The sequence below is a fragment of the Myiozetetes cayanensis genome, unplaced genomic scaffold (genome assembly GCF_022539395.1).
Source record: "Myiozetetes cayanensis isolate MyiCay16 unplaced genomic scaffold, myiCay2020 scf1, whole genome shotgun sequence".
In the NCBI taxonomy this organism is placed as follows: Eukaryota; Metazoa; Chordata; class Aves; order Passeriformes; family Tyrannidae; genus Myiozetetes; species Myiozetetes cayanensis.
This window is the reverse complement of record NW_026086604.1, coordinates 58,954,105-59,096,279: the sequence shown is the minus strand read 5'-3', so window position 1 is coordinate 59,096,279 and position 142,175 is coordinate 58,954,105. Positions and strand designations below refer to the sequence as shown.

Below are 142,175 nucleotides of genomic sequence, written 5' to 3'. Positions count from 1 at the left end.
AATGGTGGTAAAAGGGAAGGAGTGCCTGTAAATGCCTTCTCCAAGAACTGACTTCTTTCTACACCTATGTATTATTCTAACAATGGGATGATTTCCTTTTTCCCCACCTTTTTACTCCTTTTTTTTTTTTTCTTTAAAGAGGGTGTTGCCAAGGGGTGTGCTATGACAGCAGGATCCTGCAGCATGTTATTTGCTCCTTCCTAATCAAAATATTATGGAGTTGTTATTGCATATCCCTGCTGTAATTTTGGAAATGTAATCCCCAGCATCTGGGGGATCACACTCCTCCCTGCCATGTAAACTCCCTAAGCAAATTCTCTGCCAAGTTTTCAAGTGTTCCAATTTCAAGTTATTTTGATCTTATCTCTGTTGTGTTTCTTTAATGTATTTTACTGTTAAAGATTCTTTATCACAGTCAAAAATTACATACAATTACACTCAGGATCAGTGAACACAGGCTGTGCAGTCCAGAGCTCTCTCATTTAGGGAAGACTGAGCAAAAAGTTACCTGGGCTGCTCCAGGAACTCACTTTGAGGAGAGGCACAGGCTTTGTAGCTTCAGTTCGAACTGCTGGAATTTGGCTCACCTAAATGTAATGTTCCACGTGTTACACATAAAGGTGACCCCTGTAACTTCAGCTGATTTGGAGTTTAAGTCTTACTAAAGATTGCTAGAATTTTCTAGACTAAAAGCTACAAAGTTCTTTCAATAGACCCAAGCTGACAGTGGCATAAAAAATAAAGACGTTTTGAGATGTGACTAGTGCCTCTAAATGATACAATAACTCAAATAGGTAATAAATATCCCTTCCCAATTCCTAAAATCTTTCTGCAGAGGTAGGGCGTCCTGAGGGAGTTCCCCCAGCAGCTGCCTTTCAGCGGTTGTTGAAATGCCTGCCATGTGTAGCAGGGGCATGGATGGTTTGAGATCCCTTCACACAGACCTGCCTGTGAGTCGTCAGCTGTGCTGCTAAAGATGGCCCCCCTTGGTGCCTGCCAGCCACACGGCTTGGAAACACCAGCAGCAGCTCTGGCACAGCTGTGCTGCCTTTGCTCCTGGCACACAGATTAGTTCAAAGATGGAGAACATCATGTAACAGCTCAAATCTTTATGCTGATCCTGGGGCTCTTCTTCCTTACTGGGGAAGAACTTTGAGTACTTTAGGATGATTACGTATTTGATGATTTTTTTTTTTTTTTAAAAAAACATCTTAACTGCTTGCTGTTCTGCCCTCTTTCTTGGACCTCCAGGCTCTTGCAGCCTGGTGTTCCTGCAGCAGCACAGAGTACTGGGGAGCAGCAAAAGACACATTCATCCTGGTGAGACTCAAGCAGTGTAACCCAGGCATTCATTTGCACTCACACACTCAGAGACCTATTTGCCACAGCCTGAGTTAAATTCAGGGAGTGGCATACAAGATAGGAATCATACCTTCTAGTATGGCTGTTTGGAAACCTCCATAGCATATCTTGGGTTAATGAAACACTTCACACACTAAAATGATGCACTGTGCACAAAGTGTGCTTGCTTAGATATGTTAAGGTAGATGAGGGCAGAGATTATAATTGATAAAGCAATGAAAAACTGCCTTTAGGAGAAGAGCTTTGGCAACTCCGACCATCCCATGGAGCAGGAGGAATGTGAGGTGCTAAGGTCACAGACAAAAGCACACAGTAAAACCAGAGGGCTTAACTTTTGTACCTTGGGAGCAGCTGAGCTTGCTGCTCCAGAGTGCTGATGGCACTTTGCCCCCTGGCAAGGTGAGCCCTACATTATCCGCAGGTCACTGAATGAGAGGCTAAAGAAGATACTTGTACACAGTAGGACATCAGTAGCTCCACCATACCACATGCTAGTGAGGAATGACTACTCACATCTCCCACTAAAACTGAACTTCACACTCTGGTGAAGCAAGCCAGCAGCCATGAGGTCTGCATAGTGATTCTGAGTCCTGCCTCATATTGCCATGCAGGAATGGCTTTTAAAAAGCTTTAACAAACATTCTACATCAGCCACAGTCTTGATAATCCACAGAAAGACTTTGTTTGTGTCAAAAGCACCCTATGATACTGTTGAGACAAGTAAAACATTTATTTATGAGAGTTTTTCTCCTCTGGGGGCTGCTGGGGTTGCTGGACCATACTTTGCAATCTTGAGTGAGCATTCCCTAGTTTATTCCTTGTCCTTCTTGGGATTTCAAACCTCATGCAAATCAGCATTCTCCTGCTGGGACAGTCATGCAAATAAACAACTCACTGTTATTTTATTACTGTCCTTGATTTTCTCGGTGAGATATTTCTAAGCAGCAAATAATGAAAGCAATACCACATAGCATCATCTCTCTGCACTTAGTTGGGGTGCTATAGCACTTGCAGCTGGGCACTGCACGTCCCTGAATGTTGGGCTGGCTTAGATATGAACCACCCTTCCTTCCATTTTCTTTATTTCTAGTTTTAATAAACCTTTAGTTATGTAAAGTATTTCCTTTGCTTATGAAAACTACCAGCAACAGCTGATGCATGATGCTATTCAGCTGATTCAACCCATTCATTCCCCACCACAAATAGCATATGTTTTGCCCCTCTATGTCATATATAAAAAGAGTTTTCCCACCAACTCAAAGCTGCTTCATCTGCACACAGTTGCTCTGTGCCTTGCCCTGTACCTCTGTACCTCCCAGCAGCGTGTATGCTTGTTGCATCTCATGTACAGTGTGATATCAGATGCTTGCTGGCTGGAGTGGCCAGGAACAAGCAGAGCTGAAACAGTGCCAAGCATGAGGGCTGAGGCAACACTTAAGCATCCGAAACTTCCCCTGCTGGCAGCAACAAGTATCAGGTGTGGTTTGGGTTTTTTTTTTTGTGCAGACCCAGCTGTGAGGTCAGGGCAGGACAATGGGGGATGATTCTCTGTCAGGGTATTGGGGGCAGGGAGAGAGATGCTTGTGGGGTGCCAAGCAGCACTGGGCAGGGGGACTGGGAGCAGCTATGCCTTGGTTTCATCAAGGGGGCTGCTCACCCATGGCAGTCATCCTGCTGCCCACCTGGTTGAGGTCCCAGAGCCTGCAGTGAATCTGTCCAACCAACCAACAGCATCAACCCCTTGGCACAAACCCAGCAGATTCCGCTCTGAATTCCATTACTATTATAAAGTTGAGAGTATGATATGAAACCACAGCATTCATTTCACTTTAGAAAGGGGATGTTAGACTCAAAATCATAACTCTTTTGGACAAGTACATATTTTTGTTTCTTGAATCAATCAATCTTTGCTCTTGAGTTATCCCTTTGACAAGTGACTCACTAAAATTCAGGGGAAAGGCTTGACCTTATTGCAAATAAAGGCTTCCTAAATATCTTGCTCAAGAAAAACGAAGGAAAAAAAATCCCTAATCAATATATTTCCTTTAAAATGTATATAAATTCAAAGTATTTGCTAAAAGTAAATGTCGTGTTGATGTTTAGTATTAAACTGCAGCAGGGCAGAACTGGGTTAGACTTTAGGCAACATTTTTTAAGGGTTCAGACCACAGAGCAGTGGGACAAGCTGTGGGGAAAGGCCAAGATCCCTATCACCCAAGCTCTTAGGGACCAACTTAGCCAGTATCTGTCTAGAGTGGTCTTGCCTTGAGGCGGAAGAATTAATTTCTGCAGTTCTCTTCCAGCCCTATTTTAATTTCCTATGCTTCTAAATTTTTCCTCTGTATCTCTGCCCTTTACTGATGTCCCCAGTTAGCGCTGGGTGGCAGCCACCAACAGCTCACATCATGGTGCCAAGGCAGGGAGCGGATGCCCTGTGGGGTACAGGAGGAGCGAGGAGGGCAGCTTCCAGGTGCTCACCTCCTCCCTGAGCTGAAGGAATGGTGATGGAGGCAGAAACACCATCTCCTGCTCAGGAAATATGGCTGCTCCCCTCCACACATCACAGGCTGGGACCCCATCCCAGTCAGCACTGAACGACGTCTGCACTGCCTGGCTGTACTGCTTTTATAATCAGGCATTTTCTGTGCTTAAAAAAAACAGACAAAAATACCAAAGTGTTCTCCTTTTAAGTTATTCTGTGAATGAGATGCTCATCTTTTAGTACACTTTATTTTCCTGGATTGCCAAAAATCTGCTGACGAGGAAAATTACTGAGGGTTTATTTTGTGACGAGAGGGCACACGATGAACACACCCTGGGATTTGCACAAGTTGACTGAGCAGCAGCTGCAGTAATTTGCAATCACTTTATTGTGTCATCTTTAACCATTTTGCCTGCTCTTTAAAGACTGACTTTCTGTCAGGAGAAGTGAAGTGTTTTCCATGCAGCAGAGAACTTGCTGTCAGGCAGTGACCTCCTGGCAATTGCACCACCATGCTCAGTTTCTGCCCTGAAAGGACATTTTGCCACATAGCTTCAGCAAGAAATCACTCTCTTCCATTCGCATCCATGGATTTGTTTCATGACTGTGGGTAAACCTTCTCCTGGTCTGTGCCTGAGTTTTCTCAATTCTCAAATGTTCATGAGAGAGTTATGTGGCTGCTAAGTGTTTGCTGCTGAAATGGGCTTTACCAACACCACACAATTTTCAAATCAAGTGGAAATTACAACTGATTATCATTTCTGCTTTTACCAGAATGTTGCTTAACTTCACTGAGATGGTTTTGTAAGGTTACAAAATGTTTTGTCAGAAAGTTACTGGGGATCTTCTCTGAGAAAGGGATTTTCAATTTCAGGTTAACTTTCTGTAAGGAAGTGTTTCTTTGAGGTCTCCTACACAGCTGCTGAGGCTTATCTGGGCCAGGGACTTTATTTAGCTGATGCTACATGACTTGTTCTCCAAACTCCTTCCTTCCTTGCTCCTTGTTTCCTCCTCCTCTCCTTCAGTGGAAAAATTTGACACAGATGTACCCAGGTTTAGCTGGGGTACTCATGGGTTTGTCCCACTCTGCTTCTCTCCTTCTGTAGTCCCATCACTTGTCTACAAATTAAAAATTGTCTGCTCGAGAGCCATGTTTCCAGCCCATAACCAGATTAAGTGGTTGCATAGTCAGTATGAAGTGGTGTTTGGCTAACAGTGATTTCATGGGATTTGTGTTTGCTCTGCTACTTGACCTTTTTTAAAGAAAAAATATGTCTTCTATACCTAGATAAGAATATTAACTGCATACCAAAAAGTTGTACAGCTTTGTATTTGCACCATGGGCATTTTGGGCATTCTTTTTTCCGTTTTTCCTAGTTGACTTTTTTGTTGTCATCCTTTCAAAGTATAGCAATTGAAAATTTGTCTTTGGAACTCCATTCCTGCCACCAAAGTAAAAAAAAAAATCCACAGTTTGATAGCAGGGGAGAGAATTTGCACCAGCAAAGATGTTCTCAGAAAGCAATAGCAGTATATTTTTTTTTCTCCCATAGCTTGTAACTTCACTCCTTTTAATAGGGCTGATCCCTAGGCATCAATTCCCAATTACTCTGGAGTGATTAAAGATACATGTATCCCAACTGTTTCTGCTCTCCCTCATCCCTTCCCACCATATCAAAAACCATAAGAGGAAAAGCTGTTTCTCCACCCACATTCAGTCTGTTGTTGACCACGAAGCTGCTTTGTACCTAGTGGTTGTGGATGCTGCTGTCAAGGTTGTGATGCTGTAGCTTTCCACAAATTCCCCTGAAAGCAGCTGAGGTGGATGGAGCCATCATGCCGGACTGCCCTGAGGAATGTCACTGAGACCTTGTTGAAAACCTCTGGCTGAGGGATTTGTTTGCTGGTTACATTCTGCACAGTTTCTGCAAGTTCCAGGATGGGATTGGGGAAAATTTGGAGGGTGGGAGACCGGAACTGCTTCCTCACCCTGAAAAAAAGCCAGGAGGGTAGCCCCAAAACAAAATGCTGACAAAAAGTATGTGCATGGTGCATTACTCCTGGTGGGATTAGTGTTTGCTCAGGTCTCATTTTGTTCTACAGCGTCTGATGATTTTTTGGCCTGTGCATGGTTTGGCAGCAGAGGAGAGCCCCTAATTCCAGCATCCAGCATTGACTTTTGGTGCATCAGGCCATAAAAAGCAGGTCTTTTTGTGCAGCTTGGGATGCCAAGCTTTGATGCTTCCTAGCCTCCAGGGACAACTGAAAAAAGGATATGTTCTACTCCTAGATCTTCCTGTACCAGCCCTTTCCTCAGCACTAAGGCACTCCACAAAATAGCCGTGCAAGTAATATTTTGAGAAACAAAGTGCCACAATTAATTAAAGGGAACATTATGAACACGATCAGAAGTGAAACCATGCAAGCAAAGCAGAGAAAAGCTCCAGGCAAAAACGACTAATACTGAGTTCCTGGGCCTGGGAGTGTGTTTCTGCCTGGGGCAGGTGACGGCAGAGCTATGGGGCCCAGGCAGAGAGATGTGCGGAGCAGAGGGAGAGCCCAGGGCTGAGCATAGAAGGGCTGAGCAAGCAGTGAAGGCATTCAGGGCATTTTCTAGCCACGCTTTCAGCAATACATTCATATAGCCTTGTGCCCTGGGACACAGGTGTGTAACTCCTCCAGTGCCTCCAAGTGCCACTCAGACTGTCCACTGAATCACCATGAGTGCATTGGCCATCTCAAAGAGGACTTGTCTTCTGCCTAAAAGTGTTGTCATCTCTTGGCTATTTGGGCCGTGCCCATCTGCCTTTTCCTCCCATCTCTGTGGTTTTGAACTACGGTGCAGATCCTGGTGGTGCTCTGAGCAGCACCATCATTTTTGTCCTCTTTCCATGTCCAGTCAAAAGTTTTGGTACTGCCTGCAGGTACCCATAATCCTCCTTGCTGAAGAATACTAATGCTATTATTGCATGTCTGTCCCCCTACAGTTTCTGAGTGCCATCCCCATGCTCACCTTTAGTTAGGGCTGACTTTTTTTTTCAGATATCTGGGGTTTGTGGGGTTTTAGTTTGGGGTCTCTTGTAGGAAGGGTAAGGTGAAAATGTAGGACCACAAAGAAACCAAAAAGACATGCCTTCATTTATCCCCTTTTAAACCTGTGTGGAACCTCTGACCATTTCACCTGGTTGTTAAGGCCTGTGCTTCTGTCACAGACAGAAACAAAACCCTGAGTGACAACATTCCCAAACCAGGAAACTTTGAACTCTGTATTGCCTGTACCCAAACATAATGTCTTTTAACACTTCATTTGAATTTGGGCAGCAGATAGTAGACAGGAAAACAAACGCAGCTCTTTAAGGTAGGGCTCAGATTAAATCTTTCATTTTACACTCTGTGCAGATTTAATCTCCTAAATATTTGATGTTATCCCTTAAATACCTACTTCCTGGCTCTTGGTTTTGCAAGTGATGAGAACAGATCTAGTCTAGCAACTCTGTATCTTCTGAACAAATCACACTGTATACTTATGCTGGCAGTCATTGCTTCCTTGATGGAGGAAATGAAAGGAATCAAGTTTTTCACCATCTTGGTGATAAGAGAAATTCAATACCTTCGTTGTCTACACAAGCAGAGAGTCTCTTTTTAATCACATAGTACTACAAGCAAATGAGTTTACCTCCAGATCTCCTACCATGGATTCCTAACACATCCTACATTCATCACATAGAATAATGAATAAATAATGTATGAAAAATGCCTCCTAGCTATGAATGGCATCGTTCTTACAGGAACACATAGCATTTCAGACTCAAGAAATCTGAGGAAACTCACTGAAATGAGTTCTAAAATAGATGCTATAAAAATTCACAGAAGGCTGGTATGAAATAGAGATGGTCTCTTCTCACCGGAAACATCGACAGGCTATTAGCAACTGGAAAAAATCTATTATAACTGTTGCAGAAGCAGCAGGAGTAAGAGCCAGAAGGTGCTGCAAAAGCACCTCACGCTTGGTGCTGCCAGTGGATTTGCTGGCTGATGGGTACGAGTTCATCCAGTTCCCACAGACACTTCAGTCCTTGCTGTGAGGCAGCAACCCAGCTGCTGGATAACAGTCACACAGTAGTTATGCTTTTATTGCTACATTTTAATTACAGCATTCTCAGAAAAGGAGAATCTCCCCATCTCTAATGTCCACACCTGCTGGATAAATCAGTGCCAACCTCATGTGAAACGTCCCTGGCTTTAACCTCAACAGCGGCACCAGGAGCGGGGCTGCCTGGCTTTTATTGCTGTTTTACTGTTGTGATCTGGGGGCTACACAGCCATTTCAGCTTTCTTGTGCCTATCTTAGCCCCTTAGATGAGAAGTGAGTCCATCCCTTGAACTTACTGCTGGCAGCTGGTCTGATGCGGCGGAGCCAAGGAAGGGTGGTGTAAGGAGCTGCTGCCTGTGCAAGGAAGGACTGCTGTGTGGGCTGCCCCTGTCAGCCTGCTGCTTGCCAGGGGTGACAGACAAAGTAACATAGTGGAAGTACTAAAAATCCTAGTCACAAAAGAAATTATATTAATGCACTGCGTAGAGTTAGTCATTTGTCTGCTGTTGGGTTTTGAGCAGTAAAAAGAATAAAGGCAATAAATAAGCAGTGAAATTTAGTGTAAGTGGTTTGTAAGTCATTCAGTCAGAATCCTATATAGCTTTGTATGCAGGAAAGTACTCATAGTAACCAGCTTTGTAGCAGTTCCCTTGCTCGTGAAGGTTTTGTGTGTCTTCAGCATATCTCATGTCTTTTGTTCATTCTCTTAAACTAGCTGTGGCATGCAGGCATTTTTCTGACACAAGCAGAGCTGCCTCACTGCCTTCTGCTCCTCTAAGTGCTGGTGAAAAGAGTTATTTGTCCCCAGCTAAGTTATTTGAGTCAGTTTTCCCAAGACACTGAATCCTTCACGAGCTTCTATTTGTATTTGGGTAATTAATCAAAGGAATTATTTAGCTGTTCCCAACACATGCAAAGTATAAACGATATCATATGTCAACCATTCCTGCTTTAATACACTTTAAATACTCAATTTCCCAACTATCAGTAGACTGTATATGAAATGGAAGCAACACCACATATGAGCACACAGCTCACTTCTAGTGGAAACGAGTGGGATGATCCTCTGGGATGCTGCAATTCTGGCACTTTGAAAGACCTGGAAGACAATTCCTAGTTGCAAAATTAGAGGAAAGGACTGAAAAGGGATCTGATCCTTGGTGTATTCTGTACTTGTATTACTGACAAATAGCTCAGAAAATTGCATTTACTGCCAAATGGATTCAGGGTGTCAATGCATTGGGATTGGGTCATGTTGTCTGAGCCTTTTTCACAACAGTCTTTGGGTTGAACCCCCTCAGCTTTTCCCTTACAGACTGCAAAATTCCAAAAGGCTTTTTATGTCATTCTAGTTGAAATGAATCTTCTCCTTGCTGAAAATTAATTATTGAGCGTTTTGCCACTTTATAATATATTTATGTGCTCTTGGGAACCTCTCTCTGGTAGAGCACAGAAAGCATTGTCTTAAACGCAGCTCAAGCAAGAGAAATGCCCAGCTATGCTTTGTGATGCCTTTCCTGCAAGCAGAGCAGGAGGTACTGCAGTCCACAGACAGTGGCTAGTACCCACAGTGGGTATGTCCATTACTGGATCTTCTGAGCACTGGCTATGAAATGGAAGATAAACAGAACCCTGAGGTTCAAGGATGGGCTGCTGCTCTTATGCAAAGTGCTTTGCTCAATGAGCTTTCCTCAAATTCAGGTTAAATGAGCACTGTGCAAGCCTGCAAGGAGCTGTATTCCATTTTCTGCTGAGTTTCACAGCTGGGCTCATGCCGTGGCAGGTGCACCTTCCAGGGGCATGCCAGGCATCATGACTGGCACCTGCCATAGCCCACTTATTCACCTGATTCCAAAGGGACAAATGTGTGCTGTGGAGTGTTTTGGTGACCTGTTTGCCTCTGTCTTGTGAGAGTTTTTTAAACAACTATAATTTTACTGTCACATCTGTATTAGGTAAGGCCAGCTAACACACAGAGCAGCCTGGGCTGGGGACTGGATCATGGAAGCTCATCAGCTCTTGCAGTAGTCGTCTTCACCAGCATGAGCCAGCCACTGAGGGACACGCATCCCTGTCTCAGGTGGCTTTGCTCCTCTCAATGGGCTGTGGAGCAAGCAACTGAGGAGTGAGAACACATCCACAGTCAGGTCTGACAAATGGAGGCTGTTCTCTGCAGCACAGCTTTGCTCCACCTTCCCTGTTCTCAGAAAAGAGGGTTTGAGGAAACAAGTGTTCCCTCACCCCTGCTTGCCTGAGCTCACTAGTGCCAGGCAGAGTCACTTGGCTATGGCTGAAGGTGAGAGATGAAGAAACAGGAGAGCATGGACTGAAAGCTCAGCGAATTGCTTCCCTCGTAGCTCTCTCTCTTTCTCTCTCAGAAAGCCCCATTAAGAAGGTAAAACCCATGAATTCACAGGGCTGGGTCTGGCCTTCTGTTGCTGTTACGCCGTTAACATATTTTGTGATCCTCCTATGCTGAGTTTCTATCTTCTTATACCTGACCTTGACCACCAGAGGGAAAAAAAATCTGGCAACTTCAAATTCAGAGATTCACTCCATAAGTTATTGCATCTTCTAAAATGCCATCTACTCTAAAGTCTTAACTGCAGGCTTATTACCTGCCTCAAAAGTTTACTTTTGACCTCGAAAATGGAAACAGCTGTATTCAGGCACACTTACAGAGCTGGGCCTGCAAACACGGTGGTGATGGATTGCTTACCTAACTGCTAAAGTAAGTGGGGACCAGAGGGGATTTCATTAAAACATTGAAGATAAGACCATTTGCCTTGATTTAATCAATCACAAGTCCCCAGCCATGGTACGGGGACAAGAGGGCACACTGGGAAGTGGTGTTTGGATGAGCTGGTGTTCAGCAGTGTCCCAGTCTTTTGGAGCAAGGAGACAAGAAAAAGAGCCAGGCTATTAGTCAAACAAGGCACTCAAAGAAAATCTAAAAAAATGTGAAAAAAATTAAGATTAAAACTTTACGTAAATCTCAGTTTCTTAAGGTCCTCTGTGAGGAGGCTTACAGGGGTTTCCTTCCCACCTCCAGCTTCCCTGCTGCCTGCAGTCACAGCCTCCCTGTATTGTGAGGCCTCACTTTGTCTTCTCTGTTCATTGACTGCAGGTTGGAATAGCAAAATTTTTGGGTGGAAATAACATTGCTTGGATGCTAAGAGGAAAAAAAAATCATAGTTTACTTTTAGAAAGAAAAACAATAAAACCAAAGGGCTTGGATCCACTCGATTCTTTATTCAAGACGCAAGCCCTGAATATCAGCTCATGAATGTAACCATATTTGCTTCATGGCCAGCTGCATAGGCCTGGCTATGTTTCAGCATGGGGGGGCTTTGCCAGCTCACCCTGCATACAGGAGGTATGCAGTGCTGGAGGAGATCCCCCCCACAATTCCCACAACAGCCTCCGTTTTCACAAACAACTTCCCAGGGACTGCTGGCAACACCTGGAAAGCCTAACATAAACTTGTCTGCCTAGCATCTTTCTTTAGTCTCTTATAAGTCTTAAATTCACCAGAAAACTTGCCAGCAAGATTCAGAGACCAGATTGAGATTAATTTAAAACCTGGCCGATGAAAGAAGGCTCAGACGGAGCCAACGCTGCACTGAATATGTCACCAGCTGCCTTTCTTCTCCGCTCTGCTCCAAAAGACAGCCTATCTACTTCAAACAGGCAGCCTTCCTTTTCCACCTTCCTCAGATGTTTTTAAGCAACCTAGTTTCACTGGAGAGCAGTCCGTGGGGGTTGGGGTTCCTTACTTTGAAAATGTGAGACCTTCTGGGCGTCAGCTACCAGGAGAGTGCCAGTCACCAAAAGCAGGCGGTTTTGGACAATTACCAAAGCTGCTGCAGAGGCAGTTCTCCACGGGGAGGGGAAAGGTTCAGAAATTGTTCTCAGGCAGCTTGGTCCACACCATGAAACTCTTGTGAAAGGGAAATGGTCTTCCTATGTGTCAGTCTTGACATTGCTGTCCTGTTTCTTGCTTGTGTTTCGGCATGCTAATTGCTTGGAAAGGTGGGGGGTAAAAGATCTTATACTTAGATCTTTGTGTAGGTGCTGTTGCTAAGACGTTATGATGGAAAAAAAGAAAAATCCTTTTTTCTTTTGACTTTGTATTTTATACCCATCCTGGCCAGAATATGCAGAGGAGCAGGGAGGAGGAGTACCATCTCCATCACCCACTAACCTGCGGTCTGGCAGAAGGAAAGGGTCCTGTGGCAGGGGCCAGACACCTGGTGAGAGGTGGGGAAAGGCTCTTCCCAGGGCTCTGCCTCAAACCACAGTGATGGCAAAGATGAGCTGCTATGTCCTGGGCAAGCCCCACTGCTGCCCACCAAGCCAGTCCTCGCCCGGGCTCCTCCATCCCTGCCACCCTCCCTGGGCAGTATCATATCTCTCTGCACATCTCCAGGACTGGATGGACAATGTGAAGCCAAATTGAGATAAAATATGCTTTACCCCTCCCTGTCCCCCCCCTCCCTGAATTTTTTTAAGGTTTTTTTTTGGCACTCTGTATGTGGAGCATAAAGTAGGGCGTGCTGGTGTGTCTTTCATAATAGCTGCTTTGTCAACTCATGGTAGATCACTACTTTTCTATCACAAATTTCTTGTGTCTTCTGCAGTTTTGAAGCTTGTGTCAAGGCTATTAGACCAACCATTACACTGTTCTGTCCTACAGAAAAAGAGCCAGCCCTATCCTGCTAGGGATATGCTAGTTTGTTTCTGGTTTTCTTTGTTATTTTCTACCAGCCATGAATATTTTTTTTGAATTGCCTGTTGTGTAAAATACTAAAACTCATTAACACCACACTGAGCCATTTTTTCTTTACTTATAGAAACTAACTCCATGACCCACTGCTGTTTAGGAGAGCCTCACACTAGCTTCAATATGCATGTGTGTGTGTGTGTGTGTGTTTGGTCTCTACACAAGAGTTAAACTTGCTAGAAAAAGAAAATTCAGGAGATGCAAACAGGAAGAAAAGTAATTGCATGAAGTGCCACATCTTGCAGAAACTCTTGTTGCTATTTTTACTTTTCTGTGTTGTACCGCTCTCTCTGAAGTTGCTCTCTCAGCAAACAAGGCTGGGATGAAAGACAGGCTGATTAACAAAATCAAGGCTGCTGAAGAGTCACTGATGCAGTGGGTGGTGATCTTTCCCTGGGACAGCTAAGTCTGAATGCAGCAATGCAGCAGGAGAGACCCAAAATCCTCTCTGTGTACAGTCAGTGGAAGGATTTAGGTACATTCTACGAGTAAAATTTGTTCAGGATACCATGGTCAACAGTCATCATTTAAAGGTGGAAAAGCTGCTCTTTCCATCTCAAACTACTTTATCTTTTGGGGGTAGAGAATTGCAGATGCATCTAAATGTTTGCAGGGATTTCCTCATTCTAAGATACTCTACAAATACTGTTATTGTTTGCCCACCCAGTTGCCAGAATTTCTTCCTGAAAGATGGATGTGACTTTTCACTGCTTACTTTTGAGGGGCCCCAAATCCACATCCCTTCTATTGGTCAACTGTGCTTTCCAGGGGAGGCAGAAATGTTACTCTTCAGTTAAAAGCAAACAAAAATAACCAATGACAAATAGGTCTGCTGTGGTCATTATGCTGTTTCTGAGCTGCTAATCACATCGATAAATTGCAAAAAGTGAGACACTGTGCTAAAAAAAAAAATAAAATTAAAAAATACTCTTTTCTGCCCTGGTTCATAGGAGTAAAAATGAAGTAATCCCTCCAGGAGAGCTATTACCAGCCCTGTGCCCATCCAGCCTCCTTGCATGCCCTGTACCACTTGCTCAAGGAGGAAGGCAAACAGGGTGGGGATGCCTTGCGGTGTGATTTCCTTTACCACAGGTTCCGTTCTCAGCTATGCTTTTATTCTAGGGCTTCAAAAAAAAGGAGAAGTAAATCCTGCTGTTGCAATTATTCAGAGAACTCAATCCCAGAGTGGTATGAATGTACCAAGAGCTTGCAAATACATTTTTCAGGGCATTTTTCAGAACAAGTTCTCAAAAAGCCACCTGAAATACAAAACCAAATAGGCTGATTTCAATTTAACCTTTTATGTCCTTAACAAGAGTGTTCTCCTCTGCTACCATATACACAAGTAATATGAGAGCTTTTCCATCGTTTGGAACCTACTGTTTGTTTTTCTAAACCCAAGATGCTCCAGTTTTAACACAACCCCATCACTGACTGTGCCACGGTCACCTGCAGTGCATAGGTTGGAACAAGTAACTGGGGAAGGATAAAAGCTTGAGTGCTGGAATTGCCACTAAGTTTAGGCTTAAATTATCAGATTCCCTGGGACCAGGTGCAGGGACACATGGCCTGGGAGAGACCACCTAAGTCAGGACCAGTATCAGCAAAGGTTTCACAGAAAACAGACTGGTCTGAAACCAAACTACCTCACTGGTCTCTCTGGCCTGGCATGAAGCTGATGCCACACTGTCTTTGCTGTTACTTGTGTGAGCTAGACTGAAGTGATGCCTTTCTATAAAACAGAGGAAGTTCAAGGATTGGGGCTGTTCCAGCTCTTGAAGATATAGAGTCTATGTTATAAAACTTTCCCATCTGACCATTCAGATGCCACTCTGACAGTCGCACTCCCATCACCTGAGACTTTAACTGCTGAGGCTGAAGCCCCTTCACAGGGGGAAGTTCCAGTGAACCAAGAGATCCCTCATTTGACTCCTTACACACACCACACTCACACAGACAAGTCTCCCTTACCCCTCAATCCTAGTTTTCCCATAGCAGAGTCCCAGATGTCTTTCTCCTTTAAGTAATTTCATCGCGGTGCCGTGACACAGTAACAGCTCAAGCCGGGTAAGAGGGATCCCAAACAAAGGAATCCCTGGGCTTTTATACCCTTACAGTCTGTGCACCGGCTCTTCAAGCACCTTTTGGCCCAATGGTGATTTGTGGTCTGGAGTCTTCTTGCTGGGTTCTGCAGAGTCTTTGTGGGACTGGCCGCCCCCAGCCGGCCAGTACCGCAGGTCTGGTTTGCCCTTTCTTAGGATTAAAGGTCACTGCCTCTGACATTTCCCACCGCCCAGGGCAGAGTGTGCAGCTTGCACACCAAGCTACCTGCACTAAATGTAATTCTAAGTAATATCTCAACATCTGGCAGAGAAAATCCTGCCAGGAAGGACCTGTGATTACCTTTCCGTAACACCATTCGGAAACAAAGGCACTGCCTGAATTTCATACTCCTGCCTGCAACATTATTTGCAGCAGCAATTCCTTATGTCCACCAGTCCCTGCTAAGTGGTGCTCTGCGAGAAAGCCACAGAATCTTGTTAAACAGTAATTTGTAGCATTTTAAGGACTGATGAAAAGAATACATTGTAGATGAGGGGGAAATGCTGAGACTTGGCAGTGTCCTGGGATGGAAGCAGCTAAGTCAAACTGCCTTAGAGAAATGCATGCCTGCTCCTTTGGGAGCTGCTCCAGACAGGGTCCAAGCCATCTCACAACTAAAGCTACCCATCTCACCCACAGTTTGCAGGAATATGAGAGAATGTCTTCAAAAAATGCCTTCGGCAGAGGAAAAAACCCACATTATCTTTCAAAATATTTGGGATCAGTACTATCAAGAATCAGATCAGCAGAAAAAACACTACTGATTGCAGCTGGAAGGAACAGAGAAGACTAGGGGAGAAGGCCAACTCCTGAACTCCTTCCAGTAGCTGGAGAAACTGGAAGCACAGTGTACACAGTGAAGATCAGTAAAGTCCCCCAAACTGAATAGTCTACAAGCAGAATTATTAATGTGAAGGATAGGTATTTATCTACAGACATCATTTGTTTGACACTGTGACCTGAGAGTCTAAAATAAATAACCCAGGGCTTTTACTCCATTTCTAATAGTCTGCCTAAAGGGGAAAAAAGGAAATTCATATATTTATGGAAATATTGCTAAATATTGCTGTGAATCAGGTTGTGATATCCTTTGCCTGGGATGGAACACATACAGCTAAACAATGAGATGAGTTTCTTCCCTGTATTTCCTCCAACACTCAAGAAAATTACTACGGGGGAAAAAAATGCTTGATTAACAGGTGCTACGGTAGAGAAAATTGGAAAGGTCTTGTGAGTTTGGCATAGGCATTAGAATATTGCATAGATCTATTTGGTCAAACTTGCTATTTGTTTACATTGATAAAAATATTATATAATTGATGTGGCACCCATAGTAAGACATAAGGTTTTGATGCTTCGCAGGATTCAGCATATCTGTTGGTTATGCTGAGGATAACATGAGCTAGCTTCCTTATTATTATGGTATGCAGATTGCTTCTCTTTAACAATTTATGGTAACAATCTGAAATACTTCTGAGAGAAACCCATGGGATTTAATCATCAAAGGGTGAAAAACCCATCATCTATTCTGTGCTGGTGACAGTGACCTCACTGGATCACAGAGGAATAGGTGTGAAAATAGCTAGGAAGAATGGAGGCACAAACAACCAGACATGAAGATTTCTTATAGAAGGAGAAAGATGGTAGGGATATTGAAATCGGTTGAAACTGCAAAAATATTCCTATCCCAGTCAAGAGCCACTGGAATGTGCTGGACCCTTCAAGCAGTGAGAAAATTTAGCACTCAGCTATGTGTCACTGAGAAATAAATCTAAAAAGTAGAAATCCAGCATTACTCAATAGCTGTTCCAGCAAAACAGCATTGGAGTCTAACCTCAAGAGACCCCTACTCCCACTGTCCTCCCCTAAGGCAGAATCAACTTTTCTTATATTATTCCCAATAGCTACTTGTCTACTCTGTTCTTCAAAAGATTTACATATGCTTTGTAAGTTAAAGCTGCACTCTGATTCACTCAGCGCTGACTCACCCGAGCACTCTCTTTTGCTGCTTCATTGTCTTGACTGTTGCAAAGTGGGTTTTTCCTAACTTGCTTCTTCCTAGTTTCTGCTAGTTTGCTACCTAATCTGCTGCCTAGTTTGCTTCCTCCATTCTGCAGTCTTAAGTTTGTGACACCTTGTGCACCACAAAGGTGGAGAAGAGAACTTGAGTACTGCTCTTACATATTCGTCCTCTCTCCCTCAAATGAAGTAGTTTCAGTTTCTCCAGTCTTTCCCTTATTTTCCTGTTTCCTAGCCCTCAGAGCAGTTTGGTCGCTCAGGACTGTAACCAAACAGTCTTTATCCTCCTTGAACTGAGATGGCTGAAGGCCATGTCCTGCCTTGGCAGAGGCCTTATTAACCTCAAACACAGTGCCCGAATTGCTTTCTGTCTCTCCCTTTGATCACACCTGATGGCAAGCTGCCATTTAGCTGCCTCCAGCCTCCTTTCTGAAAGTGTGATACTTCAGCAGCCATTTCTCAGCCTGTCTTTGTGAAGATTATTCTTGCTAGAGCATAGAACTTCACATCTCAATCTCTTGCATTTAATTGTTTCTAGACTGCTTCTCCAGTTTGTCACTATTAGCTTGAATTTTGATTCCATCTTCCAGTGTATGTACACTCCTGGGAAGCCTGGCATCTGCAATTGTAATAAGCGTGATCATATCCATTGTAGGATATTAAATACCATCTAGGATATTAAAGTATGTGTTGAATAATACCAGATCCAAGGCCAAGCCGTGCAAAATCATGTTTGACCATTTTCTTATCCTTTGATGACAAACCACTTGGGAACTATGCAACTGAGCTCAATTTTCAAGATTATATTCGTTCTGTAGGGGTTTCATCCAGGATGGTTTGCTTCCTCCCTTTGAATTGAAATAATATTTTGCTATGAGAAGGTAACAGTTTATTTTCATAGGCCAAGTATTACTGGAATGAAAAAAAGGCTGTCTTAGGAAAGGCCAAAGTCGTCTTTGATGGGCTAGTGGGATGTGCTAAGTATTGTAGATTGTAGTGACATACCTGAATTGACACAAATACAGCTCACCTCCAGGGCACACAATGGATTCACTGCTCACAACTGTGGCAGGGAACAAGAAGGGAGACCAGTAGGGCATCAACAACACGTGCTGTGGTCCTGCTCACTCACAATGTGTGTGTGTGCTGGGGAGTTGAGTACAGAGCTCTCCCCAAGCTCCCAAACCAAGGTGTCCAAGATGGATGTGGACAAGAGCTGAGCTGGGCAAGCACCCTGTGGTTCTTTAGCCATCATGCCTTTTGTATAGCTCAAGTGCATCAAGGTGCATCCCAAACTGGCACTGCAACCTGCCTGGCACAAGAGCACAGTTTTCCAACAAGCCAGCTCCTACACTACCTTGTCTCCACTGTCTAATGTAATACAGGGGAAACACTGTCCTCTCTGCTGGATGAACAGTTCCTGGAGCCTGCCTTCTTTTTAACTCCCCAAAATACATGGTGAGTATTTTATAGCCTTGTGAAGATTTGTGCACAGGGCTCCTAATGTCTGTGAAGCTGTGTGGAGTGAGTCATGTCTTCTACTGGCTTGGCCTGCTGATTGTCCTTCTGGACAGTAAAAGAGCAAATTTCTCCCAGGTTTTCTCTGGAACTGAATATCCCTATTAAAAAAAAAAAAAAGTGTTTAGATTTTTGGCAAAAAAAAAAGGCAAAAAGTTTCAAGAGTTGGAAAGAAAAAATTGTACTAAGCTCTGTCAGATACTGACACAGACTGTCTAAACATAATCTAAGTCCCTGGAGTTCCTGTAACTTGCAAATGAGTTAACAAATAGAAAAGTTATTTTAATTCCATTCTTCAGGTTTCTGAGGAGCATGTTTTGCAGGAGGACTGAAACTGCAGCAATATCCAGAGCTAAACTTTTACAACTATTTCAAATCCATATGAACACTCACTTTCCCAAACTGACCAGTGTCAACCACCTTTTCCTAGGTTCTCTTTCACACTGTCTCCACCTCAGGGTCATCTGCCCTTCCTTTACCTCTTTTTTTTCCCTTCTTGTTTCCCAAGTACATTATCCCTCCAAGTGCAATCTCCACCCTCAAAGTAGCCCCAGAACAAAACAAGGGACTGACTACCCCTCTGACGCACAACTTTCCATATCTTGAGAATCCTTCTTGCGCTGGAACACAAGGAGACATGAATAGGGCAAAATGGTTTCAGACACCTCCCTGATGCACCAGCACAGCAGAGCAGAAAATGGTCAGCTTGTCTCTCCCATTGATTGTGGAGATGTTGGTAATTTAGGGTAGAGATGAATTAAAACAACTCCATCCAGCACTTCGAAATGGCACAATTTTTTGCACTTCTTTTTCATTAGGAATGTCCTGTATCTGATGATAAAACATCAGAACACTTGACTTTTGTACTGGATCAGACATTCTAATAAAGTAAGTTGCAGGGGAAGAAGAGTAAGGTTGGAGTAATTTAAAGAAGCTGCTCAAAAAGTTATCTCCTCTTGCTTGATCCACCCTTGTTTTTGACATTTCTCCAGGCTCCACCACTTTTTGTTGACAGGTTCTGAGAGGATGGGTGGTGGCTTTTTCTGAGAGCAGTGTCAGATGTGGTTACATGAAAAATATGCACGTGAGAGCTCTGCAGTGGATGTAAAACTGATGAGGGGCTTTTTTGCTGTTGAGTGGGGCTTCATTTGACACCAGGCAAAAAGAAAAATTACTGCATTTTAGAACAAGAAGCTCAATGTGAAAAAAATATTTTTTATGCAAAAATATGGCTTTGTTTGTTTCACAGAATATTCTGGAAGGAATAATTGGAAAAGTTTCTTGGAAAAGAATAATTGGAAGGAACACCCAAAGATCATTGAGTCCAACTCCTAAGTGAATGGCCGATACAGGGGATCAAACTCATGACCTTGATGGTATTAGCACCATGCTCTGACCAACTGAGCTAATGTCTGGGGCTTCTTCTGGAAACAGAGGTCAAAAAAAACCCTGGAGATGTTACAAAACAAAGCAAGGAGGAAGGTACTTTGTTAGTCTGGATGGTTGAGATTAGTAAGCAGTAAAGGCACGGGCACACAGACTTCCAGGGCAAAATTATGCTGCCCCAAAGGCAAACATGGAGCAAGGAGAAGGGGGGCCTGGACATACGTGTGAGGTGGAGCATTTTTGTCCATGTTAAATTATCCTGTCTTGAGGGAAAGAGCACCGTGCTCCCTGGGGGACAGGTTTCTGGAGGAACATCACATGCTGCAAGCAATGTAGGTGAGGCTGCCGTCAAGGGACGATGTGGCAAACGGGAACGAATCAAAGCGACTCCTCTTTGTGCATCTGCAATGGAGGCTGAGTCATTACCATTCATCACCAGCCTGACTGGTGTGTTCATTCTGGTGACAGTTGTTTTCGGGAGAGAGGACAGCTTTTGATGCCTTTTAATTCCTGAAAATAAAAGAAAAAAGGGCTGTCAAGGTAACAGGCATCCGGAGAGGCTGACTGAAAACAGTGGGTAAGGAAATAACTTTAAGTCCCAGGGAAATGCAGCACAAAAGGGAGCTGCCACAATAACCAGGACAGTGTGGCTTGCTCCTTCACGTTTCTAAAGGAAGCAGTAAATGGCTAAAACTTCCCATGCTCGGTTTGCAAATAAGCTTCAATCACAGGACAACACCATGAAGTTAGTATTGCTGTTGTGGGGTATTTTCTCTGTGATTCTTCCTAATAGGCTGTCTGTCTGGTTTGAGTGCTCACATCTCTATTTGTAGCATCATTCATCTTGCAACTTATCCAAATCAAGCCCAAAAATCTTCCTCAGCCGACCAGGAGCCTTTTCTGGCTCACCCCAGTCCTCAAAAACTGATGTGCTCCATAGCACCCCGGGGCAGTTTAGCCATTGACTTTACAGGGCCTCAAAATTTCTGCCAACCACCTCCTGCTGTTTCAGGGAAACCATACAGCAGCACCTGCCCATTGCCAGGAGTGACTTTTGCCGGGAATCTTTAAGGCAAGATACACCCTGTGGCTGTCTTTCCTTTAGCACTTTTCCTTTCCCTCACCCCCAGCACCCATTTCACGTGCTGGCCCCACGAGGCTTCGCCAGCTCCGCAGTTCCCAGCTCTGAGCCTGGGAGGCAGCGTCTGGAGAGGTGCCGACCTCCTGTGCTGGCATCCCCTCCCTCCGGATTAATTCTTTTCCTCTGCAGCTTTCATGTCTCCATCTCTTCTCACGCCTCTCTCCTTTTTCTCTGCTTCCCCTCATCATCCCATAATGCTGTTTCTGTCTTTTTATGACTGTCTCCACCTACTCAGCACCATGGCAGGACAGCCTTACTGAGGCAGAGGGATGCTCCCGCGAGCACAATAGGGAGCAGCTCTAATCAGAGATGGTCCTTTCCTGAAGAAATCACTTCAAATAAGCAGAGCAGGAAAACGAGTGAGGGGGGAAGTCTAGAAAGAAGAAGTGACTTCCCCAGGCCTGTCCAATGGGGCCAGAAGCAAGTCCTCTCTCTTACCCTTTGGGCCAAACTGTTATCTTTACTCTCTGGGGCCTCAGTCAAGGGTAATTTTAAAGCAAAGTAAAAATCAAGAGGACCTTCCTAGAAACAGAGTTCCTCAAGGAGTCTTGCTGTTGTGGCAAAGAAACAACTGGGCAGTCAAGCCATACTGCCCTGCTTAGAAGAAGCCCTAGGATGACCTTGGCTTCTACCACATCTACCTAGGAAAATGCAGCTTTCCAAGCCTGGCACGGCAGCAACTTCCAGGTTGTGCAGCCAAGGCACCTAATGTGACAGTGAGGGGGAGGCACAAGCTCCATGGGATGCAGCGCCACTTTCCAGGGACCCTGCATGCAGAGGAAGGCTGTGCTTGAACTGGGAATTTCACTTTCCTGTGATGATCAAAATGCTGCCACAGGATTTGCTAATGAACATGGCCTGGGCCAGGGTTAGGTTAGGTGCTCCAAATGCACCTGTCCCATCTTTTGTCTTGTCTTCCTCGGCAGGAAACCCACTGCTAGAGCTATTAAAAAGCCCAGTATAATAACTAGAGATGAGCTCATTATATCTGTTTGTGATTCATCGTCCGGAAGCTGCAGTGAACACAACTGCTGTGCTGGGAGTCTCACTTCCAAGGGTGTGGCGACACATGCAATTGCTAGACTGACTAATCACAGCTTGGTTCAGGTTTACTGTCATTGCATTCTAACTTCTGGTAGCAGCGATATGAGGGACTGCCTGTGCTAGGCAGCTGTATGTGGACAGACATACACATGAAATATCCTTGAGTGGACTGATAAGGACAGCAGGGCTATGCAAGGCTCAGACGCTACACCTGAAGGCCAAATGTATTTTTGTGTGAGTTTTGATTAAGTTTGTTTGTAGAAAAGGTCCTCTCATAAACTGAGAGACGACACGAAGGAGTCAACTTGATGTATAAAGTTCAGGAAACACAGTGACTGAATGGACCGATGTGATGACAAATTAGTAGTGACAGAGAAACTCAAATTATATGCCTATTACTGGCAGACAGTGAGTTTTACTGTGATGTTGTTCTGTTGTACACCTGATCAGGATGGTCCCTAGGTTTGGTAATTTACCCCAGAGTAGGATAAGTCTAACTGCGATAATCATGTCCCTGCTAAGGCATCTGCCCAAGGGACAAATGCCATCACCTTGGCTTTCCAGCTTGACCAGATGCCCATTGCCATGGGTCACCCCAGCGTGGGTAAGAACGTGCTGTCAATGCTGCTGTGCTAAATAAAAAATTAGTCCCATGAACACATGGCAGTGAGAGAGCCCCGGGGGTTTCCTGTTCTCACACTGTCCCTGGGGTGAAATCGAGTTGCTCTGCAGACCCAACACGGTGAGTTGTTCCCTGGCTCTATCTCTACCACCAGGAAACATTCACATTCATATGCAAAACCTTTACACTCCGGGCTGACAGGGCTGTGCTGCTACAGCATTCAGCAACAGGGCAGGGAGCATTTTAAGCCTGTCCTGCCTGCCACTGCTCTCAAAATCAACTTCCCTCTCAACAGTAAAGACACTCGACCTCAAAACTCATCTCTAAGGCTGGCTGTAAAAACAGGAGGCGTTGTTTGTATGAATGAGATTGTTTTCGTAAGTGTAGATGCGGAAGCTGTTACCACCAAGATGTTTAGGCAGCTGGTAAAAGGAAATAGTCGAGCTGTAGCGTAGGAACCAGTTCAAGCACTCGACGCTGGCTGCTCCCTGAGCTGCGTCCTTTCAACGATGCAGCACGATCAAGAAGATTTGACTGCGCTCGGAGAAGAAGATGATGCCTTTGAAGAAGGTAAAGTCATCTTTTATCAAATTAATCCTTCTCCTACTCAGTCTAGAGGCCGGTTTCTAGCCTGGGTGGTATTTCTTGAGTAAATCTGAAGTTGGTGTATGGGCTCCAAGGTCACAGGGTGACCAGACTTTCTTTTTCTCCTGAGAGAATGGAGAACAAAAGGACCACAGATACAATAAAAATACCTTTCTTCGGCAAGGAAGTTACTGCAGAAGAAAGCTGGGGGGACACCCAGTGTGTTTTCTACAGTGGCTGCACTGTGCAAAGTAGCATGTTGGGCATTCGACACCACAGGTGCAGCTGTCATTAAAGTAGTGGGAGCTCTTTGCAGGGGCTAAAGGTGATTTGCTACTGAAATTATCTGAGCAAAACTAGCGTCCTTCTCTCCGACTGCCACAACCCGGAGTACAAAGCCAGTGTCATAGTTTCTTATCCCTAAAACTGCTTCTGCTGGTGCTTGATTCCTCACTGCTTGCATTCTGTGTCACCGTTTACATGTGTACTCGGTGCTACTAGGTCAAAATAGCAGAGACACAGATAAGAGGACTCAAAGAAGGAGAAAGAATCTGGCCCATGGTGTCTAATTTCTGCCCCTGCTCACTGCTCCCCTTTGCACTTGAGCAGGGGCCAGGGGGAGAACTTGCTCATGCAAATCTTCTCCCGGCCCCCAGCCCTCCACAGTTTCCAAGGGAGTAGAAGGCACAAAGAGCTGCCTGGATCCACTCCAAAGACTGTGAACCTTTAAACTCACTTTCAGCACAGCTTCAGCAAGCTTCATTTAAACAAAGCTCAGCTGCGGTTGGTATGGAAAACTTAGCAGTGAATAGTGCCAAATCAAGTTATCTGAGCCCCAGTGAAAGGCACCAACTCTGAAAAGAAAGCAGTTTCAATGATGTACTGTCTGTACTCTAATACATTTCTCACGTCTATATGCCCCCACTCCTCACCCTGTGTCCCAGTCTGGGCTCAGAAGGGCAATGAATTTGCAGAAAGGAGAGGGCAGAGCATTTGTGTTATGGAAAAAGTGCTGATAGTCCAGGAACACCTGATGCCATTGGGCAAATCAACTAGGTTTGAAAATACCCTGTTGCATTCCCTGCATTCTGCTCTCAGCACAGGTAGATACTGCTTGCCAGGATAATCATCCACATGCTCTTACTTGATATGGACATTTTCAAGTGCTCTGAAGAGCCAGTGGGATTTAGGCTTCATTGCTGTTTCTGAAACATTTAGCCTATGTTCTTGATCAGAAATATAGGAAGGAAGGAGAGAAATGTGTGCAAGTTATTTGACATATATATTGTGTTATCTGAACATTATCACCATTTGAAAAATCCTTTCCAGCCTCTCAGCTAAGTTGTTTCTGGCAGAGCTGATCCTACAATAGCTAGAGGAGGCTCTGCTTTTCAAAGGCAGGAACATTTTAAAAACCTCTCTGTGACCCTGCTTGGAACAGAAGGTTGGAACAGATGACCTCCTGACGTCCCTTCCCACCTGAGTTATCCTACTAGTCTATGAGTTGGTGATCTCCTCAACTCACCTGCCTGTAACTGGGAAAAAATGTACCCCAGCTTCTCTCTCAGACAGAGGGTCTGTAGGCTCCCAAACCTGCTAGCCAGAGAGCCCAAACAACACAGGCACGGTGATGGCCCTCCCCTTCACCGCCCTGTCCTCTTTTTTGAACGGGTTAGCAGAGAAACATTAACATTTTGGCTGCTGTTTTGGGAGGGCTGTTGACCTTGGAGAACCCAGCTCTCTCCCCCGGGCTGGGTGGGATCCGAACAGGGAGGAGCAGTGCCTGTTTCTTTCACAGGGCAGCCCCCGACTGCTCATGCTGCAGAAGTCCAGGCGCCAGCCAAAACGTAGTCACAGGTTTTCAGGCCAGATGGAGGTGTTTGTCAGGTGTTGAACTCACAGCTCAGTGCAGACCACAGCTCTTAGAACATGGGTTGGTTTTTATTATAGTCCACACCCAAATTGATTTGGAAAGTAGGGATGGCAGATCTCTGTCCACCTTTTGAACTTGTCCCAATGCTTAGTTACTGTCACAGTTAAAGACAGCTGCATCTTATTTCTTCTAGCACTGATCAGTCTAGTCTTTTGAAGTTAGTTTTCCCTCTTGTCCAGGGAGAGCTAAGATCTCACTATTGTTTGTGAATATAAATATCTCATATACTATGTACAGAATGTATTCAGACCACTCCTATCCTTTGCCAAGCAGACTGTTATCATGACAGTTTCCTTGTAAAGTTTCAATCTTTTAAGCATTTTCATGTTCTTGAGACCAGTCCCTTGGTGGACACCACCACAGAGCCTAGTGCTCCCAAACTGCTAGAATAGGGACAAATCCAGAATTTACGTGATCTGTTCACTCATACTTTATAAATATATATATATATCAGGATCAGTTCAAGGGTCTGCTTAAGTCTTTTCAGATCCCAGCATCATCTGAGGGTCTGCTCTTCACCAGATTTTTCTCTATAATCTCCAAGTCTTTCAGAGTCAAATTTCTCAGGACATAGACAATGCTATAACTATGGCTTATCTCCTTTGCTCCCAGCCATGCCCATACTAGAGCCAGATGAATCATCCCACTTAAGTAGCCTGTTCTTGAAGTGATTTACCACTTCTCCAGAAGTCGTGCCATCTACATATTCAGTCAATCACTGTTTAAAATTCCCTTTCAGGTCACTGAAGTGAAAAGAGTTCAATCCCGTAGGGAAGAACCAATCTTTTTATGTCCTCACTAGAAACTGGCATCCCTGATGATTTCTCAGCTGTGTTACATCTGTCAAGATCTCATGCAGTATCAAGTCTTATTTCTTACAGAAGTCCAAGCACACTATCAATACAATTATTTTCTAGAAAATTCTAACAAGTGCCAGTGATTGTATTCCATCTCCTTTAATTTTGCGTATATGACTCTTATGTCAGGTATTCCATAAGAAGGCCAGGACCACTGCCAGGTTATCACATCATTAATGACACAACATTAACTCATAGTTCTCTGGAATTCCTCTGAGAAACACCAGAGGAATTTTTTAAAAATCAACAAGAAGTTCCTTGAATAACTCTTCTCAAAACTGCAGTTTAAAATTCTCCTTTGGGAAAGGTAAAGGGGGAAATACTTTCCCATTGATAAGACTGTAAGCTGGCACTGATATTTTCTCACATGCAAACGAAAACATTTGTTGAAAACTTCTGTATTTTTTTCAGCATAATTGATAATTCCAACATTTTCATGCACTTATGCTACAATAAGCATCATTTTTCCCTATTATACACTGACATGGCAAGTCACAGGGCTGGGTGTGACAAAGTATGCTAGAACTATTTTCAGAAAAAAACAGATTGACTCTTGCAAGAGGTATGCAAGGCTTCAAAATGTTCGTCCTCAAAGAAACTTTGTTAGCTAACTCTCTTGTTTTCTAATAACAGCCTTGCACTGACATTGTGCTCTCTCCTTCAAAGGGTCTGCAGAGGCTTTGCAAGTGACTGTGCTTAGGTTCAGTGAAGCACAACTCCCTCTCCTCTGCAGCCTGGCCAGTGTTTAGCAGGGCACAGCTGTAGTATGCAAAAGTTTCGAGAAGAAACTCTTTTAGCCTCTTGAAAGCACAGTCAGTGATAGGTGGTGTTTCTTTTATGGCCTTACTCACTATGTTAATTCAAGGCAAGTGTCTTCAATTAGTCTTACATTTTTCTTAGGTCAAAACACCTATTCTGGGGAAAATGTTGTTTAATTTTTAGTGATTCTAAGTACCTTTAGATTCTGAAGTTATATGTCATTAAAAAGAAATCCCTTCCTCTAGCAGGAGGCTTCCCCTCATCACTGCAGCCAAGCAGGCATGGATTTTCCCTGGCTCTGTCTAAGATGAGGAGCCAGGAACTCTCCTGTGGCTCCCAGGCCCAGAGAGGGAGGGAGATTTGGGCACAAGTCAGCTCTCTTGGCAGATTCTGGTTTCCCTGGGAAAAGAACTGAGGGCTCACACAGAGGCATGATGTCATCCCCCAGCACAGCCTCTGACTGGGACTAGAGGCTTGGCACAGCAGGAGCTCCTAGGTCAAGGAGAGGCATCTATGCACAGAATTTGGAAGCACCCAGCAAACATGGCAAGCGTATGGGTCCAAGTATCTCTTTAGCAGTGATCAACATGTTCAAACTGAGAATGCACAGGAAAAAATAGAAATTAGGCTGTGATTTATTGCAGATCTTTTCATGCACTTGCTCTGCACTGATCTCTCTTCCCGTGTCCACTTCTCACCTCCTTTATGTGCCCTCTGGTTGCACTTGGGATAACCACAACCTGCCTCTCAGACCACAGCTGGCACAAAATCCCGTTCATGTTTCCAAAGCGTGGTGGAAAAAAATCAAAACTGTCCTTTTCCTTGTGTTCAGTAAAAAAGCCCGTGCTCTGGGTTCAGTAGACCTGAGCCCCACTTTAGATGGTGTCCTGCACAGTCTCAGAGTCACAGGGCCCTTTCCTTGCCCAGGACTGATGTGCTGTTATGGCACACAGATACATTCCAGCACTGCTGTCCATCAAGGCTCCCAACAGAACAGTAACTGCATCAGACTTTTAAGGCGTGCTTTAAAAATGTACCAGATGCCTTTACATCCCTGTAAAGCCTGCCTGCTCTCTGTAGGAGAGAAAGGAGTTCTAGCTCTGGGGTTTGGGATCGGCATTGAGGTTTAGCTGAAATGAAAGGTAGCTGCTGTACATGGTTGTATGCACTGCCTGCACATAATGAGGTTAGAGATGTTAGAGAAAAATGAGGATAAAGCCTTGAATGTTGACTTAAATTTGAGACATACTCTTTATTTAGCAACAATTCAGGTTAAGCCACTTTTCTCTTCCCCTAAAGCAATACAAGGCACTATGCTTCTCTTGGGCATGTAACTGCAGTGACTTGTCAAAATGTCACGCAGGGACATCCATGTCACAGCTTGTCTGTGACCCATGGGACCAGGTTTTCTTTCCATGCCTTATCTAGCTCTGCTTTTGTGAGCCCCATCAGGCGTGACCCCTCCCCACAGAGCACATCAAACTGGCACAACTATAAGGGAATTATGTCTTCCAAGAATATTCATGTGTGCATATCATTACGGGTATTCCAGCAGATGCCTACATCAGAGATATACAGAGATACTGTTTTTCCCATGTTTTCATCCCAGTTTGATGGCTACTTTTTATCCAGCATGCAAGTGACTAATATCTCAGAAGGCTCCCGTAAGGATGAGCAACCTTGTGATGTATCAAGCATGGGAGCTTCTCCTTCCTGACTGCTGGGAGAAAGCAAATCAGTGTCCTGAAAACGTTTACAGGTCCCACCAGCCCTACTTGTCCTTTTGGCTTATCTCACGTTCCTGAACATGGAGAATGCATGTGCTGTACTTGCTGCAGCTCAGGGGATGAGAAGTCCCATCACCAAGGCAACAGTGTCTGCTTCATCCAGATAGATTGTAGAGGGATTATTTGGCCTATAAACTCAGACTGAAGCTCCTTTCTCCAAGAGCATGATCAGATCTATTTAACACACAGTACAAGGCCATCAAGGAAAAGAGGGTGCTCTCTTATGGAGCATTTTTTCTTATTCCTGTTTACACTGAATGCTCCGCTCACCTGCTTCTCGCAGCTGCTTCTTTTTGGTTGTGATACATGGGCGGACACAGAGTTATGCAGACTGGGGAGAGAGCTTTTTGTGGTTGGAGGAGTCAGTGCAAGACACCCATCCCCACCCTAGGCACCCCCACACTCACCCACCCACAGAGCTCCAACCCGTTGGCACTTCCAGCTGTCCTGAGCAGCTGGAGGGCTATTTTTAACAGGGCATCCTGCTCCATATATGAAAGGAAGGAAAGTTTGAGTCCATGAGGCCCGAAATGAAAAAAAAAAAAAAAAGATTGAAATGAGAGGCACGTTCTGCTTTGTTCTCTCCCTATTTTTTAATTTAAGATCGTTGAACTTCTGGGTGTTTTCTTCTCTGTCTCTTGAAGACAACATTTTTGGTTCATATCTGTTGACAATATTTCTAGATCGCTAATAATAACAACAGTGAGGGGAAAAAACAGGTCAAATAAACAAGTGGCATTAACCAGCCCTCAGAGAAAAGAGGAAGGTATGTACAAGCCAGAGAGAAACCACTGATCAGGTGTGCTTGCAGCGTCTTCTGAGCTTGCAAAACAAGTGTCTTACTAAAGGCTGAAGCAAAATTGCCTTCCTTTTCACACATTTTTCCCCTCCTGTTTTTACATAGTGTCTTTACAAAGCTCTGTGAAACACAAGCTTTTTGTCTCTCAGTCCCATCATTAGATTCACAAAATAAATGTGGCTTGGCTAACGTGAGCGGGTGGTGTAAACAACTTCACCCCTTTAATAATTCGAGGCACAGCTCAGCTGCCTGTGAAATGAGCTTCCGCCTGCCGAGATGCTAAAACCAAAGCCTTGTGGTTGCTGTACCAAGGGTGTGACAGGCACAAAACAACCGGGTCAGGAAGTGCAGAGTTAAAAGACGAGGAGTGAAAACAGTCTCAGGGCATATATTAAAGAGAATGAGAGAGAGAGAAGAGCAGTCAAGCACTTGACAGTGCCGCAGAGGCACTAAAAAGTTGGTGGTGGGAAGAGTTCACAATAGTAGGATTTCTCCTGTATCTCAGCACTGCTCGTGAGGGTGCGGGGTGTTGTCAGGCCCCACAGAATTTTAAGCAGTATGTTCTTGATCTGGCATCCAAGAGTGGAGAAACAGTTTGAAGTAGGGGTTTATGTTTGAAGAGTCACTGGTATTCCTGTGTCTTTGGCAACTGGAAAACAGATGAAGCAAAACTGCTATGGAAGTCCTGAACATAATGGGCTTAACTCTGCATAACTTCCAAGGGCTGACATTGGCTTACTCTGGTTTAATTGTAGATAGTAGGGGAATTGGAAAGTTAAGAGACTCAGAGCTTGGAAATGATACCTAGAGTTCAAATGGTTGGTAAAAAGATGGAAAGACAAAAAGTGAGGTAGAAAGAAAGGAAGCCACAAAGAGTGAGAAAATAAAGTAGTATTTTGGGGAAACCCCAGCCTTTGCTGCCTGTGTCACGGCATTGCATGAGCCTGCCTGAAATTAGTCACAACCCATCCCTCAGAGAGGAAAATATTCTCAAAGTAGCCCAACCCAATAAATACCTAATCCCATAATCCCAGGTGAAATGACCACCCTGGGAAGCAAAACCCAAAACTGCCCCAAAAACTCAGAGCTCTCTGAAGATAGCACTGCACACAAGGGCTTGCAACAGCTCTCCTTTCATCACACCAGGCTGCTCCCTGGGCCAGCCCTGCCTTCCTGCCCACCCCATGTCCGACCGTAGGGGAAGTCACCTGCAATGATGAGCTTTTGTGCAATACCAGAGTGAAAAGCCCTCTGGTGTCCCCTGAGGAGTGTGCCTATGGTTGAGGTATGGCAGCAGCCGAGCGGTGATCCAGGAGCTTTCCTGGAAGGGTGTCACAACCACCTGTGGCAGAAGAGAGAGGGATAGCCTTTCTTGGGGGGCTTGGTGGGGTGGCTAAAATCTCTGTGATTTTATTGTCATTGACATAGACATTAAGTTTTCAGGGACTCCTGCAGGACCTCAGTAAGATGAGCTTATAAAATCTCATGTTAACCCTACAGCTCTCCAAAGTTTGTGATTAAGATGCCAGTGGCTAACAAGGCTGGCCAGTGTTCAGGCTCTATGGCATAAATGGAGCTTTGCTCACATCCTCCCCATTACGTGGTAGCTCAGAGCAGTGGAGGGCTCTGTTGTGAACATGAATGTGACTTACTTGACACTGGGTTCATTTTAGCAGGGTGGTTGTGACTGTGTAGAAGTGCAGTTTGCCAACTGAGAGCTCCTGAAAGTTTTGAAGTCCCACTCACAGCATTTTCTCATGCAAGCAGAAGAAGAAAAAGTAAGGACAGGGCCCAGGTAATGGCACAGAACTAACAGAGGTAGCACTGAGCAAATAAGATCTTTTTTTGCCTCAAATGTCACCAGCAGACCAGAGGTCACTGTGGTTTCTTAATGCTGGTAATGTAAAGAGTGGAGCAAGCATAGCCTGCTTCTTCTGGGGAACCCCTGAGTTCTGGAGTGTCATGTGGAGAAGCTGTCCAATTTATAAATTGAACGATTGGGGAACTTAGGTTTACATCAGGAATGAAGGATCAGACCTTCACACTGAACTAACAGATTTGCTTTTCTTGAATTTCTTGAAGAAAAGAGAGATTTTTATAGATGTAGATAGATTTGAAACTAGATAGCATTTCTGAGATCCTCCTACAAACACATGCAAGGAGTGCCACACTAGCAGTCCCAGCATACATTTAACAAGTGAGGCACTTTTTTCTTTTTTTTTTTTTTTTTGAGAGGGGTGGGAATGTTGAAAAGAATCCATACAAAAATATTCTCAAAGAAAAATGAAGCCACAAGAGGAGCAGAGCACTCCAACACTGCTGAGCTCAGCTCTAGAGTTGGATGTCTATAGCTTTTTTTTTTTTTAATTTCCCTGTTGAAAAGCAAGCAGCTCGGGAGGTCCTGATGTGCTCTGCCTCTTCTGGCACTCTGGGGAGCTTCCTGCCCACTCTATTCCTGATGCCTGTTGTGAGCCAAGGAAGAGTTAGCTTAATCAGCAACACCAGCCCCTGATTAGTGCCAAGTTGTTGTCATTAATCACTTCAAAAATTACTGCACTGAAAATAGTTCCCAGGGTCAGACATTCAAAAACTGGCGAGGTTTCTCTGGTGTCATTTAACTTCAGCCGCAAAGCTAGACCACACCCCAAAAGAAACACTATTTATTTGTTTTACATTACATATTGTTTGTGAATTCTTTTAATTCAAATCCACTCACAGCCCCAGTGACATGGTATGAAAAGCTGCTCTTCACCTTTCCTAGGGGAAAGGATTTCTCCAAGTGGTTCAACACCTCCAGGTAAAGGCAGGCTGGACCAACAAGCAACCTCAAGACACGCATGGGGGTACTGGTCTCAGGGTTTAGTCGTGAGCTTCTCTGTGTTGTGGACCACCCCCTCTCCTTTGGAATCTCAGCCCAAATACTTGGCAGATGCACGTGGGGGTTCATTACATTACAGAGGCAGCATGTTCATTGCGCTCCCCCGAAAGGCATTTTGTGTGTGCTGCACTTGTTTTATATTTGCTATATTTAAGCCACAGAAATATGCGCTGATGAGGAAAAGAGGGAAGTGGCGGTATCTTGGAGGCAGAAAGGGAATTCAAATAATTTCTCGATGCTGCAATCCTCTGTGCAGAACCGTGGACCAGGAGAAGGAAAGAGGAGCATGATCTCTGACTGCACCAAGGACCTGGCTGGGTCACACATACTGCTGTGTATCTGGGAATGATTTCAGGGCAAGTCTGGTGTTACATTAGTGTAACTGAGGGTGGAAATTACCTGGAGCCTTTGCCCCAGAGCCTCCTCCTGGGTTTCCACTGTGAAACTGCCATGTTAGGGACATGCAGGAACACAGGTGCACAGCACTACAGGATTCAGGCAAGGGACTTGGTTTTTTAACTTGTCTGGCATTATTTGTTCCTTTTCCTCCACTCTCAGACTTTGCAGCCTTCTCCTACCTGACCACCATTTCCCCCAGACTACACCCATCATCCCTGCAACTTCTCCCTTCTTAACCCTGACACGTGGGACAACCACTGAGCAGGAGGAAGGTAGTCCCTGTTTCTACTCTTCTGCTGGAGGTCACAGCAAGGCAGGCCAAAGTCCTGGGTGCTCCCAACCTTTCAGTCACGGACTTAGGATACCTTTGGTGGTTGCTGACATGCCCCATATTGTCTTGTCCCATATAATACTATCCTTCCAGGCCTGCTGTCTGCTTCATAGCATGGGGCGGATGAGCATGGGGCTGGATCAGCCATGTCTGAGGCTACTAAGCAGAATGTGCTTGGACATGTACTAAGAAAGATTTTCTCCTCCTCTGTGCTTCAGAGCTTGCCCAAAATTTGCCTCAGAAGTGCACGTGAGGGTGCAAGGGAGTCTGGAGATGAACATGAGCTGGGGTCACATTTTAACTGCAGTCCTGATATAACCAGCAGATTTCAGCAGCAGGCATTACTGTCTGGTAACACAGATAGAGATGGCCTCAGTCCCTAAGAACCCTAAACACAGTGGGGATCTCAGCCTATTGTCACACAGGAAGATGAAGGTTGTGGCAAGAAGTCAGGTCTGGGCACTTGAGAGCCAAGAAACAAGAAAGAGGAAAGAGATTACCTAGTGAATCAAGAAAATCCAATGAGGAAGCTAGGAACATATTGACTTTCTGTCTACAAAGCCAAATCCATTCCTGGAGATGACCTTCTTGATCATGTTGGTTGTATTGGGACAGGCTGCCCTGAGCAGGTATCTCACATGCTGCAGACCCATGGAAAGCACTGGGTTCTACTCTCTGCTCTCCTCTGGGGGAGGTGGTTTCATGGCTTTCCAGCAACAGGACTTTAAGCCAGCACATCACCAACATGGATGGCATTGTCTGACAGTCAGGCTCCCAAAAAGTAGGCTGACAGCGCCATACTTGTCTTTTCAGATCTCTGATCCCTCCTGTAGCTTTGATCATTGCATAGCGTAGCTGACTTCCAGCTGTCCAGGAAAGCAAAAATTAGTTTCCAGCAGTTTTTCATGTGCCTTAACTAGAAAACAAGGAATGCTCTTGAAAAACAAGAGCAGGAGAAAAAATATGGCTAGAGCTGCTGTACTAGACAAGCCATCCACACACTTGGTGTGCACTTAAGAGCAGCTCAGCCAGCTCTGGTTGCTAAGCAGTCTGAGAAACTGGAATGTAATTCTCCCTCCAACCCTGCACGAACATTGCCACCCAAAACCTGCCCAGAAGAGGCATTGGGGATGATTTTCAAACGTGTTCTGGGGAAAAAAAAAAAAGAAAACAAAACGCAATTGGTGGCTCATTTGTCCTACTCCCTCAAGTTACATATGTGAGGGCAGGGAGGGTGTATGCTTGTGCATACTCCTCTGGAACTTCAAATGATGCCAGAGGCACAGATCATTGGTGGAAGTGTTTTTGATCTGAAGGCAGCTATCTCAGACCACCACAATTTCAGTAAGGTGGGACAAAGAAGAGATAAAGGAAGGATTACCTGTGGAAAGGGTTATCTCTTGCAGTATATCAAAAGATAAAGGTGACTCCCCTTTCTGTCCCTAGCCCTCTTCATCTGCATCCATAGCTGTTCCTCAATATACCAAGTGTGTCCTGACCACCATGCTACAGGACACAACCACTGCATTATTCACTGGTCATTACCAAAGAGCATCTGGCCAGAAGTCCCAGAAGATTGAATTTGTTCCTGAATCACTGCAGAGGATCAGTGCTTGTAACTTTTTCCCACCAAGTGCTCTGGAGCAGCAGGTGGAAAGCTTTGCAAAAGCAACATCATGAGAAATTAGGAACTTGAGGGTGGAGCAGCAACACTGTGATGGGAAGTAAAAGGGGGGAAATGGTTGCAGAGTGGTTAGAGGATGTCAGCAGTGAAAAACAACTGGGTATCAAACTCTTTTAGAAGGAGAGCAAGTGTTACAGGATGACAATGAATGCAAGCTAAATGTATTGAGCAAGCTCAGCTGACAAAGAAGGTATAAAAACCGGAATAGAGTCAATAAAAGAGCAGCATGGGCAGGGTGTAGCAGGAGAATTGGGGCAACACTTCAGTATGTTTAGTTGGAAAAAGTAACGGTGAACTTGGTTATGATCAGCGAGTTAAAGCTTGCATCTTGCCCATATTGCTCATGGCAGGCCTCAGACTCTTGTCTCTTACCTCTCCCCTAAAAGCTTTTCTAAGTGATGGCTCCAGTACTTGCCATGTTCCCCACTCTCAAATATGATCATTCATCTCTGGGTCTGGACCAAGATCCCCAGGTAAGAGCAGTCAGGTTTGCACCCTGTGTTCCCACAGGTGGCTTGCCTGGGGGTGATACCTGCTGGAGATGTCCTGTGGGATGTCCATCAGCAATATGAAGATGCCTTGTGCATCCCTTATGAGCATGGGACATACACAGAAACACAGCATAAAGGAGTTACAACAGAAAAATATATAAATTGTCTTCCATGAAGGCTCGATCAGGCCTGATCTATCTCAGGCACACAAAACTCAAAGTTGTGGTCTGCCCACCCATCTCCCCACTTCCTTTGGCCTCTTGCTGGTCCAAACATGCTAATGAGAGACCTCCATGTGAATTCTTGTCTGCATGGTCTGCTGAGCATTGCCACCCACCACCAGTCCTTGCTTTCAGGTGAATGAAGTCACCCAGGACTGAGCTAAGTCTTTGTATCTGCATAACAGACATACATCCCCACAGCAAGCAGGAAAATTGCATCCATGTCACACATTTTCGAGGGGGTCCACGTAGAGTCCTCCCACAGAGTATTTTATGGGGGAAAGAGGGTTTCCCCTACACCTCTGTCCAGAATACCAGGTCATGCTCCCCTTTCCAAGTCTCTCTAGATACATCTGCAACAGATCTGAAAGCCTCCTGTTCTGTTGATTCAGGGGATTCAGTGGGCTGGAGCCTGTGTGGCAATGGGAAAAGTGAAGTACTTCTTGTTATATCCACCCCCCAGAGCAAGTGTAACTGATGCATATCAGCCAGAAAATCCTGCTCAGCCCTTTGAAGAAGCCTTCTGGGTGCCTGGGAGGGGCAGAACATTTAGATATCCTCTGACTGTAATCTCTTCTCTGATAATCCTGATTTTTCTCTTTGGCCTGGAAGCAGAGGCTAATAGAAACCAAAGTGCTATGGCAAAGCTCAGCAGGTAATTCAGTAGCTCTGGTTTAGTTGTCTCAAGTATAATGTGGGGTTACCATTGCTGCGAACCAGTGTTTGTGAAGGTGCACTGGAGCTGTCAGGGAGATGGAAGTGCAGCCTAATTGGCAATTACTGCTTTGGAAAGGTCACTGTTTTCTGGAGACAAAGCTAGAATCAGCTGTTGTCACTTAGAAATTTCACTGGGGAAACTCATGATGACCTATTTTTAACATAACAGAAGATTACACTGCAATACTGTGAATAATTTATAGGAGTAGTAGCATGATCACAGCCACAATACAATGGCAGCTTCAGTTCCTGCTTGATGATGGAGGGAGACAGAGCTCTCTGGCAATTTCCACTGAATTAGCAAAACAAGACACACGTGGAATGACTGACCCGAGCCTTTCAAAAGCATGTGTGTCAGGATGAATATATGTCCAGTAGGCCTAAGTGGGGCAAAGTTTTTATCTAGAGCATCCTTAAACCTACTCGGTCTCACAGCTGTTTCAACAAGCTACAGCACTGGGAGCAAGGAAGTGGGAATGTGTGTAGGGTTTGGGGTGATGGAGAGGAAGAGATTAGCTTTCTGTGTTTGCTATGCAAAACTGTATTGAGAAAACAAGAGAAACAGCTCATGCGTATTTGCATAGGATAGAGGATATTTCCTTGAAAGAAGAGGCTGCAAAATGAATGAGGTATTTGCATCTGCAACCTTAAGTTCAAAGAATCTTCTGCAAGATAACACCAAAACTGCCAGAAGGAATTAGTAACAACTGCCCTGAACTGTAGAAGCCTCAGGGTTAAAGTAAGATGCTGCAATTTGTCTATGGCACAGAAAATCTTTAACAAATTAACCAGGCTTCCACAGTGAGAGCTGCCACCCCCTAAAAGGCTGAAATGGACTCAAACACATATTAAGTATGCATGATGAGACATTTATAGCTTTCAGCATTGCCACAAATATTTCCTCTCCTCTTCCCCTGGCATTCCATAGCCCAAAGCGCACAGCTGCTTTTTTCAGAAAGCAACTTCTCTGCCTTGGCCTCAGAGTTCACATCCGTAGTGACATATATGAAATGGGTGAATAGTTGATTCAGCCAGACATAGAAAGGTCACCCTTAAAATTTTGCCTTGGAGCTACAGCAATGGCACTATGTTGGCAGAAGCCCTCACACTTTTTTTAGTGGAGAAGTGGGTGCCTCTGGAAATGCCACGGCCGTGATTGCTGTAGAACCCATCTGAACTCAGAAACCTTGGAAACAGCCTGTAGATCCCAGAGGTCTGCACACCAGTGTGAAGAGCATTCTTTTCTGCTTTTACTGAATCTGGAGTAAATTTCTTTAATTTCTGCTTTTTAAGGCTACAGGGTGCTGTTTATTTTCAGCATACAATATAAATAACTCCTGTTCATAATTACTGCTGAAAATCATTCAAGATGATAGATCAGCTTGGATTTTTTATTCAGGGACAGTCTTGGTTTGTTTGGGGTTTTTTTCCCCCATGCACAATGCTCCACAGAAACCTAACTCTTTCTTGTAATTTCCTGATTTCTCCATACAGTATAATCCTCTGTGTGACAGGTCTGTGTATTCCATGAAAAATCTTTGCATTTGAAAGGGTGAGTCTACCTATCCTGACCCAAATGGGGAAAGATACAGACATATAGGAAGGGTATCAGTATTGCCTCCTCAAGCCACCTTCTAAATTGTGTCTATTTACTAACCCATAGATTTGCCAGGGATACCCTCTGTCCCCCACCTTTCCCTGCCCCCCCCCCCCCAAAATGGCACTTTCAGCTGTCCAAGAGGCACAAGGGAGAGCTTGTTGAAGGACCCTGCAACAGCTTTAAATGTTGGCAGAGGAACAGCAAATAGTATAGAAAATACAGCATGGGTGTTTGGTAGTTGTGTTGGTTGATGTAAATTCTACTGTGGGAAAAAAAATCACAGAAGAGAAATTAAGAACTCCTAAGGGCAGCAATAAATACAGAATACTTACAACTATAGAGAAATGTATTTATAGTAAATAGGACTATACATTTTGGAAGGACGATTGAATTAGAAGAAAATACCCCACAATCTCTGGGAAAATGTGGTATTCCTGCCTATTTTTTCTCGGGGTAACAGAGGAAAGATGGTCAAAGGAAGAAATGTAAGATCCTTTCACTGCAATGTTCTTTCATTTATGTTCGCCTTTAACTGCTGTCTTCAGCCCGCCCAGTATCCAAATTTAGAGCTCTCACACACACACACTGCTGAAGGCAACGGAGGGTACAGAGAATAGCCCACGGGGAAGGCAAGCGGCGGCAGCCCATTCCCTGCACTATTCCACGGGGGAAGGATGAGAGGTATTTTCCGGACGTCCCAGCTTTGGGACAAATCGCCCGAGAGGCCAGGCGCATCGAATGGAAAAACGGAAGAGCCCCACCATCACCGCCTCCGCTCCCTAAAAGGTGCGGAGCCACCAGCAGCGCCAGCTCCGGCACATCCCAGCGGGCCGAGCCCCCAGCCGGCTCCGCACCCTCTGCCCCGCCCGCGGGGGCGGGCCGTGGCCGCGCAGCACCGCGCAGCAGCGCCTCCTCCACCTCCTCCACCTCCGCCTCCTCCCTCCCGCAGCTCCGCAAGGAAAAGCCGGCAGCGGCTGCACTCGCTGCCAGAGCGGCGGTGCGCGGCGACCGCGGGCGGGCTGTCCCCGCTCCTCCTCGGTTGTATTATTTTAAAACTTTAATTTTATTATTTTTTTAAGACGTTATTGTTCGCTGTTATTAATTTTTTTCGGCTGCGGACGCTTGCCCCCCGGGATGGGGCACCGCGGTGCCCGAGGAGCGCTGGGCGGCGGGCGAGCGGCGTCCAGAAGCGGGCTGTGAGCACCGCCGGCAGCAACAGGTACCCGGCAGGGCTCCGACACGGGTGGAGGTCCAGGAACCCGCGTGGGGAGGAAGGGGCGCTGCCTGTGCCGAGCGTGGACGTGGCCGAGCGGAGCCCGAGGGCTGCGGGGCTGAAGAGCCGCTGTCACAGGAGCGGCTCCTGACCCAGCTCATCCTCCGGTGGCGGGGAGTTAGGCGGCGGCAGGGTTTTGAGGAGAGCAGAGGGGTTTCTGTGGGGCTTCCCGTGCATGGTTTTAGGCTGTGAATGGGAAGAAAACATTGGTTGTGGGTGCTCGCTGAGGGACACGAAACTGGTTTCATGTTTTCTCACAGCGCGTGGAAGTGCTTAGCCTTGTTTCCATTTTAAAAAATCACAGCGTTTCCTTAGGTCTTGTCTTTCTATTTGCAGTGAGATTTTATGGTATTACTGGTTGGAGGAGAGCTTAGACCCTCTTAAGTTCCCCTTTCTGTCTCTGGCTCATTCCCAAGGACTGATGCAAACGCATTAGACACTGGCATTGCTCTTCAGTTTACCTCTGAATGCCCTGGTTACAAAAGGTCATCCTAATCCTGTGATTGGTCTTTTTATTGCTGTGTTAACCGGGCATTTTGCTCTCTCTCATTCAAAGTTCCAAAAAGCTTTCTGGAAACTGTGTGCTTGTGGCCATTCTGCCTTTGCACCCTTTCATCCATCTCTCCGGGAAGAGCTGAATGTATTGCTACTGTAGTTTCAGCATTCATTAATCTGGCCGTGCATTCAGCCACGCTCATCTTAATTACCGTGTTTGAGCTGCTGTCACGCAGCTGGAGCCCGGGGCAGGGAACATACTCCCAAACAGAAACATTATCTTCATCTTCTCCAGTAGCTAATTAGGTTTCACAAACATCCCTCTTCTGCATAAACAGAAGTAGGAACATACCCAAACAGGGAGATTGAGGAAGGAGACGTGGAAGGTATCTTTCCTGGAAGATTTCTGTGCTGGCTGCCCAGCTGTCTTCGAGGTCTTCACACACTGCCAAGATACAGTCGGATCCGGTTTATAGTGGCCAGACTCAGGAAGGTATCCACTGGGATAGGTTGGGAGCCCTGCTTTATAAACATAATGGGCAAATGTGACAGATTGTTCCGCGTCTAAGTAAGTGTGGGTGGATATATCTGTTACATAGTGGGAGTCTAAAGGCAACAAAGTTTATCTTTTTTACCATTAATTCAACATTTCTCAGCTAGTAACTGAAAGCAGTAGGACACTCACTTAAGATGGTGTCTGTGCTGCTTGCAAGTGCAGATAAGCCCTTGTGCAGTGTGGACTTTTACAATCACAGCATCCATAACATGATGCTGGTTTAACTTTTGGCATCCAGGCAGCACTTCCTTTGCAAGGTGTGAGCTTTGGGGAGTTTGTTTATTTGTTTTTGGTTTTAAGAAGCAGCATATTGGATTTCTTTCCGAGATCCTGCCTAAGAATCAGAGCACTTAGCTTTTTCATGTCTCTATTCTTCTCTAGAATGACGGAACAGTTGTATCTTAGAGGGTTTTCTCTATTCTATTCCATTACTTCAGCAGAATTAATATTTCTTAAATGCTTGGGAATGTGTAAGGGGAGAAGTGTGTGGTTTGTGAAGAAGAATCCATAAGTGAGAAAGGTGCTTTACTTCCCTTGACCTCTCAAGGCACATGACAATTTATTCACCTGTATCACAGAACAAACACTCAGGGTAAGAGTGGTGGGAAGAATGGCCTAAAAACTCACAGCAGCATGTTTAAAGGCCACACAGGTTTACCTTTTGCTCTTTGATATTTTTCAGCCTGAACAGGCAGAAAGGTAACTTCCAGACAAACCACACTGCTGGAAAAGGTCTGATTCTGGGGGAAGCTGCCTCGCTTCCCCACTGGGAAGAAGTGGGAGTGAGAACTAAAGGCAGTGTTGGCTTTTTCCAAAAAAGGGATGACTGGTCTGACTTTTTTTTTTCTTTTTTCTTTTTTCTTTTCTCATGCTATACATGTGCCACTGACAAGCTGCTCCTAGACAACCACTTTACTGGGGTAGTTTTCATCAGGCAAGTTAAGCTGCAAGCAGCAGGGAGATAGACAGCCTGTGTCTGTGGCCGTTCAGCCAGCACAGAGCATCAGCTGAAAGCAGACGGGCAAGGAAGTGAGGAGAGTGATGCCTGAATGCACTCTCCTGGCACGGGCTTGTTAGAGAGGGCCAGGACATGAATTAGTATCAGATAGGGGCCTGTCACATCACTTTGAAGCTGTGTGGTTCCTGGACTACTCTATTAACGAAATGGGGGAAAAAAGTTGTTACTGTCTCACCTATCAGGAGCTTAGAGGGCATTGTTCTGTTCACTCAGCTTTCAATGCTCATTGCTCTTCTGGCAGGGAGGTTGTTAAAGAAATTTCTAGGTAAGATATTCTCAAAATTAAGCAGCAAGAACACACACTGACAATTTTTTCCCCCACCAGTTTTGCACAGATTGTGCCACTGATCCCAAGATGTGCTTGCCTTTTTAAAAGGCAGAGATAAAGAACCGGGGCCACTGAATTTAAAGTCAAATGTAAAGTCCTTTGACAAAAGAAGAGATTTCGCTCTGGAGGACTTTACAAACCATGGTGGCTGCATTTTGGAAGTGTAACAGCGTCAATGAGAATTTGAGTTGCCAACGTCTTTGTTTCCTGTGCTGTCCTTCAGACAGTTTAGTTACACCAGAGCAAAGACAAGAGGGCAGTCTGTGAGCAGAGGAGCCAGGCAGCTGGAGGAGGAATGGCAACATGGGCTTTGCCAACACCCTGTGAGAGAACTGGAAGGAGAGTGGCACCAGAAGCCAACCCTGGATGCAATAAAATGGATCATATTATATCTCTCTGCCTAATGTCAGGAATGGCTTAGCTAAGGCTGGGCAGCCAGCTCACTTTGAGCCCCACGACTGTCTTTCCTTACACACCCCAAATCAAAGCAGAAGCTCTGCATTTTCCTGGCCACAGCTGTTCCGCTGCTTTATTTCTGCTCCGCAGTGCAAATGCTGCTCATGCTCTCGCTTGTGGGCTCTGTGGCTAGCCAGGGGCTGGCTTAATCCTGTCCTGTCCCATGTTGCAAATCTGGTGCTCTGGCTCTTGCTCCAGGCAGGTATTTCAAGGGCAAAGAAAGCAGTGGGTACCAGGTAATCCTCTTTGGGAGATGGCTTTATCCCTGTTTGGAACTTAGGGACAGCTTCTGTGTCAAAACCTGGTCTGCTTCCTGGGACACCTTGAGCTCTTCTTTTACAGCAAGTGGGCAGCAATTTTATCTCAACATCCATAGAATCATAGAATGGTTCAGGTTGGAAGTGACCTTTGAAGGCCATCTAGTCCAACACTCCTGCAAGAAGCAGGAACATCTTCAACAAGATCAGGTTGCTCAGAGATCTGTCCAGCCTGACCTTAAATGTTTCTGGGGATGGGGCATCTACCACCTCTCTGGGCAACCCGTGCTACGGTTTCATCACCCTCACTGTAAAAAAAGTTCTTATGTCTACCCTGAATCTTCCTTTTTATAGTTTAAACCCATTACTACTTTCCCTATCACTACAGGTTACATCCAGGGGATTTGGATTCAATCCCCTGGGTTTTTGCTTTCAGCTCTAGCTTTGATGTGCCTTTGCTGCTGGGTCTGGTGCTGTTGGGAAGAAAGAGGATCCCCTCCCCACACCCCAATCATATTCAGGTTAATTAGGGAGCTGCAGCGAGGCTCCAGGAACTGGGTGTATCCCAGCCATGATCAAAAAGCTGGTCCCAGTACACACTGCCCCACAGAATTCTAGAAGGTGTGAAGAAGGGCAGGTTCCTCAGCGATCTTGAATTGCTTTTTGGCAGCCCCAAGTACAGACCTTGCCTTGGTCTTTGCATCCAGACTCTGCACCCAGCGGCCTCAAGAAGAAGCGAGTCCCCTAAGCATGGCCCAAGAAATAACTGGCTTTTTTTTCCTGAAGTTATCTTTTTCTTATGTCTTTTTATGTTGTAAGGGTATCCTGTAATTTTTACTTCCCAACCAGCACAAAAGAAATGACGGATTAGCACAGAAATATGTGAGCATCTTTCTTCTTTTCAATGGGAGGAACAAATTGAAGCTGACAGTTCCCTGGAACCAGTGCAACACATGAAATAGTCACAATAATACATTTTATCTTCCAGCCCTTTTAAAGCATCAGAAGCTCTCTGGTCCCTGATGCCTCCAGTAAGCTGACCTTGGCTAGCAGAGCCAGCCACCTCATTACTGCTGTCCCACTGCTTGCAGCCTGCCCTCTCTCTTGGCCCTCAAACAGCCCGATTAGCTGCAGCAGCTATTGCTTCTGGGGTTGTATGGCCTACTGGTAACCCTTCAGTGACACCAAACCTGTTTCAAATAATCCCTTCTGCATGAAACTGCTTGGGTTTTTTGAACTCAGAAAAAACAACAACAACAAACAAACAAAAAACAAAAACAAAAAACAAACAATCAAACAAACAAATTTAACTGCAACACCCAGAGATTTGTCAGAGATTATTTTGTCCTGAAAAGCTCACCAACAGGAAAACTTCAATCCATCCATCAACTCCAAAAAGCAGTTTCAGCAGAGAAAATCTATCTAGTTTTCACTGAGGTTCTGTTTTTAGTTTGTGCCTTCACCCCTACAAAACACCAGGCTAGGCTGACCGTATCTTTTACTATTTAGACCTTTCTACTTGAGCTGACAGAAGGGAGGAACTCATTTACAGTGAAATCTGTCTGAGACAGGCAAATAAGCACCTGTAAATAGCTACAGAAGGCTCATGTTTCCACAGACAGGCAAGGTTGAACACCGCAGCTTCCTTTCTCTTTCCCCAAATTTAATATCTTACCGTCTGAGCAGACAAAACAGATTGATTTGTTCCTCGATGAGGTGTCTTTCTTCTTTGTCAAATTCATCTTGCATCTGCTTCAAAACTGAAGCTAAACAGAGGAAAAAAAATTGTGAATGCACCCCTTGAAGATGCCTCAGAAGTCTTGGGGAGCAAGGCTTTGCTTGGGGTTGAGGTGGCAGCACTGGTCTGTGGTACTGGTGCAGGCAGGCAGGTAGGGCCAGACAGTGTAGTGTATTTTCAAAGTCTGATGGGCATTTTCTGGTTGTATAACATTAGAAAAAAGGCTTCTTCCATAATTAAGCAACTTGACCTCCTCTGTTGGTGTTTAACTTTAAAATGTTTGGTTTTAAAACTTTAATTGTGGTACAGAAGTAGGGTTGTATGTTACAGCTTTGTGTAATAATATCCCTGCAAGTAGCCTTTGGCAGGGAGTCTCCCTGGGTACGGACACACCTTTTTGTCCACTTATCCCTGCAGGCATCCCTGGATCATGGTAGCAACAGCTATCTCTGTGCACTTTCCCAACCACACAGGCATATCAGTGGGTGATGATGCTGTTGAAAAGATGCTAATGCTCAATTAAGTGTATAATGTGTCGTCCTGCATGACTGACTGCCCTTTCCTTGTCTTGTTCAGTACATCCGCAAAATGCTGTTAGTTCAAAGAAGGACTTGGGTTTTCACACAGATTTTATTGTGGGATAGGAAGCAATTGGCTCTGAGGCTCTCTTTGATCCATGAGGCTTTTTCCCTGAATTCAGTGTGACATTTGCAGGCCACATCTACTTAGATATACACAAAATCCTATGAATAAGAATAGATGTCTGCTAAAGTAAACAGAAATGAATGTTTAGTTTATTAGATGTTCAGATTAATAAAGCCAAGAGCTGGAAATGCTCACTAAGTCATCTGTGCTTCACAAAACCGAACCAAAGCTATATTAAAAATGCTAAGACTCATCAGAGGGCAGAGAATAATCAGCTTAAAATTCTGCCTGCATATACTAAGATTTGCTTTCTTTGAAATCAAAGGAAGACATTGGCATCATCTTCCCAGATGGCAGCTGGACCACAAAGCCTTGTTTCCATCATGCAGGTGGCTGGACTGGAAGTGCTTGAAATATATTTGATTTCCATGCCCTACACAGAAAACATAAGCTCCATGAAGGGATGGCTCTTCATCTGCAGTCATCCAACAAAGAGGTTGCTTTCCCTCCCATTCTTTCCTAGCTCTGCCCTTAAAAAGAAAATCTTTCTTCCTGGTGGAGAAGGTGGCAGAAGTGGATCCAGTGTAACAGCTCCTATGTTAAACTGAATGCTGTATGCAGGATTTCTCCAGCCACTGTATTTCTTGCAGGCATGTCATGCTGCCACCAGGTGAGGAAGATAATTGGCAAAACAATAAAATAGCCTTCCATCCTCATGAAAAACCGTGATATCCTCCTTTTCCTATACCCTGAATGATGGTCCGTTAGTCAATTGGAAAATGCAAAAATCTCAACAGAGCAGGAAAGGAGAAAGGAAGGGCAGTGGAGGCCAAGGGTCTTTCCTATAAGCTTGTCCTTAGCCTGTGATGGCCCTGGTAGGTCTTTCTTTTAAATGGCAGACTGTGGAATAATAGGGATGTGCCAAGATGCGGTACCTTAATTTGTGCAATGAAAAATTACCCAAGATAACTACCTTGTAGTTCAGCGACAATAAACACTGTCAGATCTGTTCAGTTCATGTTCTGTTTGTCTGTAATGTCTCTGTATCTAGAAGACTCAAATGGTAACTAATCCTGTAGCAAGGCTGGAGCATATGATATTTTAAACTCAAGATTTCTTTTTTTTAATGTCTACTACAGATTACATTTACCAGTTTAACCTGACTAGATCTACATGCCATAGATTTAAAAGTTTCATCCAGGTTTTCATTGACTTTGTCTGTGACAGTAAACAACAGGCATTTGGGAATGTTCTTGAGAAGTAATGGCAACAGGCAAAGACCAGCCTGTGTCTGTGGTATTAAAATTCCTTGTCCTTCAAAAGAGGAAAGCACAGCAAGACTGTTTTTGGAATGGTCCTTGGTCCATACTGCTTCCCAAAATACGCACAGGAGTTGTATAAGACTGTGAACTGGCCTAAGACAAATCTGTGCCAGTGACTGCTCAGTGTAACCTCCTTTGTCCCAAGGAGCAGAAAGCTATTGTGGAATTAAAAGAGAATAGTTTTTCTGTACTGAGAAATTTAGAGTCATAGAATGGTTTGGGTCAGAAGGAATCTTTAAAGATCATCTTGTCCCAACTCCGCCCCTGTCATGGTCGGGGACACCTTCCAATAGACCAGGTTGCTCAAAGCCCAATCCAAGTCAAGCTTGAATGTTTCCAGTAATGGGGCATCTACAACCCCTCTGTTGTAGATGTTTCAGTGTTTCAACGCTATCAGCAGCAAACTTTCTTCCTTGTATCTAGCCTAAATGTACCCTTTTTAAAAAACATTGCCTCTTGTCCAATCTCTTCAGGCCCTGCTAAGAAGTTTGACCCCATCTTTCTTACAAGCCCCCTTCATGTACAGAAAGGCTACAATCAAGTCTCCCTGTAGCCTTCTTTTCTCCAGCTGAACAATCCCAACTCTCTGAGCCTGTCTTTGTAGGAGAAGTGCTCCATCCCTCTGATCATCTTTGTACTCCTCCTTTGTGCACTTGCAGTCCAGGATACAGTTGGCTTTCTGGGTTGCAAGTGCACATTGTAAAGTCATCTTTAAATGAAATGTGGTTTCAGAAAGTGATGGCAAGGAGAGCAATTCTCCCTAATATTCTAGATATTTTTTTCAAGTGGTTGCTGTAAACAGCTGTGTGTCTATGAAGCTGTCCTGCTTCTTTTGTGCTGGTAGGCTGCAACTGCTTGGTGTAAGAAAGCAGTGGGGATGGGGCTGAAATAGCTGTGCCTTCTAAACATCTGCACGTTACAATCACTTTTTTGGTTTTGCTCATCTGCCCCACTGGTCATCAAAATCTATTCTCCAGTACCAATGTCATTAACACAAGCTTTTTCAAGAGGGACTGTCTCCCTAGCATAGACTCCCCTTATCCCTTTATTCTCTTTCAGATGCTTCTTACAAATCCTTTAATGATTCTGGCCTGAGAAGATGGTGGTGTTTTGGGGGAAGTTTAGGTTGTTTGGTGGTATTAGATACATACTATTTCCTTCTTCAAGAGTTTTTAAAGCTTAAAATGTTGTAGCCAAAAGAATAATAACGTCTGCCATAACTTTAAATAAATTTTCTAAAAGTCGTATATGTAAGAAGAGTCAGGTTTTGAATTTAAATGAACTGAAGCCAAGAAAGAAGAGAGTTGCATCAGAGCACACAGCCTCTCTGGGTTATGCATAGACAGTGTTCAACCAGCTACTTGATGTACTAGAAAAGAGCTTTAGGCGTATGGTATAGCCAAATAGAAATTAAGTAACTCAGGACTATTATGGCAACGCTCTTGAAATGGTCACACTGGTAAGGTGTCAAAAAGATTAAATGAATATGTTTCTGCAATGCTTGTCCAGCTTTTAAGATCTTCTGTCCTAAGACAAGTAACGGTGTATCTTCAACAATATTTTGTGAGCAGTGTGCCATTATGACACACCTTGAAATAGAAAGATCACATAAACATCCAGGGAGTTTAAGTCACCCTAATCCCACATACTTAAATAGGAGCAGCAAAGCATTTTTATCTCATTAGTGACTGAAGGGATTTGACAACAATGGTGTTTTACTTTCCTTTCAGGGATGAAAAGTCTGCCTTACTTGTTTAATTTAGCTCGCTCATGCTTATATTAGAGCGCACCTGGAGTGGATACCAAGTACAGCTACAGTTTCTCTGTCTTGGCTGAAGCAAAACAAATAATCTCTAGAGCAGCCCACTGGTTACCCAAATCATCCTGCATGTGTTTACTTTGATGCATTTTCTTTGCTGCAGATCCAAAGAGAATGGTATCCTTAGCTTGCTGTCCTTGCCCATGCTGCTACAATTTGCTTTAAATGAGGGTTGTAAGCAGCAAAAATATTGGTACAAATTAATTAAAGAAAGAAGTGCTCTTAAGGATGATTTTCTGTTAAATGCTGTTGGGTCATTACTTTTCTCTCCTGCCACTGGGAAGATTTTTATGTTCATTCCTTACACAGTCTGAGAAAGTGAAGCCACTCTGCTGCTTGTACTTGACAAGCAAATTTAGGTCACTGCTCAGAGTCATCATGGATTTTGCCAAAGAGTTGCATCTGTTGGCATCAGGGCTGATTTACCCACTTGTGCTCAGATGCTGCTCATGGGCTTGCCCAGACATTGTTGTTGGTCAGTAAAGTACAAGGGAGACCACCAGCAGCATTCATGGGTTCCTAGTCATCCCCTAATGCTAATGCTTGCAAAAGTGGGTAATAGGTTGGCCAGTTTTTGTGACATGAGAAATTGAAATTCCACCCAATGTATATGGTCAACCAGACAGTGTTTAGCAGCATATGCCAGAAGAGGTAGAGAAGTAGCCAGGCTATTTCTAGATGGAGGCATTCCCACAGCCTGTTTTACATCCTGCTAATCTGAATGCTCACAAGATTGCTCCTTGTAGGTTATCTCCTAATATAGGGGTAGATAACAGAGCAGCACAAAGCCTTCCACCTTTACTACTGTGTAGCACTGCTGAAATGAGAGCATGATTAATTGTGTGCGCAGGTCACTCGTGCTGAACCGCTTATTAGAGATTTTGTGCAAGCTGGATTTAAAGCATGAGGAGATCGTTGTCAGTTGGGTTTCAGAAGTGCTTTTTCTTTAGATTATTTGCCAGCACTTGAATGACAGTGAGACTTTGTTTTTAATTAAATCTTACGTTGACAGAAAGAGTTACTGATGCTGAGTAGAATTAGAGATGACTTCTAATCAAAGATAATTCTGCATACTGGGGTGGGTTTGAAATGAATGAATGTCAAATCTAATTAGATGGTCAGATTCTGATCCCTCAGCCACGCTCATATGTACTGTTATAGACCACATTTTGCTTATTTACACTAATTCCAGCTGAATATGATTGCTCTGTGCCTCCAGTGTGGGAGCAATATTAGTGAGGGTTCCACGTGGGCTCCTGCGCACGCTCGCCCCAGCTATCCACATGAAACAAATCTTGGAACTGAAAAAAAAAAAGGAGGTCAGCTGCCATGAACCCATCTGTCGTGTGCAGGAGCCATTTAGAATCAAATTTATTTTCCTTTGGTTTATTACAGTAAAATAACTCATTTGCATTTCCTTAGGTTTCTGACACATGCTCTGCCAAGGGGAAGGAGCAGTGTAGGTCTTTCTCTGGGGAGAGCTTAAGCAGAGGAAAAGGCAGTTTGTGGCTCCCCTGGCAACAAAAATGGGGAAATGGGGCATGTACTGAGAGCTCTGGTAAAGGACTAGCTCCAAAAAGGGGAGGAAGAAAGCTAACCATGGTATGAGATGAAAAGGGTGCTGCTTTCTCCTTAGCCACTGCCAATCCTTATTTCTGCGTTCTAGTGAGGCGATGAGAATTGGAGCCAAAGGCATGTTTTGCAGTAAAAATGAGAGAGGAAGTTAAAAGTCCCAACACTGACTTTGTCACCTAGACTAGTGTGAAAGATGACTTACTGAATTTATCGAGCTATATTGCCATGGGAGCATAAGGTATCAGGCCCTATACATTTACAGATGCATATACTTTATCATTTTGCTCTTGACCTGGATTGTTAGATTTTTTTTCTTACTGTTATTATTGCTTTTTGGTTTATGTACATCATCTAGTTTGGGTAGGAGGAGCAGAACAAACAAGACGAGCTATTCCAGATGGTAGACAATTTGTGTTTCTGCTCAGGATGTCTACTGATGAGCTAGCAAATACTGTAGCATTTGAGCTGAAAATGTCCTTACCTACAACATTTGAAGTGTTCTTACAGAAATGAGACCATAAAGTACAAGCCTTGCTATTAATATTGAGTTTTGGGGAAAATATTATTTGAAACAAAAGCTAAAATTTGAAATACTAACATTTTCAAGTGAACGTTTTCATTTATGAGAAATAGGTAATAACACCCTGTGCTCACTGGCAGAGATTTCTGCATGAGAAACTAAAGCTCACAGCTTTGTGCTTAAGAAGAGCTTTAAAAGATGCATGAGTTGCATAAACATTTCTTTGTGAATTGTAAAAACTGAATCCACCCAAACTGAAGGTATTAAAATATGGCTAATAAAACAATCACTGCAGGTGTCACTGATGGAGATAAAATCATCAGTGAAAAGTGCATGCAAGCCTTCAGAGAGATCCTGCTGGATAGTCAGTGCTGAGACTTGGATATCCATGATGGGGGAAGAGACCTCAGCAAAGACAGGATGAGCTGCAGTGGGCTAGAACTAAGATTCCTGTTGCTACAAGAGATGGGGCAGAAGTTTTCCTCCTTGTGCTGGGGCAGGAATACATGGCTGCCAACGGCTTTGATGCCTACCCAAGCATGTCCCAGGTGTTCCCACATCTCCCTTTTGAAGGAGAGGGATTGGCTATAGCTCCTTCTCTGTGCAGTACTGCTCTCCACAGCCATGCTAGTAAGCCCACGTGGCTCTTTCTGTACACTAAATTTAACATCTGAAGCTCACAGATCTGCTGGCCTTTCACCGGCTGATACAGACTTGGGAAGTGTTCTTGTCAGTATAGCCATATGCTACTATTTAGGAATATCTCTTAGCCTTGGACTTTGATGGAACAAATGCACATGATTTTATTCTGGCAACCAAGAATAGTTCTTCAGATGGAGCTCACGTGTCTGTACAACTCTGGCAAATACTACCCTGCACCAAGGAAGAAGCAACCCAATCACTGGGAGCATAAAAAATGCCATGAAAGTCGTAATTTGTGTAATTGAATGACCAACAGAAAACACTTTTCTACAGGTGCTTCCAGGAGATCCTATCCCGCAGAAATGTTCCTGACACACAGAGAAATTATGAGCCTGGTCACTAATGCCTAAAAGCTTTTGTCCTGAAAGTGCAAGAATTCTTGTGCAAGAATTAAATTTCTTGAGAAAGTATTTATAATGCTCCTGAGTGCCTTTACCCACACATTGTCAACTTTTTGTGTTAAAAAACTTCCAAGAGTGTCTGCATTCTCTTCCAAGATGCATGCCTCTGTACCTTCTAGGGGCCTAGGGAACATGGAAACCATAAATTCCAGGTGGTCATTTGGGCTACTGGCCATGCTGACCTCATAGTGCCAAGGTGATTTGACTGAATCAGAAGGAAGGAGTTGGAAAATAAATAATAAAAATGACTAGACTTTAGACTACAAAAGCAAGCGACACCAGCTGAAGGTGCACTGAATGAGCCTAGCATTCAACTGAGCCTGCAGAATTTTAGACTTGAATTGTGCTCTTTGGGTTTACAAGTGCAAAGCAGAAAGGATTGGCTTTCTTGGAGGAGGACATGACTTCTGGGGTATAATTGGTTTCTTCCCTTATTTAGGTTAGTCTTTAGGAAATACATGCTCCTAAATGTCATGTTATTGCATCTGAGAGTTGTTACCTTTGTAGACTGAACCTGTCAGCCCGATAAGCAGAACCTAGACCTTGACTGAAGATGATAACATCTTTTGTTAGTCAAGAAGATATCAGCTCATTTGTCGGACATACCCTGGGTTTGCAGAGAAGAAATGTTCCTAGCATGCAAAACACCATCAGTTGACTTCTGACTCATGTTAATTAGTGGACCCCCTCAGTTTACCTTAACCTAAATAATTATCACCAATTTTTAACAGGCAGACTGCAGACCACAGATCAGCAGAAGAATCAGCATACCATCTCACTGTGGGGATTACAGCTCCTTGCATCCAGAATGGACGTTGAATTATGAAAACAGAAAAATATTATTATCAAGGATCCTTTCAGTCATTGAGACCTACCCCACATTCTCATTTAATCAGGGATTATGTATAATCCCCAAGTGTCCTCGAAGCCTTTGTTCCTTGAACCCTCAGCTGCAGACAGCTCCCTAACACCCTACAGCAAGCCCTAGACCCATAACTGTAGCTGGGGGGTGGGAGAGAGCAGGAGGAATCAAGAGCACCATCACCACTGATACACTGCAGCTTTACGAGATTGCTAGTGCCTGCCTAGCAAAACCAACTCCCTCTAATTCATGTGGTGAACAAAAAATATCTTTGCCAGAGTGGTCTTGGGGAAGAAGCAAACATAAAGGGACTGGACAAAAAGTCAGTCTAGATTTAGCAAGTGTGTTTCTGATGGAATTTTCCTTGTCTCGGCTTAGTTCAAAGTCCACACTGTTTATCACATATTTCAGCATTGTGGGAGGTAGAGTTCTGTGCTGAGGGTGATGGAGAGAGGGCAGCTCTGTGGAAGTGATGGGCTTGATGGTCCCATCCCCTCTAATTAGCTCAGGCTCAGCTGTTTCCCTGTTTCCAGACTGAAAGGAGAGCTGAGAGAGGGGACTTTTATTTCCTCAGGGACAGAGACATCATCAATTATCTGCCATTCCCTGCTGCAAGCTGTCAGTGAATAGGGTAGAGGAGAACTGATAGGATTTCACCTTATCCCTTGACTCACTGATGGGCTCATCATTCAACTGCCATGCACTTAGCACGAGCAGTGCTAATTACATTAATTATACTTTTACACAGGGCATGCTTATATTAGCAGTAAGGAGACCGGTGTCTTTTAAAATGAAGCATCAGTGGTTCATTAGCTATGTAGGTTTAAAAGTGTAAGAATACTCATTGCATCCACTGCTGAAGCAGATCTCAAATCTCAAAAGAATTTTAGGTGTGCAACATGCTTTATATTGAGAGCAAAAGTTATACTGTATCTAGAAAACAGTAGCATTATATCACATAACTGCTAAATGTAGACTTACTTAGAAACTTGATCACTGCGCTGGCATACTACCAAAATCCCTTAGTAGTGTTCAGCTGTGGGGATACCAGGCAGGTCAATAAGAGATCGGGGTAAGTCCTTGTGGGCTGAGCCTTACTGAAATTATACTGGCAGCTATATCCATGCACGTAATCAGGATAAAACTATTATTAAATTCAGAGGTAGGTTTATTTAGTCGATAGCACAGAGGCCTGTGAATGATTTAAGAGGCAGGAAAATAAATCCCCCTCAGCAAAGTATATCACAACAACGTGACCGATACTCATCACTCAAAGTGTATTTGCTAGATGTAGGTATCGTAAATAATCCATCAGTGCTGTGCCCACGTGCAGCCATTGTCTGTGTGAATCTGGGCTGAGGGGCTGCTGCTGCTGCGTGGCAGAGTCAGTGAGATTTTGTGAGGTTGGTTGGAAATATCTGAGATGTCAGCAATGTAAGTTTAAGTCTTAAGAACAGATTGGTTTTGTACAATAGAGTAAATATCTAACTTGACCAGTGGAAAATAATTGAACAGAACTGGGTGATTTCATCAGTTTTGACTCCGTTACCTCTTTTTATCTCAGTTTTGTTCTGTACAGAAATTAAAAATACATTATTCATCAAGATTATGTATAATATATAGGGAGAGGCCACAAGCCTATCTGGGCTCTTAGTTCTGACCATTTTATGCAAAAGCAAAGCAAAAGTAGCTCCAGGCAGGTCTTTCATTTGCATTTCAATTGCATTTCTTGAACATTTCTTTCTGGTATCTTGAGGAAAGTCTTAGCTACTAAAGCCTTGCAAAACCATTTGAGTGCTTGAGCAAAGTAAAGAAAATAAATAAGTACATTCCTTTTCCAAAATTATTTATTTTTTAAGTTTTCCCAAAGGAAAAGAAAACCAAAACAGTTCAGTCGTGAATGCACACAGTCACACATGGACACCAAGATTTTGTTCAGAGTGAAATGCATTCATCTTCTGTTCACTTTAATACAGAAGAGAGTCATCCTGCACAAAATGTTAGAATTTTGATGACAGTTTTGAATCTAAAGTAATTATGTTTTATAGCAATGTGTTCACGATTAGCACCCAACTTCAAGTTTTGTTTTATTCCTCTTATTTGTTAAGGAATGGATGGTGTTCATGCAGCTAAATCTCCTCTAACTGTCAGTGTTGTTTAGCTTCTACCCTCATAGGTCTCCAGATGATGTCAGGGTGTGTGTGCGTTAATCATCCTGTCAAGCCATGCAAGTGCTGAACACTTGCAGGGGATTTTCTGCTCCTTGGTTCTCTGGACCTGACTTTTAATGCAAATCCTTGTGTGTAAATGGGAACATACGGATTGCAGCCTGACTATCTTAAGGTTGTTTGCAAAATCAAAGGGAAATTCGCTGCACAGAGCCCCAGAGTACTGTGATCGCGTTATTTGTGCTGTGTCTCTCAGGAGCTGGTTCTCAGAGGAGTTTGAGCTGTTAGGCATGAGCTGACACACGGGGAGACCCTGCACCATGTATAGGGGCATGAGCTTTGACCCTGGAAGCTGCAAAATGCCTTCTGGCAAGCGCTGTGCTAGATATCAGCAAGCCTGAGCAGAGCTCAGCCCTGCAGAGGTGTGCCGAGAACCTTACAAAGCTAGGGCTGAGTGTAGGGCCAGATGTGGGCTCTCCTTGACCAGACTCAAGTATCTCCAGCTGTGGCTGCAGCATGTTTATCCCTGTGTGAGTTAGCCAGAGCACATCCTCACTGCGGTTTCTTCCGAACTCCTGAGGAGCAGCTGCTCCTGAGCCTCTCTGGCTCCCACCCTCTCCCCGGTCTCTTCTGCCCGTGGATTTCTGCCCAGTACATGTGCTTGTGGTCCTGGTCTGACTGAGAGGGACTTCTCTGTTCCAAGAGTTTATCCCTGCTGTGGTTAAACTGAGCCCTGAGCTGGATGGGCTGTATCCAGGCTGCGCTGGTGACACAAATGGCAGAGTGGAGGAGAAAACTGCCCCTGACTGCACCCCAGGTGATATCTCTGAGGCTGTCTGGGGTGGCAACCCTCACTTCCGAAACAGAAAGATGTATGCTGGTTTGGTTGTGCAATAGAGAAAACACCTCAATAGCAGTAGCACTGGCAATGCTGAGACTGGAAGAAGTGTTTCTGGCAGAGCTCTTGCAGAAGTATTCCTGACAAAGGCAATGCACTCCCCTCCACAGAGCAGCAGTAGCTCACCATGCCTCCTACTGCCACTTCAAAGAGTATTTGCCCAGCTTAGTGCTGCATATTAAACATAACTGGTCAGTGCACAATCTTCCCATGTATTTGCTTTCTGCAGTGAGTGTTTGCCGTGCAAGCACCACGTAGCTGTGGTGCTTATCTTTAATAAATATGTTCTGTTGTGAAGGCTTACATTGCAAATCTGTGGCCTTCACAAGTGGCTTCTTTTTTGAGCACTTGTCTGTGGGGATGAGAGTGTGGCTTAGACTCGCTGTCACCTCATCAGCCCTGTAGGTCACAGTTTCACAGAACATCAGCTCTGTCTAAACCCTGCCACACTCTACTGCTTTGGCACCAGCTGTTGGACTGAAGTGAACTGGGGCCATGGGGCAGGCTGGGTCTAGCTTTTAAAATAGATGGAAAAAAACTATATAAAGCCCCCTTTTTCATTTCCTGTCAGATTATTTTTAAGCTGGCCTAGTTTCTCAGTCCATTTCACCGCATAATGGCGTCAGCAGCCGTGCTGACATACCCAGGAAGGATGGAGGCAGTCAGAAGATTGGTCATGTGGGATGGGGGAGCCAGTGTCTGGCAGCACCTGCTGACCAGTGTACTCTTCTCCACCATCCCTCTTCCCCTCCTGTTCCCTGCCCTGCTGCCTAGGCTCTGCTGGCCATGGTACTCCTCACACTGATCAGTGAGACCATTCCTCTTGCCAGAGCAGCACAAAAACAAGTCAGCAGACAAATCAACTTAATTGTCTGCTGAGGGCAGAGGCAAGGAAAATGGTTGATTAAGGAGGAAATGAAGAGGGAGGCATCCCCCTTTCCCCTTCTGGTAGCTGATGGAGCTGCTGTGAACCATAGCACTTTTCTATTTGTGGGTGTGGATTGAAATCACCTTGCTTTGGTGCAGATGCCAAGCTGGGCATTGGAAATGAGCACACACACAGGGCTTCCTCTCTGCTGAGGCTCCACTGGACACATGAAATGCAGAGCATACAGTGCCTGGAGCTTATTTACTCATCTCTCTTCCTGGTGGAGAGCATCCATCTCTCATCACAGCACATCACGGCTGTGTGTACAGCCACTGCATCTTCTTTCTTAGCAGCCAAGTGGGAAGAGCCACAGGGAAGATGAGCAAGGGTCTAAAGGTAGCTGCAGGATTTGATTCGTGCTGAATGAACCCTCATTTTTTTAATTATTATACATAATCACAGTTTGCAGTGATAGCAAGTGCCCCCTAAGAGCACTGCATGCTCCCAGAATAACTTCCAGGACACCCTGATGTGGAGACACTGGGGCTGGGGGTGAAGCATGCCAGGCATGGCAGAAAGCAGGGATGGCATTGGGGTTATCACACTGGAGTTGTTTCTAGTGCCACATCCAGACCCTCTGTATGTCTCTGTCACATTTTCAGTAGACGCTGTGCTGTAAGTCAGAATTAAAATAGGACCACTTTGTTTTTGAGCGGAGATGATTTGGTAGTTCAAAAAGATTCATGCCTTGGGTCACGGAACCTCGTGGGGTTCAGTTACCCCTTACCATCACTGGTGGACACCAGGCTATCCCAGGCTCACTACCTGTCTATTACTCTCTCTCCATTGTTGCTGACATGCTTTCTGTTGTTTTTCAGGAATATCTTCCAGGCTCCCTGAAATCATGTCAATAGGATCACATTCATTCTCCCCTGGAGGTCCTAATGGGATTATTAGAAGCCAGTCCTTTGCTGGCTTCAGTGGGCTTCAGGAAAGAAGGTCCAGGCAAGTGCCCTTGTTCTCTAAGGGGAATTTTGAAATCAGGTCCTAAGGGATCCCTGGGGTTTAGGTGCTGAAGGTGGAAAAGAGGTGAGAGAGGACTTCTTTCTCTCTGACTTGCCAAATAAAGTGTCCTAGGCTTAAATGTCTCTATATATTGTTTGTATAACTAAGCTGTTACCCTCTGCCTGAGCTACCAAGTGCCTGTTTGCCTCTCCCCCATTAATTCAGGGCTTCCTCACATGCCTCAGAGCTGTGAGAGAATTTCAGAGAATCATTTTAATTTACTAACTTACGCAGTGATCTTTTCAACATGTGAAATCTGCAGGAACATGAAACACTTCCCACTGCCCCCAGTTTAAGACCACTGCTACCTAAAAGACAGTTTTCTCATCGCTGCACTGCTGTGAATGCAAAACAATGCCATTTCCCTGAGCTTGGCTGTGGAGCCTTTATATGTACCACCCTTCAGCTAGACAGGACTTACAGCTTTGAGTCAGGCACCTGCCAAGTCGTTCAGTCCCTGATGCCCTCAGAGGCTGCTTTACAATTAATTTTGACTTGTGTAGTTTCCCAGTGCCAGACCACCACTTAGCAACTGAGGAGGAATGGAGGGCAAAGGGCCACCTCCCACTGAGAGCCCAAGTCAGTCATGGTTGTTAAATGCTGACCTACCCCCTAGTAAAGTCACCAAAGAGGCACCTACATGCAGGACAAGCGTCCATACTCAACACCAGTGGTCTGATACTATCCTCCAGAAGCACTCTTAACCAAGTGCCAGACTTTTTTAGGAGTCCCCAGGCTTTACACCTGAGATTATCTGGGCTCCCCTTTCTTTTTAGCAGCTAGGTGTAGCTCAGCCTTCTCCTGGCTTTGGCTAAGTGATGTGAGTTAGGACAGGCATGGTGTAAGACAGAGAAATGTCTGATGAGATTCAGACTCAGCTTGGCATTTCCAGATGAGCATTTGTGTCTAGGGAAGGCAGTGGGCACATTAAAAGCTGACAGCGCATGTCCCAGGCTACTCAGACTATTAAACAGTAAACAAATGCAGTCCTTTAACTGGCAGGCAGAGAAGCAGATTCCTTTCTGCTGGTAGATATAATATCAGAAGATTTCTTCAAGCTATGCTCCTTTGAGATTTCTATGATTTATAGGGATTTCTTCCTCTTTGATGTTCATTTTGCAGGTGTAATTCCTTTATTGAAAATTCCTCTGCGCTCAAGAAGCCCCAAGCAAAGGTGAAGAAAATGCATAATTTGGGCCATAAGAACAGCACCACACCCAAAGAACCCCAGCCTAAAAGGATGGAAGAGGTCTACCAAGCCTTGAAGAGTGGCCTGGAGTAAGAAACTTTACCCTGCTTGTTGATTGAAGCTTTCTGTGACATTTTAGAGTCTAGAGAAGCATATCACAAGAACAGGAATCCTTTCTCATGAGAGAGGAACATACACCTCTTGAAGCCTGGATTGTAAGACTTAGGATCTGAAATATTTGTGTGGGAAACAGGAATACAGGAGGCAGAATCCCATTTCCATTCACATTTCATGTAAAGCTCCCAAAGCCTGTGATTTCAACGTTAGAGTTCTTTTTGCCCTCCGAATTTCCTAGAGTCCTATCAAAGGCTTGTATCATCTTTAAGATAACATCACAGATGATAACAGGGCTTTTATTAGCCAGATACAAGGCAAGGGCAGCGACTGGAAGGCACCAGCCCATAAACTAAGCAGCAGATTAGCTTACGTGAAACTGGTTGTTCAGTGTAAAGAGAAAACTGAGCTCTTATACACAGTTAAATAAGTGGCTCCTATTTATTCCCAAAAAGGCAGCAGGGAGCTGCTTTTAAGACAGATCAATGTAAATGAGTTTTTGTCTGTAAACACATCCAGTGAGGAAAACCATTTGTTGGGAAGATTTTCTCTTAGGATGGTCATCAGCCAGCTTGGTATGTGCTGCAGAGCTCATGCATCCTTCTCTGGTTTGTGTTTGCAGTGAGTATCTGGAAGTTCACCAGACAGAGCTGGATAAGTTGACTACTCAGTTAAAAGACATGAAAAGAAACTCACGCCTGGTACGTGTCATGCTTTGTCATCGTGTAGATGCACAGTGACCTTCTTGTGGTGCTGGAGCAGCCAGGGAATGGGATTGGGATATAGGGAATTTGCACTGGTGCTCTTCTTCTCTTCTAGCCATGGTCTTGTTTGTGATTTCTGTTGACTGACAAACATTACTTTTTCGTGGTGTTGCAAAATTAATAACAGTTTCATGTTTTCTGTTGCAGGGAGTCCTGTATGATTTAGATAAGGTATGTTACTCCCTTTGACACTCATTTTGCAAGGAAGCATTAGTAACCATACTGTGTACATAGCTGGCATGGGAAACCTCTCTCAGGCAGATCTACAAGCCATGCCAACCAACACTGTTGAGGAAGAAGTTACCTGGTTATTTGCACTTTCAAAGGAAGAAGTCCTGGTCCCCTTCTCTTCCCAGGGGCTCTGATATTGCCCAGTACTTCTGCCAGCCAGCTGTGCTCACTAACTAACCTGGCATCAAATGTACCCCATCCACCACCTTTCTGAGGACTGCTGGGTCAGACTGGCTCTGAGATGGGCACAGGGAAAGAGGCAGACTCTAACCAGGGAAGGAAGGAAGTGGAGGAGTCCTGTTTCTGCCATCTGACAGGTGTTGAATCCATTGCCTTGTGCAACCTTGCCCAGCCAGCTCCAGGCAGATGGGGGCTGGCGAGGGAACACTGGGGGGCCTGGGGGCTGGGTCAGGCCCCAGTTCATTCCTGGGAATGGAAGGAAAGGAAGGAAAAATTGAAAATATTGTTTCCCTGCAGGAAAATTTAGGTGAAAAAAAGGGAAAACTTTCAAAAATATTTCCTGAACAAGTCTGACTTCTTTGGTTTTTTTTGCAGTCAAAGTGTCAAGCATGGGTTTACGATCAAAACCAGTTTGCAAAGGATGAGAATGGATTTTGAAATGCAGAACCTGATCAATTTTAATACAGGATTTCAGAGTATTGAAAATATTATTTTTAGGCTAAAAAAAAAAAAAAGCTCTGTTTCTTCAATTTTTTTTTTAATAATTAGAAAAACCTAGAGAAATCTGACCAAATAAAAACTCTTTTTTTGTTTAAAAATATATGTTAGGTACAGAAGTCAGGGAGCTCCATTGTCTGCAGCAGCTTAACCTTAATAGCAAGGTGGGACAGCTGATTCCAGATTCATGGTCTGGTGTGTTTTAAGGAGGAGTATCTCAGATCCATGGGGACTGACAGTGTCTTGCTGATTTATTTAAATGTGCCTCACTCTCAGCCTTTTCCTTTCTTTCAGCAAATCAAAGCAGTTGAAAGATACATGAGAAGGCTGGAGTTCCACATTAGCAAGGTAATGAGCTCTCCTATCATCTTTCTTCTGCATCTGTTCCTATGTTATTAGGAAAACAAACCCTTGGCCTCCTGCTACCCCTCTGCACTGGGGAGGCCATCGTGACAAAACCTCTCCCAGACTTGGTATTTTTTTCCATGATAGGCTGGTGGTTGGAGCCAAAGAGAGGGTTTCCACATGGTTTGTAAACCCCGAGGTCCAGCCATGCCCTGAGACACTCCTACACGCTTTTAGCTCCGGAGAGAACACAGGCTTGGAGACTTGCTGGGAAAAAAATCTATCTCACTGCATGCATATAGGTAGAAAGAGAGTTGCATCTGAAAGTAATTTAATTCAGCAGTTATCTCTAGCACACACAGCAGCTAGTTTGGATTTATTCCTGGATTCACTGCTAATGCTTATGCTGCATGGTTTGGAGCCCACATCCACTTGAATACATCGGTGAGAATATTCAGTAGAGGTACTTGTGATTTACACTAATATGTTTTAAAGCTGCACAAAATCCATGGCATGTATTCTCTTATTATAAACATATCTGCTAGCAATTAGTTACTTTTCTGAGCCTGACAAAGGAATGAATTATTTTTGACAGATGAAATATCTTTGGAGAGTCATTTGAAAAGCGTTTGCGCAGCTTGAAGTGCTCCAATTATGACAACCTATCCAACCCTTTTAATTTCAGTCTTCTCTTACTCTTGGAGCTGAAAATAAAAATATAAATCATAAGGTGATAGACTAAAATTTTGTTCCCCAAGCCACCTACTCTCTTGCTGGCAACATGAATGGCAAAAATTAGTACTTGAAGAACATTTCCATTCAAGTCCTTCCCACTCCAGCCTGCTCAGAGCTAATGGTTTCTCGGCTTATAATAAGACTGAAAAGCTCCAAACACAAGAGGTAATGCTGGTCAGTATTACTCAAGCTTGCCGAGTACATGAGTTCACTTTCTGTAACCCACAGCAACAGAGACAAAAGGAGCCGAGCTGTGTGGTATTAAAGCGTACGGGTTTGGGCAGATGAAGAAACATCTTTCTCTCTAACGATAGAGAAGATCTTTTTCAGCAGTACGTTTTCAGGGCCAGAGGGATGCCTTCTGTCCTCTACCTGCAAAGTGAGGAGAATGGGATGCACAGCAACAGATCCCACATATTTGGGAAACAGATGACCATGTCCTAGCCATGCTGTGTATGGGTGAGAGCAGGATATCAATCCTGGGCTAATGCTCCACTCTGATGGCAGAAGTAAATACCAAGTGACAGCTATTTATAGTAGCTGTTCTTAGCTTGCTGACTTGCAAGAGAAATAAGAGTGGGTATGACTGCAGAAGGCTTTTTTTATAACTTCAAAATGGCAAAATACTACATGTGCCTCCACTACCTTCTGCTGAACTCTTTCACTTTGCAAAGCCTTCCCTGTTTTAGTTAGGATGCCCTCAAGTCAGAGGCTTCAGCCACTGGATATCCAAGATTGCCTTGTAAAAATCAACCTAAGGCTTTGAAGCCATCAGGAAAATAAGTCCTGTTCCAAACAAATTAGCAACAGCATTTTTTGTTAGTGATTAAGCAGGCTTGGAAAATGGGATTTGGAACATGTCTGGATTGTCACATCAGGCTCATCTGTAATGCAGCAACATGAAGTCATAGACTGATGAAGCCAAGGTGCTGGATTTCATAGGAGAAATTCTGATATGAAAATCCACTACTCAGCAGAAAGCATCACAGAGCACAGGGGGATCTCTTGATGTCAGAGACAACAAGGGAAAAAGGTTATTTTAGGTAAAAAAATATCCTGTTTTAGCAGGGACTTTAGTAGCAGACAAAAGAGACAGCTTCCATTCCTGTCCTTCTCCTCACCCTGATAAAGTCAGGTTAGAAAACCCACATCTTCTGTATCTGACAGATTATGTCTATAAAAATACATGTTACTATATATAGCTGCTGTATATGTTTACACACACACATATATATATACACCATCTATACCACTGTAGACTCCTAGCAAACACTCGGATGGAGTAACTGCAGGGATTAGAGGGAGAAGGGAAACCAAAGCATGAGACATGTAAATCCGTTGCCTTCTGAAAATAGATGCAGGTGAGGCTTTAAATATTGTGTGACTATGTTTTGCAAAACTTCCAGAGTGCTTACGAAAAGTTGGGTGCCTAAGTCACGTCTGAGGAGTGTAAGAGGATGACTTAGGAATTACGTAAATGCCTGGGGGGTTGAAGTTCAAAATACTGTCTTAATTTGACATCAGCTGTTTGTAAGCCCTTTAGTGGGCTGATTCTGAGTATGGCTTCTGGTTTCTGGAGGATGGACAGTGAGAATTCAAAAAATCATTCCCAGCTTCTGATACTATCTATTAGTCAAATGTTGTAATGGCCTCGATCCTGACATTAGGGAAACTCAAGACACTGCTGACCCTGTTAAATGTGTCATTTACCACTTCCAGTCCCATTTGGCAGTGTGGACATTGCAGTTGCCTTTGAAAGAAGTCTTCCACACCAATATATTTGAGAAGCTTGCTGGATGCCTGCCTCACCGATACAGTTGTACACGGAGCACAATTGTACTCTAACGGAGGGGGAAATGGGGAATAGCAATGCTTAAAGGCATGCAGAGCAAGCAGGTGAATTGCTGGCAGCATCTACTGTTGCTGCATTGAGATTTTTGCAGTGGAAGTTATTTTTATCCTGTGTTTCTTTCACATAGACTGAAACAGTATTACACCTTCATTTCCTCAGCCCTCCATTGGATCTAACGGTTTGGCTGAGTTTCCTTTTAATGCAAATTGCTTCATTGCATTGACTTTATTTTGCTGGGTTTTATGTTTCTTTTTTTTTTTTTAATACACTTTCCTTGTTCCCACTAGGTGGATGAGCTTTATGAAGCCTATTGTATCCAAAAACGTCTCTGTGATGGTGCCAGCAAAATGAAGCAAGCCTTTGCGATGTCTCCTGCCAGCAAAGCAGCTCGAGAGAGTTTAACAGAAATCAACAAGAGCTACAAGGAGTACACAGAGGTAAATCCTCATCAGTTTATTCTTTTTACTCTCACAGTGTTTGAAAACCACGGGAACTTTGTCACTGATTTCAGGGAGAGTTTCATCCAGGTAGAAGAATTAGAAGCAAACTCAGTGAAGAAGAGTAATTACTATTCGTTTGTCATCAGGTGAATACCTGATGACTTACAAAGACAGGTTACGTGGGCCCAAAGAGTTGCTTGAGATAACAGTTTATGCGCTGTGAGTGCTGGGTTATACCCAGGAACTGCAGCACAAGAACAAAAACGTAAATCTGCGCCAAACCCACTTACACTCCAACTACCTCCTTCCCATCCACAGATTTAGGGATGCACTGGAACTCATGTATATACAGACATGTGCTGCAACCTGTTTTACTTGCTGTGATCAAGATTTATTTTATTAAACAGGAAGAAGATTAACAACTGGACAACAGTCTAATAGTGTCGCAAACATCCCAGCACACACTCTGTGACAACCTTCCAAAATCTGAAGGAAGAACTGTAAAGGGTTTGATACCCGTCTCCCATAGTCTTTTTTCTTAATGTAGTCCATGTTTCTTGAGAGATTAAATCATGCTGGGAGCCACTTTGGCATGGAGCTGCTGCTGGCACATGTCCTAGCTGGAGAGGACCAGGACAGTGACCAGGTTATGCACCAAGGGCCACAGCTTCCCTCTGCCAACAGGAGGATTAGTGTGCAGCAGCAGAAGAGCACAGGATTGTATTCAGTGTCAGTGCAAGCAGGCATAGCTCAGCTGCCATTTTTAGGGTCAGACCTAGCTAAACAGCAAAGGTAGCTCTGAGAGTGATTTTATTGCAGAATCTCTTTCCTTTGAGTAACAGAATCTATCCTTCCAAATGGACATTTTAAAAAGGAAAAAAAAAAAAAAAAAAGGGAAAAAAAAGGGTTTATCTGACCTCACTGTTCTCCTGTCCAACACAGAACATGTGTACCATTGAAGCAGAGCTGGAAAACCTACTGGGCGAGTTTTGCATCAAGATGAAAGGTAATTGCCTTTTCACCTTCCCCTTCTTTCCCCATAAGCAGCAGCAATTGCTGCACATTTGTGAGAGTATCAACACATGCTGTGTGACATGTATTTATGACAGGTGTGGTTTCCCCTGCACACACATCCATTGCTTAGACTTTAAACCCCCATCTAATGCTCTTGTCCACTGGAAAGGATCACAGAAACAGGAACATCAAAGCCTACAAAGAGACCTTCTGATACGCTCCTGCTTGTTTTCTAGGCTTATTGCCTCCCACTCCTCCCAACAGCCAAAGCAATTCATTTTTGAAGGCTGATGTACTTTTTGCCTCTGTTTCAGTAATCCTTTAAGAATATGACCAGGAAATTCCATGAAATTCCATGGAGCTGAAGTTCAAAATACTTTCTTAATTTGACATCAGCAGTTTCTAAGTCCTTTACTTTTGCTAATTGTGACTAATATTATTTTTGACCAAATGTAAAAAAAAAAATCAAAAAGCTGGGGGTAGTTTACCTAGGTAACTCAATGGTGGCATTCACCTTTCCATTATATTCCTTGTCTTTATGACAGGAGATTTTATGGGTTTGAATACAATGGAATCAGTTTTACCTGAAGACTCAGTGGATCATTGGGTATTGCTAATGCTGTTATCCCTTTAAGACTCAATGTCTAAAAGAAGAGATTGTGGGGAGATACCTTTTTGGATTTTCAATCACTGGTATGAAAATAGTTCTATAAAACAAAACCAGCATCTAAATATTCATGAACTCTTAATTCTTCACTTGAAATCTTGCCATTTAAAACATCTACACTACTCCTGGTGGAGCTTTCAGAGCTCACAAATCTCATACAGGGTTGTGATTCTGCCTGCCTTGTCACAGCTGTGTCCCATGGCTGCACTGCATAAGATTAAGATTAATCTTAGATTAAGTTAAAATAGCTACTCTGTGCTCTTATATTAGAGAAGACAAATGCAGCAGCTGTTGGAGTTTCTCCTAGCTCCGTCCCTCAGGTTTTAAAGCCCCCACTCTTCAGTGCTGGAAAGGCAGTCAAAGATGCATAGATTTAAAGTTACAAGATGGACACACAGAGACTGAGCCAGATATTTCTGTTCAGAATCCCCCAGCAGAACCACAGCATAGGCATGCTGAAGGAAACACAATGTCAGGGAATGTATAAAGGGAATTGCATCAGGTCAGGTCCCTTGGAGCATTTCTTTATTTTCTATAAATGCAATGCACAGTTCCTGATAAGCAGGACATGTTGCAGAAGGTGCCACAGTGTCACAAATGGCTGGACTGAAGAGGTCTTGCTCCTTCTCTTTTGCATGCCCAAGTCCTCCAGCAAAACTCAAGGGCTCTCTAGAAGGCAGGTACTGCACTCACGTGGGGGAGCAGAGCACAAACCATGAACAGCAGCTGCTTCTGAACACAGTTTGCACAGTATAAAGAAGCCCAAATTAGAAAACAGCAAAGAGAAATGGCATATCATTAAGTATTCTCTAATTAGGGCATCTAAGATTTCTATCTAGATAGTTTTCCCTAGGAATAGGAATCCAGTAGAACAATTGACCCATTCCTATTGTTAAGGCTCACCACAGCTCTTGCACAAAACCCTGCAGATCACGCAGCAAGTTTCCCCCTTAAGTTATACTGCAGCATATCCAGCTAACTTTAGGATCTAATTTAAAATCAAAGCATTCCTCTCCCCAAAGCTTATCTGTTCCTAGCCATTCCAGTGAAAGTTATTTTTATTTTGTGCCCTCTGTCACTTACACTGAAAGCAAGCCAACCTACACAGTGCTGTCAGGAAGCAGGGGAGCTGCACTGTGTTTTTATGACTGATATTTAAACAAAAAAAAAAAGCCTAATCATTTTTTGAAATTAAGATAATAAACTTGCCAGCAGGCTTAGGTTACTGCTCAGGATTAATCGGCTATTGAAATTAAACAGGGAAAACCAATGTGGAAATTTCTGTATGGAATCAGGTGTCCTGTTGAGATGTACGGGGAAGCACCCCTGTACATGTGGAAGTGCTCCTATACCTGTTTGATGTACCAGGACAGCAAAAGGAGGAATGTCCATCCTGTTTCACACAGGAAGAGCAATATGCTGGCCTGATGCATGGGGGGCTCTGTAACAGGGAGCCCAGCACCAGCAACCACAGTCCATGACTCCAGCATCCTGCACACCAGCAGAGCTGTACATACTGCATGAACTGCAGGTGGCCCTGCCACCTTAACCACAGCCACCTACTGACCCTGTCCCCTAATTACATATTATGACACACCAGGAGCAATCTCCTGTCCTGTCTGCATTTACAAGCCCAGTGCTTTTACAAAGGTAATTTGAAATTATATGATATTTGAAATTGTGTGATAGAACCATTGGTTCCTATTATTTGTTTAGTCTCCATAAGCCATTCAGTCACCAAAAAGTTGTTACCTGTGAAAGTGCTTATCCCCTGTTGTCAAGTCAGAACTAAGTCCCCTCTTCATCAGGCTGAAAATATTTGGCCAGCCTGGTTGGTCCAGTCACTGTTTAAGATCTCGGCTCCAGAGAACATCCATAAGGAGTTTTAAAACTGTGTTTCCTCACCCTCCCACCCCATCCACTGGGCAAAGAGAGGACCTTTTATTTTCCTCAGATACTTTTGGAGATGGGTCCCAGCAGAGATCAAATTCACTTATAAAAGCATGCCTAGGGAGAGAGAAGCAGTAGTGGAGTGCTAGTAATCTTAAATTATTTATAAACAGTAAATAAATTAGAAAGGAACTGGTAATATGAGCTCCACGCGGGGGCCTCTTTGTTCTGCTAAACAGTAAGACAAGCGAAGAAAACTGTTTTCTGGTCAAAGAAATGGAAAAGGCAGATAAGCAGATCACAGGGACAGTCCATGACTGAATGCAGGGATCTAGTTGTTCCTACAGTCCAGCTAGCAGGACTAATTCATCCCCAAAAGTAAAGACAACACTAGGATTCCTCATACTTGCCTTGATTTTAACACACCCATGCATGTTCACTCATGGCATTTGAGGATAAATGCAGCCCAAAAGCCCCAGCAGGTTTGTTTTCATTCCTTTCTCTACCACAGGCTTTGTATGTGTCCTCAAGGTGGTTTCTTTAGCACTGCAGCACTAGAGGCATAGTTTAGATTCCCCCAGGCAAAGCTGGGTAAATTTTTATACCAAAACAAGTGCAATAGCTACCTACTGAGGAGATTTGTGAGAATGGAAAGGTTCCCTCTCTGAGAAAAACAGCTAGTTGAATCCCACAGAAGAGCAGGTCAGCAGGCCAGGAGAGGGATGATAACTTCCCTAGGATTTCACTGTGGTCCCTCAGGAAACCTTCATTTCACATGCATGGTGCCAATATAGAAATAGAATCATCATGTCCTACCTTAAAAAAACACCCCAAAAACCCACAAGCAAACGTATCACAGCTGCTTTGCCGTGCTCTTTGTCCCCCTATGCGGAAAAATGGGATAAATCTCGTATTACAGATGTCATTCATGATTTGTGATGCACTTACTCTCGAAAGCTATTATGGGAATGATAATGTTATGGAAGCGCCAAGCAGGAGGAGCCCCTCTCACTTGCTGTGACTCTATGAAGATGCACTAAAAAGGAATCTGTGTTAAAGTGTATAACTCGGTCGGATTAGTGTTAAGCAGCAAGCACATGGTGATCCACAGCTCGCCTACACTCACGCTAGTAAGAGCTTTGAGCTGAGTTTCTGAAGGTATGTGACATCAGGAAGCTGTTCTTTTTCTATAATTACTATATAAAAGGAAACTGAGCTCTTGTAGGGAAAAAAGCTGGAAAGTATAAATCTTCCATACACAAGAAACCACACTTTATACCAAATAAAAAAGAAAATAGGAAATTAAGATGGAGAGGCTGTCTTGGTTTGGAGAATGCGAAGGCAGCAGTAAGAGGGGGGATATAAACAGCAGCTGGGGCACTGCAGGGTTGCTCTCTTCTGTCCAAGTATGGCAGTGGTGGCCCTGGGCACTCCACTGCACCCCATTCCTGGGTACAACTGTGCTTGGTAGCTGGTAGCCCAGGCCCTCCCACAGCCCCTCCATGTCTTTCCTTTTCAGGTCTGGCTGGCTTCGCTCGGCTCTGCCCAGGAGATCAATACGAGGTACGTCTGGTTTGGTTTATCGTTTACTTGATAGCAAAAGAATCAAAAGGAAGGCAGATTTATGCTGCTTTTTACATTGCAATCAATAAAACCTTTTCACATCAGCACACCAACTAACAACTGTTATTTTTCATGTATGTGCTCTGAAAAAACCTTGCAGTTCTCTGTATGTCTGTTTTTGTCAGGGCATCTGTCTGAAGACCAGGAAATTATATTCAGAGCACTGGGTGATGAGTATTCAAAGAACTACAAGCCTTTTTTTTTTTTTTTAACTTTTAAAAATCATATTTCTGACAAACATTTTTAATTCCCCTGGAAGAAGGCCTATACCCCATCTCATGCACATAGAACAAACTGAAAACATTCTTGCAAGCATCCTTTAGTGGATGCTTAGGTTCTACTTCATCATAAAGCAGAGCAGCAGAAAGACACTGAATAACCATTTCTTGAGACCCAGATGTTACCTGCTGTAAGGCTGTGTCACGATCTTTGGTCACTGTAGCGTTTCAGTAGAGAACATCAGGAGCAGGTTAATTAGAGATGGATTAAAATAAAAGCCTCCCACTCTGTCCAGAGCAGAACCAGCTCTGAAGACATTTACAGTGGCTTGATAATGTATCCCCCAAACCAGTACTTCCCAGCTGTCTTGATCATAGAGTCATTCGTTGCCGCTCTCGTTCCCTGTGACGAATGCCTCCTGCTGCTCTTATGCCTGCAACTCCCTGTGGGGCCAGTTATTTTGAGCAGATCTCTCCCAGTCAGCCCTTCAGCCCAAAGTGGCTGTGAGTGTCATTCATTTCCATCACCAGCCAGCCAAAACCTTGCAGCTGGGGAGGCCTCTGATGGGAAATGACCAAAAGCTCACCTACCTTCTCTCCTGCCTGGGAAGACAGGAGATCCAGCCAGTTGTAGACATTAGGAGAAGACCATGGGAGTTTTCATCCCGCCCTCCCAAATCTCCCTTCCCCTGCCACTTTCCCTGTAAATAGAATTAAATGTCTTGCAGCTTTGTTATGAGTCATCCAGTTACGTGAAGGGGAAAGCTTGAGTGGGGGGCACACTACCAAAGAGAGCAACTGGGAGAACTGAGAGACAGAGATCCTCCAGAACAGACTTTTCCCTCTGATTTAACAGGAAGCAGAACAGCAGTTCCTATGCCACTAACTCTTCCAGCCTTTTTCAGCCCCTCTGTCCTCAGCTCTGTTTGTGATGTTTGTGCATCATGAGAGCAGATTTCCCAAGAAAATAAGAGGATTTTTCTCTTTTAGATTTTCATGCGTTATGGTCGCCAGCGATGGAAACTGAAAGGGAAAATAGAAGTGAATGGCAAGCAAAGCTGGGATGGAGAAGAAATGGTTTTCCTCCCTCTCATTGTTGGACTGATCTCCATTAAGGTATGTATGGTGAGTTCTTTGCCTGTAGGCAAAGCAGCAGTCAAGAACCTGTCTTTTCATGCACCTTCAACAAAAACAAAGAAGCAGATTGTTTAACTCTTTTGAAATGAGCCATCATTAGTATTTCTGACACACTTAGTAAAGTGAAGTGCTGTGGTATTGTTCAGTTTTGATACAAGTCTAATCAGTTTGTCAGTGCCATGCGAGAGGTTCTCCTCCCAAACTGGAGTCTGGGAGCAGTTCTGCCACTGCTCCATCCCTTCATTGCCTCTGGCCTCCCAACACACTTTTCTCCTGGCTGAAAGTCCATATCCTTTCCTAGCCAACTAGCCTCTAACCTAGAGATACCCATTCTGTGACCCCTGTCTAGAAATTGCTGCTTAAAACTATTCCAGGTGACCCTAGTTAGGCAGCTTAAACAGAGGAGTGTCTTGAAAGTCTTAGGGAAAATGGCCTACTTAGACACTGCAAAGAGTTTATGAAAAAAAAAAAATGCACCTGATTACAAAACCCCCAACAAAATAATTCCAAATATGTGAGACTGTAGGTTTTCATAGAAAGGCAAGCTGTGACAAAAGGTGAGTCACTCTCCCCAGTTTAACAACACAGGTGGAAAGTTAGGTGAGAACCTGTTCTGATAGTGCACAAGAGTCCCAGTATGATTAAGGTTAAAGTGTATATTCTCTCCCCTTTTTGGACTCTCTCCAAACACTTTCACATAAAAGGCTCAAGAACTGACTTTAAAACAAACAGCCAAAAGCTGGTTTGTGTAGGAGCTGCAAATGTAACTGTTGCTCTGAATTTTTAGGCAAGTGTATCTTTAATTATGAATAGTGCTGTACTCCTACTATAACAACATGTATGGATGTAGCTCCTCACCACTGAATCTGTGGAAGTCTTCACCAAAGGCCAGCATTGGTGTAAACAATTACATGGCTTTGGAGTTACAAGAGATGAATACCAGGAAGAGAGCTCCCTTGGTAAATATTAAGTAGGCAGGTTACATCAGGAGATTCCCAGTCAGGAAAATTGTCAGCTTCTGAGAGGCTATATGCTCTCATTGTTCTCATTCTTCCCTCAGGCTCTGGTTATGGTTACTGCAAAAGGTCAAATAAAAGATTGGATAGCCCCTTAGTCTGAGCCAGTATGGTTGTTCTCTTCTGACACCCATAAAGAAACATAAAGAAAACTGTAGAATCATCATCATATTCAACTATGAATTAATTAAAAGAAAAAAAAAAAAAAAAGCAAAACCCAACAAAACCACAACCAAACCCCAGATTTTTCCCTTAAGTAAATCAACAGACATAATCATATTTTAGAAGCCTTTTAGCAAGGAGCCCAGGCCAGAAAAATCAAAACTATTGCCTTGTGATTAAGGATTCCAATGCCATGTGTGATCTTAGATGTCCTGGTTTTGTCTCTTACAGGTCACAGAAGTTAAAGGACTTGCTACTCATATCCTTGTGGGAAGTGTAACCTGTGAGACGAAAGACCTGTTTGCAGCTCGGCCTCAGGTGGTTGCAGTAGACATTAATGACCTTGGCACAGTAAAGCTGAACCTTGAAATCACCTGGTAGTAAGTAGAACTGGTTGCTCAATCAATCAATCAATCAATCAGCCAATCAGCTGTAAAGCCTCAACCAAAGAGAAAACGTCCATCCGTGTGGGATATTCTCTCCATTTTGCTCCCTCCTGAGGAGGACTGGGAAGGAATTGTGGCCCAAGTTTGGTATATGAGAAATAGTTCATGATCAGCCACAGGTTGCCTGTGTTACCTGTGGCAAAGGGGGTTGTGCCTAATTTCAGCTGTTAAATTAACTGATGTTATGAGGCACGGGAAATGAATAGTGACAAGAGGTCTCAGAATTGCCTAAAGCTTTTACATCTTCCCCAAGATTAAAAAGGGGACATAACTGAGTGTTCATATATTCATTAATCTTATTTAATATTAATCTAAAAATCAGTGGTGGATTTATGTTATCATAATGAAATGCAGAACTTTGCCCATCTTTAAAAGCTGGCTTTTAAGGGCTTTATACACTACAAAGGTGGTGGGAAACCTCCTGGCGATTTCTATCCACATTGGTGAGTTGATGGCATTAGGATCCAAACCCGGTTCTCATTGCATTTTAATGAAATAGGTAAACGTCATTTCTGAAGAAGTGTTGATGCATTTAACTTTTACAATCATGTGTGCTGTTTTTTGTAATGCAATAAACATGAACTCAGCAATAACAGCTCTGGGTTTCCTTTATAATGCAACAGTTCTATTAATAGCAGAGCACCTTTCTCATTAGTATGTGTGACACTTGGCAACTCAAATCCAAGAATACTTTTCATGTGAGAAGAATAACATCAGACTACACACATAAATGATTTCTGAGCGAACACTTTTATCAGAACTGAGAACCACACTTCTGAGACTGCTGTCTAATTAACAACATTTTCTTTTAAACACTCCTGTTAAAAAAACTTGCTATACCTCTGGGTTTTGATGTGCTAATAAGCCACCTTTTCAAAAAGCCTTTCTATGGACCTGAAAGACCTTCTCACTCAGCCTAACAACCTTTTTTTTTTTTTCTTCTGCTTGTGTGTCCGTAGCCCCTTTGATGTTGAAGACTTGACCCCATCCACAGGAAATGTGAGCAAGGCATCTGCTCTCCAGAGGAGAATGTCCATGTACAGCCAAGGCACTCCTGAAACACCAACCTTCAAGGACCACTCATTCTTTGTAAGCTCTGTTCAGCTTCATGTTTATGTAATGAGAAGCCCTAGAGCAGTTCAAACACTGCAAACACTTCATTGCTTTACACGTCTAAGCTTTTCTTCCCTGGTTCCAGCAGGTTACCCTTACAAATGCTTATAAATCAAGTGCATTCCTAGCTGCTAATCCTAAAAGAAGGTGACTATGATCCTGGCATCTTTGAAACTATGTGGCCAATTATTGCATACCTCTTCTTCTTGCCTGACTGCTATAATACTTGAATAATCTTTATAAAATGTGTTTTCATTTTGTAACAGTAGTCAAACAACCATTATAGCAGAAGTATTTTTAAGTATCCTGTGATAAAATTTGCCCCTCTACCAAAGATATTCACAGGGTGCTCCTACATTTTGCATGAATTGAATTCTGAATGCTTAATCAGGCCATCTGTACAGAGATTAATTTTACAAGTGCTGCATCCCATGCCTGTAATTTAGTACACTGCTACAAAGCATTCATTTAACTTGCCCTTCCTCACACCCTCTTTGCTTTAACTGTTGAAGAAATGGCTGCATCCTCTGCAAGACAGGCCAAAGTTGACAATCTTAGATGCTCTGCAAGACACTTTCTTTGACAAGCTTCGTCGCAGTCGCTCTTTTAGTGACCTGCCATCGCTCAGGCTAAGCCCAAAAGCAGGGCTAGAGCTATATGTGAGTCCTGGTTTTCGTTTGGTGAAGGATTTTTTCAGTCTCTGTGTGGCATCTCCATTCCCACGCATGCTTCATGTGTTGCTCTCCATTGCAACTCACTTATTTTGCTGACTGATTAGAGGGGAGGACATAACTCTCAGCCCATGTGGCTCACATTAAATCAAATTCCTCTTGGTTTCTGCAGAGATAATGATCAGAAGTCAACTATCTGTGGGCAGAGAGCAGGGCAGGAATACAAACCAACAGTGTTCTTAAAAATCACCTGCTATACATTTGCTTTGTAACATGACTTTCAGATGCTAAAAACATACCCATGTCAAGGGAAGGAAGAAATAAACCTTTGAGTGTAACTATGTTTAGGGGAAAAAAGCTGGTAATGGTACTGGAAAAAAAAGATGCAAGTTTTGGGCATTTTAACCTTATGCAGCTTAACAACATGTGAATGCCTGCAGTTCTTTCCAGCAAATTGTCAGCAAAATAGTAGTTGCTTTCCATCTATGCTGTGCATTTCCATGAGTTGGCCACATAACAAAGGAAGATCTGTAGGTCAGATAGGCAGATGATTTTTACCTGTAGGTCAGTCAGAGATGAACATATATACATATATATGCTCTAATCATTTTGGAATCTGTATAGGCTGATTTTGCTTCTTAAATGATCAATGGTCTGCTCAATACACCACCACAAAATTTTGCTGTTTCATTTCAGCAGAAACTCACATTAGATGTGACTCCTGTATAACTCTTGTTCAACAATTCTTACAGAGATCCATGCCACATGCAGAGCATACTTTCAACAGCAGAGAAATTGCAAAGTAGTATCACCATTAAAACACCATGACACTAGAGAAACTTCTGGAGCAAACTGTTACAGTTTAGGGATTGCCACTTTAGAAGTCAGAAAATAGAACAGAAATCTATAATGGATAGGAAAATGCAGACAAGATGGTTTAAGTACAACCCCATTAAAAACAGCCATGCTGCAGGAACCAGAGCAGTGCACTAAAAGTGCTGTCTGAGGAAATCTAGTAGGATGAGTGGAATTCATGTCTCTCTTCTGGGGCTCACTTCCTAGAGCTCTCTGCTTAACAGAGAGATGCTAAGCCCAGATTTTCCAGCAGTTTTCCTCCTGAAATGAAGAACCATGCCAGATGAAAGCAGAAGTTGGATTTGAAACATTTTTCCTATCTCTCAAGTCTTGAATGCTTATTTAATCTTTTTCCTTGCCTTTTTCTTTCAAGGGCACATACTTCATTTTTTTCTTCTTTCCAATGCTGCATGAAGAAACATTTTCTCTCTGTTATCTTTTCAGTCGAATTTGCCAGATGATGTCTTTGAAAACGGAACAGTGACCACCGAGAAGCGGCCTCTTTCCTTCACTTTTGGTGACCTGCCTTATGAAGACTCCGTGCCCCCTGCCAACTCAGCAGAGTCCTCTTCTGCACACGTCAGCTCCAGCCCTGACATCACTGCGGTGCCCACCCAGCACCGAGCTCTGGAGTCCTCCAAGAGCTCAAGCCTAGACTGTAGCAGCAGTGACTCCCGCAGAGACTCTGTCGCTGAGCAGAAGGACCTGCCGTCCCGGGGAGAGGTAGCAGTGGCTGAGAACAAGACCACCCCGAGGGCAGCTCCTGAAGTTTGCCAAAAAACCTCTGATGCCGGAAGCGATCACGTCTTTATAGAAACAAGTGTCCCAGTGTCTCTGCTGCAGGACACGGATGAGGTTTCAGAGCTCAAGCCTGTGGAGCTGGATACCTATGAGGGCAACATCACGAAGCAGCTGGTTAAAAGGCTTACATCAGCAGAGACACCCCTGACCCCAGAGAGGCTGCCATGTGAGGGATCGATTAGTGGGGAATCGGAAGGATATAAGTCTTATCTTGACGGAAGCATTGAAGAAGCCTTGCAAGGGCTTCTCTTAGCTCTTGAGCCACATAAAGAGCAGTATAAAGAGTTTCAGGACCTGGACCAAGAGGTGATGCATCTAGATGACATCCTAAAAGTGAGTACGTTTTCAGAAAATACTACCCTAAAGAAAATCTGAGCAGGTAGAATCTCCTCCCCTGACTTGCAAACATCAAAGTAGGCTTTTTGGGGAATAATAAGATTCCCCCAGTAGCAGTAGACTTGCTCCTACTTTGAACATCCTTTCACAGTGTTGCATTTTTAAACTTTTGTTGTCAGTTATGTGCTTATAGTAGCCTTGTATCCTCAAGCAATGGATCTTTTTATCAAAACCTGGGGGAAAGAGAAAAAAGTGCTGTGGCAGAGGTATAATTAAATTATACCCTTTGCTTGTGCCATACTGGAGATCAAATATAGCCAGACACTTGGCTTTGAAATCTATGAGTCACAGCCTCAGTGGGTGTACTTTAGCATATTACTCCTGAACTCCATGGAGCTGTGCAAAACTATACCAGCTGAGGATCAGACCTTGTAGCCATAGAAGCTCAATTTTCTAAATTGCCAAAGGGATTGAAAAGCTCAAGTCTCAGGGAAGCTTGCCATTCCCACGTCACCTAGACTTCTTCCAAGCCTTTTCCTTTTTCCCCCATCCATTTTTATAACGAGAGGTATCCTGTCATTACACCAGGATGGAGAGAAAATGCTGAAAATCAGAAGAAAAGGGATTTGCATGTGTATTGTTAATATGTTTACAGCAGATCACTGTGACTTGTATCTCCCCCATGAATAATAACTCATGACGCATTACTGTGCAAAGAGTATTATATGGGAAATAATCATTTCAGATGCTTCATATTCATATGCAACTTGCCCTGAGAGTCATTTAAGCCTCATCATTCAGAAAAATACTGCTGAGGAGGAAGGAGGGAAAAATTTTAGTTCTTCTGCATTACTTTTTTACAAAGAAACTCTGTAACCTCCTTATTTCCATTGAGGTTTGCAGCCACATGGTACTTTCCTAAGTTGAGTGCTTTCTTTGACAGCCTGCAACCCCTGTTTCTTGCATTATTTATTTTCCAAGGAGGTTCAAGCAGACAAAGGTACCATTACAATCACTTTCTAACTTCATGGCTGCTCTGCAGCCTGTACAAAGAGGTCAACTATCCAAACAGCAGAGGGACAATGGAGACTGTTTCTTTAGACTACTTTGATCAGAAATTACAAACGGACGGATATGGGATGGGGGGCAGAGAGAATGGACGTGTGCAGACAGGATTCCTGCACACTTGGGTTGGATGCCTCTTCCAGATCTGTTAAAGTGTGTTTGCTGCCCACTGTTCAGCTTGCAGACTGACACTCAGCATCACCAGCAGCCGTGCTGGGCTCCCCATGGAAAAAGGTTGAGCTGTGGCAGAATAAAACTCTCCTGGCCATATTAGACGAGCAGAGAAAAGGAGAAGCCCACACGTTGCTGTTTGCTTTTGCTTGAAGAAGCTGAACTACCAGCCCTAAAGGAAATGGTAGCTTAACCCTTCAGTGCTGCGCAGGACGTGGGATACAGCACTCACCCATGTCACAGATGTGTTGGGAAGTGTGTTTGATCAGCCAATGTGCAGCCAAGCATCGTAAGTGCAAATGTATGACCATCATTGCATTCGTATTGTGTGTAAGCAAATTGGAAATAGAACTCTAATCCTCTTCAGCTCCACCTGATGCTGAATCTGAACTCAGAGGCCATTGCATTTCTTTCTACAAGCTGAAACAAAATCATGGCTCCTGCCTGGGACGGGAGGATGCAGTTTATATAATGGCACTGTTGGCTCATGGCTGCTTCTGATCAAATGTACTGTGAAAGATACTGAAGTCATTGAACCAACCAATGGAGATGATCCCTCAAGCTACGTCTGGTCCTGCAGGGTGACCCTGAAAGCAACTCTGTGGGCATATCTGGATGAACCACCACATGGGGCCAGGGCATTTGATATTTCCAACAACAACTGCAAAGTTTCTTTTACATTTCTTCCCAGCAGCAAGGTGGGATTGTTTCCCCCCTCTATAGCACTGTTACATTCTGAATTACAATATTGCCTTTCTCTGTCACCTTGGAATCTGATGCCTGATTGGCTTTTCCTTGATTAGCCATTTGGCTTCAAAGGCCACAAAAGTCCTCTCATTCCATTAGTAAATCTGCAGATATGGGACCAAATTAATTCCTGGCTAAGGTCTGTTGGAGTTACATCTAGAATAAATCAGATAGTGCCATTGGATATGTATAAACTGGCTTCTGTAGCTAGAACAGCAATTATGGAATGTACCTTCCCCTTTCAACTTCCATTGCATTAATTGCCACCTTTCCTTTTGGAGAACACCGAAAGCTGCGAAACTTGGATTCAAGACATACTTCACACTTCTATGAAACACAATGAATTTTTCCTTTGAGGATTTTCCTTCGGGGGAGAGAGTGGGTAGGATGGGGAGGGGAGGAGGAATGGAAGGATTTTCCCAGTTCTCAGGCTTTAATTGTATATGCTATGAATATGAAGGCTTGAAATGAAACACCCAATAAAATGAAGTTTTTAAAATAAAATTAAGAATTTGAAAGTTTTAAGCTTTATAATTTTTTTTTCTTATCTTTCAGTAGTAGCTAATATCTGGGGTTTTCATTGGTTCGTTCTGCCTTTGCAGTGCAAGCCAGCAGTAAGCCGAAGCAGGTCCTCCAGTTTAAGTCTAACAGTTGAAAGTGCTTTAGAAAGCTTTGATTTCCTGAACACCTCTGACTTTGATGATGAGGATGGTGGTGGTGTGGAGGTTTGTAATGGTGGAGGAGGTGCAGACTCAGTATTTTCAGATACTGAGATTGAGAAGAATAGGTAAGTTTGTAGTAACTGCCAGCTGTGCTTACGCCAAACTGATACCCTAGCTCTTTGTCACTAACAGGGGATCCTGGTGCACAATTTATTCAAGGAAGACTGACTAATCCTTGATGAGTTTATAGGGTCAGAGGGTTCCCCGTGGCTGCTGCATTCAAAATCTTTAGCTTCCAGGACCATTTTTTTCTCTGTTCAAATATATGCAATTTGTCCTTCAAAGGAAAAGGGTAAATTAAATTAAGCTGACATAAATACTGGCAGAGCCTCTTCCTTGACATAGGTTTGGACCTGGCCTTCCTTGGATGTAATTACTAATTCCTCTGTGGTTTTTCCCCCCTCCCTTTGTCTTTTCTCTCTAGCCGAATGAGTCTTTGCAGTGGATTAAGCTTGTCAGTAACAATAACACAGGGCCAGATTTAAGCAGCATGATGTAGGTTTCCTTTGGAATGTAAGAGTGATGACTGGTACTCTGTTCATGGCCCTGCGTGTTACCTGCCCTTCTTTCATCACTTTTGGTCTTTCTGAGAAAAAAAAAAAAAAATAACGAAGCAAACAAACAAAAAAGCTGTGGTGTTTGTGCCGTGGCCTGCCATTGCTGTGTGACTTTAAGATGCTGTGCTTCAGTCATTAGATCCTAAAAGCATGTTTGCATACTTTGAGCTGACACGATGCCCAGCAGGCATGTAAGCGGCACTAGAGCTGGAAAAAAGAAAACATTGTTCCCTCACACCCTGCACTTTCCAACCAGGGAGCAATACTACCCTCAGCTTGCTTAAAGCAATTTTGAATGCAACAAGCACCTACCATGCAGTTCCCACCATCTCATGTTCTCTTTCCAGAATAAGACTTGGGAAGAAAAATTTGGGAAATTGTGTTGCTTGCTGAACTGGCACTCTGATCTAGCTTTAACCAGTTAAAGTAGAAATTAAAATTCCTTTTTTTTCTCTCTGGCTCATCCCCAGACATTATAGATTCCCACTTCCATTTTTAGATGTGTAAGTGTGTGACTCAGTGTAAAGATTGCAAGTGCTGAAACTTCTGAACTTGGAGCCAAACACACTTGCCATCTTGGGACTGACCTCAGGCTTTGCATTTAAACATGGGGAGGACCGTTTGTACAGCAAGACAATCTTGGAAATAATGATTTAAAACACAGTGAGACTAACTCTACACTCTTGCAGAAACAATTGGCAAAGTAAGCTGTACACATCGTGCCTAAAACAGCATAAGAAGACACCATGTCTCTTACTTCTGCAGCGGTTTTCCTTTCCTTCTGCAATGAGCCTTAAATTTGGCAGCAGGAGAACACGGAATGCATAGAGCTGTTCTTAGCAGCTCAGTGCTTGGGGTGGCACAAATTGTCATGGTGCTTAATCCAGAGCAACTGGGCAGGTGATTCATTAACAGATGGGAGAAAGCTGTCACCACCAAGGGGCAGTAACCACAGGTTAACAAGGCTTGCCTGGGCGTCACATCACTCAAGGCAAACCAATCAGGGGACAAGTCTGTCCCCTTGGTGGGTTTATCCCTCCTTGCCCCAGCGAGGGCAGCACTGCTCCTTTGTGATATGATGGTGTTCATCACCAGGTTTCTGGCTGCTTTCAGCTCTTCTGCCGTGCTCTTTGCTCATCACCCCGTGTGAGCGTGCGTGTGTGTGTGTCTGCCGTGGCAGCAGTCGGCCCTGCACTGACCTCCTCCTTCCTCCCTCCCTCCTCAGTTACAGGACAGAGCACCCAGAAGCCAGAGGCCACCTGAGCGAAGCTCTCACCGAGGACACGGGTGTGGGCACCAGCGTGGCCGGCAGCCCCCTGCCCCTGACCACAGGGAACGACAGCCTCGATATAACCATAGTTAAGCACTTGCAGTATTGCACCCAGCTCATTCAGGTACCAGGCCTGCCTCATTTGGGGCATATGTTTTAAAATTATCCCTGCCTGCAACATGGGTACAAGGAGGCTGGCAAGGTCAGCACTGCACTGTGAGGGAGCAGGAGCTCAGGGCTGGGACAGATGCCATGCTAAGATAGGATGGTGACCACCCCCAGGCAAAAGAACCTCCATCTTTTCCATCCTGGGCCATTTTTGAGCGCATCTGATATGTGAACTGTGGGACACTTTGCAGGAGCTGCCCTTAAGGACTGAGGGGCAGTGCAGCAGATGACAGGGGCATTCCCTGCTCTGGGTTACAAACACCTGCTGGCTTCGCTGGGAGATCCTCAGTGAGGCTGGTCTCCAGTTAAGGCAGCCCATGTCTTCAGAGGTAAAACAGAAGCCCCTGTCCCCTTTGTTTAACTGAGTCTCAACTGAGGCTGCAGTGTTCAAGAACAGAAATTAATTTCTACGTGTGAGGCAGAGAGATTGTCTGCAACAGACATGGTGAGGGAAGCACGTGACAGCCCCTCTGGGACATCAAACTTGTCAGTTCACGCTCACAGCTTACTGGAATGGAGTTTTTGTAGGGTTTTTTTTCAGAGCCCATGCATAGCAAATGGGACTTTAAACCTCCAATAATAGAGGGCATCAGGGTTTTCCTGATGAATCAAAACATGCTGCAACATCTGCTTTACAGTTATTCACTCTTCCATCTTAGATGTAATTATTTTCCCAAAGGCCCATTGAAACAATACAGAGTAAGCCTGATTTCAGCACTCTGAGTGTTGTTCTGGACACTCTGCTGACCCAAAAGTATGAGAAAAAGGGAGGGGTTTGGTTTAAATGCAAGAGTACACTGTAAGTATGCATCTGGGGGAGTCAAGCTTGAACTATGTTCACACACAGAGCAGATTTGATATGAACAATATTTACAAGAACTGCTGAAGAAAATGCAGATGTCAGCACCAGGGGGTATTAGCAAGGAGAAAGCAGCACATTAACAAAGGCACCGGAGTAGATGATCAGAGCTGAAATGTAGTAAAAAAAAAGCAACCTGTGGTCTTCTATGGCCTGTGTTATGCAAAATTCAGACTAATATTCTTTTGTGGCTTTAAGGCTTTTGATGATGGGTTTCTTTAGCATTGCAGAGTGGGAAAATCAGAAATTACTTATGCAAATGGGTTCTTGGATACTCAAGTGTCTGGACCTGGATGTAGATGTTAAAGTTATAAGCAACAATATGTATCAACCAGGACCATAAAATATTCCAGACAAAAAAATGTTATAAGTTAAGGAGATCTCGTGGTTCCAGGCAATGAATCTGCTATTTCACATCAGGTATTTTAGAGGTTTTTTTCTTCTGAGGCTGAGGTTTTTTTTTCATTCAATGACACATTTTCCTCTCTTCCCATTTGTCTTCACCAGCAAATTGTGTTCTCCAGTAAAACACCGTTTGTGACAAGAGACCTCCTGGATAAGCTGTCCAGGCAGATCCTCGTGATGGAGAATATTGCGGAGATCAGCACTGAGAACTTGGGAAACATCACCTCTCTTACTGATGGTAAGAGACAGTTTAGGGGGTTTCCTTTGGAAAAGAGTTTGGGCATGCCCGCCTGCTGAAATAGTCGCTGTGCAGAGCTCACCATCGCTGCAGAGCTGCCGCTGTAGGAAGGGCAGACTCAGGGTTACCAGTAGGTGTAGCAGTCACCACAGCCATGCAGGTGCCATCTACATCTGTTTTCAACACTGGTGTCCAGAAATAAGCAGGTGAGAAGAGAAAGGACTTCTTATCCTGCTTGATGTGCAGAGGATGGATAGAGTCATTGGTGGGGTGGGGATGTTGCCAAACTCCTCCACCTTTCTTTCCTGAGGAAAGGCAGGATCTGCCTTACACTATCAGAGGCAACTCCTTGAAAATTTTCATTTTTAGTCATCTCTGTGTTGAATTATTTAGTTATTTTTCTTGTTGTTGCATCTGTTTTAATACTTGGAATAGTCTGACAAACACATAGTTATTTACCCTCCTGAGCACTTCGGCAGGATAGCTAAATACAACATGGTGTATTTATCAGAAAATGGAGGCAAAATTGAGTGGCCACAGAGCAGTGCTAGGACAGGGATCAATCTTGTGCAGACCATTTGCAGTATACCCCTAGTATTTTGTGGTATTTAAAAGGATGGGACATCAGTGCTAAGAACTGGATCAGGAACAAATTTTCTCATATGTACCATGGGAAAGAGAAAAAACGTGTTACAAACGTGAGCACACAGTCTGTTCTGTGAAGGTAATGGCATGGGCCAACCCAGCAAACAATAATTGTCCATCAGTGGGCTAGGGTGAGATTTCCTCCACTCTTACCGTCTTTTCTCTTCTGGAAGTCGATGCTTTCAGCATGGCTTTGTTTTATCGTTCATTTTGTCTTCTCCTCCAGCAATTCCGGAGTTTCACAAGAAACTGTCACTGCTGGCTTTCTGGATGAAGTGTACTGGCCCTTCAGGAGTGTATCACACATCTGCAGACAAGATGATGAAGCAGTTGGATATCAATTTTGCCACCACTGTGAATGAGGAGTGTCCAGGACTTGCAGAAACAGGTACTAACTGCTGCAAAAAATTGTGTCACTCAACAAAAAGGAGAACAGTTGTGTACTGGACTTTATTCAATCTCCATTGTTTTGTTTTCCAACCCCTTGGAGGTCTGTTTGGGCACAGCTCCAAGACCTCATTTGAAAACTAGTGCTACAACTCCTGAAACAGTTTTGGCCCAAAATAATCAGATTATAATAGGAGAAAAAGGCAGAAACAGAAAAGTAAATACTATTTTAAGGTTTATGACCTAGTCAGAAAGTAAGTCTATTCACAAACACAGGTTTGTAAGTGATTCAATGAAGTAGGAATCCTCACACTTAACTTTTTGTATCTACATAATGTTCATGCCCCATTACAGTGCACTAGAATGAAATTAATCCACATTCAAGTGAGTTTGTCTGAGCACAAACAGGGGGGAAGGTCCATTTAGCTTCTCACCTAACCCCAGCTGTGGTTAGAAACGTTGGGAAGCATCTGGATTTGTGGATACAGTTCTTTCTTTCTGGTTTTGAAGTGTACTGTGGCATTTTGCCAGCACCTTTTGCTCCTACTAACCTGACCCTTTGTCCATGGCTGCTTGCAGTCTTCAGGATCCTGGTCTCTCAGATCCTGGACCGGACGGAACCTGTCCTCTACTCCAGCATGTCCTCTGAGATCATTACCGTCTTTCAGTATTACAACTATTTTGCCTGCCACAGTGTTAATGACCTTGGAAGTTATTTGCTACAGCTCGCAAAAGAAGGTAGGGTATATAAATTCTTCTGGCTAATTCTGTCCTTCTGAGCTCTGCACACAACAGTTCAACTCTGAGGCTGATTTTACAAAAGAAGGAGGGAAAGGCATAAAGGCACCAAGAAGTGCCCTGAATGGTTGTACGTGTCAAGGGAAAGGAGCTGATGCAGATAGACCCTCAGTCATTTCTATTTCCATATTCAAATGGGAAAAAAACTATGTTGAAAGCACCTTTTTAGGAAATTGCTGATGGTGGTGGTCTGGGAAGTTTTCTGAGCCCAGAGCTCGGATAATGTTTTGGTCTTTCACCATCTGTTATGGAGACACTTTGTGAAGTGCTGAGCAATTCTCAGGAGCCAGGGGATCATAGCACCTCAGTGTTTTGCAGGCTCTGCCACCAAGAGCAGGTGCTTCACAAAGTGTGCTAGACTGCAGCCCCTGGCAAGCGACGTTTTCTTCTCTAAGAGGGAGTTTGAGGAACCTTGCCTAGTTTTCCTTTTTATTTGGGCATACTGTGTAGCTTTTGCTCAAAAACATGGAAGGAACAAGGTATTTCAGCACACCTCTGAAACACATCAGCTCTGGCTCTTGGTGGCAGACATCAATATGCCTAGGAAAAGCTCTCACAAACATGCTCTGAAAGTCAATACACTGACAAGGATATTAGGTTTCACTTATTACAGGGAGAATTTACATCTTCCTGCAGAAAACAGTGAAGATTTGACAGGTAGACTCTTAGCTCTGGGTAGATGTAAGTGCTGCACTGTCCCACAGAGCTCATCTACTCATCTTCTCCTCCTCTGATCATCTGAGAAACCAGCCCAACTTAAAGCCCAGACAAAACCCTGTGCAGACACACTGTAATGTTACAGTTACTCAGATGGGGATCTTTTTCATGTCTTTTGTGTGTATAGTGTAAATTGAGGATTGCTAGTGAGAAAATGAGCAATTAAAAATACTGAGCGGATAAAGTAACAAGGACCTTTCTCCTGCATTTCCAGCGTCTGTGGTTCAGGTGCTTCAGTCAGTGAAAGATGGAAAACTGCAGCACAATGTGTCCAAAATAAACTCCAATAACCTTCCACCACAGCAGGAAGTTTTGAGAGCTTTGGCTTTGCTTCTCAATGAAAATAAAAATGAAGTCAGTGAGACTGTGGCATCACTTCTGACAGCAACTGCAGAAAACAGGCAGTTCAGGGAGAAGGTAAGTGTCAGGAAATCTCCTGTTGCATGAGAGACCTGTATCATCATGACTTTTTTTCTACCTGTGTGTCTCAAATATCTGTGCATATAAAATAACTTAACCAAGCTTGATTTAAACTGATCCAGAGGGATATCTTGTCTAATTTTTCTGCAAATATGCAGGTCTGTTATGCCAGTCTGCTTCTGCCTGTCATTACACTAAACAGGTACTAACCAAAACCGCAAACGTTTACTGAGTGCTGTGCTCTCCAGCTATCTTCCTCACTTCAGCATTTCTACTGCCCTGTCTCAGACTTGGCTTCAGTTCAAGGCTTCAAGGTAACAGTTTCCAGCATCACCAACATGTAAAGACGTAGGTCTCAGATTTTATTTTTTCTCCCTAAGGAGACTGCCATCTGTGGAACTTCCCACTATTTCTGGAGGGAATGGAGTGCCTTGGGCAAAGACAGCTCGGCTTTGAGATCTAAGATTTGAGTCTATCACAGATACCCAAAATAACAAGCAGGGCCAGGTTAAGCACAGAAATTGGATAGAAGGGAGAAGCAAGAAGAAATTAGGGGTTGGCTTCTGCCCCTTCATGGCAGATCTTTCCCTACTATCCTTCTTGTTCTCTGTTAGGAAAGAGCAAAAGAAAAGGCAGTTGGAAGACAAAGAGTGGTAGAAGGAAGGCAGAAGGAGGACAAAAAGGAGTTAACTCTTTGCTTCTGCTTTACTCTGTCAATCTAGTTCCCTCTTTACCTGCCCTCCCGCTTCATCTTCCATTTTTGCAGCCTCTTAGTATCTCACACCAGCCTTCTCCATCCCCAGCTTCATGAAGGCAGCATCTCAGGGAAAACATAACCACCTCCTGGAAAAGGCATGGGTAGCTGATACCTGGTTCACTGCCTGCAGGAAGAACCACAGTGTGCCTTCTCTGAGGGTATTGTGCAGCTTTATGCTGCAGATGAGTTCACTGCACAGCTGACTGCCACTGAGATTTGCTGCTCAGCAGTAGCTACTAATTTCTAGGGCCAAACAGTACACAGCTACTAATTTCTAGGGCCAAACAGCAGCTCATGCTAAACTTGTAATCATTAAGTCTTCTGGGGTACATCCTGACCTGTTCATTACCATCCCCATGTTAGAGGGACCATCTCAACAGTCAGCTCTTCGGATTTTCAGACTCCTAGGCCCATGGTGATGTATGGTGAAAAGCCTTCAAGGGTGACATATTGTGCATCTCACTTTAACATGAACTTTTCCTCACCAAAAGCTGGCCTGAGACTACTAAGTTATGACTACTGGCCTGGCCTGCATCTATTGGAGGGAATTATCCCACCCTGTTAACTGTAGCTGGGACTGTCCCCCTCCATCCAACATACTCACTGTCAGGGAGGAAGGCTGCAGTTGCTCACCTTTTAGTAGGGTAAGAATACCTCCATGCTCTATTCTTCTGCTCCACAAAGGCAAAAACATTCTCATTGGTATTCTCCTTTATCTGTTTTCAGGCCTTGATTTATTACTGTGAAGCACTAACCCAGCCCAACCTCCAGCTGCAGAAAGCAGCTTGCTTGGCTCTAAGATACCTCAAGGTAAGAGACAAGGAATTCACCGTGGCACTTGACTTTTCTTTAAAGGAAGGACATTTGATAGGTACAAACATCAAAACCAGAAATTGCAGTAACAGCAGGAATAGTGTTTCTGGTTTGCATTGCTGCACTCCCATCTTTCCCAGATACCATGCTGTTTGTGAATGGTTTAGAAGCTTCATTGCATAAACACCTGGGCTCTGTGACAATGGCTGAGTTTATCTTTCACATACCATCTTTTCCTCCCTCTCGTATTGACTTCAGGAGACTTAGTTCCACATCACAGAGAAAAAAATATTCATCCATAGAGTACTGACTGAGAAGGACAAAAAACATCCTTTTACAGGATAAAATTATAATGCATGTGGATTGCAATAGCCAAAGAGAGATACAAAGGTCACAGCTTGTTCTATGACAAATAACTGGTACATCTGGGCACTACAGCTTCATCTAGCATCTGGTACTATCTTGGCACTCCAGCTTATGACAGGACAGTAAAATGCACTTTTGTTTTGGCTGTATAGAGCCATGAGAAACAGCAGCCACCCACTGGTACGGGACGCTGGGGCAAAAAATGGATTCCATGAGACAGACCCACTGTAGACTGACTATTTCTCCCTCTAATCTGTCCCCTGGAGAAGACAGCTCCAAAACGTAACTTCATCCCAGTCACAGCTGATGCCATCCAATACATAATCCGGTATTGTTTAAATATGAAAAAAATTCTCCCTTAAACGAGATGCTGGAGGCGTCCCTGAGAGGCAGTGGTGAGGGACATTACGCCTTCGCTGCATGCAGGTTGCTGTGGAGTTTTTGATCACTCAGGAAAAGTCGAGAATAGACATCAGTGGTGGGAACTGGACATAGACTTTTTTTTACTTGAGTGGTGTGGCTCTGATGTGTCTTGAACAACGAGAATGGCAACTGCTGGGGAAAAAAAAGCAACTGAGGGGAAGTATCATCGTTTGCCCTTCCTTTTACTCAACTCTCTTCTTGTTGTATTAAACAGCCTGCCAGAGGCACTATGGCAGCTGCTCTCCCCAAAGACCTGACATTTTTGTAGCAGAGAACAGGATTATTCGTTGCCTTCTACCCAAAATAGCGAAGGCAAGGCAAAAGTGTGGAAATGAAATGAGCGCAGGTGTTGGTGAGGAGCCTGCAGTGAAGTGACTGGGCTGGCCAGCCAACATGTCCCTGTAGACACAGTTGGGCTGCCAAAAGCAGCCTTCTCAGACCTACCAGGTTTGACATGTTCTGTGTGAAACTCATTCCCTAGATCCCTGTCTCCTGTTTGTCTCCTTGCTACACCCTTGCTTTGGCAGTCTTATGGCCTTGGCCCAAAGCCCATCACACGTCCTATAGTCAGAAGCTGCAGAAAAGAGCTGGTCAGCCAGGATTATGTATGTAGTGCATAGGGAAGGAAAATTAGAAAGGGTCCACACTGACAGCAGAAAATATGCCTTCTCCAAGTGCTTCCCCTCATGGAAACCCCATTCCTTGTGTCTCCACCAAGGCCCCCTTCCCTTGGAAGGGCAACGCAGAGGATGGTTATTATTTCCATGCAAGGCTGTGAAAAAACCTAGAGTATACTGTGTGGTGCTAATGTGGTTCTTTTTGCACTTTCCAGGCTACTGAGAGCATTAAAATGCTGGTCACGCTCTGCCAGTCTGACAATGAAGAGATCAGAAAAGTGGCGTCTGAAACCCTGCTCTCTCTTGGTGAGTTGCCTGGTTTGGAGCAGTATTTAATTTTATTTTTTAACAGTGCAACGTGTAAGGCACCTGAGTTATGCAAATGTGATACTGTAAATTGAAACAAAACTTTACGTAGAGATTCAAACAGGTTAGAAAATATAAATTCTTAAAAATAATTCATTTTGAAAACAAACCAAAAGAGAGAAATTGAATTGTGTGAGTCTGGAAGGGGAAGTAGAAAAGGAAGAATAGCAAAGGAGAAGTTGAGAAACAGGAAAGAATTGATAATGAATTTGAAAACAGCAGCCTTGTGGAATCAAGACCAGCACAATGCCTGCTGTGTCTTATACACCCTTCTTTAGGGGATCCCCTCCTATCACCCCTGTAGTGCCATAGTCATACTCTCATTTGCCATTAGCACTGTCAGTTGTTTATTTAATCTAAATTATCTTTATATGTTTGTTTGCACAGACCCTAGTCTGCAAGTCCTCCTTCACACAGTATCTCAACCACCATGCGCTGACCCTCATTTGTCTTTGAGACAACACAACACCCTGTTCATTAACCTGTAATTTAGCTGCATTAGCAGTTTGTAACTGCAAGTGTGGCTGCACAGTTTCAGGACACCAGTACTTTGGTGGCACAGAAAAATTGTATTTTTCTGGTCTTTAGGCTAGGCACCTCACGGGGGGTGCGACCATGTGTGATTTTAGCTATGCAAACTAAAATGTACTCTCTTTCATTCACCATTCCAGCAGGAATTCACTCTGCTGTTGGACATGTTATTGCTCAGGTTATAAAACAACTAGCCCAGGGACACTGTCTTCTGAAATGTCTGAGAGATTGTTATGTCATTTTTCTAGACAACATACAGAGACCATTTTGGTTCCTAATGGCTAATTCAACAAGAGTCATTGCTGTCTTCATGAAGATGCATATAGATGACAGTACCTAAGAGAAGAGGGTTTGAGAGACACAAACATTTAGCAAATATACTGTTTCATCTTTTTCAGCAGTATAAAGAGGATAAAGATGAGGATAGACTCACTTCTTTAAAGTGCCAGGAAGTAAGAAGTGGATAAACTTTTGTTATGATCCAGTAAATAATTACTAGAAATTACTTGAAATGCCTCTGCCTGAATTAAGGTGCAAATGAGACCATATGCCAAAGCCAATAGTATGGATTTTATTTAATAGTAGATGTGAGGCACTACAGAGAAAGAGAGAGAGAAAGAAATAGAAACAAGGAAGGAGCGGGGGAAGAAAGAGAGTGAGAGATTAAAATAGAAAATATAGAGAGTGAGAGATAAAATAGTATCACCACTCTGTGGACCAGGTGGCTTCTCATGGGTCTACTTCTAGCCTTCTTGGTGGTGAGGGTCCTGCAAAGCGTAGTGTCCAATGGATTAATATTCGTTCAGGAGATGCCCAGGCAACTCTCCTGGTGGCAGTGGTGGGGGGAAGCTTTGCGCTCTCCTGAGACAGGCTCTGGATTTGTTGCTTCACTTGCATCACCTGCAGTCCTCTGGTGGTAGAAGGCCCCAGGAATGACTCCAGGGGGCGCTTTGAGAGTCTTTGATGGTTTATGACCCTTCTCAGCTGCCTCTCATGTGAATGCTCTGTGTGTCCATGGTCATGTCCATGTCCATGTCCACTCCGGGGGGAGTGGAGGGGGTGGGGGGTTACTCTGTTTGGTGTGGAGAGATTCCGCCATCACACACCCAAAACCCTTCTCTTCCACCACCTGATGAGCCTTGTTTACTTCTCTTCAAACCTGAGATAATTAGACAATAGTCTTATCCTGTCACAGTTCCCTGTCACAGTCAAAATTCCAGTCAGGAGGCATATTCCAGAGGGCGGGGATGAGGGGAGGGGGTCTTGCAGTTTGACAAAAAGGCTTTTTATGATTTTGACAATGTTTAAAACATTAACATTTCAGTCCATCACAGCTTTGTGTTGTCCAAGGTAGAAGTGGATAAATATCATCTGCCTCAAGGATATCATAACTGCAGTTGAAACAAGTACCTTAGGTCATTCAGTAAGACAAGCGTACAGATACTGTCTTGTAATTATAGAAGCCACGTGTGCTGCTCTTTTGCTTTAAATAACCAAGTAAATTACATGAGAAAATAATAATTAAAAAAAAATTTGAACAATCAGAGCATGTTTGATTTGCCAAGTAATTTCTGAAATTGCTTTCAACAAGATAAATTTTAAGAAGGGCAAGAAGTTACTGGTAAATCACTGCTTTCTAACAGCAGAGAACCCAGTATTCAAAATGTTGTAGGGCAATGAAGTAATACATTATTATGCTTTAACATTTTGCATTCAGGTGAAGATGGGAGACTGGCATATGAACAGCTGGACAAATTTCCCAGGGAATTTGTTAAAGTTGGAAACCGCCGTGGAACTGAAGCTGCCACAGCTTTTTAGATGGAAAGGAACCTGCTCATATTTAACAGGTTTTAAAGTAGGATGGAGCTGCACTTCAGTGTGGGGAGCAGGAGGAAAACTTTGAAGTATTCTAAAAGTGTTCCCAAAAGTAGCAATTTACAGACTTCTTAAGGAAAAGCAAAATCTAAAATCCAGCTTAAGGGTTCCTATTGGCTCCTCGTTGCAGCTCATGATGGAACAGTTGGATGGAACAGCTGAGGAACAATACCTTCTTGACTGATTCATAACAAGTAATGTAATTGCAGTTATTCAGCCTCTACAAACTCCTGCGAGGTTTCTAGAATTTGGCATCTTCATATATTTTCCTGTTATATTTACTTCCTTGAAGTTGTTGTGAAAGCTTGAGGTGTGCGATACCGTATCTAACAAGGACAATCAGGAGGCCACCTGAGCAGGACTGCAAAGAAGCTCTCCCTTCAAGAGTGTCCCCAGCAACACTCCAGTGGCAGGAAATGCTGCTCAGCTTTCTCAGTTGTGTCTCAGTAATGAAATAGAGAGCAAGTTTCTTCAAGTTTTGCCTCCACAAACAGCATGATGTAAACCCTGGGAGGTGTCACTTTGGTGACTCATTCTAAATGCCTCCACTGGTCTTTTATTCCCTTTCTCTTGCCCTCCAGCAACAAACTATCATTAATCCAGAGATTTGTGAGGGGGAACTAAACAATCATGTAGGTTTCTAAAAATTAAATGAAAAGGTAAAGTGCATTTATTTATTCTGAGAAGGAGTGAATACAGCTAATTGCACGAGTTCCCTAAGCCATTTTCCCCTGTAAGTCGCAGGCAAGATTGGATTTCATACACTCTAATTAGTGGATCATAGTTTCTATAGAGTGATTTCAATATAAAGAACCAGAACAAACTAAAGTGGACCTGGGAGGCAATAATAAACAGAGGGAGAAGTGAATGCACCTCTCCTCCCTGCACTGCAAGGATGAAAGACAGTGAGTGTTTCAAACTGTTGATTACAAGCCTTAAGTTAACAGAGGACATGAATAGAATTTAACAGAAGAGTGTTCCTGTACTGTGTTCATTATGCATGAAATGCTATTTAGATGTCAATTGAAGTATCCAAATTTGCATAGACGACATAGAAAATATTGCAAACAATTCACATCAAAAGGAAACCTTGTGAGCCAAACACGTTGGCAGGCAGGGATCATTTTTGTTTTGTTTTTTTACTGTGAATGTTACAAGAGTGTACATATCTGTATATTTATAAATATATATATTCTTCCTTTAATTAAAGAAGTACATTTTGTACAGTGCAAAATGCTTACTTGTTTACTGAGCAATATAAACTCTTTTTGCAGAAGGTGAAATAGCCATGTTACGGTTTTTATACCACACTTGTCCCATCAGTTGAATCCCTTAAATGTGTCTTTTTGTATCAACCTCTGCGTTGTTTTTTTTTTTTAAATTTTTTTCTTTTAGTTTTGTGGCATTTGTACTCACCATATTTCCTATCACATTTAAGTTATAATAAAGATTATTTTTTAATTACTAAGCACATCAATCCATATGTATAGTCACTCTTTCCATAAGCAGCCTCTCCAATGTCACGCTCATAGTTTAAGTTCAGAGCAAACCAGTTTTGTGTATCATTCAAGATATTTATCAAGAAAGGCTCCACAGGGTCTAGCAGAAATATGCTGAAGAAGCTCCAGGATTGTTACCAAACTTCTGCTGATTACTCTTCCCTTCTGTGAAGAGAGAATCTCCTCAAACAGAAGACATTCCTTCTCCTCTTACAAACATTGAGGTTTACAGCACACAGCTCAGGGAACACAGAACTGAGTATGGAGGACAGAGCCAAAGCTGCAGAGAGCATGGGGCAGCTCACATGTATCATGCCAAAAGGAGTTTATATCTCATTTCATTGTAGTTTAAAGCCACCCTCAGGGAAGTTCATTAGCCTAAAGCTGATACCCTACACCATTATGACTATTAAAAACCATAGATACAGCTCGTAAGAACCAGATAGGAAGGAGCAAATCCTGCTCTCAATAAAGTCACTGAGGGAATCCACAGGAATTTTAGTAGGACAAGCTTGAACCTGGGATACAGATGTATAGAGGCTAAATTTCACTTTGAGCCTTAATAGTGTTTTAGAAAACTAAATAAAACAATCATCTTCTAACATGATTCATTACAACCTTGAGAAAGTAAACAGACCTTAAAACTTCCAAAACCTGAAGGCAAATAAAAAGAAACAAACCACGTATTTGTCTAATTACATGTATGTTTTTCTGCTGACAATGCTGCCTTTTCGTAGCACATTAGTGCAAGAGCTCTCCTTTATGGAGTAGGAAAAACCAGATGCATAGAGGTGAGTGTCACAAGACAGATGCTTACCTATTGGTAAAGAAGGAACCAGCAGGCAGTAATTACAAGACCTCTTTCTTAGGGCTGCAGCAGGTTGACTCAAACAAACCTAAAGGTCTGGGCCACCCCAGGAAAGCACGTTAAGAAAATGTTCCTGTTCCAAAGTAGCTCAGCAGCAGTGCAGATGGAAGAGATAGGGAGCTCTCCAGAAGTGCACTTGGGAAAGGGGCTTACCTGCTGGTGGCGTTATCCTCACCTCATGCTTTTCATGAGCCATGATGGTTTTCACTACCCCTGCCATGCTCTCTCTGCCTCTCTGTGTTTTGCCCAGTATATAGAAACTCATAGTACTCTATACTGCAGCAGCATAAGTTAGGCTGCACAGAGTTTCACACTGATTTTGGCAAGAATCCTCCTGTGCCTGCTATACCTTCAGAAAAGGTATCCTCTATAGCTTTACCCTATCCTGCAGCCCAGTATGTACAGATTAATGCTGACTTTAAGCATTCAAAATTAGGAGTCAATACAACTGCCAGACTGTGTATGGCTCCCTGCTTTGGTGATTTGCAATGGAATTATCCAGAGGATAGGATCTGCTGCACCCCACTTCAGATACCCGAGGGTATGATAGGGGTATCCTCACACCTAGGGGTTTGACCTTGAACATGGCCCAATCACATTTCATTACAGGCACTTGCTGGTAGATCAACAAACAGCAGCAAACCAAGGTTCCTCAGAACACCATTATCATTTGCTGAACTACTTTGTGATATTATAAGAATGGAAAGAGACATCAAGAACACACAATAAACATTTTCTGCTGAAGAAAATGCTGATGGTAACAATACAATAGTCTTAATAACAGTGGAAACACAGGAAATGCATGGCCTTGGCAGATTTGCACACCTTCTGCTCAAATTCAGATGGCCTTTGAAGAAAAGTAAATGAATATGCATCATGCTTCCTTGGGAAAAAAAAAGATTACCAACTTCATTACTTATGCAGAGGCTGCAACATAAACTGCAATGCACAGCAGTGCTGCAGGCACTCACATAAGCAATCCAGTGCCAAACACCAAGTGAGTTTCAGCTGCCCAGCCAAGAAGTTATGGTCTAATTTACTTCTCCACATGTTATCTTTACTACAACAGGTGTTTACACTAAAATTGTTATTTTTGCAAAATCAATTTTGAGTTCTTCCTTACATAAACTATCCACCCACCCCATAGTTTGCTTGCCCCTGCTAGTCCCTGCACAGCTGTTCCTTCTTGAAATATGTGACACCTGCAAACAGCCCATCTTCCTCCACTTCACTCTTCCATGTCTGAAATTGTCCTGTTTGGACTTGCACATTTTAATAGGAGAAGTGCTAGGACATAGTAGATGCAGCCTTAGGATACTTCAGTGAAAAAGAAAATTGTGTCTGTACCTTCTGCAGTGAAAAGGAGTCAGCATGCTGATTATGGTGCATTATGACTTCTTGGAAAGAATCACATTCTGCAGTTAGGTTATAGAACTGATAACTTTATTGTGCTAGATAGAACATTCTCTGTAATTTAGCTGGATATGAAATTTGTCTTTAGTGATGTTGATTTTCAGCTGTTACATAGCTATGCTCCAGTGGTAAATGAGAGTTTCCATATACACTTAAACAAAAATAAAATGTCAAATGGTTGTAAGAGAACTAATCACATCTGTATAATTTCTACACAATTGACATGCCTTTCACACATGAACACAAAACTCCTAGACTTACTGTGTAACAATGTTACTGCTTGCATGCTTAAAAAGCGCTCAGCAATTTTCACAACAAACAAAACTTGACCCTTTTAGAACATTTTCAAACAGCAATTAATGCAGTATCAAAACTTCCAACACCACTTTCATACATTACTATAACTTATATAATAGGCATAGACAGTGTTTCATCAAGGTTTAATGCATCTGCGACAAAGCACATATATGGGTTTTATTACTACGGCAGTTTGGCTCTCCCACTTGGCCTTCTCCTGCAGCATGGCTTTTTTCAGGAGTTTATACAGCAAACTCTTCTCTCTGCTAACAAGTCAGAGTTAATAAAACCCTAGTAGCCTTGGTTTGAAGCAGTAGGATTTATTACTGAATGCCACATGCCTTTTTGATGTAAGAAGTTATTCTAGTGCAGGTGGACCAAATGCTGCAATACATCCATAAGCCTACTTAAGGAACTCCCATGATTTATTCTGTACACAGTCAATTTCATCAGAAGTACAGTTCCAGCTTCTCAAAGGACTTTGTTTGTTATTTAAATAAAATCAATCCAGAAAAACCACAAGATTTAAACCTAATACGGATTCTTCTTGAGCAACCTGAAGATAAGACAGACAGAAATAGTGCACGCCAATTCTGGATTTGTTGTTTTCTGGCAGTTCTGTGTTCCAACAAAAGCACCTGTGTTACAGCAATTCACAGAGCAAGAGGTAAGAGAGTGGAAGAGTTGCACTTGCTGTCTGCTGTATTGGTCTGCCTGGCCTGCTAGTTATGCCACAGTGCTTTCTTTCCTTCTAAACTCTCTGCAAATGCAATATCCCTGATGTTTAAAAATAAAGCCATCTCTGAAAAAAATTACAGTTAACCATGAACAACCTAACTAAATTGAACTGCACAAAAACAATTATATCAAGATAAAATTTATGTTTCTTTATTTACTATTGTTGAACTACTTTGTCAAGGAGGTCGCTTAGAATCTGAGATAGGAGAGGTCTAAGTCACTTCACAAGTATTATCCCTTTCTCTTGAAGAGATAACCCAGGATTCTCTACAAAGCAATTACCAAGCATTCAGTTGTTTTTCTTAAAGAAAACAAATGCAAGTTAAAGGACACACCTTTATCACCTTTTCTGATCTGTGATGGAAAAGAATATGTCTAAGCAACCTCTAGAGCACAAATTGGAAGGTGTAATCTTTCATTTACAAAGTTCCCAAGAAAACATGATGCCTCGTTTTCTAGTTACCATACTTGAGGTGAAATGGAAGCCAGAAAGGAATATTACTTCCTACAACTTCCTACTTCCTTCTGACATTCCCTGGATGTCACAACTGAAATCAGTTGCAAAACATCTGTTCAGTTACCAACAGCCACAGGGAGTAAGACAGAAGGAATCTAAAGGTGCTGATCTGATAGCTCCAAAGACTCATTCATACGTAGCCTGAAGCAACCATCTTTGGCAAGGCCAGATAGATCCATGAATCAGGATCCCTCTCTGTCTCTTGAAAGCCACTCATCTTTAAGCCCTTCTCAAGCTATGGCAATGGCCACCGTTGTAAAAGCCTATCCTTAGAAGACCTTGTTACAGAACAACTGCAACTGGAAAACCTGTATCCAATTCAACTCTCCAGCCGCACTCCATACAGATGCCAGATAAAGTGCTCAAGATAATAAAGACTGCTTTTTATTCCTGTAAATTCTTCAGAACCTAATTACCTTGGTAAAAAGGTGTCTCATCTCTGGGTAAATACCAGGCATTGACTTTGCTTCCAGCATAGCTCTCAAGTGTAGGCTGCTTTGTCTCTACCTAATTTTCAGCACAGCTGCTACTGTGATCAAGAATGTTCCACCTTCTCTTTATAAGCCAATGAATGTATTAGTAAAAGAGATGGTCTAATACTTTCTACTGAAGCTTTCATCTCTACAACTTGCAAGAGGCTCCCTTAAAAGGCAGAGGAACTTATTTAAGACACCTGAAAAGCATAAATCTAACTAAATTTGAAATTTTGACTCTTACTGCTCATTCTTATCTTTCTGAAGCCTCACCAAAAAAGCATGCAAGTTTTCACTTCCCCCTCCATCCACCAAAAGTCACTCTGTTCTCCAGAATTCTGCAGGTCTAAAGAGTTAAAATCTACCCAGGCACTCCCTAGAAAACTTGAAAGATTCTATCTACAGTAGTCACAGTTGACTTAAACCCAGAATTAGCCATTTCCCACTCAATTAAGAGGCTGTTTTGGTAAGGCAAAGATTTATTTGTCAATGTTCATGAATTATGTCAGACCAACTGATAAGGTATTTACACAACAGTTGAAATTCACAGTATGTGCATTTCATACAAGCAACTATGTGCAGCCTGTAGTAAGTTTTCCATGCACGGTCCAGATACTCCCACTGCCACATAATGCCAGTTAAAAACACCAATATCTTTAACACTCCCACAAGAGTTTCTATACCTGAGAAGGTTTAGTATATCCTTTTAAGAGGAAGTCTGCAATTAAAAGCCACATACATAAGCCTATTTAAAGGTTGTCATTCCAGTTGCAAATGGTTTGCTTCCTTTGAAGCAAGATCTGATCTATTCTCCCCTAAGCCAGATGATACTTGTGACAGCCCTTCCTCATCTCCACAGTTACGCTCTTCATTTTCTCGTCTGAATTCCTCCAGAGTCAGATTGTCCAGTGTCTCAAGATTCTCTGGTCCTTGCCCAGTTAGCCTCTACAAAGAAACAGAGAACAGTGAACTTAATAGTTTTTCTACTTAATAATCAGTGAAACTAAGACTGCACACTGAATTAAGCAAGCTAATCACTTTCATTTGGAGGTTGTTCATATAATTAAAAACACTCCTAGCTCACAAAAAAATCTTAATACAAGTTCAACTCAAATTACTACCTCTAACTTGCAGACCACATTTGTTTTGTTGACTGTTAAGTTTTCTTAGGTTCTTCAGAAGGATGGGTTACCTTAGGCAACCTAAAATATGGGAAGCTGCTTCCCAGGTTAAATATTTACTATAGTACCATATAAGTTTTAGAAAAAATTACTGTACAACCAATTAACTCCATAATTTTTAATCGGAGATAATGAAGCTACATTAAGTCTAAATGAACTGTAAGACCCAGCAGTTTGTAGCACTTCAAACTAAAAGTTTCTCACCTAACCTGATCTAAGGAAGATAAACAGGGCTGTTAGAGGCTGTTTTTGAAGCTCAGAAGTGAACTTAGCTGTTGAAGAACTCTACAGACATTTCTAACTACATTAGTTCAACTCCTCAAGTAATGTAATTTCAGCCCATGGGTTTATCACTAACAAGCAGTACTCCCTGAATATAAAAAAAAAAAAATTCAAGTGTAGCAAATTAGCAGAGTCTTTCAAGGCTGATCTAAATAATTGCATTAACTGAAAAATAATTTGATGAAGGTTACTTCTGATTAATCAAGGTGCTTTCAATATTTCATTTTGTTTCCACCTCCCCAGTCTAGTCATCACAGATTTAAAATATTTGCCTGGCTTTACATCCCAGCTGAGAGCTGCAACCCTGCAAAAACAAGCTAGCTGATAGCCGTGGAAACTTGATGTTCAAGTTATCTATATATTTATTACAGCTTCAGAGGCTGTTACAGAGAATCCATTCCTGATAGAGGAGTCATGGAATTAGTAACACAACTACCTATGCCCAAGGAATTCTCAGAGGGAACTTGAGATTTTCAAGTTTAGGAACTTTATAGACTTTATGCCCAGCCCTTTTTGGTCCACAAAACTGGCAATGCCTCAGTGAAACCTTGACTTTAAAGAGCATGGTGTTCCTTTCTCCCTCTCACTGCTGTACTCTGTGTTCCTGTTTCAAGTTCAGTTCCTTAAAGGATCAGCAAGTACAGGCACTTCATTTAGCCATCAGCCTCACACAACCTCCTAAGCATATTTTATATATAAATATAAGCATAATTAAGTAATCTCAAAAAATTGAAGATACACCCTTCCTTCCCTTGTCATCATCTCCTGTTATGAAAGTAGGCTGAATATCCCCTTCAGAAAGCATCAGTCTTAGTATTTTCCCATTACTCCTGTAGGTTCTAAAGTGGGAAAAACTCATCCCCTAAAAGGAGCTTTATGCCTCTAGAATTAGAGCAATCCTGCAAGAAACAGTCAAGCAGCAATTTAAAATGAAGAGTCACATGAGCACACAGAACAGAAGTCATGATTCATTATAAAAACCTTTGTTGGTTTCTCACTTTTTCATTCTACAATAGTAACTGAAAATTGCTTTAATTACCTCAATCACACTGGTCATGTAATGCACATGTTCAGCGAGGGACATGAGCTCTTCATTTTCTTCTTTTAGGCGGGCAATTTCACCATCCTTCTGTTCGATTTCTTTGTGCAACTGAGTTCAAATAACAAAAATGTTAGAAGAGGAAGACAATAGCCAGTACTGAAGTACTTGGTTATCTTTCAGTAGTTACCTTTTCATTTTCTTGAAGCACTTCATACAGAGCCTTCCTCCTTTCTTCAGCCACTTCTTTCCAATACTGAGGAGAAGGATCTCCTAAAGTAAGAGGCTACAGTAAGTCTGTGCTAAGACTGAATTGTTGAACACCTGACAATCTAACATATACAAATATCCTATGAGCTGTGATACTAAGAACTCACTCCATACAGCATTTTCAGAACTTAGCTGTAAGACTACAACTAATGACATAAGCTTACAGGAAACAGATGCTACACTGCATTAATGGTTGTGCAGACAGCACTTTCACAAAGGTGCCTCAAGCATGGTAGCAGGCTCTGCAAGATGGTCACATTTGCAAATGTCGGTCTTAATGTGTACTTTGTGGGAGACAGAAGTCTTATTCCCAAGTCACTGTCCATGCTGGGCATAATGGTTCTCAGAAACTGCACACACAGCACACTGTGCCAGAACAGGCCTTCATTTCAACTTAATTATTAGTCACTAGACAACTTATAGCCCAGCCAAAGTAACAAACTAAAAGACTTCTTAACACTGCTGCACACAATGGTTCTCAGCTACTGGTTGCCATAAACTCAAATATTAGATATCTATATTTGATACTACAGAGGACAAGTATCATCAATTCCTGCTAGGCATTACAAAAAGCCACAAAGCCCTAATCTAAATGACAAAGAAACTCTTTCAAGTTGTACTCCAACAGCAGCATAGCATTTTAAGTGCAAGAAAACATTTCAGAAATTACTACATACCTTTCATCATGAGATCTACAGCTTGAATGACATTGTCCTCATTTTCTTGCTCCTTGTCCAGAGACAGCTCAGCATTACAAGCCTTTGAGGCAAACTTGTTATTCCAGAGTTTCCTTTTGACTGAAGATTTCTTCTGCATAAAACACAGGCAGCTTTAGCTTCAGAGCAGCATTTCAGCTTTTATAGAAATACAAACTTCCAAGTCTGCTCACTTATGACTGTAAATAAGTCTCTACAAGTCCTGCTTTCTTCACATTATAGTTCTAGTTTACCAACATCTTCCTTGATATCCACAGATTTACCAAAATAAATGTCTCAGAAATTTTTCCTAAGTACTGGGAAATTGCTAGTTTTTAATATGATTTATTACTAAAATAATAGAAAACTTAAGCTACGTCACACTAATTAGCAGATTACATTTTTTCAGATATATTATTTTTCAGCTAAAAGCTCAAAAGCATTTCACTATAAGTCAAAATAATTACACATCTACAGATTATCTTTTATTTCATACCTCATTGTATCTGCCAACCAGGCTACCTGCTGCTGAAGGCTGAATCATTTTAAGAGTCCGTCTTGGGGAAGCAATGCATGTGGTATCTGTGAGGTACTTCTAAAAAGAGAAATATGGTCCAGACAGTTGCCTTTCCTCTTTACACAAACTGAAAATCAGGAATTAGTTATGCTTCCATTATGATAATGCGTGGGTATTCTTTTCAAGACAAAGACATGAAACTCTGGTCTATGTTAAGGCTTTTGTAAATAAGGGGATCTAGTTATTTGTAGCAGAGAGATCTTAATCTCATGAAGCAATGCTCAGTCCCTGCCTCTTAGTAAACACCTTCATAGCAGAACTTGAACAGATCTTATAGTAGAAATATTCTGACTATATTTCAAGGCCAGTTACAGTGTTGAACTTTAGCTAGAACTCTCAAACTTGCATTTCAGAGCAGCAGCATTAGACTCTTGGGGACAGAGACAAAAGTGACTGCAATTGCATGCTTAGGTGGTAAAGTCACAGACATCACTTCAGGCAGTAGCTGATTTTGTTACCTGAGGACACAGTCAAGAGGTGCTCACTTAAACAGCTGTATTACTTTGATTATCCATTAAAACGGATCAAAAGCTTCCCTGCTTCGATCCAGACAGACTATTGTTTTGTCCAAACGGTATGTTTATCAACCCTCCTATCACGCATAAATACCTCTTTCCGGCACTGAGGCTTTCTGATTGGGTTGGTTACACTGCCACCATGGGACAGCAAACAATGGCAGACAACCAAGCAAGAATAGCCAGAACACAATGCCACACCAGCGTGAGAAAGTTACGATTCACACCGTACTTCATATGACACAAGTTCGCCTTTCCCACGGTAGTTTCTGCCACCAATTATCCTACTGTTCAACTCAAGGACAAACATTAACTGCTGTGGGAACAAGAATCACACTGTGTGTCAGACACCGCTTGCTGCTATTGAAGGTTAGTTAAGTACATTCTGCCAAGAAGTTATTGACCAATACTGGAGTTAACCCATTGAAAGTGCAAAAAGCCACACCAAAGAATTTATACAGTAGAGATACTAAGGGACAAGACTGCTGTGTGTGTAAGTCAGACTTACCAATTGGCAATTTTCTTTAACACCAGAAGTTTTCATTACAATCAATATGCCTCCTGACATGAGGACTACTAGCCTCTGTTATAGATGGTATTTGTACAATTCTGATTAGGGCCTACATTATAAGGTTTGTACAGGAATAGGTACAAACTTCAGTAACTTATCACTCAAGCCTCAAAAACCTAAATCTTTCAAGCATTTCCACCAAATCCTCCTCCTCTGATTCAGGAGGGTGACTTTGGAAGCCAAACTGCCTGCTTGAATACTTCAGTTAAAGCATGCTCAAGTCAAGAGAGATTTAACTCACTTTGTGAGTTCATCCCTATAAAGGACAGATTACAGAACCTATTCTACAACCCCTCAGCAGCCAGACAGATTCAGCAGGCAAGGGCACACAGCCAGCACCAAATAAACCCTGAAAAAAATCACGTGGAGAGACAGTAAGCTCAGTGTCAAAGTAAAAAGGACCTACTGAGCAACAGGAAAAAAGTAGTCATAAGCACACATGCCCAAGAAGGACAGCATGTTCCCAAGCCACACAGCCAGCCAGGAGGCTGCTCAAGCCAGCTAGACATAAGCCAGGTGGAAGCACATTGCGATAGACTCCTCTGTATTTCTTCAGTGGATATGAGGCTTGTGCCAGACAGCAGGTGCTAGCCTTCTAGGCTTTAAAGCCCATACCTGCAGAGATCCCGATGATTTTTCTGCAGTCAGTTTCTGTTTCATTTTGGAATGCATAGGATCAACTGCAAAACAATAATTAAAAAAAAAAATAAAAAAAGTAAAAAAAATTAATATAACATCCAGCTGCAACCGAAGTTTGGGGAACACTAGCTACAGACCATTACAATTTCGGTTTATCAGCTTCTATAACGGCCGCACACCCCAAAAGGCTGGGGGATGGGGAGGGCACAGGGGACACCCGCCACACGCCCGCCCCGCCCCGCCCCTCCCTCCGCGCGCCGCCGCGGCCAATGGGAGCAGCCGGGCAGGAGCGCGCCAACACCCAAACGCGGCCGGGAGCGCCCGCGCGCACCCCCACCCCCACCCCCACGGCTCCAGCAAGACGGAGAGCCCCGTCCCTTCCTCTCTCCCTCCCAACTCGTCTCCCGATCCCAATCCCACCGCCGCCGTTTCCCTTCCTCGCTCGCTCGCTCGCTCCCTCCCTCTGGCCCTGCTCACCGGCGGCCGCTCCCACAGGATCCCTCAGCGCGCGTTAGCACCACGAGCCCTGCTCTCGCGCCCGGCCCTCCTCTTTAAGGAGCGCGGCGGTCACGTGAGCCGCCGGCCGCCTTTCGAGCCAATCACGGGCCACGCTCGCCCCCCCTGCTCTGCCGGCGGAGCCCCGCCCCCAGGGCCTTGGCGGGGGCTGAGGGCGGTGGGGGGAGTGCGCTGAGCTGTTTGTTGGTTTTCGGATTTTGGTGGGTTTTTTTGGGTTTTTTTGGGTTTGTTTTGTTTTTGTTTTTTAAATAAAGTTGTACCAAAGCAAATTTAATCACCTCTCCGCTTTATTGTCATCGCAGTCTAAACGCAGCCCAACCCGCAAAACCGGGGCAGAAAATTTAACGGTGTTAAAGCCGCCACACCTGATACACAGTAATAATTTTATACATGATACAGGCTACGGCTCTTATTAATTATGCCTGAGGTATGCAGTTGAGTTTGTTAGAGGCCACTTGACACTTAAGTTCCTGCAAATATTTGCACATTTATCTGTTATTCATGCTAATAGTATCTTTTGCTGACTCCTGAGTAAACATTTGTAGAGTTAAGGACGTTCCTTGTGTCAAGGTTTCATAGAGCAGCTGTCAACATTTTTTCCAAGCAATACCATGGAGCTATTAGAAATTAGGATAATTACAGAGAGAAGTATTTATTTAGCATGCCACACTGTTAATCCTCTATTTGGAAATAAACTGTATGGCACTTATCAAAATTTATTAAGCATGATGAAAGATGAAAGGCAGAACATTAAAAATTACGCATTAGGAAATATTTAAACAAGAATAAGGAAATAAAGCTGATCTCTCTTCCATAAACTTGTTCAGTCTCCCATTGACCCATTTAAATTTGCATTGTCCACAATATCCTTTGGCAAGTCCTTCTAGAGCTCAAATAACCATTGTCTGAAGAACACCCTCCTTTTTTTTTTCTCTTTGAACCTGATTCCTGTACTGGCCCTTAATGTCCTCTGTCCTTGGACTGGAAGAGACAACAAACAATCTGTCCTTATCTAGGCCACAATTACACAGACTGACCTCCAGTTCTCTCTCCCAGGTCTACTTACATATTCCTTACATGAAAGCTGTTCCATCTTCCTGGTCTTTTGTGAAATGTATGCCATTTGATTTCCCTTTTTAAACACTGCTGAACACTGAGACACACTTTTGTGGAAAAATCTGCCATAACTCTGAGATCCTGTTCTTGAGTGATGATCAGTTCAAAGTCTGTCATTTGATATGTGAAATTAAAATTCTTTTTCTTATGCTTTGATATATTCTTTGTTTATCCACATTGATTTTCATTGCTGTATTCATGTGCTACCCAATTCCATAATGCCCTTCTGCAGTTTTTGTCAGCTTCGTTCCCGCTATCTTGAATACAATAGTGTCATCAGCAAACTGTCACCTCAGTTGGCTTTGTCTTCTGTCAAGAAAATGAAAATAACACATGCAGAATGTCTATCTAAATTAATATTTTTCTGTTACAGTACTAAAAAAAAGCTCATGCTCCTAAGTTAGTTTAATTCTTGTGGATTCTGGAAGAAAATTTGAAATTTCCATGTCTCAAAACAGTAGTAGATATGCTAAACTCTGGTTAAATATATGCATAAAATCTTACCAGCATTAAATCTCCTTCCAGAAAAATCTGGACACAGGTAATGTGTACATAAACACAATATAAAAACATTTCTGGTTTTATATTTTATGTATTTTTATACAGAAATATAAAAATGCAATAAAAACATCATATGAAACATTGAAAGTAGATGCAAGCATAGATTTATGCGCACTGTGTATGTTTTATAGCTGTGATAAAATTTTTGTAAATACTATGTTTTCAAGTGAAACTTTCTCAAATATTACCTTTTCAAAATTCAGATTTAATTCACAGAAAGTTTTCCAGTGGACTTACAGTTCAGAAATGGAATAACTACTTTTAGAAATGTTGGTAATCAGAAAGGGCCAAGGTAATGGGAGATAGTTCTGATGTGACAATTCTGCTTGTTTTCCCTTTTAATTTGTTCCTTGCTGGAGGCATACAATCTGGAGGTTTATTACAAAACTGCCACTCCTTCAGTTTATCCACCTGAAGAACATGTCCTCTTACAAACCACCACGTCTCCGAGTTCAATTTCTTCAGTTTGAAAGGGTTGTAAAGAACCCTGTCACCATCTCAGAAAGAACACTGAGAGTTTATTATTAGCAGCCTATTCATAGTCTTAATTATGTGAAACCAGTATAATTGTATAAAAATCTCACAAAAAAAAAAAAGTTACTTTATTGTAATAATTCCCATTTTGGTGGCCCAAGGTTAAATTTAAATAGGGATTAGAGCATTTTTACATGCAAAAATCTGTCAGCCCAATGCTAGCAGAATATATTTTTCTTCAGATTGGGTGCAATATAATGCATTTCAGCTTGTTTCATAAAAAATAAAACTCCCTGTCATGAATACTTATGACTATTTGCACTTCAAGTGAGCCTAAGCAAACACCCCAAGGTTTCCCATAGAGCTCAGCCAATTTGTTAGATTATTCACAGTAGCAGAGAATGTGTACTTTTAAAAGCTTTTATCCTCCATTGCTACTGATAAATGTTATCAGTTTTTACAGCAAATGACAACTGGAAAAAAAAAAAAGCTTCTTGGATGACTTCACATGCCTGGGAATATGGGAATAGGTGGGAAAGCATTATTTGGTCTCCAGCAACTCAAGGCTCCTGTCTTGCTTAGATGCCAGTGTGTGGAAACTTCCTAAGCATAGCACAGAGTTTGGACTTGGCTATGTGAATCAAGTGCTGACAAAACTGTATTTCTTCTTGACAGTCACACTGTGACTTTTGCCAAGGCCTTTATTTTACTCTGCAGATAATGATCTCTCTCTAGGGTGCTTAAGGACTCTTTATTTCTACCTGCTACATTAAGTACAGGTAAACAACATTGCAATTTTTTTGTGCGTGTGTTATATTATTACATAAATATCATAAGTGTTTTCCTATTTATTAGTATTTAGTGTAAGAAACAACTGTAACTCTTTGAGATGCAGAGAACCACCACGCAGAGGGCCAGGAGAGCCAGTGCAGTGCTGAGCCTCTGACACACATGAATGTCTCTTCTCAGTCCTGCTCCGGGTGCAAGCCCTGAAACAAGGTCAGGGGAAGGAAGACCCGAGGCCGGCTTTGGGCTCTCTGAGTCAATAAACAAGACCTGTGGCTCTTACGGTGCCTTTCTGCTGTTCTCTTGGCCCTTCTGTCCAGTATTTATTTGAGGGATGAAAGGACTCCCAGCTATCCACCGGGTGACAGTAGATGGCAGCGTGGCATCATGCTTCCCCTCCCTCAGCCTCTTGTTTCTGGGGCGTTTCATCGTATAGAGGAGTGTTCCATGTGTTACCGAAAAGAAATTAAAGATTTGCCTTCTTTTCCCTAGGTTAATCAGTACGGATGGCTGCATGCTAATGAAACTCTGCATAAAGAACGTATTATATACACAGCACAGTCCAGGTATAATTCATAATGCAAGCCGGTTTTCAATGAATTATTGATTAATTGCTATTGATTATATATCTCCAGAGAGTACACAATTTTCTTGTATGAGAATGAAAGACTCTCCTGCGAATGCTGAACCTTAGTGCTCTGGAGGTGAAAGGTTAAAAGAAATATCTACATCTCACCTAGTGATTTCTTCCCTAGTTAAGAACCTTGTGAGTCACTAAGACACCCCTTAAACACTGTTAGGTCCTTAGCTTCTCAGCAATGGATTTACCTTGAAAAAAACATCATTTGTGTAGTGCCTTAAGATTTAAAAATTAAACATTCTCTATAAAGGATAGGATTTAATAATCTAAAACTACTTCCAAATCTGTTGACTAAAAATAAACAGAATATTCTTTACAGATTGAACAAATAAAACAAGTTGTTTCAAATTTTACCCTTACTCTTGCAAGAACCTGCTGACAAACACAAACCCTACATCGGAACATGACTATTTTTATTTTTATAGAAAAAACCAGGATAATAAAGACAAATGCATTTATACATCACTAACTGAAAACATAAGTTAAAGGTGACACAGCACAGTGGAAAAGAGCCAAAAGTCTTTCAGATACCAAAATACTTTGTCCAATGGAAATTGAATCGCAGGTATATGTACCAAGTACAGGCAGGGATCCTTGTTTTTAATGTATATTTCAGACATTTTAAAAATAAATGCAAAGTTTCAGAGACAGGACATGCATTTGTTACACCAAACAAATGGCCAAGCTATTAAAGAAATCATAATTACCATACTCAAAAGTGGCAATTGATTTGATATTTTGTTTGTGGAAGTTATCATCTCAGTAAAGGCACTGAGAACCTTTAGTTACTTTTAGTTATATTCCTAAATGTCAGGAAAGCACAAGCTGGACAAGTAGAAAATGAGAACACAGATAATCAAGCATATTTAAGTGTGTATGTATATATACACACAGACACATAATTATTAAGATGTAACAAATCCAGCAAGATAGTAGTTAAACTTTAGCCAAAATTTAGGATCAATACCTCACGTGTCCAAGAACATGCGTCCCATTTTATGACCACAGCACCCTGCAACTATAAAGTGGGACATAGGGAAGTGGTGAATGAAGCAGCTTAATATTGTACCAACAGCTGTGCAGTGGTGTGCTGGTTTTGACTGGGATACAGACTGGTTCAGTACATCATGTAAGGAGTGTTGTATGCATTAAACACTGACATTTCTTTACACAAAAGTATTCCTGTTATGCCTTAGAAACTAATGTTTTCTCTGAAGGCAGAAAAGAGTTAATTATTATATTCTGAAATATATGAAAGAGTTTTAATTACCACCTAATTTGTCTTGTTTGAATTTACAAAGAATACTAATTTATTTTTGTCTGGTACATAAATATTTGGCACTGAATTAATCAGAGTACTGTTTTTGAAGCAAGTAGCTTCAGGGCTGTTACTCCTCCTAACATATACAGCCAGTACAATATGTGTGGAAAGTATAAACAGAAAGATAACAGAATCCATCTCATCCCTTCCTAGCTATGACTGTAGCATCCATACCAATTTGCTACAATCTGTTAAAAACTAATTATTAATTAAAAATCATTAATTTTAAAGTAACTAATTATTAACCCAGAAATTAAGAGCAGAAGCATTAGAGTACAATTTTGCCTACAAACTTGTGAGCAAACATTTAATTCTGAAAACAGGAATCAGACTCTAAATTACACATATTTTAGAAAAAAAACCACAAAACAAAAAGTTGTTTCTATAAGGTTACCAATCTTTTTTAATTTAAAGAAAAAAACCCCACAAGCTATTATGTAACTGAGTGTTTTATTTCACTGAAAACAGCAAGGAAATGATAACATGGTGACTAGGAAATGCAAGTTTTTCAGAGCAGACAAGGAAAAAATATACCAGCAACGACATTTCTGAACTTGCAGTGCTTCTCAAAACATGACTCACTTTCCATCCCAAGGAATATAATTTTGTGACAAGGTCTTTCCTACCTTCACACGGGGTGTTGCCCATGCTGCTTGATTCTGTATTTCTCCAGGATGACAGCTGGAGAGTGTCACCCCCTGCTGCTGAGACCCAATTCTCTACAGGTCTGTATGCATCTGACTCCTCAGAGACTACAGGACTGCAGCTACCTGGTATGGTATCGTCCTCCTCACTCTGGGGGAAGCCTCAAGGACACCAGCTGATTTGTCTGTGCTGTGCTAACCAAGCAGAAGCTGACCCTCTCTACTGACTGTTTTGCTCAGCCTGGATTTAACATGTGCAGGAAACACTATTTTTGCTGTGCTAATGGGATTGAAGCCTGAAAAAAGAGAACTATTACATATTTTGCATCTACTGCCACAATCTACTTGTCAGGTTTATTTTGTATATCATGCACATTCCTCTCTTCTTAGTGATAGATCTTATATTATTTTAAATTAGATTTGAAGAGAGGCAGTTTGTCATTAGATAAAGTGTTATAATTGCAAAATACACACCAGCTTTCAGGTCCATAAGCTTGTCTTTTAAATGCTACAACATTGCATAACCAGTAAGAAGCATAGCAATAATATACAATTATCTAATCAAGAGAATTATGGATCAATAGCACATAGATATTTATTTTGCTAAGCCTTAACTCTCCATTCAGTACGAGATGTTACTTAATATGTTTAAATAAGCTGATGATATTTTTCTACCATATGAGCTTCATCATTGTGCATGATGGAGGAAAAGAAGCACAACTATATCAAAGTAGGACAAGACTCAGCTATTACTCATTGCTTTAATGGCAAATATTTCTGCACATATATGTATAATAAACATACTTGGGTTGGTTGAAGTACTCATTTATGTAAACATTGTCAGGATACCTTTACTAGCCAATGAGCCAAAAAAAAAAATCTTCACTGAGCTTGGTAAGAGAGGTAGTTGACTATATAAGGAGGAGCAGCAATCTTTACAAAAGGAACCTGCAGTGATTTCAGCTCCTCATCCCCTTCTGAAAGGTTGTGGAAGGATTTGAGCAGCCTGAGTTTGCAGAAGACAGCTGGTGGCTGCTTAACACGTAATACTTTGTACTTGATCTCCTGCTTCCTCTACACATATATATATATATGCATATATATATATATTTTCTAAATATATATATTCCTCTCCTCATAGCTCTTCTAGAAAGTCCTCCAGAAGAAAGACTGTTCTCATGCCAGCACCACATTTGACAAAATTTTTTGAATGCATTCTTCACCCTAGGGCTGGGCAGCTACCTGATCCCTTGTGACTACATCCCTGCACTCAAAAGGGCAGCTGGAGTTACTGGGCTGGAAGAAAACTCCTTCCTTTCTCCTCCGCAGGCAGGCAAGGTGCCAGTTCCCTCCGAGGGCCTTCTGTGCTAGGGCAATCCCCACGTCAAGCAGCGCTGCTGTGCCGAGCCTTCTTTGCATCTGCTGTGCCGGCACAAAGAGGGTCACAGGCCAAGTGTGAGTCACAGCTTAAAATAGCAGTGGGCACAAGACTGCAGCACAAAATGTCGTACGGGCCAGTACGGAAAACAAAACTGGAAAAAACTGGCTGGAAAAGCAGTTATCTAAATGCAGCTCTTGTTAAGGTCAGACTGATGTTATAGTTAAAAAACTCTGGCATTTTGAAATAGCCCAAGCAGTGCAGAGCTAATGTAATCCTCCCATTTAGCTGCCTTGCTTTTTTACCTCCAAATAAAGGGTTATTTTCAATAGGCATTGCCATTAGGAATGAAAAGCAATCTGTAAGCAGGTAAAAATTATCTGTTTTACTCTGTTCTTGTCCAAACAACAGAGGAATGTTGTGGGCAATGCCTGTGCCAGGGAAGACAAGATAGTGTTCACATCCGAGGGGCTGACTAATGCCAGGGGGAAAGACAATAAGGTCCAAGGACTGAAACACAACTGCTACATACAAGACAGGCAAGAGAGATGTGTCCTAGGGGAAGAGTGCAAAGGAAAGGTGTGCTATAGGGAATAACTAATAAGGTCAGGAGAGAACACAGGGAACCAGCAGAGACAAGTAAGAGCAGTGATTGGGGGAAAAAAGGCTGAAATCTCTTGGAGTTACTGAAGAGTGCCATTGCCAATGCTGCATGGGCTTTGAAACACAATCAAATGGGAGAGAACAGTGCCTGCACTTGTCTTCTGCCTGTAATCTTTGTAATATCGTTTCCGTTCCGGTGAGTCACAGGTGCCAGCTTCCAGGGAAAGGTGGGGGAGATGGCTTCACCCACCCTGGCAGCCTGCGCCTCGCTGTAGCCACACACCAGCAAGTCACCACCCCCTTGGCTCCCCGGCGCTCCAGTCTGGGTAATGTTGGGCAGTGAGGCTTTCCCTGGCACGCCCGAAGGAAGGCACTAGGGGTGGGCCAGCAGGCACTCAGGCCCGGTGCTGACATGGCAGTTCTCCCTTCTTGCCCTGGGCCTTCCGACAGGGAGAGCAAAGATCGCAGCAATTTGTGTCCTCACTTCGCTTCCATCGCTTCCGTTCCAGGTGTAAGCCTGTCCTTGTAGGGCAGAAATAAAAATGTTTACTTCTCTCAAAGGATTGGGTTTGCGTCTCTGGAACAGCAATTACTTATTTACAAACCGTAGCCAGCTTCCTTGTGAAGTGCTACGTCCACCACCGAGGAACATGGACCGTCACATAGGGGCTGGGTTGTGCGTGGGCAAGATCAGTGCTGGGGACGAGCCCATCGCCATTTCAGCTTCGAACACACGTTGGACTTTTATTGTTGTTTTATTTACAGTTTTACTTTGCGGGCGTGTGACGGACGGAATTACACAAGATGTGCCACTACAAGACTTATATACCCATAACATCACCACGCCTAAGGCTGAAACAAGTTTAGGTATTCCCTTAAGGTGACGGAATTCGGGACAGGGTGACGGAATTTGGGGAACAGGCGTTTGTGGTGGGATGCAGGAAGGAGGGCTGCCCCAGGCCGATACCACCTCGGGGCAGGGGGAGGGAGGAGGGGGGGTGTTCCCTCCCCCTCCGAGAACAGCGTTGAGCAGCCCCATCCGGGTACTTGGCCTGCGGGCAGTTACACGAGGAGTGATGGGGAGGGGGAAAGGAGGGAGGGAAGAACATAGAAGTACGGCCCAGATTCCTGGCGTGGTGAAGGCTCGGAGATGCTCCAGATTTCTGTCGTACTCCACCTTCTGCCTCTTCCGACAAGGCTTGCCAGTGGCCACGGAGGCTGAACTCTTCTGCCGCGAGCACACGATTCCCCCCCCCCGGAGACGCAGGCGTTTGGTACGCGCCGGCAGAGCGGTCAGGGCGGCGCCTGTGTGACTCAGGCGCTGCCATTTTGAGGGGTCGGTGGTGCCTGCGCAGCTTGGTTTGGCGCTCGCTCCGTGCCGAGGCACAGGCGCTCCCGCACCCTCCCGTCCGCTCCTGCCGTCGCCTCCGAGGACGCCTGGGCGAAGAGCTGCTCTCCTCAGCCCTTCTATCCTTCTCCTGGCCGTACGCGTAGTCCTCCACCGCTTCTCCGGAATTTCTATGCCCGCCGCCCTCCTCCGTAGGAGCCGCTAGCGCAGGGACCGCGTCCTCCTCCTCGTTCCGCCGCCGCCTTCGCCTCTTCCTCCTTCTCCTCTTCCGCTCTCCGCCACCATTTCCCCACTCCCCGGACCCGGGGCGCTGAGCTAGACTATGGGGACCAGGTCGGGGCCGAGCGGCGGCAGAGCGGGCGGCCCGGTCACCGTGTCCCCTGCGGCAGGGATGGGGGGGCTCCGCGGCTTCGTGGCTTTATCTTGACATGGCTCCTCTCCGTGCTGCCAGCAGCGCCGCCGCCTCCTCCTCCTCCACTGCTCCTCCTGCGCCCGCCGGCTGCGGGTAGAGAGCGGCCACGGCCCCGGGCTCTCGTCGGAGCCTCTCAGTCTCTTGCTTAACTGGGGGGGGGAAGGTTTCGGGAGGGGTTCCTTTTGTTTTGTTTTTGGTTTTCCTTTCTTTCTTCTCCTTTCTCTCCAGACAGAGAAGGGAGGGGAATACTTTTTTCCCCCCTCCTCTTCTTAACCTGGTCCGACGAATTGCTTAACCTAAAAACTTTTTAACCCCGACTAATCAAACACCTGTGGTGGGGGAAAAAAAAAATGTCTGGAGAGAGGAAGAAAATAACCTGATAATTGGGGATTTGCTTTTTTTTTTTTTTTTTTTTAAGGGCGAGGGAGGGTGTTTTAGAGGTTTAAAATTGCAACGCAGATTTGCAATTGAACAAACCTTGCAAAAAAAAAAATATTCACACTGAAAAGCAGGAGCAAAAAAAAAAAAAAAAACCAAACCACTCCATGTTTCCCGAGTCGTGGCCATGAAGTGAGAGGGGAGAGACGCGGTGCTGCTGTGGGTGTCCCGCCGCCCCGGGCGCTGCCGCCCTGTTTGCTGAGAGGGGCCGAAGGGAGAGCCAAAGAGCGCCGGCCATGCACAGCCTCGGCTGACCGTGCTCGCAGCCGCAGAGAGAGAGAGAGAGAGAAGGATCCCCGGGGGATCAGCAGCCCAGGGAGTGTATGAGGTGTCGGGGAATGTAGGGCTCTCCCAGTGTTAGGGAGCCCGGGTTTGGGGCACCGATTCGGGTTTTAGTCGCTAGGTGAGATAATACTGTCCTTCGAACCCCTGTCTGCCCCTTGTCAATGGCCATCATGATCCCTCTCCTCTTTGGCAGCAGTAGCCTCAGGGCAATGATGAGCAGGATGAAGTTAGAAATGACTCCGCTGTCTTTTCTCTTTGCTCCCCTGCGAACCAGCGCTGTGTTGTCTGTAGTTGATTTTGTTGTTGTTGGCAGAGAAATGTCATACTTCCCGGGTTGTGCACTCTTCCTTTGCACCCTTTTCTCTGCTCTCCACCAAGTGTAATAATTCTAAAGAAAAAGACGGGCAACATAGCAATAGTGGAAGGCTGAGAATAATAATCAGTAGAGTCATGAATCTGGCTGGGGTAAAACGCAATTTGTAATTTCAGCTTCGGGTTTTTTTTTTTGTAAGCAGAGCAAAAGTACCCCCCCATGGATTGGGCTTGTGCCAGTTGCTTTTTATTGTACACATAAATTGTGATAAGATTTGTTTGGGGCTTGTTTTTTGGTTTTTTTCTTTCATTCTTACCCCATTATTCCTGCGGCTAAACTGTTCAAATTTTTGTCTTCAAAATTCTTCGGGTTTTTTTCTTGGTTTATTGTAAAACCTCTTGTCCAGGCATGGCTGGACAACTGCTTACTTTGTTTCCTGACCCCTCCAATACGACATTTTCTTAAAATATTGCCTGAGGTGCGGTTTTGGGTTACATTAGCGTTTGATCTATTCAGTCGTATTAGCAGGAATCAAAACGACTTGTTTCTGTTGTACTTGAGTCTTACGAAAAGGTGCCCATAGTTTAGCGACAGTTTCCAAAGGCTTTAGTACCACCTGTATTACAAAATGGGGGACCCAAACTCCCGGAAGAAACAAGCTCTGAACAGACTTCGTGCTCAGCTTAGAAAGAAAAAAGAATCTCTAGCTGACCAGTTTGACTTCAAGATGTACATTGCCTTTGTGTTCAAAGACAAGGTAACTTGGTTTTAATGTGTCTCTCTGTGTTGTCTGTTGCATGTTAAGTGTACTGTGCAAAGTCTTGGTGTCTGATTGCATCAAACGTTTTATCCTTGATAGATTCCGTTGACTTCTTAACATTTATTGTTTTAATCGCTAATTGCTATAATATTTACTTAGTTCGTGTTTGCCATTTCGGCTCTTTGTAGGTTGTAGTTTTGTAACGCAGAGGTTGCCGGTGCGCAACCATTAAATGGTTACTTGGTAACTTCTGCATTGGGTAGATATTTTTCAAAGTTAACACTGTAACTTGTTAACTGTAATTGGGCTCTAACTTGCACCATTGTTGGCTGTCAGCGTTTGAGTTGTGAAGGGAGAGCTGGCTGGGGCGATCGCCGAGTTACTGCTTTTATCTGGTGAAAGCAGAAGGGAGGACTTGGCATTTGAAGGGAGGAGTCGCAAAATGGGATGTGGAAATGGCCCAAGTGCGCACGCATATGTGAAAGTGCTTCTACCATTTTGAAAGGGAGCGGGGAGGGCACAGTGGAAATCTCCATTTGCGTGGCTACCTCTGCCGCTGGATACTGTGCATCCGGGTGGGGAGCCGGGTGATATTTCTAAAGCCAGCTACAGACCCACAGCTGTAGGAGAGTTTCCATCTACAGACGGTGAAGAAAAGTAGGTGCTTGTAGGAAGTGAATGCGCTGAAACAATGATGAGGAAGTGAAGAAAAAAGCAAATGGCATAATACACGAAATGCACGTAGATGAGCACTGGAATTGTTTAATCCCCTCAAATGTACAGTTTTTTTGCATTCACTGTAATAATTATGTGTTTTTAGTAAAGACTGGTTCCTGAAAAGCTTTGAAAATCTTTAAAATTTCTGAGTTCCATATGCTTTTGTTTGTCAGTCCTAGTGCAAGCAGAGGTGGATATGTGTGGATATAATTTCAGGGTGTTGACTCATAGTAATACAGATACGAATGTAAGCAGTGCCAACAGATTTTCTTAGATGACACAAGTTTAACGCTTTTAGTTGAACAATTCATACAACTGTTTGGTTGCTTTGTAGAAATTTGTTGCAAATTCCTTTGCTTATATCATAGTGAACTTGAAGATGTCCATCCCATACCAGATCGCTTAAAGTAGGGGTTTAGGCTAGCTTGGTCAGCAAATAGTTGCCTGCTATGTATGTTCTGATGAGGGGGGAGTGGAACATTATTTGGTAAAATATGCTTTGTCTGTTATGTAGCTCTTAAGTAGGTCAAGATTTCTCATGAGCTGTAAGAAAACTGTTAGAAACAGAAATACAACTTCAGGTGATTTTATGTACAGCAAAAACTTATTTCACATTCTCATGATGTTTCGGCCTTGCTTGAGATACTGCAATATTTGTAGTGAGTACAGAAGTTACTTAGCAAATTAAAATAGTCCTTCCTTGGGAGGATTATAGTTTATAGCTAACTTCAGATGGGATCTCAGTCACCTGCTGTCACCAAATGTGGCATTGAAAGACTTCACTTTTCATAGAAGACCAGCTATAAAAAATTGAAAAGGGAGGAAAATAGGTATTACTTGATTGGCAAAGGGAAGCTTGCACAGGGCTCTTGGTCAGCCCAAAGTCAGGTACTCTACTTGATGAAGCAGAAATTCTGTTAATGTTTAGGTACAGCTTTAATGTTTCCGAGATTAGTACGCAAATCTTTGGAGACTACAAAAATGTGTTCAACTTTTTATAAAAGTTGTTGGTCTGATTCAGTTTCATTTATAAATATTTGCATGTAAATTTTAGTGTGGTTTGTGTCAAAGTCCTAACCTGCGTGATGTGAACTTTATACATTTATAGAGAAAGGAGGGAAGTCTTTATGTAAGCTGTGATTTTTTAATTTTTTTTTTAAGAAGAAAAAGTCAGCGCTTTTTGAAGTGTCTGAAGTGATACCAGTCATGACCAATAATTATGAAGAAAATATCCTGAGAGGTGTGCGGGATTCCAGCTATTCTTTGGAAAGTTCCTTAGAGCTTCTGCAGAAGGATGTAGTACAGCTCCATGCACCCCGCTACCAGTCTATGCGCAGGGTAGGTCTTTTTACACTTGCTGAATCTTATTCTTTCAACACTTGTGCTTTTCTTTGTGAATCTTAAGGCTAATCCTGCCTTTTTTCTATCTTCTCAACACATTTGCAACATAAGGGTTCTTCAGCCTTGTGTTTTTGGGGTCTAGTTTGAAGGGTAATAAGAGCATATGTGTTTTAAAACAGTTTAAATATACAATGCTTAAGCTTTATCTTTCATTTATCTCATTCAGAGATAAGCCTTGGGAATTGCATCTTCTTGCCCTCTTTGTCCTTTAGTAGGCATGTGTTTATAATTTTTACAGTGCTCCTGTTGTACAACTAAGTGGGTTTGCTTTATGAATATTGGAAGGTAGACAGTCTTTGCTAATGTTTTCTTAAATTTGTAATTTACATTAACTGGCTACTGATACTAAAATTCAGTGGAAGGCAATGAAGACTTTAGTTGTGCTACGAGTAATACAAATGGAAAATTACATAAACATCATAATAAGTACCACCTCTAAATTATGTGCCTGTACAGATAAGTTGCTTATTTCTGTCTTTGATTATTGAAGGGAATATAAATACAGAATTTTACCATTCACAGGATGTGATCGGCTGTACCCAGGAGATGGACTTCATTCTATGGCCTCGCAATGATATTGAAAAGATAGTCTGTCTCCTGTTTTCTCGGTGGAAGGGATCTGATGAACCCTTTAGGCCTGTTCAGGTATTTGGTTTTGGTTTTTAACTTCAAAAAGTAACTCACTCCCGGAGGGGTTGATAAGTGCTCTCCTTAACCAGTAAGCTGATAAGGTATGTGACTTCTGTGGCTATTAGAAAGTATGCTATTTTTATTTATAAAGAAGTCAGTGTTTTGAATGCCAAATTCTGCCTCCTGTCTTTATGCACTGTTATATTAGTCCTTCCAAAATTCAAGCTTCCGAAGGACCTTTGCAAACGACATGTATTTAGAAATGCACACAGTGTGTTTGTATTTCTAGAAGTGAGTTAGCCTCCTAGTACAAATGAATCTTTGTGTAAATATGATGGTGTCATTAAGGTTCTGTGAGCATCCCAAGTTGCTGTATTTGATTGGATGAAAGAGGGTCTGAGATGGATGGAACCTTTGCATTATAATTTTCCTTAGAAATTGATGCACAGGGATGTTCTGGCACAACAAGGTAAATTGGGTATTATATCTGCAGTTGAAGTTGTACCTTTGAATTGTTGTACCTTGAATATGTCATTGTAATGACTAATGTCAGTGTTGGCAGAACGAAACTCGGGAATTCTTTAAATGGTGCCAAGACTCAAGTATGTCGTTGGTCCCCAGTTTCTGCTTTTCATAGATCAGAAAAGGAAAGAAACTAAAGTGGTTGTAAAGCCCCAGATTGAAAGAAATTAATATGTTACATGAGCTTTATCTTAATAAATATTTTACTCCCCTCCCTCACACCATGTAGGCCAAGTTTGAATTTCATCACGGTGACTATGAAAAACAGTTTCTGCATGTTCTGAGCCGAAAGGACAAGACTGGAATTGTTGTCAACAACCCTAACCAGTCAGTGTTTCTCTTCATTGACAGACAGCACTTGCAGGTAAGCTTCTTTTGTCCTCACCTTAACAAGTGTGTTTTAATCATAAAAAGCTTTTTCTACTTGGGAACATCAGTCATTTTGTTGGAAAATACTCAAGTAGAAAAATTGATCATGCGTTCATGATTGCGTTTTGGCAGTTTCAGAGGAAACTTACGCTATAAATAGGATTCATACACGCAAAAACTAACTATGGGCCCCACATGCATTCACATAGAATTAATGTTTTTGTATTAAAAATAAAATAAGTTCTAAAATAGACCTAGAAGTGTTCTGGAAAAATTAAAACATTGTTTTGATTTGGGTGATAATACAGAAATTATCCAAGTGAAGAATGAACAGAATAGCAAAACCATTTTATTCATTAGAGGTTGCAGACTAATTTTAAGTTCGGGCTGTTTATATGTATGAAACAGTGAATTTTAAATGTCTGTGGAGTCTGCCTATTAGTCCTGAGTTAACTTTTAGGTTTAATAGCTTTTCTTTGGGTTTTCTTTGCCTCTAGACTCCAAAAAACAAAGCTACGATCTTCAAGTTATGCAGCATCTGCCTGTACCTGCCACAGGAGCAGCTCACTCACTGGACGGTTGGCACCATAGAGGATCACCTCTGTCCTTACATGCCAGAGTAAGGTACTGGCCAGCAAAATGGGGAAGATCACAGAGTGCAGCAGTGGATTTTCACTTTCCTCACCACTTTATTCTTTCAGAATTTAGAAGAAAATGGACTCATGTTCAGAACACTATACATTGTGAAACTTGATCATCCTGGATTTTTTTAATCATTTGTATCTCAGAACTTTGCAATTTTTTTTTTAGATGTTTTCTGCATGGACCTTGTGAAAGAAAGGATGCTCTGCACACTTCTGCACTGCATCAGCATCTTGCTAAAATGTGAAATGAAGGGACTGTACATTGAAACAAATGTATCCGAAAGCACAAGGTGATCATTTGTGGTGGTGTTCCCATTTGTGCTGGTCATGCCCCCTAACATCTATAATGTTAACCATCAGTATTTGGAGGGTGAGAAGTGAATGTAACGGGTATAAAAGCCTTATAGCTTTGCTTTTAATGATTGTATTGAAGAGCACTATCACTTGTTTTAATGAACGAAAAAGTGGTTATTACAATAGGACATAAATGTGGGAAAGGAATCTTTCTTAAAAAAAAATGCATCTCATTTAATGTGTAGGCATTTTTTGCCTCTTTTGTTTTGCTTGGCCATGTCTAAGTTTACTGGCACTTTTGTTTTGGATCTCTTTCCCCAAGTTGCTGTGTAACTGTATGAAGGTATTCTTTTGAGTTGGATGCATTTATACAGATGAGGCAGACCTGGAGTCTGAAGTTGCTAAAGCAGCTCAAAAAAGGTAAAATAATAGCTGCAGAAACAATGTTGGTAGCGGATTATTTTTTCTTGAGAGTTGAGACTTGTAAACTTGCAGGTGAACTGTGCAGGAAATACTGGTTTCTAAAACATTTCTTATGGAAAACCCATAGAGGTTTTTTTTTTTTCTTTTGGAATAGACATTATAAACCAATGTAAAATAGTGTTTGGAGTGTCAAAAGTTGGTTCTGGCAGAACATTTTAAGATTGTGCAATTATAAAAGGAAGACTACTGTATAGTTTTGATGACAAAGAAGGCTCTGCTTAAAGGTTGAGTACTTTACTGGAATAAAACTGCATAAGCCTGCTCCCTTTGGGTAAAACTAGTGCTTACCTGTTTAAAACTTGTATTTAGCTTTTGTTTGGAATTGGAAAAAAAAATCGGAATTTAAATAAATTAGGTGAAAGATGACTGGTTTTATTTATGAAAATCCTATGAATTGAATTTCAATAATGTCTTAGGTCTTAATAGCATCCCCTATTGCAAACACTGAAAATGTACAGACTGCAAAATGTTTATGAAGAATAGCAAAGATTAATGGCAAAGGTGTTCTTCTGTGTGGGCCCTAAGTTTTGAAAGTACTTGCCAGAAATAATGGAATTACTTGGCATACTATTGTATTGGTACATGGGTATTTTTACTTCTTCAGTTACAAGTTCCTACAAGTTAATCTGAAGCACCCTAGAAACATACCACATAGGAGCTCCAACTTCACTTTCATAGATGCCATAAATTATAAAGAAATGTCTTGAAAATGCTGTTCTACAGAATGCTAAGACTTCCTAAAATATTTAGTAATTAACACACCTCCTAAAGTCACTGAAGATTTCCCAGCTTTAAGTGCCTCTTCTTTGAATGATGTGTAAGATATAATACCAAGGGTTTACGTGAAGCTTGAGATAGAAAACAAATTCCAGGCTCTTGAAACTTGAACATTCAAGACCCTACAAAACCTAAGTGCCACCCTTTGTTCTTAATTTGTCATCTTGGACACCATCTCACAAGAGTGAGAATAGGGCCATAGTTACCTTGGTTAGCAAAGCAAATGATGTAGTTCTTGCATTAGGAATTTTGGTTTTCTTCATTCTGATTTCTCTTAGCAGAAACCTCAAGATGTGTGCCTGAGTGGCTGTGTACAGTGCTTTTCAAGTGTCAGCAGTGGTACGATCCTTAGCTTTAATTCTCTGTATTACAGGAAACAACCCATTCAATGTAATCGTCTAAGACAGGCTGCTCATTTGTTCCCTGTGACAGTGATCCCAGATCAATAATACCATGCTTTCTTGGGAGAACCCAGTTAAATTAGACAAAACAAAAAACTGGAATACCAGTTTTGTTAAATGTAATCCGTTCTACCCAGCTAACAGACATTATGTTTTTGCTGTGCTATCGGATTGAGTTGATAGCCATCTGCATTGCTTAAGTAGTGGGGGGAAAAAAGGTAAAGGGGATCAGCAGGCTTCAGAGCATGGGAATCTTGGGGAGCGTATGTGCGTTTGTTCTTGTATTGTGTCTTTCTCCCCTTAAACAGAATGGCTTTTGAGAGAAGAGATTAAACTCTTGTTCCACTCTTCCTCAGTGGAGCTTTCAGGTTGATCTTAGACTTCTGTTTAGTTACTTCAGCAAAATGCCCTTCAGAATTGAATGAAAGCAGTTCATAATATCTAGCTTTTGGTTTCAGGCCCTCTTTATATCAGCTTAGTGGCTTTCTGGTAGGCTTTCTTTAAAGTGTAGGGTTTATTTCAAAACTAATATTTTCAAAGTACAGTTTGTCATAGTGTGCACCTAATTTGGTGTTCAGTGAAGCTGTTTGTAAATATAGAAAGGACTCTTGTGTAAGAATAATAGTTACTCCCTGCTGTCAGCTGCTTATGTGGCTACTTTGGATATGCTAATACCAATAATTGAAATACACTCAATATCACACCTGAATATGGAGTTTTAAGAGGCTGTTTTCTTGAGGATTTGTCCTGAGAACTTGGTAAGTGCCAGTAGGGCAGGGATAAATTAAGTAGATTGGAGCCCGTTAGATTTCTTGCATCTCAATGAATTGTCTGGTGAAGGGAGGCTTGTGTCAGGTGCTTCCTGCATGATGAGGGGAAGCTTCTTAAATGTTGTAGTTGGTATGTTTCTCACTTTTCAAGCTGCTTCAGCTGCACAAGAGTTAACAAAATATGGTAAGATAGAACTGCTGTACAAGTATTGCCAAAATGTAATAGGCCTGTAGCTAGTTTGTAGTTGATGCCCATTGTCACGTCTGTCTCAAACAAAACAGAAATCCCTTCTCAAAAGCTGTTTTGTTACACTAAAATTGATCTGTTAAGTAATAGATCAGATAGTAGAAATACATTGAGATTATTCAGTGTTTCTCTTTAATTTTTTTTTCATTACAGAATGTTAAGCCTATTAGAAACAAAACTGATGGAGTGGAAAGATGGTAATTTTACAAGTTTCAATTTTTTTAGGCTCTTAAAAAATTGACATTTCTGAAAGACCTACTTGATTTGTACCTGAAAAATACAAAAGAGAGAATCACTCTTCACTGTGGGTAGGTAGCCACAGTCCTTGTGAATTACTATGTCTTTTTCTTGGCACACTAAGATGCACTGTATTAGTTTTGAAATTACTTTACAATCTGGCAGGAGTGCCATAAACTCTTGCTCCTTGCACACAGTCCCAGCTTGTGAACTCTGCAGGCATCCTTCCCTGCCCACTCCTGTTCTGCTGCCGAGAGAACCTTGCTTTTTCTTGCACTGGTCGTGTACTGAGTCATTGGATTACTTGCAGTTATTGAATGTCAGGTCATGTTAAATCTGGATCTCTAGGGCTTGAACAGTGAGAAGAGTCACTGAAGGGTTTTTTGCCTCTTAATGCAGAGATTAGTCTAATGGACTGTTGGAGGCTTCATTTAAGATTACATTAAGGTTCCCGCCATTGAGCATGATAGTTGTTAAAAGTCAAGAGTCACTAGAGCATATTTACATCCACTAAGCAAAGGGGCATGCAGTGTGAGTTTACTTAATTGCTATTTACTTTTATTAGCCTGCTACTTACTTTTATTAGCTGGATTTTTTCATTTTTGCATTTATTGCAGAAGCAAATTCACAAGCTGTGTAAGCCTACAAATTTTGGAACAGCTCTTTGGAGTGAAGTAACAAGATAAAACTATTAAAACCCTTTATGTAAGGGGGAAAAAAAGATGAGTGTGGATGTTTGAGGAATGGTGCTAGTCTGAGTGGTGTTTATTCTAGAATTCATTTTGTGGAAATTTTCATTTTAGTAATCTTAAGTTGTAAACAACTCTTTCCCAAACTATAAGGCCAATGTTGTAATTTATCCCTTAGTATCATTAGCACCCAGAAATGACATTTCTGTGTACAGGTTTTGCCTTCATTTGCACCTGCGCTACTTCATGGCCTGCTGGTGTTGTGAGTGCAAGGCTTCAGCTTGTAGGTGTCATCTGTACCTGCTAGGCTGTTGCACTTCAGAGGCTGAGACGAGCAAACCTCTCCACTACAACTGGAAGTCCCCTTAAGCTTTCCCTGCTGTCATGCACCAGAGCTGGGTGCTTTGTATTACTTTGGTGTTTTCTTCCTTGATGTGGTGGTCTTGGAGTAGTGATGAACTCTGCTGTGAGGAATACCATAGAGGAGGCAGCAGTAGGTGCTGCTTCCTGATTTGTGCACCACAGCTGGGAGGGAGCTCACGAACCTGACTGGGCAGTGCAGATGCTGCGGAGGGCTGCATCAGCACTACAGGTTAACTGAAGCTAAATGTAATTTCTCTTCGGCATGGCTGACTGAAATGCTTTTCAGGGCTGAAGATATCCTGTGACCTACTTCTGCTTGGAAAGGATTTACATATGGAAAGGTCCCTTAATTTGAGCACAGTATGCTAGAGCACCCACTCAACAAACTGCTTTTCAGGACTCCTGAAATCTATTCAAGCACCTACTGCTTTTAAGCAAAAGAAATCAAAGATCCAGAATTTTACTACAGTGGTACAGTTGCAGGTACTGTCTTGGTGAACGAAAGTAGGGTTTCTATTGTTGGATGGGGTTTGTTTGTTTTCCTGAAGGGATAGCAAATGTGGCTTTTTTGATAAAAGCTTGCAGGTAATTTAGGTCTGGTTTAGGCGAGAACTGTGTCCCATAACAACAGCAGCTTGGGATTGTGATCTGGTGGTAGCAGTCATTCAGTGAATGCGTTACAGAATCACAAAGGTAATAACTGTCATTGTGTTGTCCCTGAACTCAAGTAGCAAAATAGGAATCTAAGTGCTGTTTTTATTCTTTCCCATGGACAATGAGGTAAGGGAGAGGTTTGGGGATTTCTTTCTACTGGCTAAATGGCTTATGGAGACAGAGAATTCTAAAATGGTCAATGATATAATGCAGTTGGAAACCTTTCTCTGTATCCCATGGCAGTGGCTCAGAGCCACTCTGAAGCTGAACAGACTGGAATTGCTGTTCAGAATAGTTATTTAACTACCTAATTCTCCTCACATCCCTGCCCTCCCTGCACCATCCTTTTTAGGTGGTAATGTTTGTCAATTTGAAAATTGTAAACCAGCCAGCTAGCTCATCCTTAAATTGGGAGATTAACCAACAGATCAGCTAGAGACCCCTGTGACAGGGTGGCTTGACCTGAAGGAGTAACAAGGGGTCCTGATAGTTTAACGCCCGTTTCAGCAGTGATGCCCTTTCTTACCCATTCCTCCCCTCAGTTAATCACTGACAAATTGAGTCTTACTGAGAGCTGGAATCCTTAATGACTAAACCCCTCCTCACTGCACTTTAATCTGTGATTGGTATTTGACCTGATAAGTATTTGGACTTCTGGTTTTAAATGCCAGAGGGAAGAAGTCTTTTCTGATTCCTCACTTTCTTAAGGCATCTGTAATGCACAGCTGTACATGGTGCAAGCCCCTGGGTGTCAGTCTGAATGCATTCATGCAAAAGTCGTGATGTGAAACCAGCATCAAACACTTGGCTGGCCAATATATTGTTTGAAGTGGGAAGCTGAAGGTACTTTTCACTGAGAAAGACAAACTGTTCCACAACATATGGCATACCACTATGTGGTCCTCCGTGAGGACAGACGTCTAGACATCAAGTACAGTGTAGGTGTTTGGTATGTTTAAAAAAAAAACCCGCCCAAAACACAACAAAATACAATATGGGAGGGCTGGTCTCACTTGAAGCTGTAAAATATGGAACTTGCAGTTGTCTGTCAGTTACTGGATATGTAATCTAGTATACTACTAAGACTCACAAGATGATCTCATGAAGTCACTGTATTTGCTTGCTTGTAAGAGAATTATGCCTAAATCTGCAGTGATGGAACTAGGTCAGCCCCACAGGAGATTTTGTTCTGATGCCAGGTGGAGCCGTGTACCATTTGTCCTTCTTATGGTAATTTTTTCCCATTGCTTTCTTCAAGACTCAGCTAAGGCAAGATACAGAATTTTTAATGTGTATGTTGAAGTGATATCAGCAGAGAACACTTCCAACTATTAGGTCTGATGTTTGCAGTTTACTCCCAAAGCAAGGCAGGCTCAATGGGGACAATTCCTTCTAAGGTCATCTCTGTGCCCAAGTTGTGAAATAAATTACAAGGTCAATATGCTGTTGGTAGAGGGATAACAGACAAGGTTGTCTTAAAATAATCATTTTAATTAACTTCTTCTAAAATAACTGGCCTGCATATTAATGATGTCCTTCATTAATTAGGTAGCACTAAAATACTGCGTTGAATAGTCTGTTGTAAGGGAGAAGAGAAATTCACTTGTTATTTCAGGGGATTTTTTTCCATTTCCCTCTCAGACTGAAACAGACCTTGCCAGGCTCGAATGGGAACAGGAGGGTACTGTTGTTTCTGTGTTAAGGTTTGCCACTCTCAGTCTGCCTGGATGCTTTTCAGTTGTAATTATGTAGATATGACGAATGCTAAGTGATAGAATGAGACCACTTAACTATGATAGGTTCCTGAGGCAGCCAGTGCTGAGTGAGGGAAGTCATGTTAAGTTGCTTTGGGACAGTTAGACAAGGACAGAATCGCCCAAGCACACAGAGCTGAGAGCATTCTCAATCTTTCAGCACATATCAAATTCGGCACCTCCTTTTTTCTCACCCTCTGCCTTTTATTTCAGGTAATAGTCAAAATCAGCCTTGTGTTCCAGTGAACGGGGAGGGTGGGTGTTATAGCAATTGAGGGAGCAGTTTTAACGTTGCCTTTTATTTCCTTACACTGTACGTGAGTAGTCTATGACAGAAAACTGGTAAAGTTAAGAATGAGAAAAAAGATGACTGGAGATGCCAGAACATGTTTATAGGAAGATAACCAGATCAGCAATTGCCAAACTCACTAGGTGTGTCCACTTGCTGTGATGGATCCTCTCTGTCTGCTCATCCTAGTAATTGTAAAGGAACTGGAGATGCTTGAGACTCGTTAACAGAGCTCCAGGAAGAGGGAATGGTAACATGAGAATTTAATACAGTGAAGCATCTAGTTCTGCTGAATGAAGATTCAAAACAAAAAAGCTTGCTCCTGTAGGAAGCATTTTTGCAGAACTGCTTTAGCAAAGCATTGTGTTCCTTTAAAGAGGATTTGGGGCTGATTCTGAGCATGAGTAAGTGTAAGTGCTGAGGAAAAAGCAAATTATGAGTGTACCGCTGAAGAGAAGATGCTGCTATAATAAAGTTCAACTAGCCACAGGCATGTAAGCCATGTTTGCTTCTGAGACAGCATCAGAGAAAAAGCTTCTGTTGGAAATGTATATACCATGAACAACTGTTCCATTTTTCCTGTGCAGGAAAAATACATGCTGATAACCTGAGCCCACTGCAGGTATGTTTTTAGAGAACTTCCACTGAAGGGTTATCAGCTATATCACCTGTTTAAAAGTCATTTTGGAAAGGTTGATGACACATTAGTTAACTTGTTCAACTTTATACTGAAAATCAGTTTGCATGAACAGGTCACCTAACTCACTGAAAATTATTTCTTTAGGTTGAGGAATAATGGCCAGTATATATAGCGTGCGAAGATCCGGGGAAGGTCTTTCCACCTTCCAGCCTGCGCATTGGATTTTTTAGGTGAGACACAGTGTGCGCGGAACTGAGCCCACCCTTTAATCCTAAGGTTCATCTGCCGGGACCAAGCGAGCTTGGACGGTGGCAGCGAGGTCCTTAGGACGTAGATGGGTTGCCTTTAAGGGCTAACGAGCCCCACCTGCCCGGGAGTGGCCCTGACCGGGAATCGAACCCGGGTCTCCGCGGTGATAGCGCGGCGCCTTTACCACTAGACCACCAGGGGCTCCAGGTTGAGGAATACACAACAAAAAAACCCCAAGTGCACATTTCATCACAAAAGTCAAATGACTAAAGACAATGAGTCAAATTCTACGATGTGCTCTTTACTTGCGTAGATTAGCTTTTTCAAATCTCCCGCTAGGGGAGAAAGACATGCCCTGCATATGTAGCATTGCTGCTTTTATTGCAGTTTGATAGCCTTGCCATGTGTAGTTTGTTATCAGTTTGAAGAAAGCAGTTAAGGCTGTCAGGAACAGCGCACGAGGAGCCCAGTCTTCAGCTGATGAACAGCAGCTTAACTATCACATTCAACCCAAGTCAGACGATCTACAGCCTCTGCCTGGCCAAATGTCACCAAATTTATTTTGATACATTTCTAGCATGCAGCTGATGAGTTTTAAACAAATATAGCCAGAATTTCAGGTAGGTAGAGGTGAAAAGCCCATATGATATAACTGCATTTTTACATTCAGGAATCAGAGGGAGATGATGACATCTGAGGTGAGTTTGTGTACAAAGGTTCCACTACATCCTCTCAAGCACATCACGTTGGCAAGCTTTTACTCAGTGCAAAGAGGTTACAAACCCACAAAATAATCTTTAAAAAGGTAGTTTCAGAGTACTTTATTGAGTACTTTTGAATTTGTTACAGCATCAGTAAATGAACATTTTGCATTAGCCTGCTTTACACTTTCAAACCAGTTTTGCACTATAAGAACTCTGTACTATCATCTTACAGAACAAGTATAGTTTATAAGCATACATAGTGGTGTTTGAGCATGACTGTAACAGGCCAGAAGACATGGCTACTTTGTCACATGGCACCAAAGGGAAAGAGAATGGATCTCTTAAAACTGTTATGCTGGTAAAACATATGGCTGTTCCAAAGGCTCTTCCCTTCTGCTACCTTGACCAAAAAAAAAAAAGCCAAATATATCCCTATGCTATTACACTCTGTTGTTCATCTCAAAATAGGCACTAGTTTTAGGCTTGTAGCAATTCTGGTGGTAATTTAAAAATTCATTATGGAAGTGAGACAAATTCACTTTCTACAGAATAACACAATTTTGTGCAGGTATCTTATTTAAGTGAGAAAATAATAATGACATTCTGAAGTCCAACATTATTATTTACATTATGTTCTTATATTAATGTTCTAGGAACTTTGTGTGTCTGCCTTGTGCAATTAACTTTCCTGTTGCCTTATTTGTTAAATCCACGGTAGCAAACGCAAGACTTCTTCCTTGCTTCAGAATCTGAGCTGTAATCAATATCTCTTCTCCAATCTTAGCAGCAGAAGTGTATCTTGAAGGAAATAAAAGATGAACAATTAAAAGAGGTTGTGTACAGGACAAATCCAAGAATATTCCTGCATTTTAGATTATCATGAAGGGAATTAGCAAAAGTGGGTAATAAAGACACATGTCTCTAACTGCCTGCTTGCAAATCCTCACTGCTTAAAGTATTTGAGCTCCTCTGAGTACTGCCAGTGGAAGCAAGTATAAGAGTTCTCAAAAAAAATGGAGGCTAAAAGAAATCCATTGGCTTGGTTTTGAGGAAAAGTCCATTTTGGAACTGAAACAATTAGTATCCAAGACCTCAGTTAAAAGTTCAGAGCCAAGTCCTATTCCAACCACTGCTGGCTCCCTAGAGTCTTTCTGAATTAGTCCGGCTGATTCAGCTGCAAAATATCATTGTTACAAAAGCTCCAGAAGGTCATTTCTGTATGGAACCTAAGTATAGGTTAACTGTTTCCCATACCCTGGTTAGAGGAAGTCATGGAAATCTGGGCAGCCTTCAAATGCTGTTTCCATTCATTAGATAATTCTTTGTTTTTATTTACATGAGCAGGAGGGTGTGCTTCTAAAACGCACTTCAGAGAATAGGAAGAAATTCCTCCACAAAAAGCCTGGAAATGATTAGGAGGAACATGATCCAATCATGATCTGAGGTAAGGGAACAATATTCAAATGTTAGAACTACAGAGCAGAATGTGGAATTATTGAGAGAAATTTCATCAACCAGTCCATTTTTATACATGACACCATGTCACAAGTATGTCAGTCATGCCTAATGCTGACCTAACACGAGCTCTGTTAGTTGACAAGGGAAGGGTTTCAGCCTCGTCTCACTCCCAGAGGCTGCTGCTGATCCTCTTGTGGTTACAAAAAAAAAAAAAAAAGTTTCTCTGTTTCTCTCTGTTCTTTCCATTACTAAAATAGCTATCTCGTGACAACTTTTTTAAAAGCTCCTTTCCCAAAAAGGAAAAAATTGTCTTATAGCAACATTCAATATCCAATATTACTTGTTCGATGAAACCAGTAGTCCAGATTAGACAAAGCTATTAATACTGCTTCATGTAACATTGCCTAAAAGTGATTTCGGATGACCTCCAAGAGACAGCACCTTCCTAAAATTTTAGCCCTTATGTAACTGGGTAGGCATACTTGATAGTGTACGTAATTCAGATGTCAGATACGGGGAAAAACCCGTAATCATAGGAGAATTTCAGGCTGTAATTTCCAATAAGATCCTAGTCATCACAGCAGCAGTATAAAACTTAAATAGAGGCTTCAGTCCCATCTGCCCAGTGGACAAACCAGAAGGTGCTGGGGGAGAAAGGAGGGAACCTTATGAAGATACAGATCACTCCCCATACAGTTTTAAGGCTTGTGTGTTTTTTTTAAAGACAGTTTTGAAGAGGGGTTACTTTTCTAAGATTTTTAATGCTCTGTGTTAGTTATTCCAAGTAGGATTACTTTAGTTCCGATCAGTCATAATATCTTCATTAAAAGTAATGAAGCAAAGCTGACAAGCTATAATAGCATGATCAAAGAAAGTTTCAGAAAAACTATTTTTTAAAGACACTGTGCTTCAAATTTGCATTACAGGAAGAACTGTTCCCAGTATAAAACTACCTTGAAATGACCTAGAGCAAAGGAATCTTCCTCCACTGATAAATTCTGACTCAATCTGTAATTCACCCTGTATATGAGCACACAACAGAGCTGAACTGTTTCTTGTTTTAATACTTTCTCTGGTTTAACATTTAATGGACTAATACTAAAAAAAGGGTTTATAGAAAGCTGCTTACCCTAGATCTTGGTTTTTGAGGAGACATGAACGTATCTACACAAGCAAAGACTGAAGCTGAACCAATTTCTTAAGACTTCAATTGACAGCATATCAACATACCTTTACATTCTATGAATGAATGGACACTGTCTCTGAAACACATGTAATAAAAGCTTAAAAAAGTCCAACTCAAAATTTGCAATCAAATGCCAATGTCTCCAAATGTACATCTGCCTCCCCTTAATTTATCAAAACAGGACTTCCGAAACCAAAGAAAACACCTGTTTCAAGTGGGTGCCACAGCACAGAAATGATGTGCAGTGGACACAATGTGGGAAGAAAAGTTCATATGTTTTAGTAAACATGGTGAATGATACCTACGAGATGTTCATGTCCACACTGACTCCAGGTGTTGCTCTTTCTGTGTAGAGCAATGCTGCTGTTGACACTACATCCACGAGTGTGGCTGTCAAACCTCCATGTAATGTGCCAAATCTGTTGGTATGTTCCTCCTCTACTTTCATTTCACAAACAACGTTTCCAGGAGTTGCAGAAACAAGTTTCATCTGTATAACCAAAAAAGGAATAAAAAGCTTACTGACCATAGTACCAGCATCTAATATCACCCTGAATCCAAATGAAAGGAGATCTTCTTTAATTCTGGACTCATGAGACAAAAGATGGAAAATACAGTAATTCAACTGTCACATTAGGTATTTCCATAAATTTTGAACAGAAGACTATCGCTTTAGAAAAATTTGTATTTCTAGTGCAGACAGCTTAACAAAATTTCAAGACTTTCCATGCTGTCAGGAATTCCTTAGGAGGCAACATTCTTCTTAAGTTTTCCTTTTGCTTTAACCTGTGAGTGAAAGGCCAGATTAGAGGGAACACAAAACCGCTCTGTGTGTACCACAGTTGCAAAGGCATATTTGTTGGCTCACAAAATAGGAACAAGACAACCAGTAATTCATTAATCATAGAGCAACCTCAGTAAGAATCAGTATTTTGAAATGAGCAATGGAAATACTAATCAGATTGGCCTCTCTAATCAGAAATTCCTATTCTTGGGTAGAAGTATCCAAGACCGTATCACAGTGTTATAGCATCATTATTTGCATACACAGTTTTATTCCTCCTCATAGGTGTTAAATACAGAATTACACCTCTGGTACCATGCTTTCCCCTGTAACCAACACATGAAGCTGGAATTTTGAGACCAAGAAGTCACTGCAATTCAGTATTTTAAAATCTCTATTCAAGTTTCCTCAGTTAGTAGCACTATCTTCAAAGTCTGAAAGCAGATGAAAAACTGGGCTAAGTTCAGCATATGTATTTACTCCTACAACTTTAGACTATTAAAAGTGAAATGAGGACATATTTATTATGGTTCCTACTAATTTTAATTTTTTTAAAAGCCTTTTCTTAAACTTACATATTTCCATCGTGTTATCATCTGAGTTGATCTAAGTATTTTTTAATCTAAAAAGGTATTAAGATTGAAATGTCTCCAGTTTCATTATTCCTTATTTATAATGCAGTGTAAGACCTCAGTGTTAGCCAGTGTCCCTTTCTGATAAGCCAAAGTTTATTCAAATTTTGCAGAGAAATAATACATCATCAATGATGACGTAGTCTATGAATGTCTATGAATGGAAAAAGCTGAGATTAAACAGAGGGGAAATCACTGAGGCAATGTTCTAATATAGAAATAGCACCTTGATCAATGAAAATCCCAAGTCCTACACCAGGCATGCTGTGCTGCACTCACTGGAAGCCTAAGTTTCTGACAGAATTCCTAATGAGGACTTCACTGACGCTTGACACTGGGAGCAGATGGCTTCCACTTCTGTCAGGGAGTGGGGCTCCAATCCACCTGCAAGGCAAGGAAAGGATCTGGTTCCATTTGCCATTGCTCTGATCTGGCACTAGGTGCCTGCTGTCCTTGACAGAAATAGTTCAGTACTTGAGTGCTTCCAGGACCTACACAGCTATAGCTGCTGCTCTGTACTTCTCACAGCCCTCCTGTGCTTGTCCTCCCACTCGTCTGCCTCAGGGAACAGCACACTGCTTCAGCTTCCAGCCACTCTTGCCATGCACTACTTCTTTGCAAAAAGGGCTTTAAAACTCACAGTTGTTGAGCCCTTGGTAGATGCCACATTGGAGTTAAACCAGAAACCAAGTCTAATGCTGGAGCTGAACCATTTCAGATGAAAACCTGTCTTCTCCAGGATAGGAAAAATCTTGAGCCATTTAGTTATGGTAAGAGAGACTTCAGGTACCTCCTAGAAAAACAGCAGCTACTTTCAATTCAAACACAACTGTACTTTGATTCTTACTATGATCAGGTTAATGTCATTGTAATTCTAGAAGACTGAAGGAAAAGTCTAAAGGTATTCCAGAGCAAGGAAGGAAGCCTGTCTCCCAAAGCTCACTTCCAGACAGTTAGTTACCTTTATGAGCTGAAATGCTGAGTTTGCTCTCCACTTCATAGGATTTTAAGGTAAAGGAGTAAAAAGATATCACAGGGAAGAGGTGACTAAAAACTAACTGGACTCTTTATAAATAAATGACCTTCTTAAACATAAAGCTTTATACTTTTTTTTTTAAACTTCATACTCCCCAACATATCTTGGAGAAACATGACAGTAAGAATTGCTTTGCAAATAATTGGTTTCTATTGGATGTATCAGATCATGGAGCTGCCAACAAAACCATTGCTTCCATTATTACATTTGCTCCTCTACAATGCAAATCATATGAATTTTTACATGGTTTTTTTCTTAGATATATTTACTGCATCACTTCATGTCACAGTTACACAAATAAATAGAAATTCAATGGAGAAATGTAGCATTGCAAAATTTAATGAAAACACTGAAACTGCTTCACAGGACTGCTCTACACAGCAGCTACACTACCACACACTACACAGTTTAACAAAACACAGTAACTTTACGTTTTTTTGAGCACAATGTACATGTAATACACATAACTGTACATATGATGTACAATTAGTGTACGTATAATACACCTAATTGTGTCTATAAGGAGGAGGAAGTCATTACAGCAGTACCAGTCAAATACATTCCTTTATACCAGAAGGTATTAGTCTAGGGCCTTGTGCAGAAACTCGGAGAGCACTGAGGTATAGCTTATGTTTTCAGCCTGACTTCAGGGTTAGGTGCGAGATGTCACAGTGAGCTCCCTTTTTATTTTTAAACAGGGAAGAGTAATCGTTTATGTCATAATTTCACAGTCCTGGAAGAAGAATGCCAGCTACTGAATGACTCCTGAAGGTTATTCAGCACAGTCCTCACCTTCAGAGAGCTGCTGGAAGGCAGCTGGAGTATCTAACGAGACCTACTGAAGAACGATTGTGTTTTCTACCCCGTGTTACCACCACGACCACACGCCCCTGTTCCGAGACCTCGAACCCGGGGAAAACGCCGGCAGACCTGCAAAGCCGTGTTCCCGCCGTGCCCGCAGCCCCGCCTCATCCCGATCCAGCCTGACATTCCGGGAGAGAACGGCGTTGAAGCGAGCAGCCCGGCCGGACGCTCTCCCTGCCTCCCGAGTGCCCGTACCTTGCGGAGCACCCGGTCGAAGCCCTGCGACTCCAGCATGTACTTCATGGCCTCCCTCAGGGTTTCCACCGTGAGCCCCATGCTGCCGCCCGGCCGACCGCTGCCCGCCCGCGCCCCGGAACGGCAACCCCGGCGGGCGGTGCTTCCCGCCGCCTTCCGCCATGGAGGAGACGGCGGAGGCAGAGGGGCGGCGGGAGGAGCTGGCCGAGGCACCTCAGAACCCACCGCCGGCGGCGCGGGAGCGGGAGGAGGAGGAGGAGAAGGATGAGGAGGCGCTGCACGTCGCCAAGCGGAGGAAGGTGCTGTGCTCCGAGTTCGCCGCCATCACCAGCAGCCACGTGGCTGTGGCGCGCAGCTTCTTGGCCGGCAGCGACTGGCACATGGAGGTACGGCCGGGGCCGGCGGGGCCGCGGGGCTGCCCGGCGGGGGCCCCTCGCTGCCAGCCGCCCCTGTGTTTCAGAGGGCGCTGAACGCCTACTTCGAATCGCCGCTGGAGACGGAGGGGGCGGCACTCGGGGCGGCCTCCGCGGGCTCCGGCACCTGGTAGGTGACATCGGGGCAGGGGGGCATGTGGCATGGAGGCATGTGGTAAGGGGGCATGGAGGAGGTGGGTCCGAGCTGGGGGGAGCGGGGCCTCCCCGGATGGAGGCAGGTTCCCCTCCGCGGGAAGGCGATGGGAGCCCCCGTGTGGGGAGGGCCATCCCCGGGTCGTGGCCTAACCCGGGGAGCATGGCATCGCACCTCGGGGGAAAAGTGCCGAGACAGGTAGTTCTGTGTCTTTTTCCGCGCTGTTCTCGTCGTTTCCCGACGTTTGTCTCGCCTTGAGAGGCTGCCGGACTTGCGGGCTGCACTTTCTCTCTGTGGATGCTTCGGCCACCTTCCTCTGGGCTGGTGGATTGCGAGCCTTTTGGAGAAGGGACAGGCTCTTTTTCTTCTCGTTATCTTGTGCAGCAATACATATGCAGATTTTACTGTACACACGCACATTTGTATACGTGTTAACTATGCATATATGTATTATAATAGATGTATACATATTTATGTCTCTATAAATAAAATCGACGTGTGCATGCACACCTTGTTAAATGTACCTGTGGAAGTTAAGATGTAACATCTGTCTTATACGCACACTCTCACAGCACACCACTAGGCCATACAAAAGGTATCGAACTGCAAGTGGAATTGAATTTTCACATGTCTCTACCTGTCATGGTTTAACCCAGATGCCAGCTAATTAGCATGCACCCATTCACTTGGACACCCTCACATACCACCCAACCCCCCCCTACAGTGGTGTGGAAAGAATTGGAAAAGAAGGTAAAAAACATGCGTTGCGATAAAAACAGTTTTATGGTTGAAATAAAATAAATAATATTAATTGTAATGAAAAGGAAGACAACTAGAGAGAGAAATAAAATCCAAGAAGGACAAGTGAGGCACAATACAGTTGCTCAGCCCCCCACTGACTGATGCCCAGCCCATCTCCATACAGCAGTTGGCCCCTCCTGGCCAATTCTCACCAGTTCATACACTGAACATGATGCTCTATGGAATGGAATATCTCTTTGGCCAGTTTAGGTTAGCTGTCTTGGCCATATTTCCTCCCAGCTTCTTATGCACCTGCTTGCTGGCAGAGCATGGGAAGCTGAAAAGTCCTTGTCTTGGGGAAAGTGCTAGCTAGCAACAATCAAAACATCAATGTGTTGTCAGCATTATTCTGTGCTGGATTTGCATGGCAAGGTTTTGATTGTGGGGAGCTGCCGGAGTGGCTTCTGTAAGAAGACACCCAAAGCTTCTACATCTGACAGAGCCAGTACCAGCTGGCTCCAAGATGGACCTGCCATGGAACAAACCTGAGCCCATCAGTGATGGTGGTAGTGCCTCTGGGATAATGTATTTAAGAAGGTTAAAAAGCTGCTGCACAACAGTAATTGCAGCAGAAGAGAGAACTGAGAATATGTGAGAGAAACAGCCCTGCAGACACCACATTCAGTGAAGAAGGAGGGGCAGGAGGTGCTCCAGGGGTCGGAGCAGAGATTCCCCTGCAGCCCTTGGTGAAGACCATGATGATGCAGCTGTGCCCCTGCAGCCCATGGAGGATCATGGGGGAGCAGAGATCCACCTGCAGCCCTGGAAGGACCTTATGCTGGAGCAGGTGGATGCCTGAAGGAGGCTGTGACCCCAGTGGAAGCCTGTGCTGGAGCATGCTCCTGGCAGCACCTGTGCCCCCATGGAGAGAGAAGCCCATGCTGAAGCAGGTTTGCTGGTAGGCCTTGTGACCCCGTGGGGAATCCACTGTGGAACAGCCTGTTCCTGAAGGATGTGCGGAAAAGAGTGCGAGCATGAGGAAAGAGTTGAACTACTCAGGTGCTTTGGATTACGTTGGTTGTCATCTGATTGACTTAAATCAGAATGGTAAATGTTATTTTGTGTCTATAAGGAGGAGAAAGAACCACTTACTTCACCTGTGTACTACAGCTCTGTATGACTGGGGTCTGTATGTTTTAGTTACTGCACTTATAAATTATGTTGAGATCAATACATGCTTTAGAGGATAAGGGAGGTAATTGCAGAAAGAACAGTATTATGCATGTTGACAAATAAGTAAACTCTCTCTTTAGCATTGACCTCACAGCAGATGCAACTACTAGTAATGCCGGTGTCAATAGTGGAGACCCAGGGCAAAAAGAAGATGACAGCAACTTCTCACTGATAACCTGGAACATTGATGGTCTGGATCTAGGAAATCTGAAAGAACGAGCTAGAGGGGTCTGTACATACCTGGCACTGTAAGTATAGCTTCATCTTCGTATTGTCATGTACCCGGATTTAAAGGAAATAAAAAAGCTTCTTGATTTAGAGATATACAAATCTTCGTGCCCAAATTATCTTAATGTTAGATGCACAGTACAATCACTTTATAGACCCTAAGTAGCTGAAAGTTGATATACTGACTGGTAGAGGTGTGAACCTATGCAGATCCCAAAGGTTAAGAGTTCTGTGATGGCTACTTTAAAAATCTGTTAATGAACAATATTGTTCAGGTTGAAGTCACACATCAGGAACATCCTTTGTACTTGCATCGTGTACATAAGGAGAGTAAAACTGCAAGAAACTTTCTTGTCACATTCCAGTAGTATGAAGAACTTCACAGGAGAGCAAACCGTTTGAAACAACAAAGATTTTTGTAGTGAATTTTTTTCTCTTGCTAGGTAATGTTTAGTTGTCTATCAAAAAAAGCAAATATGCAAGATAAAAGCAATAGAATCTGTGATTTATCGTTTATAGTTCTGTCAGTGAAAGACTACCTTGAATATATTTATGAGCAATTTAAAAGTTCATTGATTTATCTTAGTACAGTAACTTATCAGTGTAAATTAAATTATTTAAACGTGGTAATTTCATCTCAAAACAGCAGAAATCCCTTAACTAAATCAAGTGAGAATTGATTTAGTTAAGCTGGGGTGACAGTATTTTTCTTCTGTAAGTAAGGCCTTAGGTTTGTCCTTCACCTACGTAGAGCAGGGCTATTCAGCAGTGTAGCAAAAGTAGGGACAGCTGTAAAATAATGTCTAAATGAGCATTTTCAGGACTGCTACCCCATGTGAACTGTTCCTGATTGCACAGCTCTAAGAAATAAAAGACCTTGTCATCATTGAGACTGGCACAAAATGAACTGAAGGTTACCTGAGGGGATCTGTTGTAAGGGAGTAAGGTGGTGGTTGGAATCTTCTGGAGGACATGTTCCAGAGCTGCTTTGCAGCAGCTTAAGTTGAATTCCCTACATGTATATAGTATATGAAACCCATGCAAACGTTTGCAAAGTCATGATATATAGTGGTGATGTGTCTACATGCTACTAAATATGATGGAAATTTTTTTTCTTTATTTAAAGAATATATTCTTACAGTATCTAAGAAAATGAGGGCGAGGTGCACCTGAAATCTCTGACCCTGTTCAATTTGGCCTTAGAGTGTAGCAGTACTATCTTTCAATAATTAATTGAAAATCTTGCCTTGCTGTTTTCAGATACAATCCAGATGTTGTGTTTTTACAAGAGGTCATCCCACCACATCTCTGTCTTCTACAGATGAAGGCAGGCAGTTACACTATTATTCCAGGTAAGAAAAGCCCCTCAGTTTTTAAAGACAAAAACCAGAAAATGAAGTTTGGTTTTATTCTGTCTCCCTTGCCAAACCCTTCAATGATTTGTAGGAATATAAAGAGTGAAGAGAAGAAGGAAGCACTTAAATTATTTTCTGTGTTTTGATACCAGCATATAGCTTGATGCAAATTACGCATGTCTAAAGCTTGCTTGCCTGATGGTTTCCTTTGTATTTTTTCTGCATTTTGAAAGACTGATAGCAAGTGCAGCCAAAAAGTACCATAGATAAGTAATTTCATGAAAATTTGCATTTAAAAAATCTGAAAAATTCAGACCCCTATTATGCGGCATTTCTCTAATGACTTTGTACAATTTAATGTTGATTCTCACAAGTCGTAGTAATAAGGTCTTTTTCAGAACCTTAACTTATTTATGATACAGCACAAGATATCCTCAAACATTTCTTTCCCTGGTTCTCCTTAGGTAACATAGATGAGTATTTCACTGTCATAATGGTAAAGAAATCAAGAGTGAAGGTACTGAAACATGAGATAATACCTTTTCCAACAACTGCCATGAAGAGGAACCTTTTGGTTGTGCATGTGAGTGAGTCAGTATGTACTAAACAGCTGTATTTCTGCCTTCCAAACAAAAAATCCCAGGAAATGCTGAACTGGCTTTTTCTCTTCAACGGTCTCAAACAGCAGAAAAATTTCTTCTCCTAACATATGCAACTCCATTTGCATTTGATACTAACAAACGTCAAAGTTTTAGCAAAGTTACTTACCGTACTTTGTTTTCAAGTCTCATAATCTCTGAAAACAAAAGCCAGTTATCCTCCTGTAAGCCACTTTTCTTCAGTGTGAAACTGATATTAACCAGAGCTCTGTCATTCAGTAATTTGCTTTGTGATTAGATTTGGCTTTGAACTTCTTATCATGGTTTGGATAGTAACATTGCCTCTTTGTTTGACACATAGGTGAACATATCTGGTAATGAACTTTGCCTTATGACCTCTCATCTGGAGAGCACGAAAAATCACTCTAAGGAACGTACAAAGCAGCTGCAAATAGTGTTAGACAAAATGCAGAAGGAGTCTGAGACCACCACTGTTATATTTGGAGGGGATACAAACCTCAGAGACAGCGAGGTAAATAGAAATAAACAACCGTGTTATTTAGAGAAGGTATTCTGACAAAATCTTCTGATCTTCTCAGGCTTTTCTGTTGTTATGAGAAACTACCTGCTTAAGCAGAACAGAGATATTCAACACTTATTCTTAAAAAGTGAAAGGGTGGCTAAGTAGAGGTAAGCATTGCTATGCTGAGGCATTGTTATGGCTGGCTGAGGTGATTTATATGGAGACTCTTTCCCAATAACAAAATGCTTTATTGACAATATTTATATCTGAGCAGGTGCAGGGAGAGTTGATGAAGTTTTAACTTCAAAACCATCTTATTTTGAGAACCTGATCTTCACTTGCCCAGCTTGCTGATTCTCAGCTTGTAGAACCAATGAAAGAAAAGAGTGCTCTGGAGAAATAGATCTTGGGATTTTAATTTCCCATAATCCAGACATTCAAAATTAGAAATAATTTTTGGCTTTTGAAACTAAAAGTGGAATTTGCACATTATTACTAGAACGTCAGAGTTTCATCTCTCCCAGCCATGAAATTCCATTGCAGTGAATTGGAGTGACACTGGTTCAGAGAACATGGTGTTGACCCCTACGTCTCAACATTTCAGAGCTGAGCATTTATTTTGTAACATGTTTTGGATTTAGAAAGTGCTACAAGAATTGGTCGTGCTTTAGAGTCCTGAGAAATACCACAGTTTAGAAACATCTCTAAGATCTTTGTTTTACAACTTAATGTTTTGCAGAAAAAAAGCAATGCTGTGATGACTCAGTTCTATTTTTGAAGATAAAACTTGTGAATTCAGTATGTTGTGGGTTTGTGTTTGGTTTATTTTCCCCTCTTCTACCTTCAGGTTGCAAAACTTGGTGACTTACCTAAAAACGTTACGGATATCTGGGAGTTTTTGGGTAAACCACAACACTGCCGCTATACTTGGGACACTGACTCCAATACCAACCTGAATGCAGCGTACAAGTGCAAGATGAGATTTGACCGTGTTTACTTTCGGCCTGCGGCGGAAGGGGGAAATATTATTCCTCGAAGTATGGACTTAATCGGCTTGGAAAAACTAGACTGTGGCAGATTCCCTAGTGATCACTGGGGTGTTCTGTGTAATTTTGATGTGATATTATAAAAATGTAAAAAGACTTCCATTGTTAGTTTTTATGTGACTTATTCTTGTTTTTACAAAATTTTACCTTCTCAGCTTAAGTAGGGTGTATTTAAATTTTCAGCCTTAACATATGCTCTGCTCTTGACTTCGGCAGGAATGGCTTCATTTCAGGCTAGGGTTCCCTCTTCCTCATTGTTTGCATCTGCTCCTGAATCACATTTTTACATATTTATTTTTAAGAATATCTGCAAATGCTAAACCAAATTCTAGTTTTAAAATGGGAGGAAAAACCTGTAAATACAATTCACAAACATACTCAGTGGTTTAAGAAGCACTTTTATTTTGGCACGTATTTGATCTTATAATAAACCCAGCTTTTTTATTTTAAGACTACTTTTATTGTGCCTGCTGTGTTTATTTTGTAATCGCTTCCATCATCCTCGTGTTTTGTAGGGTGTTTTGTATTAGCTTCTGAAGTTTGTGCTGAATTTACATACCCCTTCAGGCAAGACAGTAAAGGAGCTGAGGAAAGAATGAGTAGATTCTCACAGAATAAGGGTTTCTCAAGTAGGCATTAAACTACTATTGAACAGATTTAAGAGCAATATGCCTTCTGTTTGACAAGAAAAGGTTATAGCCAGTTGCATGGAAGTTGTTCAGTTGGGCTGGCATATACCTTAATTCTGTGTTTATTAACCTGGATATGAGTTATGGATTACAACGTGTTGTCTTTCAGTGAGCTTCTAGAACCTCTTGTAAATTGCTGTGCAAAGCCTGAGCAGCCCAAGGTCTCAATGACTTTGCAAAAGATCAAACGGAATTTCTTACATTAGGAACTGTGTAATTATTCTCACAGAAGCTGTTTTTTTAGAGATGCGCGAAGGACTAGGCTGATTTAGAAGGGACAGCCTCCTAACTTTCTGATGTGACGTTCAGTGCACAGGCATGGAGAGGAAGGACCTGTGTCAGTGATGTGAGGTGAACAGTTTGATGGCCTAAATTATTTTACTTCTTTTTGTTGTCGTCATTTGTCTTTGCTCTTGAGCCCAAAGCTTACAACTTGTGTTTTGCTGACTGCTGTGGTAGGTTGGTCCTGGCTGGTAGCCAAGCTGCCACCCAGCAGCTACTGTCTCAGTCCCCTTCCCTGGTGCAGTGGGAGAAGAAAACTCATGGGTTGAGAGAAAGACAGGGAGATCCTTTCACAATTACCATCATGGGCAAAACAGACTTGGTTTGGGGAACTAAATTTGTTTCTGAAACACAGGAACATGAAGAACTTCCTTACAGGGCAGGTGACTGAGCACAGGAACAGGCTGGCCAGAGAGGTTGTGGAGTCTTCCTCACTGGGGATGTTCAAAAGCCACCTGGACACAATCCCTAGTAATGTGCTCCAGTGGACCGTGCTTGAGAGGGGAGGTTGGACTAGATGACTGCCAGTGTTCACTTCCAATCTTACTCCTTCTGAAATTCTATGAAATTAATTTTTAGCCAAATTGTACACATGTATATTTAATTACTAATTCAGGTATTGGGAAGCAAGAATATGAACATCAAAATGCTTAGGGGAAACTCCTTCCCTCTCCTCACAGAGCTCCTTGCAGCCCTCACTCCTGACACCTGGACACCTGCACTCAATGCAACCTTAGAAAAAAAGAAAAAGCAACTTCTCACACAGGCACACAGCAGTGGCATCCCCCTGCAGCCCTACCTGCCCAGCAAGGAAAAGTCCAATGCTGCCATTATTGCTTAGCCTAACGTGTCTGCCTGCATGCTCCAAGCGCCAAGCGAGGAGAAGTGTGCTTGGACATTGTCATTCCCAACTCTGTCATACACCCTGCAAACACAGTGAGTGGGGCTAGAACCGAATAGAATAGAATAGAATAGAATAGAATAGAATAGAATAGAATAGAATAGAATAGAATAGAATAATTTCAGTTGGAAGGGATGTACAAGGACCATCTACTCCAGCTGCCTGACCAATTCAGGGCAGACCAAAAGTTAAAGCATGTTGTGGGGGTACTGTCCAAATGCCTCTTAAACACTGACAAGCTTGGGGCATTGACCACCTCTCTAGGAAGCCTGTTCCAGTGTTTGACCACCCTCTTGGTGAAAAAAATGCTTCCTGATGTTCAGTGTAAATCTCAAAAGGTTAACTTTAACCAGCTCCTCCCTTCATCACAGTAACAGGGAAGCGTGAGGTAGGTGTGGTTTTCCCTTTGATTCAGCAGGAGGCCTAGGTGACCATATTAAACAAGCAAATAAACCTCAGGATATTAATTCATCTCCACAGAAATCAGTTGCAGAAGTCTCTTGTTCTGCTTTTGCTTCTTTAAACATCAAAACCCAATTCCTTTTATGAAACGTAAAAGAACAGCTTGTTTTGGGAAGGATGTCCAAATCCTTGTGTCCTGATTGCTCTCAACATATTCCATTATTTTATAATAACTCAGCTTCAAAAAAAGGAGGGAGGAGTCACTGATGTATTTTTTAACTCATGTTGAGCCCATGATCTCTGCTTTCTATTCCCAAATAAACAGTTATATAAGAAAGTGAAAAATATCTACAACTGCCAGGATTTTCCTTTCAGGCTTAAAATGGGGCTCGCTCAGGTCACACATTCTCCATGATCTGCTCCATGATCTCTTCTTCCTCACCAAGAGCCTTCGAAGAAATGTCATGGGGTTTATTTTCAGGGCTTACACCTCCTCCTCCTTCTCCCTGGTAGTTATAGCCAAAGGATTTGTGGGGAAGGTGAAGGCGTGGAAAAACAGTTTGACTTTTCTAAAGGTGTTGAAGAAGGGGAAAGCACAATAAACTCATGTTTCGTCACAATAAACACCAGATCATGTGGCCTTCTGTATTAGGGCTGCTTTTGTTTTTTGGGGCTGCATCTTCTGGACTATTTTGGAAGACATGAAAAAGGATGATTGCAGTTGTTCTAGAATAGGCTTTTAACTTGGAGAAGAAAGAACAAAAAAAAAAGAGAAAAGATTCAAAAAAGAAAAGATTCATAACAGTGTGTGACTTACCTTAGATGCCTAAACTCCAGACCCATTTTTAGCATTGATCCCTCCTCTGATGAACAGTCTTTCTTAAACTTTGGAATAGATAATGAGGGGGTACATAAGATTTTTAATAGGAACAAGCAAAGACAACACTTTGTAAGGGCCAATTCATTTTTGTAATTATAAACGGTGGGTAAGAGTAAGACTATATTCAGTGCAATTCATGGTTAGTCATTCTTTCAAATGGGGAAATTATTCCTATATCTTTTAAAACTCTTCTTGAGTTTTTCTACAGAAAAAGTGATAATACTTAAATAAAGAAGACATGAATGTTTTACTGACTACTGGATATGAAGCAACACGTCTTTAATTAAATGTACTTTAACCACTTCATAAGCATCCAAATTGCTGACAATCAAGAGCAGTCAGAGCCCTTAAATTAATTTGTCTCTTAATTTAATCAGTGATGTAAAAGGTAAAATATCTGCTGAATACAGCAACTAAAACCTAAAGGGGTAGAAACAGCAAAATTAAACCAAGCAAAAGATGCCTTCGCCTGCAATTTATAATTTGATTTATTTTCCTTATTCAGTAGCATAATCTTATGGCATCTATATAGCCCAAAGGACTTATACAAATGTGAGTGTGAGAAAATGCAATCATTCTCTCATGTGCTGTTGGAGGTATTATTTTCTTAATTCTTTGATTCAGGTATCAAGAGAAACAATTTCTCCTGAGAATCCAGCCAGTCTTACACATTTCTCCATCAAAAGAGCTTGAATTTGCTAAAAGAGAAGAGATATACCTAGAATAAAAGAATGTTAAACATCTAAGGAGGCAAATAATAAATAGATGGATTGGAAAAAAAAAGGGAAAAAATAGTA

The 142,175-nt window shown here is 42.7% G+C and overlaps 5 protein-coding genes across 13 annotated transcripts; 3 read left to right on the top strand and 2 right to left on the bottom strand.

Moving 5' to 3' along the window:
* Window positions 1-22,998: 22,998 nt before the first annotated feature.
* On the top strand, window positions 22,999-91,008 carry RIPOR2 (RHO family interacting cell polarization regulator 2). Of its 4 annotated transcripts, XM_050309293.1 has the most exons (23): window positions 38,210-38,380; window positions 56,374-56,500; window positions 57,683-57,838; window positions 58,486-58,564; window positions 58,775-58,798; window positions 59,831-59,884; window positions 62,756-62,905; window positions 63,851-63,914; window positions 67,999-68,042; window positions 69,311-69,436; window positions 70,867-71,015; window positions 72,041-72,170; window positions 72,707-72,853; window positions 74,165-74,854; window positions 77,443-77,627; window positions 79,345-79,513; window positions 80,924-81,059; window positions 81,931-82,092; window positions 82,671-82,829; window positions 83,821-84,023; window positions 85,510-85,593; window positions 87,218-87,308; window positions 89,617-91,008. In XM_050309293.1, exons 1-23 carry the CDS (start codon window positions 38,269-38,271, stop codon window positions 89,715-89,717), a joined length of 3,342 nt encoding a protein of 1,113 aa, XP_050165250.1. In that variant the 5' UTR covers window positions 38,210-38,268; the 3' UTR covers window positions 89,718-91,008. The 4 variants fall into 4 exon arrangements, with proteins under 4 accessions (XP_050165230.1, XP_050165250.1, XP_050165240.1 ...); XM_050309273.1 differs by lacking the exons at window positions 38,210-38,380; window positions 72,707-72,853 and adding an exon at window positions 22,999-23,123; XM_050309283.1 differs by lacking the exons at window positions 72,707-72,853; window positions 77,443-77,627 and adding an exon at window positions 77,987-78,057 and having other exon boundaries at window positions 38,211-38,380.
* A 2,554-nt stretch (window positions 91,009-93,562) lies between these two features.
* GMNN (geminin DNA replication inhibitor) lies at window positions 93,563-107,616 on the bottom strand. Of its 4 annotated transcripts, XM_050309324.1 has the most exons (8): window positions 107,389-107,613; window positions 102,931-103,289; window positions 101,325-101,389; window positions 99,543-99,641; window positions 99,029-99,161; window positions 98,272-98,354; window positions 98,082-98,192; window positions 93,563-96,524 (listed from the first exon to the last, which is right to left on the bottom strand). In XM_050309324.1, exons 3-8 carry the CDS (start codon window positions 101,379-101,381, stop codon window positions 96,339-96,341), a joined length of 669 nt encoding a protein of 222 aa, XP_050165281.1. In that variant the 5' UTR covers window positions 101,382-101,389; window positions 102,931-103,289; window positions 107,389-107,613; the 3' UTR covers window positions 93,563-96,338. The 4 variants fall into 4 exon arrangements, with proteins under 4 accessions (XP_050165281.1, XP_050165265.1, XP_050165290.1 ...); XM_050309308.1 differs by lacking the exon at window positions 102,931-103,289 and having other exon boundaries at window positions 107,389-107,616; XM_050309333.1 differs by lacking the exons at window positions 102,931-103,289; window positions 107,389-107,613 and adding an exon at window positions 101,826-101,905 and having other exon boundaries at window positions 99,543-99,690.
* A 3,093-nt stretch (window positions 107,617-110,709) lies between these two features.
* CUNH6orf62 (chromosome unknown C6orf62 homolog) lies at window positions 110,710-118,369 on the top strand. 2 transcript variants are annotated; one of them, XM_050313704.1, is made up of 5 exons: window positions 110,710-112,940; window positions 114,825-114,998; window positions 115,584-115,706; window positions 116,443-116,577; window positions 117,080-118,369. In XM_050313704.1, exons 1-5 carry the CDS (start codon window positions 112,812-112,814, stop codon window positions 117,203-117,205), a joined length of 687 nt encoding a protein of 228 aa, XP_050169661.1. In that variant the 5' UTR covers window positions 110,710-112,811; the 3' UTR covers window positions 117,206-118,369. The 2 variants fall into 2 exon arrangements, with proteins under 2 accessions (XP_050169661.1, XP_050169652.1); XM_050313695.1 differs by having other exon boundaries at window positions 110,714-112,940; window positions 114,822-114,998.
* Window positions 118,370-125,878: 7,509 nt separating this feature from the next.
* Window positions 125,879-132,075, bottom strand: ACOT13 (acyl-CoA thioesterase 13). Of its 2 annotated transcripts, XM_050315896.1 has the most exons (4): window positions 131,933-132,013; window positions 130,064-130,221; window positions 128,727-128,911; window positions 125,879-126,575 (listed from the first exon to the last, which is right to left on the bottom strand). In XM_050315896.1, exons 3-4 carry the CDS (start codon window positions 128,909-128,911, stop codon window positions 126,419-126,421), a joined length of 342 nt encoding a protein of 113 aa, XP_050171853.1. In that variant the 5' UTR covers window positions 130,064-130,221; window positions 131,933-132,013; the 3' UTR covers window positions 125,879-126,418. The 2 variants fall into 2 exon arrangements, with proteins under 2 accessions (XP_050171853.1, XP_050171848.1); XM_050315891.1 differs by lacking the exon at window positions 130,064-130,221 and having other exon boundaries at window positions 131,933-132,075.
* An 18-nt stretch (window positions 132,076-132,093) lies between these two features.
* Window positions 132,094-138,679, top strand: TDP2 (tyrosyl-DNA phosphodiesterase 2). The gene is made up of 7 exons (XM_050315878.1): window positions 132,094-132,318; window positions 132,393-132,475; window positions 134,554-134,721; window positions 135,962-136,053; window positions 136,521-136,639; window positions 137,017-137,187; window positions 138,026-138,679. The coding sequence occupies exons 1-7, from the start codon at window positions 132,094-132,096 to the stop codon at window positions 138,305-138,307; spliced, it is 1,140 nt and encodes a 379-aa protein (XP_050171835.1). The 3' UTR covers window positions 138,308-138,679.
* The last annotated feature ends 3,496 nt before the right edge of the window (window positions 138,680-142,175 follow it).

Excerpts from the sequence above, each read along its gene's own strand:
- RIPOR2 (XM_050309293.1), top strand. The coding sequence starts at position 38,269 with ATGAGAGGTATTTTCCGGACGTCCCAGCTTTGGGACAAATCGCCCGAG. Across the intron at positions 58,799-59,830 it reads TCCTGTATGATTTAGATAAG|CAAATCAAAGCAGTTGAAAG; the intron begins GTATGTTACTCC and ends CCTTTCTTTCAG. Across the intron at positions 84,024-85,509 it reads ACAGGCAGTTCAGGGAGAAG|GCCTTGATTTATTACTGTGA; the intron begins GTAAGTGTCAGG and ends ATCTGTTTTCAG.
- GMNN (XM_050309308.1), bottom strand. The coding sequence starts at position 107,410 with ATGGGCAACACCCCGTGTGAAG. Across the intron at positions 99,642-101,324 it reads AATCATCGGGATCTCTGCAG|AAGTACCTCACAGATACCAC; the intron begins GTATGGGCTTTA and ends TTCTCTTTTTAG. Across the intron at positions 96,525-98,081 it reads ACATGACCAGTGTGATTGAG|AGGCTAACTGGGCAAGGACC; the intron begins GTAATTAAAGCA and ends GTTTCTTTGTAG.
- CUNH6orf62 (XM_050313695.1), top strand. The coding sequence starts at position 112,812 with ATGGGGGACCCAAACTCCCGGAAGAAACAAGCTCTGAACAGACTTCGT. Across the intron at positions 112,941-114,821 it reads CCTTTGTGTTCAAAGACAAG|AAGAAAAAGTCAGCGCTTTT; the intron begins GTAACTTGGTTT and ends TTTTTTTTTAAG. Across the intron at positions 114,999-115,583 it reads GCTACCAGTCTATGCGCAGG|GATGTGATCGGCTGTACCCA; the intron begins GTAGGTCTTTTT and ends TACCATTCACAG.
- ACOT13 (XM_050315891.1), bottom strand. The coding sequence starts at position 132,013 with ATGGGGCTCACGGTGGAAACCCTGAGGGAGGCCATGAAGTACATGCTG. Across the intron at positions 128,912-131,932 it reads TCGACCGGGTGCTCCGCAAG|ATGAAACTTGTTTCTGCAAC; the intron begins GTACGGGCACTC and ends TTGGTTATACAG. Across the intron at positions 126,576-128,726 it reads AGTGTGGACATGAACATCTC|ATACACTTCTGCTGCTAAGA; the intron begins GTAGGTATCATT and ends ATTTCCTTCAAG.
- TDP2 (XM_050315878.1), top strand. The coding sequence starts at position 132,094 with ATGGAGGAGACGGCGGAGGCAGAGGGGCGGCGGGAGGAGCTGGCCGAG. Across the intron at positions 132,476-134,553 it reads TCCGCGGGCTCCGGCACCTG|CATTGACCTCACAGCAGATG; the intron begins GTAGGTGACATC and ends CTCTCTCTTTAG. Across the intron at positions 136,640-137,016 it reads GGAACCTTTTGGTTGTGCAT|GTGAACATATCTGGTAATGA; the intron begins GTGAGTGAGTCA and ends TTTGACACATAG.